The 126022-nt window shown below is 49.0% G+C and overlaps 4 protein-coding genes and 1 long non-coding RNA gene across 6 annotated transcripts; 1 reads left to right on the top strand and 4 right to left on the bottom strand.

Annotated features, from left to right (window-relative positions):
* Positions 1-19179: 19179 nt before the first annotated feature.
* On the bottom strand, positions 19180-31726 carry LOC308525600. Its single transcript, XR_013996461.1, has 3 exons — positions 31592-31726; positions 22447-22615; positions 19180-19582 (listed from the first exon to the last, which is right to left on the bottom strand). It is a non-coding gene; the product is annotated as an uncharacterized lncRNA (long non-coding RNA).
* Positions 31550-35930, top strand: TMEM86A (transmembrane protein 86A). The gene is made up of 3 exons (XM_081100366.1): positions 31550-31675; positions 33814-34078; positions 34429-35930. Exons 1-3 carry the CDS (start codon positions 31655-31657, stop codon positions 34863-34865), a joined length of 723 nt encoding a protein of 240 aa, XP_080956492.1. The 5' UTR covers positions 31550-31654; the 3' UTR covers positions 34866-35930.
* A 1169-nt stretch (positions 35931-37099) lies between these two features.
* IGSF22 (immunoglobulin superfamily member 22) lies at positions 37100-56566 on the bottom strand. The gene is made up of 22 exons (XM_081099193.1): positions 55028-56566; positions 52722-52856; positions 52343-52479; positions 51129-51228; positions 51008-51047; positions 50625-50799; positions 49660-49773; positions 48980-49142; positions 48057-48329; positions 46891-47175; positions 46079-46203; positions 45851-45992; positions 45433-45729; positions 44069-44371; positions 42885-43058; positions 42564-42692; positions 41606-41902; positions 41062-41150; positions 40674-40866; positions 39704-40003; positions 38605-38934; positions 37100-37335 (listed from the first exon to the last, which is right to left on the bottom strand). Exons 1-22 carry the CDS (start codon positions 55134-55136, stop codon positions 37265-37267), a joined length of 3981 nt encoding a protein of 1326 aa, XP_080955319.1. The 5' UTR covers positions 55137-56566; the 3' UTR covers positions 37100-37264.
* Positions 56567-57872: 1306 nt separating this feature from the next.
* PTPN5 (protein tyrosine phosphatase non-receptor type 5) lies at positions 57873-104010 on the bottom strand. 2 transcript variants are annotated; one of them, XM_081099191.1, is made up of 14 exons: positions 103716-104010; positions 88866-88942; positions 71701-71894; positions 71163-71246; positions 70838-70915; positions 70156-70397; positions 68776-68965; positions 66106-66190; positions 62283-62362; positions 61963-62100; positions 61355-61465; positions 59621-59781; positions 59420-59533; positions 57873-59038 (listed from the first exon to the last, which is right to left on the bottom strand). In XM_081099191.1, the coding sequence occupies exons 2-14, from the start codon at positions 88888-88890 to the stop codon at positions 58945-58947; spliced, it is 1596 nt and encodes a 531-aa protein (XP_080955317.1). In that variant the 5' UTR covers positions 88891-88942; positions 103716-104010; the 3' UTR covers positions 57873-58944. The 2 variants fall into 2 exon arrangements, with proteins under 2 accessions (XP_080955317.1, XP_080955318.1); XM_081099192.1 differs by lacking the exon at positions 70838-70915.
* An 18428-nt stretch (positions 104011-122438) lies between these two features.
* LOC308524476 (mas-related G-protein coupled receptor member X2-like) lies at positions 122439-123449 on the bottom strand (the record flags this gene model as incomplete). The annotated part of the gene is made up of 1 exon (XM_081098939.1): positions 122439-123449. The coding sequence occupies exon 1, from the start codon at positions 123420-123422 to the stop codon at positions 122439-122441; it is 984 nt and encodes a 327-aa protein (XP_080955065.1). The 5' UTR covers positions 123423-123449.
* Positions 123450-126022: the final 2573 nt, after the last annotated feature.

The following is a 126022-nucleotide window of genomic DNA, read 5'->3' as shown; positions in this document are numbered from 1 at the left end:
GTATCCCTGGTGGACGCTCAGGTCTGAGACGGCAGTGCCCCAGCAGCAGAACCGGCAGATGGCGGGCAGGGGATTTTAGTTACTGGTTTCTAGGCGCTCACGAAGCCGCGCAGGCGCACACGACACGGACTGGCCCTGCCTTTGATACACGTTATCACTCAGCACATGGTGCTCATCTCCGACACCGATGCGCATTGCGTGTTTAGAGGCACCCGCTTACCGCTTTTGCACCATTTTAAACACGTAAGGGAAGCTAACTGTGTTTTGGTCAGTGGAAGAATGAATTCCTCACATACAGATCGAACCTGGACATAGTTGGCACGCTGAAAAAACATACATATATACCCTATATTCATAGTCATTGGGAGTCCAATCCTGGGTTCCTTTTAGGGCTTGTCTGAGGTCTGTAAGGTCATCTCAACTCTGTAAAATACACTTAAGCTGATTTGTGTTAATGTAAAAAAAAAAAACATTGAGACCTGTAAAGAATTTTGTGAGTTTATTTGAGCCAAATTGTCGACATATGCCGGGAAGCAGAACTTCCAACGAATTGAGATAGTGCTCCGGAGAATGGCAGGGTTACATCCGTATTTATACATTGCAATCAAAGGAGGAACATAGGTGGATTACATGAAATTCATTGGTGACAGATTTAAGGAGGTGGGATTAAGCCAAGTGGGGAAACCTCTGGGATAGGATAAAAAGTAAAATGATGGACACATACTTACGTGGGTGCAGGAACAATTAACATGATGATGAAGGAATTTGTGGTATCTGTCCTGGGCCCAGCACACCTGGCTGTGCCCTTATCAGTGAAGATACTGGCCTAGGACATAACTGTCCACCATAACTGCTTTTAGTTAAAATTTAATTTCAGACCATCCTTTGTGGTTACTTTAGGTCTCTGAGTCTGCAAGACTGCCATGCAGGCCTCCCCTGAGCTTGTCAGGTCAGCATGTGGCCCCTTTCGTCCACATTTGGAACAGGCCGGCGTTAATTGTAAATGGACAGTAAGAATCTTTTCAGTGTGATGGAAATATTCTACAACTGGATTGCCGTGGTGGTTGTCCTGTAAATTTACTAAAAATTATTGTACACTTAAAACAGGTGAGTTTTGCAGTATGTAAATTGTAGCTACAAAAAGCTGTTTAAAAATATTAGGCAAAGCGCCCTTAGCTAGTTTGGCTGAGTGGATAGAGCATGGGCCTGCAGATTGAAGGGTTCTGGGTTCAGTTAGGCTCAAGGGCATGTACCTTGGTTGCAGGCTCCTCCCTGCCCAGGTCCTGGTTGGGGGAGTGCAGGAGGCAATCAATCCATGTGTTTCTCTCACATAGTTGTTTCTGTCTTTCCTTCTCTATTCCACTCTCCCTAAAAATCACTCGAAAAGTATCCTCAGGTGAGGATTAACAACAACAAATTAGGAAAAGCTACTTGGTCTTATTCTTCCGAGTTTTAATGCTGAGTGGTGGCCCTCACGACATTTCTACATTTAAGGCGGCCAATACATCAGACCAAGATTAAATTAGTTTGGTGGCTAGAACTCTCAATTTTCCCATTTCCATCTGGAGAACCCAGCATAGCTTATAGGCCACCTACACCATACATTGCTTTTAGATACATATCCACCTGTTTTTGTTTGTTTTAATATTTTTATTGATTTTTAGAGAGAGAGGAAGGGAGAGAGAGAAACATCAATGAAAAAGAAACATTGATGGGCTGCCTCCTGCACGCCACCTACCAAGTATTAAGCCCCCACCCGGGCATGTGCCCTGACCGAGAAATGGAACCAGCAATCTTTTTTTTTTTTTTAAATATATTTTATTGATTTTATACAGAGAGGAAGGGAGAGAGATAGAGAGTTAGAAACATCGATGGGAGAGAAACATCGATCAGCCGCCTCCTGCACATCTCCTACTGGGGATGTGCCCGCAACCCAGGTACATGCCCTTGACCGGAATCGAACCTGGGACCTTTCAGTCCGCAGGCCGACGCTCTATCCACTGAGCCAAACCGGTTTCGGCCGAACCAGCAATCTTTTGGTACACGAAAGGATGCCCACCCAAATGAGCCACACTGGCCAGGGCACCCACCTGTGTTAAGTAGTAAGAAGCCAACTTTACAAATATTTCACCCTCGTGATTGAGTTATATGGAAGCTTAGGTGCAATACATTGAAAAATCTAGCAGATCTTGGTTCCTCATCTGTAAAAAATTAAAACTAGGATTTTTGTGTTTCTTTCAAGTGGTTTATTATTCAGTGGGTAAAGTCATCCTTCAATGGTTTCCCATTATTCTTAGGATAAACACCAAAATCTTAATACTAGCCATGGCCTGTAAGGACTGCTGTGATTTTCTCTGGTCCACTTCTTTAACATCATCACCTTGACTCGTTCATCCCCTCATATGTGCCAAGCTCTCTTCCACTCCAGGGCCTTTCAATATACTCCCCTCTACCTGGTATGCTCCCTCTAATCGTTGGTGGGGCCAGCTCCAACTCATCCTTCAGTATTTCATAAACCTTCAGTGGGTGGTTATCTAGATTCAGGCCTGAGCACTATTGGTTCCTAGGTATTGTATAATTTGGAAAATGCTTAACCTCTCTCTACACCTCAGTTTGTAAGATTAAAATAGCAATGATAGAGTTGATGTAAAATAATGCATGTAAGGACTACAGATTAGTGCTTAACTGTTAGGGGCTGAGTTGTGTGCCTCCAAAATTCATATGCTGAAGTCCTAACCCCCAGGACCTCAGAGTGTGACCATATTTGGAGATAGGGTCTTTAAAAAGATAAATAAGGTAAAATGAGGTCATTAGAGCGGGTCTTAATTCAATTAGGGTATCCTTCTAAGAAGAGGACATATGGAGACAGACAGGTACAGAGGGAAGACCATGTGAAGACACAGAAAGAAAATGGTTACCTATAAGCCAAGGATAAAGGCCTCAGAAGAAACCAACCCTGCCAACACTTCAATCTCCAGTTGTGAGAAAACAAATTTCTGTTAAGCCACCCAGTCTGTGGTGCTTTATTATGGTAGCCCTAGCAATCTAATATACTGGCATATGGTGAGAACTCAATAAATATCAGGTATTATTTCTCAAGGAAGCTCTCTCTGATCTAGCTCAGGACTCCTTGTGTAAATTCTTACAGCCCCCAGTATATTTTCCTTCATAGAGCCTTTCACAGATACAACAGCTAACATATATTGAGCCCTTAATGTATATGAAGTGCTTGACATGGGTCACCTGCTTTAATCATAGGTGTCTGTAGTAATGCACTTGTTACTATTGTATAGATTAAGAAAACCAACGCTTGACCTGGCTAGTGTGGCTCAGTTGGTTGAAGCATCGTCCCATATACCAGAAGGTGGCAGTTTGATTCCAGGTCAGGGCACATACGTAGGTTGCGGGCTTAATCCTCAATTGGGGCACGTGCAGGAGGCAACTGGTCTCTCTCTTTCTCTCTCAAATCAATTTTAAAAAATAAAGTGTTACACCCTATAAAAAACCCAAAAACAAAAATCAAGGCTTGAAGAGGTAAAATAACTGGACTAATATTGTACAGCTAGTCAATGGGAGAGCCAAGACAAATCTTTGAAAGATTAGCTTCCATAGATTAACTAATCCATTTGAATTGGTATAAACACATACACATTAAATTATAGATAATTTAAAGTGGGCTTGGATTAAGCAATTACTCAAAATCAACAAGAACTGCTGGAGGTGGGAATGAGGAAAGGAATGATGGGGAAAGAAATTTCCCTGTAACCATATAACAGAAAATTTATATCACTGAATTCAGCAAATATTTCCTGAGAAACTATGGTATGCACAGCTGTATATACAATACAAAGAAAGGAAAGACCCAGCTCTTGCCTGGTTAAGGCTTTTATTCTTGTATGAACACAAGTAACAATGATGTAAGACAGAAAGATTTAACTGCATTAGGGGGCACAGCGTCTTAGAGGGAGGGTTGCTAGATTTAGCAACTAAAATAAAATATCCAGTTAAATTTTAATTTCAGATAAAAACACTAAAAATTTAGATTTCATGGTTGTCCTGTATTTTATCTGTCAATCCTAGAAGAGATGGAATTCCAGTTAGAACATGAGCAAAGACAGAGGCAGGAAAGCATACAAATGGGACCAGAGAACAAGTAGTGTATGTATTTAGAAGAAAATAATGTCAGAAATAAGGATAGGAAATAAGGTTAGAAAAGTGGGTGAAGCCATGCTGAGAAGAGCTTAAGAATCAGGGCAGGAGGAAAGGAGGGAGAGGAACCATTAAAAGACCAGAAAGGAAGAGAACCAAAGGAGTATAGTGTAGTATTCCAGGAGGCAATAGAGAAGACTTGCCAAGGAGGAGGGGACAACTTAAAAGATCTAGACTCCAAATGTCAAAGGCTGCAAGGAGGGTCAGCAGGAATAAGGCCACTGAATTATTCAGTAATGAGTATATTATAGGAAAATTAAAATCACAATGAGATACCCTTCTCACCCATCAGATTGACAAAGTTAAAAAAGTTGGAAAATAAGCAATGTTGTCAAGGTTACTTTTAAATAAAAGTAACTTGACAAAATAATAAATTGATATAATAAAGGCTAATGCTATGTGTTTATTACATGCCAGGTACTCTAAGCAGTTTTTGTGTATTAACGCATTGAATTTTCCCAGCAACCCTGTGAGGGATGGGGAACCTGTGACATAGAGTGATTTGTCCAAGTTCACGCAGCTAATAAGTGGCTGAGTCAGCACTTAGCTCCAGGCTGTGTTACACTAACATGCACTGGCCTCATCCGTCAAAGCCTAAAATCCAACTCCTCTGGCCCTGGCTGGTATTGCTTAGTTGGTTGTAGCATCATCCCCTGCACTGAAAGGTCGTGGGTTCGATTCCCAGTCAGGGCACATATCTACGTTGGGGGTTTGATCCCCAGTGAGGGCACATACGGGAGACAACAGTGTTTCTCTCTCCCTTCCCCATTCTCTAAAGTCAATAACCATGTGCTCAGGTGAGGATTAAAATCCAACTCCTCTGACACAGAAACTCCCTTTCTAGGAATATGTTCAACCAGACTATTCCACAGGTGTGAAAAGACAACGTAACAGAGTTAGTCATTGTAGCATGGTTTGAAAAACCATCTGAATGTCCATTAGTAGGAAATGAATTAAATACATTTTGGTACAGCCTTAGGGTAGAAAACTACGAAAAGAATGTATATTATGGAATAATCTCTAAAATATATTGTGGTAAAAAGCAAGACGCAGAACAATGTATGCTACTACTGGGGTAAAAAGAAAAGGTGAATATAGAAGTATATACACACATATGTGCTTGTATATATAAAGGTGATTTCTGAAAGGGTGGGTGCCAAAAAGATGATCTAGGACAGTGGTTCTCAACCTTCTGGCCCTTTAAATACAGTTCCTCATGTTGTGACCCAACCATAAAATTATTTTCTATTTCATAACTGTAATGTTGCTACTGTTATGAATCATCATGTAAATATCTGATATGCAGGGTGGTCTTAGGCGACCCCTGTGAAAGGGTCGTTCAACCGCCAAAGGGCCCACGGGTTGAGAACTGATGATCTAGGAAATGGTTGCCTCTGTGGAGGAGAGAGCTGTCACCTGTGAAAGGAAGGGTTACTTTTCACTGCATTTTCTTTGGTGCTATTTGTTTTCCCTTGTGCATGTACTGCCTTTTCAAAACAAACCAATTTTTTTTTTTAGGTTTAAAAAAAAGACATTGTGACTGCCAACAGTCACGTAGAGCTTTCCCTTTATAAATGTGCACTCACGGGCATGCATTTCTTTGATCTTCCAACAGTTTCCAGGAAAGCCTATGTACCCCTTTCTGGGGAGTCACTGTACAGACATGAAGTACTCTACTAGTACCAGAGATCTCAGTCTGGAATGGACTCTCTGGAGTGTCAGAGCTGCTGCAGTGGCGTTTTTATTATCATCGGGGAGAGGCAGAGGCCTGGGCAGGGCAGGCTCCAGTGTTTAGCTATCTCAGCACTCAGACTTCCTGCAGTAATTAAACAACCCAAACCTGCTGGCAGGGCTCTGTAAGCAATTTCAGTAATGGGATGCAGGGAGAACAGAGCCACTAGAGCGGTGGTTCTCCACCTTGGCTGCACATTAGAATCACCTGAGAATCTTTTGAAAATCCTGATATCTGGGCCTCATCCTCCGGAAATTCTGTTTCTTTGTTACTAATGTTGGGGCCTCACCCCATAACAAAGAAGTCAGGCCCAGAAATCAGGATTTTAAAAAGATTCCCAGGTGATTCTAATGTGCAGCCAAGGTTGAGGGCCACTGCACTAGAGGCTAACGGGGTGGGAGGAAAGATGGGTGACTATGGTATTTGATGAGATTTCGTGATGAAGAAAAAGTGAGAGACACACAGTGATGAGGGTGGGGGGTGGGGGCTATTGGGAGAAAGTCAAACTCAGAGAGGTTGTGTGGACAGGGAGTAATGAAATGAGCCTGCATCTTTGCTGACCACGGTCTAGGCTTTCATCTTAGCTCTGCCGTGGAAGAGTTATGTGTTCCTAGGCAAGTTACTTTTTGGTTATTTTTAAAATATATATATTTTATTGATTTTTACAGAGAAGAAGGGAGAGGGATAGAGAGTTAGAAACATCAATGAGAGAGAAACATCAATCAGCTGCCTCCTGCATGCCCCCTACTGGGGATCGAGCCCACAACCAAGGTACATGCCCTCGACCAGAATCGAACCCAGGACCCTTCAGTCCACAGGCTGATGCTCTATCCACTGAGCCAAACCAGTTAGGGCTTTGGTTATTTTTTAATGTATGTATTGCACAGCATTTTAATACAATGCTTGATGAAAAAAATTTGCAAGGACTAGAAATAACACAAAAGTTTCACTCAATTTCACTCCTCTTGAAACTGTTGTAATTAGCTAGTTATGAATAACTAGAGGCCTGGTGCATGAGATTTGTGCACTGGGCAGGGGGGTCCCTCAGCCTGGCCTGTGCCCTCCCGCAGTCTGGGATCCCTTGGGGGATGTCTGCCTGCTGGCTTAGGCTCACTCCCCTGAGGGGAGCTAAGCTAGCAGGCAGACATCCCCCGAGAGGTCCTTAGCGCTGCTGTGGAGACGGGAGAGGCTCTTGCCACCTCTGCTGCACTTGCCAGCCGTGAGCCCAGCTCAGGGCTTCTGGCTGAGCAGGCTCTCCCTGTGCTCCTGCACTGAGCGTCTGCCCCCTGGTGGTCAGTGCATGTCATAGTGACTGGTCATTGAGCTGTTCAGTCAATTTGCATATCAGCTTTTTATTATAAAAGATAGGAAAGGAGCAAAGGGAAGGAGAGAGCCATAGAGACATCAGTGATGAGAGAGAATCACTGATCAGCTGCTTCCTATTGGGGATCAAGCCTGCAATCTGGGCATGTGCCCTGACGGGAATTGAACCGTGACCTCCTGGTTCATAGGTTGACGCTCAACCACTAAGGCATGCCAGCTGGGCCTACTTCATTTTATACAGCTGCTGCACAGTATTCCATTGTATGTATTTAGCATAGATTATTTAACCACACCACTGCTAATGAATTGTGAGGCTTCTTACAATTTTTTGCTATTATGGACAATTCAGCAATGAATAGCCTTATAAATGCTTCTTTGTGCAAATAGTCCTCATGTTTGCTTACACTAGGTACTTAGATACCTAGAAATTGGATTGCTGGGATAAAGAGTATTCAAAATTAAAATTTTGATAGCTACTACTTAACTGTCCTCCCAAATGGGTGTACCAATTTAGATTCCCACCACCAATATACCGGTGCATGCTTTTCTCTATACAATGGCTCTGGATATTAATCAAACTTAAATTTTTGTCAATTTGATTGGTGAAAAATACCTTATTGTTGTCTTATTTTTCCTATCCTTAGTTATTAGCCAGCATCAATTATTAGCCACTTTTCATGTGGTATTGTAATTCGTTGTTCTTTTTCTTTTGTAAATTGTTCCCATCTGCAACAGATATTTTTATTATTTTGCTGGTATCCACCCCACTCCCTGTGCCATTGTATATCGGAAATCCCCTCTGGGTGGGATAGACGCTCCTCCCAGCTCTAGTGAGTGCCATAATCCCATCAGCATAACCTCACCCAGGCTTTCCAGTGGGTGTGGTTGTAAGCCAATCAAACAAGAAGGAGCATTCCTCAGGCATAGTAAGCACAGTGTCTAGAGCAGTGGTTCTCAACCTGCTGGCCCTTTAAATATAGTTCCTCATGTTGTGACCCAACCATAAAATTATTATTATTATTTTTAATATATTTTATTGATTTTTCACAGAGAGAAAGAGAGAGATATAGAGAGAGTTAGAAACATCGATGAGAGAGAAACATCGATCAGCTGCCTCCTGCACATCCCCCACCGGGGATGCGCCCGCAACCCAGGCACATGCCCCTGACCGGAATCGAACCCGGGACCTCTCAGTCCGCAGGGCGACGCTCTATCCACTGAGCCAAACCCGTCTCGGCCATAAAATTATTTTTGTTGCTACTTCATAACTGTAATGTTGCTACTGTTATGAATCATAATGTAAATATCTGATAAGCAGGATGGTCTTAGGCAACCCCTGTGAAAGGGTTGTTCGACCGCCAAAGGGGTCGCGACCCACAGGTTGAGAACCGCTGGCCTAGAGCACAAAGTCTTTTTATGGGCACCTGAAAATGCCTTAATTTTTAAATAAAATCAAAAGGAAAAAAGTGAACTTTTAAAGAAGATACTTTCATATATTATGGATTGAACTGTGTCCCCTCCCAAATCCCTATGTTGAATCCTAATTCCCAATGTGACTGTATTTGAGGCTAGGGCTTTAAGGTTAAATGAGGTTTTAAGGCAATTAAGGTGAAATGAGGTTTTAAGAGTGGAGTCTTGCCCTGCAGTGTGGTTCAAACCAAGAGGTTCCTGGTTCCATTCAGTCAGGGTATAAGCCCGGGTTGGGGGCTAGGCCCCTAGTAGCGGGATGGGCATTTGGGAGGCGGCCGATCAATGATTCTCTCTCTCATCGCTGTTTCTATCTTTCTATCGCTCTCATCCTCTCTCTCTAAAAGATAAATAAAAACATTAAAAAAAATAAAGAGTGGAGCCTTAATCCCATATGGTGTTGACAAGGAGAAAGTTCTGAGAAGTCCTAAATTAAATTACAGCTGTTAGCAACTGCAGGCCAGCTGAAAAAAGACTGCTGGAATATCCTTTATGTCTGTTAGAATTTCAGATTAAATTCCAGGTGGCTATTTCTGAGATTATCCAAAAGAGAGAATAGCAGGTGCCGTCAGACCCCTGGAGCCCCTGTTTCTTGTTTATACACAAATTTTCCAATCTGTTGCCTATAGACAATCCACAGGAAGGAACATCTTTTCCTTCTTATTTGGATTCTGCACCTATCCCAGAACTGTCCAGATTCACCTTCTCCCATTCCCTTTATCTATAGCTAATGTAAATTCTTTCAGAGTGGTTTACCGCTTTCTCCCCTGAAGCAGGGTGTCCCGCGGGGGTGAGGCCGACGGAGTCCTAACGAAGCATGCCAGACTCCGGAGACCAGGTTCAGTGACGCAGATTTAAGTTTATTGTGTAAGTGCAGCAACATATATAACTTTTTGGACCAATCAGAAGCTTACACAATCCTCAGGGCAGCCAATAGTAGGAAAGATCAGGGTACTATGTAGGGGCTCTAGGGGGCTTGCTCAGGCGGGCGCTGCCACTTCCCCGTGTGCCGAGGAAGCTTGTATAGGCGGAGTGTGCTCACGCCATTGCATCCACCACTGCACTGAGATAAATCTCCTGAGCTCTTCCCACACTCCCCCCTGCTTGATGTATAAAAAATGCTCCCGGCCAGCTGGCATGGCTCAGTGGTTGAGTATGCACCTATGAACCAGGAGGTGACAGTTCAATTCCCAGTCAGGGCACATGCCCGGGTTGCAGGCTCGATCCCTAATGTGGGGCCTGCAGGAAGCAGCTGATCAGTGATTCTCTTTCTTCATTGATGTTTCTATCTCTCTCCTTCTCTTCCTCTCTGAAATCAATAAAAATATATTTAAAAACATACTCCCAACTCCAGGCTGGCAGACATGCTTGCCTTTTCCACTCAGCACTGCGCCAGGACCTGGTCATCTTTTTCTTGCACCAATGACCTAATACACCCTTTCTTTCCAAAAGGATTTTTCAGCTCTGGAAGTTAAATTTTTGTTTCACAGTGTCCTCACAAGGGGAGGAAGATATACCAAAGAGTTTCTCTCCATGTCCACATATAAGAAAGGCCACATGAGGACACAGCTAGCGATGGCCGACTACAAGCCAGGAAGAGCCCTAACCAGTTTGGCTCAGTGGAGAGAGCGTCAGCCTGCAGACTGAAGGGTCCCAGGTTTGATTCCGGTCAAGGGCATGTATCTGGTTGCCAGCACATCCCCAGTAGAGGGGAGGCAGCTGATCAATGTTTCTAACTCCCTATCCCTCTCCCTTTTTCTCTGTAAAAAATCAATTAAAAACAAAACAAAACAAACAAAAAAACCCCAGGAAGACAGGCCTCACCAGACACCAATCCTTGAGGCACCTTCACTTCTAGCCTCTAGAACTGTGAGAAAATAAATGTCTGTTGTTTAAACAGCTCTGTGGTATTTTGTTATGGCTTCCTGAACACACATACAATAGACAGTATTAATATATTCATCTTTATCACAAGTGCATTCATAAAATATAATTTCATTTAAATTTTTTATTTTTATGGAGGAAGTATCTAGGACCAATGAAAGTCATAATGTGACCCTGTAATCAGGCCCTGGCATTCTCTAGGTCCAGGCCTTTAGAATAATGGGAGGGAAAGAAGGCTGCTCCAGATGATTAGATGTGCTAATATGAAGCCTGGAATGGCTGCAGCTACTTTTTTTTTATTAAAAGGGAAGCTGACAGACACACTGAAGAGAACAGAATTAAGATCACAGACAACTTCAATCAGAACATGCTAACTTCATTTTTTGTTTTTAACTTTTACTTATTGATTAAAGAGAGAGAGAGAAACTTCACTTTTTGTTGTTTATACATTTATTGGTTGATTGTTGTATGGAACCCCAAACCTTGGTGTATGGGGACAATGCTATAAACTACTGAACTACTCTGCCAGGGCTGACTTCGGTTTTAAAGGTTAAGCAGGAAATTTATTTTAAAAGAATAGTCTTTTATTCCACTCCTCTCCATATACCCCAGATGTCTTCCTAATGGTAACCACCCTCAACTCTTCTTGATGCCTCCTCAGTATTTAATTTTTATATGCCTAAAACATATCTTTATATTTGCTGTGCTCTTTTTTAAAAACATTTACTTTATTTTATTTTATTTTTAAAGAAAGGCAGTCTGCCACATGCAGTGCCTCATTTGGATATATACGGAGTCTTGGAAGCTTGACTACCCGATGTTCTCCTAAAAACGGGCCTTGAGAGCTTGTTTGGAGGTTCTAGCAGGGAGCATAGCTACTCATATACCCTGAAGACCAGTCCTTTCCTCTGGGTGGAGTGGGATAGGTCGTCCTCTTCAACTGAGTGCCCAGCTTTGGGGAGGACCACATGGATCAGTGAGGAGGAAGGGGACACCTGCCTAGCCAGCCATACCAACTGAATCAACTCTGCCAATCAATGGGGTGAAAGATCACCCTCATAGTCTATGATCTTTTATTCTAATAGTAAATAACCACAGGAACTGACACATGTTCAATACCTGGTGCTCAGTAAATGGTAGCCTTAATGTTAAAAATCATCAGTACAACCAGAGAGGAAAATATTATTCTTATTCTCCTGATGAGGAAACAGAGACCGACACAAGAGAGGATGTTACTTTCAAGAGATTTCACCCGTGAGAGCTAGGATTCAAATGCAGAGCCAGCCCAGCCAATGTGGCTCAGTGTGGCTCAAAACCCAGGAACCCAGGAACCCAGAAGTCGCCGGTTCAATTCCCAGTCAGGGAACATGCCTGGATTGCGGGCTTGATCACCACTAGAGGGTGTGCAGGAGGCAGCTGATCGATGATGATGATGATGATGATGATGTTCCTCTCTCATCAATGTTTCTATCTCTCTGTCCTTCTCTCTCTAAAAATCAATAAAAATATTTTTAAAAAGAGGCTGAGAACTAAGACAAATTATACTGGGGGGAAAAGTAAAAAAAAATGCAGAGCCAAGGTCTTAACTATAATGATTCATTATCACCTGCAACCACCATTGTGAAAACCACTGGGATGGAATGTGGCACAATAGAACTTGCTGAGAGTAGAGGAGGTAAGGCATAGTCAGGGTAGGGACCTGGTCTTTTTTTTTAAAATTTTTTTTAACATTTTGTCAATACTAGGCACCATAAAATGTAAACACAATTACTGTCATAAACCTGGATATACCTTCAAGGACTGAAAGTGGCTTTGTTTAGTTACCCTGTTTGCATATAGTGCCGAGAAAGGTCGTCATATTAGCACTATGTACATAAGAGGAGATCCAAATTACAAGAGGCAGATAAAATTCAAATTCTTTAAATATTTGTTAAACTAAGTTTTACAGTAACATCCAGGTTTATCTTCTTTTCACTAGCCACGTTCTCGGTTAAGCACATCATAACAAGAGCACAGTGAAGGAAATGATGAAATAAAAATTTTGATACACTAGAAAACAGTGCTCAGTGATACATTTACATTCTATTTATGATTAACCATTTGATCATACAGTACCTTCCTACAAGATTACTGGCTAATTTGGGGGTGGGGCTTATACTGTTAGAGGTATTACTAACATAATAACTATTTTCCTTATATGCAAACATTAGAGCTACAATTTTATGGAGTAAAACTGATTATGCAAGTTGACTTTGCAGCTTCTCAAATAATGTGGTTTATGAAGTTATGAGCACTATGAGCAAAACTGCCCTGGACATGAAATAGCTTCTTAACCTGCTTTTGGGACCTGGTCTTAATGGGAATGGAAGCCTGGAAATAGGATTGCAGAATAAATTACAGACACCCAGTTACTTCTGAATTGCAGATAACCCAGGAATGATTTTTTAGTATTGTATATACTAACTAAAAAGTTACTTATTGGAAATCCATATCTAAATGGAGGTTCTGCACTTTTATTTGCTAAACCAAGTACCTAGGAACCAAGGGCATGATCCCAGCAGGGAGTTTAGCTCTGGTGAGGCCCAGGCAATTAGTGTCAGTGAGGGCCTGTGGTCAATCCCAGCCTTCTCGCTAGGTGGCGGTAGAGGACTGAGCAGCACAAGGGGTGGGGCTGTGGGTCGGGAGGAGCAGGTGTGGGAAAGGGCTTTGTGATGGAGAGAATCTCAAAGCACAAAAGAAAGAACTGGCAGTTCACAGAAAAAACAGTTTACACATGACTAATAAACACAAAGAGAAACACAACCGCTTTCATAATTAAATGAAGAAACTTAAAATTAGATTATTTTCCGCCTCTCAGGTTGGCAAAAATAAAAAAGATTAAAAATACCAACTATTAGGGCGGTGGGGGGAGGTAGGAGAGAACAACGCGGGGATAAATGGTGATGGAAGGAGATCTGACTAGGTTTGCGACAGGCTGGTAAGCCAGGACAAGTGGAAGAGGAAGACTGAGGCAGATAGTTAAACGGCCAGTCAGTTTACAGCCATCTAATACATTGCAAATTCTATCTTCTCTCACCAAGGACCTAAGAGTATTATCTGGCCGCTGTGGTTCAGTGGTTGAGTGTCAACTTACGAACCAGGAGGTCACGGTTCAATTCCTGGTCAGGGCATGTGCCTGAGTTGTGGGTTCAATCCCCAGTGTGGGGCGTTGTGCTGCTTTTCTGGGCCTGGAGCTGAAATACAACCGAGGCCTAGATGTTATCTCTAGGGAGGAAATGTCAGGGGGGTCCAAACCCCATGATCAGTGATGTGCTAGGAGAGGAAAGGTCACCCCCAGGTCCCACACTACAATTGTCATGTGCTCGGCACCAAGGGTTTTCCACCCTGGTGGCCTTCTGTACCTGGCTCCTCCTCCTTGCTCTGCTCATGTGTATCCAACTGTCCACCACACCCTGAGACCTCCCCTAAGATTTCCACCTGCAGCAGAGAAATACCCTCAATGCAAAGGACTCAGAGCTCTCCTCCAGGGGAGCACACCCTCATCATTCCTCTCTGGCCCCTTCTTCCCTCCAAAGGACTTCAGGAGAGTTGCAACCAGGGAATCAATTGGCAGCGGCAGCTCCTCCGGGTCTAACTCCCTGAACCTCTCCATTGCCTCCTTTTCTCTGAATTCCCAGTGAGCCAAAGCAGCCCAGCCTAGGCTGGGCATAGGCTCCCCTATTGCTTCTTCTATGCCCTTCATTGCTTCACTGTCCTGAGTGTTACTGATGCAGCCAATAAATTCTTGCTTTGTTGCACTTTGTCTCTTGACTGAAATCTTTCCTTCAAGAAGACAAGATTTGCCCTAGCTGGTTTGGCTCAGTGGATAGAGCGTGGCCTGAGGACTGAAGGGTCCTGGGTTTGATTCCACTCAAGGGTACATGTCTCAGTTGGGGGACCGATCCCTAGTAGTGGGTGTGCAGGAGGCAGCTGATCAATGATTCTCTCTCCCTCTCCCTTCCTCTCTAAAATCAATAAAAAGTATTTTTTTCAAAAAGACAAGAATTGCCCTAACTGGTTTGGCTCAGTGGATAGAGCATCGGCCTGCGGACTGAAAGGTCCCAGGTTTGATTCCGGTCAAGAGCATGTACCTTGGTTGCAGGCACATCCCCAGTGGGAGGTGTGCAGGAGGCAGCTGAGTGATGTTTCTCTCTCATTGATGTTTCTGACTATCTCTCTCCCTTCCTCTCTGTAAAAAATCAATAAAATATATTTTTAAAAAAAGACAAGAATTGAGGTCTCATCATCTTGCCAGTTACAGTAACATCCTGGGTTAAGGCACTTACAAGAGTCAACCAATGAATGCATAAATAAGTGGAACAACAAATTCATGTTTTCTCTCTCCCTCAAATCAGTTTAAATGGTTTACACTTTTCCTCCCTAGCCACAGAGTAAATAGCTTAAATCATCCTACTCATGGAGACAGACAGCAGAAATCCAATTAGTGCCATTTGCCAACAACCCTCAAGGACAGATGAAGTTAAGAGAATAAATCTCATTTTGGTACATCAGTATAAAGCTCATGAATTTTCTATTGAGATTTTCCCCTAAGATATTCTCTAAACTCCCAGCCTTTAATACCCCCCCCCCCCCCCCCCCCCCAGACAGCCCTGCCAGTGTGGCTATGTGGTTGAGTGTTGACCTAAGAATGAAAAGGTCAAGGTTTGATTCCCAGTCAGGGCACATGCCCAGGTTTCGGGTTGGATCCCCAGTAGGGGGCGTGTGGGAGGCAGCTGAGTAATAATTGTCTCTTATCACTGATGTTTCTATTATTGATGTTTCTATCTCTCTCCCTCTCCCTACCTCTCTGAAATGAATAAAAAAAAACAACAACACTTTAAAAATAAAATCCTCAAGACAGACCCAGTGGGCACTCTCCCTCCCTAGAGCATGCCTGTGCCTTTCTCTTCCTCTTCTTCCCCCACAAGCCGGTTACCTTTGCCCTTCTCTCTCCTAAGCTCCAAGGGCCTTCCTTTGCCTCTGTAGCTTATTTCCTGAGCCTCTGCAGCCCAGCTGACTCGCTTCTACTACTTCTGTGACTTTCTAAATAAACTTTCTCTTCTAGTTTGAGTCTTGGCTCTGAAATCTTTCTTAGCCAGAACTCAAGTACCAAAGTTGCTGAACCTAGGTCTGGTATGACTCCACAAGTCTAACACCTGGTGCCCTTTTGCTGCCAACAGCTCAAAGTTGTTAGTCAGCAATCCTTGAAACCATTAAAACCAACCTGTCATATTACAAGGAAGTCCTTTGTCATTCTTAGTAAACAAACTTAGAAATTCACCTTTATAATGACAGAATATAAGTACTTATAGGTTTAACAAAAATTTGATGGTACTGACATGTAATTATTCTCGATTCTTTTCATTAGCTATCAGAGGTGTGAGGCCAGCTGAACAATTTATCTCCAAGTACCTGTGTCAACAGTTATCTTATTCAAGATTCCTCATCAAATGGGAAACTAAAGCTTGTGTCCCTTGGCTTCAGGTATGATTTTTAGCCAAGGCTTATTAAAGAATTTGGGGGTATTATAATTTTCTGTTTCCTCACATGTGACCTAGGTCAAGTCCCTTAGCCTCTCTGAGCCTCAAGTTGCTCATCTGTATAATGGAGACAATATTAGTGCCCATATCATAAAGGTATTGCAAGAATTAAAAAAAAAAGAGTGTGGGCAAAAGTAGATTTACAGTTGTGAGTATCGAAAACACAGAGTTTATTCTTATATATTTTTTTTATTTAAAAATGGGCGCCAATTGTTGGGGTCCAGCCCCAGCAGGTCCAGGGGTTCCCAAAGGTGTGGACGGAGTCAGCGAAGAAGGAATGACACTGAGGCAGCGTTCAGTTGATCAGCAGCCAAGCCATGTTCTCTCTTTATTGTCCTGTTACATCTGTATTTATACCATTTGATCCTATAAGCATGCCTCTATAATCACATCATGGTATGTTTTGGGTAAGGTTCTACAGTTCCTTGTTTCATATCCATAGTTTCTTATCTGACCTTTGCCAAAAATCCTGTCTCTATCTAGTTCTGTTGATTTTAATCTTGTCTAGATTAATCTCTGTGTTCCATTATAAGGGCTATTCCAAGGTCACTGCTCTACTGATAAGCTACAAGGAAGTGAATGAAGGAGATTATCCTACCCAGTAAAGTTTATGTCCTCCCTGGACATAAGCCTCGCTGCTTGCTTTCCCTGGGACTGCCCTGTGTCGGTGGGTCTCCAGGGGTATAGGCTTTGGTGCTTTCCCTGGTGGGCAGACCCCTGGGGATGTGGGCCCAACAAGTCCCAAATTTTATTGCCAACAGTCTTAGTCCAAGTAATTTATATTACTTTTTTATTTAAAAATAGCTTTATTGATTTCAGAGAGGAAGGGAGGGGGAGAGAGAGATAGAAACATCAATCAGAGAGAATCATTCATCAGCTGCCTCCTGCACGCCCCCTACTGGGGATCCAACCTGCAACCCAGGCATATGCCCTTGACTGGAATCGAACTCGGAACCCTCAGATGCTTTACCCACTGAGCCAAACCATCTAGGGCCATTCTTGTATTATTTTTTAATGTATTTTTAGATTATTATTGATTTTAGGGAGAGAGGAAGGGCGAGGGAAAGAGAGAAACATTGATGTGAGACAGAAGTATTTATCAGTTGCCTTCCACATGCATCCCAACCAGGGATCGAACCCAGGTTGCTACTAAAATGAGTATGTGCCCTGACTGGCGGCAACATTTCAGTATCTGGGACAACATTCCAACCAACTGAGCCAAACCCACAGGGCTACTGTTTAGTAATTATTGTATTATTTTCATACAAACAACTGTAGACCTACTTTTGCCCCACCCTGTTGGTAGAACACCCCGAATGCTACCCAGCATAACAAACACCAGAAAACATTTATTACTAATACAGAGAGTGGAGCCTTTAGAAAAATAGAAGTGTGATCTTTACATCATGCTTAAGTAAAGAGTTTATATGTCTATTTACCAGGTGAACCTCATATTCTTCATAGCTGTCACAAAAGCAGAGACTTTATTTGGAGGGTAATTTGGCAATTTATCTGGAGAGCAGTTTTTTTGTTTTGTTTTGTTTTTGTTAATCCTCACTCAAGGATATTTTTCCATTGATCTTTTAGAGTGGAAGAGAGAGGGGGAAGACAGAGAGAAACATCCATGTGAGAGAAACATATTGATTGGTTGCCTCCTGCACGCACCCTGACCAGGGCCCAGGCCAGGGAGGAGCCTGCAACCAAGGAACATGCCCTTGACCAGAATCAGACCCCAGAACCTTTGGTCTGCAGGCAGAAGCTCTATCCACTGAACCAAACCGGCTAGGGCTGGAGAGCAATTTTTGAATCATAAATATAATAATTCCCTTTGGTTTAATCATCCTACTTTTAAGAATTTTTCCTGAGAAAATAATTAAAGATGTGGGGAAAGATTTAGGTAGAGTATGTTTAGTGTAGCATTATTTAAAATAGAAAAAATTTACATATTCAACAGTATGGGGAAAAAATAAATTATGGTGAATTTTCACTTTTAAAAATTTGAAATATGCAAAAAAAAATTGAAATATGCATGTAAAACAATTGGAAGGAAGTATATTAAAATATTCAAAGGTGAGTATCTCTGGACTGTGGCATTATAGGGGATTCCTATTATATTATTTATGCTTTTCTGTTTTTTCCAAATTTTCCATAATAAATACATTACTTTCACAGTTGAGAAAAGGTTCTTTTTAATAGCCTCATATACACATTTTTTTTTTTTTTTGCTAGGCTTTGTAAAAGACCATGCATATGAAAGAATTCCCCATGCATATGTGAAGGAACTACATAAAAATCCTCTCACCGCTACTCCAGTTGATCTTTCCCAACCTCCTCATGGACTATTGGAACAACTTCCTAATTGCTTTCCTTGCTTCCAGTATTGACTTTACCATCCCATTAAAAAAAAAAATATATTGATTTCAGAGAGGAAGGGAGAGGGAGAGAGATAGAAACATCAATGATGAGAGAGACTCATTGATCAGCTGCTCCAGCACACCCCCTACTGGGGATGAGTCTGCAATGTGGGCATGTGCCCTTGACTGGAATCGAACCTGGGACTCTTCAGTCCGTAGACCAACACTCTATCCACTGAGTCAAACCGGCTAGGGCTTACCGTCCCATTCTTCATGCAGGCTGCTGCTAAAATGAGCTATCTATAGTGAAAAGCTGTTTACCCGCTACCTACAAATCCTCATGATTCCCAAGGACTTTGTCATAAAGTTGAAACTCCTTAGCAGAGCAGATCAATCACCAACTAGTTCCGAAACACACACCTCTTCCTGCTTCACTTCCTATCCCTCTCCCAAGTGCCATATGATCCAAACATATTTAGTCACACTGTCATACCTTTATGTCTTTGCACACATCTGTTGTAGGCAGTAGGAACTGCACCTACAGGTGTTGGACCCATGGGATCAGACTGGACCTGGGTTTAATAACCTTGGTACTTGAGTTCTGGCAAAGAAAGAATTCAGAGGCAAGACTCAAACTATAAGAGAACATTTATTAGGGAAATCACAGGATAGAAGTAATTTGTAGAAGAAATGGGTTTAGGAGTTATAGAGGTAAAGGAAGGGCCCTTGGAACGTGGGAGTAAGGAAGGTAATGGTAGCCCACCTGGGGAGGAGGGGGAAGGGAAAGGAGAGGGCTGCTCTCTGGAGGGAGAGTCCTCTGTCCTAAGGTTTAAGGGTGGAGATTTTAGGGGAAGGTCTCAATAGAATATTTGGCAGCTTTCCAGGTATGTCGTTTCAGGGTCTAGGTCCCCACTGATTGGTTGGTGCCAGGACAGGGGGTCATTATCCGATGCAGCTGGTCCTGAGGTCTGTCAGTGGTGGTGTTGCTTGTCTGGTTTTGTTGCTTTTCTGCGCCTGGAGCCTCGATGTTATCTCTGAGGAGGAAAGATCAGGGGGTCCAAACCTCATGACCAGTGATATGCTAGGGGAGGAAAGGTCACCCTGGGGGCAAGGTCCCACCCTACAATTGTCCTTTGTTAGGTACCCACCTAGGGCTTTCTGCCCTGGTGACTTTCTGTACTTGGCCCATCGTCCTTGCTCTGTTCATGTCTAACTACCTACCACACATCCACTACTCGGGCTTGCAAACCCATCCTATCCTTCAAGCTGGCAGATGACTCCTCCCTAGAAGTTTGTTTTGACATAGCCCTCCGCTGGCATCACTTATTACCCTTTGGCTACCCTTTCTTTGGTGCCCACTTTCGTTCAAGTCCTTGTGGCTATTTAGTGGTTTCTATGCCCATGTACCAAACTGAATGCACCTCCAATACACTCCCTTGAAGGCTATCAATTTTTTTTTTTTTACTTCATCCAAGGATATGTTTTACTGATTTTAGAGGAGAGGGGATGGGAGAAAGAAAGAGTGAGACAGACAGACAGAGAGAGAGACAGAGAGGTGAGAGAGAAACATGGATCTGTTGCCTCCCATATGTGCCCCAACTGGGGATCAAACTTACAACTTAGGTGTGTACCCTGACTGGGACTGGAATTAGCAACTTTTTGGTGAACAGGATGATGCTCCAACCCACTGAGCAACACTGGCCAGGGCGGAAGGCTATCATTTTTAAAAAATTGATTTTTAGAGATAGAGGAAGGGAGAGGGATAGAGAGATAGAAACATCCACGAGAAACATTGATCGGTGGTCTCCTTCTGGTGATAGAGATGCAACCCAGGCATGTGTCCTGACTAGGAATTGAACTAGGGACTTCTTGGTTCATGGATCAATGCTCAACCACTGAGCCACACTGGCCAGGTGAAGGCTAGTTGATAACTAATAAGTGCTTTCTATGTGCCAGGACCGGGGCTAGGCATTGGCCTTTCTAAAAATATGTTTTCTTCTTTGCCTCTGGCCCAGCACATGCCACATGCTTACTGAATGAATGGGTGAATGAGTTATCTAGTACAGAGATCCTCAAACTTCAGTGTGCATATGAATCACTTGAGGAACTTGTAAAAATACAGATGCTGGGGCCCCACCCTAAAACTACTGAAGTTCAGTCACCTGTATGTTTAACAAGCTTCCCAAGTGATTGTGATGCATTCCAAAGTTTGGGATTGTTGAGAAGTCCCACTTATTTTCAGAAAAGACTGTGCTTACGCCGTTCCAGGCAGATAAAAGCCCACTCTGCATTTGTTTCCTCAAAGTAAGGAAGACACTATTTATTAAGCACCTATTAAGTATTGGGTGAGTTATATTTAGGAGCCATGCTGGCTGGGCAAAATGTCTTTTCTTTTACAAAATGATGGTGATGGCAGTTGATTGTTTCTCCATTTTTTTAAATTTTGTTTTTAAATTACAGTTTACATTCAATATTATTCTGTATTAGTTTCAGATGTACAGCAGAGTACTTTACAAAGTGGTCCCCCTCTCTTTTTTTAATGTCTTGGTAAAATAAAAAAATAGGTAACTCTGGTTTGGGGTCCAATTTTTTTAAACTTTAATTATTAAAGAAAACATGCTTATTGTACAGAATTTGAAAAATATATCTAAGCAAAGAGAACAACATAGATATTTTTGTCTATTTATTCTACCAAAACCTACCTCCATCCCACCTACTCTTAACCCCATGCTAATACAAGAGTTGAGAGGAGGAATGACAAATACAGGAATTTTACTTTTTCATTTGCTATTATATCCCGAGTACTTCCCATGTCATGAAGATTTTGTTGAAATATCTTTGTTAATGGCTATTTGATATTTTATTGTAATTTATGAAACTATTTCTCTTCTGTTTCGATACAGTTTTAAGGCATGTCAGTCATGATTTTCCCCATGAATGCCTTTGACTCTAGCTACCCTCCAAATGTTCATGTCACTTAAAAGTCTATCTTTGGCTCTTCTTCTTTCTCTTTCATTGATTTTATGTTTCCATTTTTTTCCAGCCCCTTCTATATGCCAGTGACTCCCTATATACTCAGACCTCCCTCCTGAGTCTAAAGCCCATGAAAGTGAGAGAGTAACGTAAAAATAGTGGGGAGAGTCTTGACTGCCATATTGAAGAGTTGGGGTCCAGTTAAAAAAAAAATTAGACTAGTTCTGTAAATTCCAAATGTGGTTACTGCTGATTCAAACACAAGCCCCTTTTTACAGTATGAGCCTGTTTCCTTGGCTCTCCCTGCAACAAGTGGAAATCACAACACTTCCCAGTACAATGAAGTAGTGTGTGTGTGTGTGTGTGTGTGTGTGTGTGTGTGTGTGTGTGATGTAGAAGAATGGACCAACTTTTCAGGGACAGGGGAGCTGCTCAGCATCCCCATTTGATTGCTGCCTTCCCTTCCTCCCTTTCTGAGCCTGGCCAGGGAGGGAGCCATCAGGGCTGGGGGCAGGGAGAGGAGTATGACCACAATTCCAGCTCTTTTTCTTGGCAGTTCAAACCCTATTGTAATACATAAGTATTACACTCCTCTGAAGCCTGAACTTCTCAGGATAGGAGGCAGGAAGCTGAGTTGGAATATGAAAGGGTTTGAAGAGGGCTGAGGTTACACAAATAGCTCTGCTGACCCATGCACAGGGTGCCTCGGCCTCACGGGCTTTGCTCCACTTCCTGTCGGGTTGGAGAAAATCTCCTGGAAGATCCAGCTCGGCTTGGCCAGGCCCAGCCAGACCTCTCTCTTCCCTGCCCAATTTTCTGGTCTTGGGAAATCTGAGGAGAGGGCGGTTAGGCAGAAGGGTCTGCTCTGATCTATCTCAAGACTATTAGGTCCTCAGGCACTAATGTTGAGGAGAGAATTACTTACTCAATATCCTGGTGCTTGATGATATGATCTTCTAGGTATTTTTTTTCCGCAAAAGCCATCCTCTTGCCCAACCTCCAGATACTTCTCCTTTCTTATTTCCACTTCCTCATACAAACTTCTCAATACTGAAGAAGGAGCAACCCAAAGCACAACCTAGAGTTCTTAGAGTCTGCGGAAAGGGAGAAGTTGGAGGAGGACTGGGATTGGCGCGATGACTGGACTTGGATGACCCCAATGCAAGGACTTTCCAAAAAACACTGGGACTTCACAGAGACTGGAGCTCTAGAAGCTTGGGTGTTGGAGGCCATCTCATCCCACAAACCCACCACAATTAGGGATTCCTCATGGGACACCCCTAGTATTGAACCCCATCAGAAGAACCTTTGTTTGGCAGCTTTACAGTTAGAGAAATCCACTCATGCTTCAAGATCTGACGATGCCCTCGTTAACAAAGGAAAGGAAAGAGGGGTAAAAATCCAGGTGTGTCTGGCCCAGAAGCCAAACAAACATCCCAGAATGTCAGTGTTCAGAATGACACTTACCTAGGTATTATCTCAAGACAGCATTACAATTTAGTCCTAACTGAGGGTCTAGAAAGATGAGTTTTGCTCAAGTCTTCGTTCTTTTCCTAAAGGCCTCCAGGAGCTGACTCTATATCTTGGGTTACATTAGCCACTCCAGGACTCGCCTACTTGACCCAAGTAGGCTCCAGTACAACAAAGGCATTCTGAAATGAATGTCTTCAGAAGTTGGGTGATACTGCAATTCTGTATTTCTAGGTTGACTCCTGTAAGCAGTGTGGGCAGGAGAGACCTGTAGGAATGCCCTGGACTGGAGTTGGAGGAATAGAGCCTCACATAGACCATGAGCTGATGGAGCAAGCAGTCAGGAATGGAGATGGGTCACTGTCCTTCTGGCTGAGTCTGCCGATCTCCCTGTGAGCTATATAGCCTCAGCATATCTGTTTACTTCATATCTGTGTTCATCTCCTTCCTGGACTTCCCTTTCTCCCCGCCCCCTCCCCTGGGGCTGGGTCTGGTCAGTCTTCTCTACTCCCTCAAGACCCCTCCCTGGCTAATCACATGCCATATACCTTTCAGTATTGCCATGGCTTCCAAATATATGGACTGGTCTTTCAGTTCTGAGCTCCAGCTTTGCAATTAGCTCCTCCCAAACACCTACACTTGGCTGACACACATTCAACTCACTTGTATTAATTTATCAGTTCACTCCCCCATACTGCTATTGGAAGATCTGATCTTGTCTCACTTCTTAACATTTCTTCAGTGATGTCTGATTTTCCTCCTCAGATATGTAGATGGGGCAGGGGTAGGGTGAGGCGGGGGTGACTGAGAGTTGGTTTGAAGTGTTCTGGGGATCTGGAACAAACAGAGAAATTATCTGAGATCCAATAGCACCGTGGTCGGCAAACCGGGGCTTGCGAGCCACATGCGGCTCTTTGGCCCCTTGAGTGTGGCTCTTCCACAAAATACCACGGATTGAAACTTTGTGGCCCATGCTCAAAAGTTGGTATTTTGTGGAAGAGCCGGTATTTTGTGGAAGGGCCACCCTCAAGGGGCCAAAGAGCCGCATGTGGCTCTCGAGCCACGGTTTGCTGAGCCACAGTTTGCCAACCACTACAATAGCAGGTCAAGAGTAAGGTAAACCGTTTAGAGGTGGATTACAATGCCAAGTAGAGCAAAGCATGTGAGGAGAAAATATCCTGTGACAAAACCACAGGGATCAGAGCTGGAGGAGGCTACTGGATGAGAAGAAGCCCCACAGGAAGAAGTGAGGCAAAGCTAGAATAATGGTTGGTCACCATTTCTAAGCATCGCTCATGCATCTGGTGTGTGAGAGTCAGGAACAATCAAAGAAGCTAAGGAACAGAAGAAAACTAGGAGACTGTCATCTACTCCGTAGCAGGACATTCAGATCCTTTCCGACCTGGTTCATGCTTGCTTCTCCAGGTTCACCTTTGTCACTCCTCAGCTCACCCCAGTACTACAGGCATTTTCCAGAATTCGGTGTGACTCCTGTGATTCTATGTACATGCACAATCCCCTCTGCCTAGAGTATCACTGCCATTGGTGTCTACTCAGTGAAGACCAACTCACGCTTGTAGATGAGTCCCAGATTTCTCAACTCCTTCAGACACAGTGAGTAATTCTAATGTCACCTGAGGCAAACCTTCTTACCCCAATTATTTCATTGCCACATTGTGTAATAATTGTTTATCTGCGTGCCTGAACTGAACTGTGTACTCCATGAGGACAGAGCCTACATCTTACTCACTATTTAAACCCCAGCACCTGCCTGGTTGGCATGGCTCAGTGGCTGAGCGTTGACCTATAAACCAGGAGCCCGGGTTGCAGGCTCGATTCCCGGTGTGGGGCGTGCAGGAGGCAGTCAATCAATGATTCTCTCTCATCATTGATGTTTCTCTCTCTCTCTCCTTTCCTATTTCTATTTGAAGTCAATAAAATTATATTTAAAAAAATAACCCCCAGAACCAAACATACTGGCTAGCACATAGTTGGTACACCCTAAACATTTCTTGGGTGAATAAATGAACAGATTAATGGGCTCACATTCTCATAGGGGAGACAAGCAAGCAAAGAGAAAATTTCAAAGCTGTGTGAAAAGGGCCATGCTAATAGGTCAACTTGTTGTAATGTACCCCTCGAATCATAGAAGGACGCCTCAAGAAGTTGAATTAAAGGGTCACATTTATTGCAATCTGGGACTATGAGGGGCCATTCCCCAAATCTCATAGTGATAAGATGGCCGCAAAACCAGACTTATATAGGCAAAGATCACAAAGGTATTGATTACATCCCAAGGTTTGGAATGAGGAACCTGGTTTGCAAAAAAACAGTTTACAGAAGCAGAAGCAGCATGTTATCTAAATCACAGTTTTGGGTCTCCAGATCACTGAGTCAACAGGGACACGTTAACTGGAGCCCTCTGACCTTGGGATAAGTGTGCTGTCCTTCCCAGGTAAAGGAAAATGTGCTCTCTAAGACCAGTATGACCACAACCAATGGGATATCCACATTACAATCAATAGGGTATTTAATCGAATGGGGTGATTTATATAATTCAGAAAATTAAAATAACTTTTCTATTATTGAACAAAGCAAATAAGTACAGAAGCCAAACAGCAGGGTTAAAGTTAAACTATAGTTTCTCCCTGAGATGATTGCTACCATACTGCAAACTTGGGTACAGAGAGGAAGGAATGCCTCATTTCAGGCAGTTGTACCCCACTTTCTCCCCTTTGCATTATGCAATTCAATATAAAAACACCAAACAGTAAAATAAAATTTTATTTTTGAGACAAACAAGATATCTTATCCATAGGAATGAAATCAGATAAGCCCTTTCTTTTTGGGAAGGGGGCAGTGCCTTGTTTTGTTTGTGACTATCAGTTAGGGTGCTGGCAAAGTGAAGAATGTAACTGAAGAGAATGTAGTAACTGCTGGCAGAGATTTGGGCAGGGTTGAGGAGACCAGTCAGGGCTGAAGAGGCACTTAAAAACTTGCAACAGCTGGAGGCTGTTGCCACATCTAAGCCTGAGGTCTAGGGTGGGAGCCTGGAGCTCAAGGAGGAGCTCAGCCACTGTCAGTACCTCAGCCTGACCCAACAAGCTGGTGATAGGGGAACCCCAACCACGCTCTTTTCCCACAGTCAAAATCTGCCTCCAGCTCTCCTTAGCTGAGCTCAATCAGAAGCCAGAGAGCAAGCGAGCCCTGGTGATAGTTCATAGAGGTCAGACTCCAGGGTGGAGAGGGGCTGAGAATGGATCTGAGTGTTAGGAGAGCAAACAGAGAACGATCAGCACAGGGGGAAGATGCCTCTACTCTGCAGGCGATCTGAGTGTATGATCATTGCCTTTTGGGTAAACATTAATTCGAGCCTTGCGGATGACAATTTTATGTCTCATGTTTTGTATATTTAGGCATTCTGTGTCCAAGCGTATTGAAATATGCGCTGCTTTATTAGTGGGTCTGGGTGGGTACCTATGTTTTTAAAAAGCTTTCCAAGTAATTTTGATGGTCTTCGCTTTTTAAAAATAATTGTACTTATTGATGAGAGAGAGAGAGAAAAGAAACATTGATTTGTTGTTCCACTTATTTATGTAATCATTGGTTGCTTCGGGTATGTGTCCTGACCAGGGATCATGCCTGCAACCTTGGCGGATGGGGACGACACTCTAAGCAACTGAGCTACCAGCCAGGGCAGATAGTCTTTGCTTTTTGAAAATCACTTTTATAGTCCCATTCTCTCATGTTTTAGAGAATGAAATTAAGGTCCAGAGTAATGGAAAAATGCCATTTTTAGGTGACGTTAAAGTGTTTGGCTAGAAAAGTGACAGGTTTGCACTTATCACAGAGCCCAGTTCGTTCTTCCATTTTACTGATGAGGAAACAGACTGCTAAAATGGAGTGATGGTCCCACTTAGTATTATAAGTCATAGAGTCAGGTAGTGAGTTAGTTATATAGTAAGTCACAGAGAAGGAGGGGCTAGCACTAAGACCAGTATTTTTAACTCTCAATCCAGTGTTCTTCCAGGCAGCACACTTCGCAGGAAGGTGTGTGTGTGTGTGTGTGTGTGTGTGTGTGTGAGAGAGAGAGAGAGAGAATAAACGAACCCTGGGGGCAGCAATTCTAGTGTTCTAATCTCCTGTTCTGGTAAGGCGGGTCTCCCCACAGCCTTCGATTGGAAAGAAAACAGAGCAGGCAGGCAGAGTGCATGGCCACTGGGGCTCTGTGCAGAAAGGGCCTGGAGGGACAGGGGAAGGCTGTGGGTGACCTTCAGTCAGGGATGCAGAGTCAGATATTTTAAAGGACTCTAGGCGGGCTTTTTCTGGGTGGAGAACTCTCTGGGTGGGTTGGGATTCTGGGAAAGTCTGGAGGGAAGAGATAATGGTCTTAGCAAGAGGAATGTGGTTTAAGCGAAAGGGAATGTCTGTTGTGAAGTGGTCTAAAGATCAGTTAAAATATATTTTTATTCATTTCAGAGAGGCAGAGAGAGGGAGAGCTAGAAACATCCTATATAATAAAAGGCTAATATGCAAATTGTCTCCTCAGGAGTTTGGCTGACTGGAAGTTCAACTGTTTGCTATGATGTGTGCTGACCACCAGGGGGTGGCACGGAATGAAGGAAGGCCCCAGCCAGCAGCCGGACGGCCCCAATCGGCCCTGATCGCTGGCCAGGCCTAGGGACCCTACCCATGCATGAATTTTGTGCATTGGGCCTCTAGTCAATGATAAGAGCGAATCACTGATGGGCTGCCTTCTGCACACCCCATACTGAGGATCAAGCCCACAGCTCAGACATGTGCCCTGACCAGGAAGCTTCTTAGGCTTACACTGGGGATTAAGGCTGCAACCAGGTCATGTGCCCTGACTGAAATCAAACTGGCAACCTTTTGGTGTATGCAACTTCTTGGTGTATGTAACTTCTTGGTGTATGTAACCTCAGTGTACGGGATGACGCTCAACCAACTGAGCCACACTGTCTAGGAAGGTCCCTAATTTAAGTTCTTTAAGAGAGAGGTACATGTTTTTGGTGAGCCTACAGGGTGTTGATTGCCTTCAGCTCAAAATAATTCACATGCCAAAGTGGCAAATTCTGGGGTGGCCTGTTCTAAATCCCTCCTCTAAAACTTCTTGAGACGTTTCACTTTCCAGAAGTTTTAGCACACTATTGATGTTAAAGCTTAATTTTAAAAAACTTCTAATAAATTTATTCAGTCTTATCCAACTTGATCACATATAAAATTTCCTCTCTCAAGACTCCTTTTCATAAACTTTCTACAACTTTCTGTGTCTCTTTTAGTTGGTCTCTTGTTCTTTTACCCAATTCAGAAATAATCAGGATAAAAATCACTTTATTTCCCTAATGAAACACATCTCCATATCTCATACCTTTTTTTTTCCAAGCCAAAACATATCTTATTTTTTTGGTATATATAGTTGTTTTTCCTATTATCATTGATTTTTGTAGCTTTAATTACATATATTAAAATTCTTAAAATTTTCTTTAACTACCAGAACATTAAACAAGTTTATTTCAGATGTAATAGCAATGTTAAAATCAACAAATTTAATTCTTAATGGCACCAAGTAAACTTAGTCATTTAAGTATTTTTAAAGTTATTCCCTCCAAAAAATGGAGGGAGCTTTTCTTTTTCACCCCACATACCATGGTTTCCAAATAGCTCTGTTTTTTGGAGGACTTTCAATAAATTAGTAAACTGCTTTGGGGATATTTTAGAACTTCTTTCCCCAAATAAAAATGAATCTGGACAAATTATATACTGCATTGATTTCTCTGCAGATTCTTTTCCTTAGAACCTAAATGCAACTGCCATATGGTGTAATTTCACCCCACAGTAAAAACTATCTGTACTGAAAAATATGATGGAATCATATTCTGCAATCATATAGTTAATAAAATTGTTTTAGCTTAATTATAATTTTTTTAAATTGTATTTCAAAATAACCAACTCAACATGGGACATTATTTCAGTCTTTACTGACTCATAGGTATATGAACTAGTACCCAGATCTTCTATATCTTCCTCTTCCATAAGTGGATGGAATTATTTAATACAAGTTTGATGTAAACAATGAACACGTTAAAAAAATTTACAATTTAGGTTAAAATCATTGGCTAGTGTGGAAAAAGAAACACTATAATGAGAGGGAGCCTACACTCTCAATTCAAAATCTAGTATTTTTTTCCTCCTTCAATATCATGTACTTACTGTCATAAGGCAGCTATATATGTGTTCAATAAACACATTTAGGAACACATTCATAGTACTGATTAGAAAGTCCAGATGAAATGGTTATAGAAGTAGAGGCAGTGTCATTTCAGAAAATTCATTTATATATCAAAATCTATTTGATATCTGGAAGTTTACAAAAATGCTGAATTCTTCTAAGTAATAATGCCTTCTATAACTCAAGCACTCTTCTCTTGGCTAGAGCAAGTTGAAGCTTATCCATGAAGGTAAAGGTGCTTAATGATGAACTTTTCTTCTAAGCTTAGAGTTAGACTGAATATACCCAAGAAATCAGCATCGTCTTTCTACATTAGAACCCTATAAAGTTCATCAAATATCATCCTTTTGTGCATTATTCTTGGCACTCAATTAAGACTGCTGAAGTCTATTGTACTTTGTACTTTCACATACAATTCTTAACCTTTAAAATCCTTAATTTCTAGTGAAAACTAAGAAGCAACTGTGAACTGTCTGTTACATAAGTATTATTTTAGATTGACAAATTTATGAAAACATTTCATAATTTCTAAAATTACTACCATAATATGACAATGTACGATAATGTAAAAGACTGTAAAAATTGCATCCAAACTGCTTCTGGCATATGGAATAAATTAAATTTATCTACTTTGATGGCAAAAGCTTTTTCTTATTAGTTTTTGTGGAGAAAACTATTAAAATTTATTTGTATTTGTCCTTGGGGTCAGAGGAGCCATTTGTGCAAACAGCAACAACAACAAAAAACACCCCACAACCCTTTTGGCTTTCTTTTCCCCCCTTCAGCCTTAGGAACAGGGGATGATAAATGTAGGTGGGCTATGAAGAGCTTCTACAGCTGTATATCTGGTTTTGCAAAGATTTGTAAGATAAGAACAACTACCCTCAAAACCATAACTTAAGTAACATCATTGATTGATCTATCTGTCTAACTACTAGTACATCTCCCTAATTTGCATCTTTCCCTCTAGGTACCGAGTTTTATTTTAGCTTGAGGAGGAGGCTCAAAGACTCCACATGCATAAGAGGTTCAGGGACAGAAAGTTAATTGAGGTACATATGACATTCTGAGTTAAGGATGAGGCAAGGTGTCTTGAGGGCTTCAAGTGGTCATTACAGGATGATAAGAAGAGCAGATGTTTAGAAATTAAGTTTGCCCTGCCCTATAGGTAGATCATAAGAAGGTATTTCTGGCAATAAGTCTTATATGGGCAAGGCCCCTAATTTACATTCATTAAGGGCGAGGTTAAAGTTTCTCATGAGCCTGCAGGGTCTTTATTGCCCTCAGCTCAAACTAATCCACATGCCAAAGAGGCCTCTTCTGAACCCTTATACTTTCCTACACATGCTGGGCGTGGAAGGAGCCTCAGAGATCATCCACTCACATATGAGGAAATCAAGGAATGAGAGAGGAAATGATTCACCCAATCACGCAGATGAAGTGACAACACTGGGACTAGATCCCAGTCTACGTGACTGCCTATCAAGTCACCCATGTAATTCCCATGATTCTGAACACAGTTTCAAATGTGCCTGTGTACCTGTGGTCTGTGTAATATCAACAGTAAATCTGCTTAAGTTGTATTTTTAGCAAAGTTAGTTCCCATTCCTTTGGGTCCATAAGTATGCTCAGCTTTGCCCGTCCATCCGTCATTTCTTATGTGATCTTATGTGTATTACAGCTGTGTGCAGCCTATATGTGTCTCTGTTTTAAGATGAAGGATGTGTGTCAACCTGTGGTTGTTGGCTTTGTGTCTATGTGATTGCTTGGTGCCTAAGGGCAATTGTGATTCTGTAGTTGCTTGTGTATATGTTAGGATTAGGGGTCCATGGGCTGCTGTGTACCTAGTTATGTGCCTCTTTTCATGTTGAAAGTTGCATGTCTGCTGACCACTGCGTGTCCATCTAGATGTGTGTTTGCACACAGTAAAGGATGTGGGTGTAACTGTGTCCACGTGGACTGCATGTTGCAAGGCTGAAGGGAACCTGTCTTTTTCTTTTATCCCCGGATTATGAGAAAATGTGTGTAGCCGTGTGTCCAGGACAGGAATGTTTGTGTCTCACACAAGCTCGGTCCTCCCCCAAGAACTGGGGTTACATCTAGTTCAGGGATGCTTTGGCATTGCTTTCCCTGGAGGCCTGGCCTCCCCCCGCCGCGTCCCGGGAGCAAAAACCCTTGGGAACTGGGGCGGGGGTGGGGTGAGAGGGGGGATTTATTTGCAGCCTAGCCCCGCCCCCCCCACTCCGGCCACCCCATTGGCTCAGTCCGCGGTGACGTCGCGGGGATCGCAGACAGAACCCCCGGCGCCCGGAGCGCGGGAGGTCTTGTCCGCCCCCCGTCGCTTCCTCACCTGGCCCCGGCGCGTCTTTATCCCCGCAGCCCGGAGCCGGTGCCGGCAGCCGCCGCCTCCGCCATGGTGTCCCCGGTCACCGTGGTGAGTGAACGAGCCAGCGAGCGAGCCAGCGTCCTGCGCGGCCCGAGCCCACCGGCCCGGGGACTGCACTGCGGCGGGCCGAGCCCCTGGGGGCCGAGGACGGGGAGGGGCCCCGCAGCGGCGGTCTCCCCGGCTGCAGGCGGCCGCGGTCGGGGCCTCCCGGCTTCCCAGGCCCCCGGCGCCCTCCCTCCGCGCGCCCCCCGCCCCTCCGCGTCGGGGAGGGGCGCCGTGGGCACGTGACTCGGAAGCGTGACTGTTGATTTCTGCGCGTCTGGCGCGGGTCGGCGGGAGAGCTGCCGGGACGGGAAGGGTGCGGGCGCCTGCTGCCGGGTTCTGCGTGGGCAGCCAACGGGGAGGCGTGGGAGAGGGCGAGGGAGGGCAGGAGGGTGCCTGGGTCCTCCGGGGAACCCTGCCCCAACATTTGTTTCCTCCCCTTCCCCATTTTATCAACAAGTCTGGGTCGGGGAGGGGACGCACCCGAGTCAAAGCTTCGTAGATAAGACGCAGCAGGAAGAGGGGTCGTTATCTATTGACACCTCTTCTTGTTCCGACTTTCTCAACTCTAACCCTTTCCCCATATTTCCTCTAATGCTGGGTTCTTTAGGACTGTCAAAGTCTCCCCCGCTACTACTGGCTATTTCTTCTAGAAAATAGGGCGCTGGGGAGGGGTTTGGAGCAGAGGTTGCTGCTCCCTGGTTGGTGGGTGCTGGGGAGATCTGGGTTCCGTGGGGGCTGTTCATCTGTCTCCTTCAGTCTCCTCCTCTGCCTGTGCCCTGCCCTGCCCTGCCCTGCCCAGCCTGGATGGGGGGATATCCAGAGGAAGGGACTTAGTCATCTTTTCTTCCTGTTCTCACACTGGCAGAGTAAGGGCAGTCTTAGACCCTGGACCACCCATCTTGCTCTTCCCAACCTCCTGCATCAGTCTGATCAGTCCCCAGGTAACTGGTGATCAGGAAACTGAGTGTGTCCCCTGAGCCCTGTGCTGGACAGCTCACCCAGACAGAGGCACCATCACGTTGGGCAGAGCGTGGGTATACAGGGCAGCTCAGCTGCTCTGACCAGCTCTTAGAGACCTTGTACCAGAAGCCCAAGGAAAGGAGTTTCAGGGGATCACATGTTCAGAATATCTCGGAGCTTGTTCCCCATCTCCTCCCAAGGATGTTGGAGCTTTGGAACGAGCTTAGAGAGCGCCTGCAGTGACCTTGGACACAATCTTTCTTTAGCTGCACTCCCTCCCCAGGCCGGCTGAGCCCGAGTCAGCTGCTCTAACTTCCCCCTCATAGTTCCCCATCTCCTCCCAGCCGGTCTGCTGGCTTCAGATCAAAAGCTGGACAGAGAACCCCCACCCCCTCCTGTCTCTCTTTCTGAGGTGCCTTGAATTGTGCTTGTTCTCTGGGAAATGAGACTGACACCCCCTCTCCCTCCAACCTCCAGGTCCCTGAAATGGCAGGTGTTTCAGGGGCAGTTTTGCTCCCAACTCCTGGGTCCATTTCTCTAGCCAGCATCCCTAGCTCCTCGCCTTGCCCATGATGGTTGCCTTTACACTGGAGCAGCTGGAGTGGAGGCTGAGGAGCAGACTTGCTGAGGAGAGAGCCTGTGGGGCCTGGGGTGGTTGGCAGTGTACCACCTCACGCATTCCTGGCACTCACCTGGTGTTGCCAGGGCCCTAAGCCTGTGCCCCGGCCCCACTGCTGAGGATCATGAGTTGGCCAGTTGGCCAGGTGTCTCTGTGGTTTTCTGCTGACTGCACTCCAGACAGCTGAGGGCTGATGCTGGCAGAGAGGAGCTAAAGGGGCTTTGGGGAGGGACCAGGAGGGGGGGCAGGAAGGGTGAAGCGTTTGGGCTGCAGGAGAGAGAGGACATTATCCCAAGATCTGTTTTCTGCCCATTCTGGTCCTGCCCCAGGGTCAGCAATGGATATGGCCAACAGGAATAGTGGAGCCCCTTCCCCTTCCTAATGAATGAAGCCTCAGGGCAGTGATGGGCTTGTTCACATTCTGCTGGCTGGTTGGGGCAGGCCAAACTGGTTTCTGTGTGTCAATCCTCCCAACAGGGAGGTGGGCCTGTCTCTGGGGTGAATGTCTGGGCCGGCTCTGAACTCCGAGCTCTGAGTGCTGCCCTTGTCCTATGTCCTCCAGGTGAAGAGTGAGGGGCCCAAGCTGGTGCCCTTCTTCAAGGCCACCTGCGTGTATTTTGTGCTCTGGCTGCCCTCCTCGAGCCCGTCGTGGGTCAGCGCCCTCATCAAGTGCCTGCCCGTCTTCTGCCTCTGGCTCTTCCTTCTGGCCCATGGCCTAGGATTCCTGCTGGCCCACCCCAGTGCCACACGCATCTTTGTAGGGCTCATCTTCTCCACCCTAGGTGATGCCTTCCTCATCTGGCAGGACCAGGGCTACTTTGTACACGGTCAGTTGCTGCAGTAGCTACCTGGGAGGAATCCTGGGGTTGGGGGCTAGAGAGTCCTAGAGGGCTAAGGATTTGGGAGCTTTGGAACAAGAATATTGGGAATCTGAGGGGTTTTGAGACCCATAACTGTGGGGCCCCTGTTGGAGGATGACCTTGCTGGTGACCTGGTGATCAGTTCTGGAGTTCCTCAGGGGAGTTGGGGGTCTTTACCTTTGTGGATTTCTTCCCACCCCTGTTCCCCCCAAAACAAAGCTCCTGGGTTATCCCAAATGTTCCATTCCCACCCCAGCCCCTGTACTCATCACTCACCTAAGCCTGCCCTCAGCAGCGCCTCATTCTCTCACTCCCAGGTCTACTGATGTTTGCTGTGACCCACATGCTCTACGCCTCAGCCTTTGGTATGCGGCCATTGGCTCTTCGGACAGGTCTGGTGATGGCAGTGCTGTCGGTCCTGTTCTATGCCTTCCTCTACCCGGGCCTCTCAGGTCCCTTCACCTACTTGGTGGGGGCCTATGTGGCTCTTATCAGCTTCATGGGCTGGCGGGCTATAGCAGGGCTACGGCTGGTCGGGGCGGCCTGGCGCTGGACTGAGCTGGCGGCTGGCAGTGGTGCAGTGCTCTTTATCATCTCTGATGTGACCATCGCTGTCAACAAGTTCTGCTTTCCCGTGCCCTACTCGCGGGCAGTCATCATGTCCACCTACTATGCTGCCCAGATGCTCATTGCCCTGTCAGCTGTTGAGAACCGGGAGCCAGTGGAAGACTACAGACTGAGCAAGGCCAACTGATACCCCAAGGGCTAGGGTCTGGTCACCCGCCCTCTCCTGGGACTGGGGTCCAGAACCTGGGAACCTGCAAGAGTTGGTTCAGGATGGCTGCAGTTTCAGACTGAGGCAGCAGGTACCGCCTGGAAAATGTACACGTTTGATGGGGTGAACAGGAAAGGACCTCTAGCAAAGCTGGTGGTCTAGGGCAATGCTGAGAGCTAAAGAGAGTCAGGCTAATATTCCTTGCTGGAGCCAGAAGTAGACATCTCCCCACCTCTACCCCATTGGGATTGTCAAAACCCCTCTGGAGGGTGATGGTGCTCAGCTTCTTGACCTCCCCGCGCTTCTACTAGATGGAAGAGTCTGGCTCACCCACTCTCACTCTCTCTGATCTATGTAGAGTTGAGGGGGAGGGGAGAAATCTGTGCTAAGGCTTGAAGCCCCTTTCAAAGGCCCCTAGTTGGGCAGATTGGATGGAGTGGAGTCTCCCTTTCCCTCACCTATCCTTGTTACTTGAACAATTGCAATCTCTGTGTGGTGGATAGGAAAGTGTCTGACCAAGTAGGTAAGAGAGGGGAGTTCTTTGGCCTGGGAGCTTGGGGTATCAAGGATTCAAGTTGGTCCCATCTCTCTCAAAGGCCAGCCCAGAGCTCAGGCCCCACATCACCACCCTCAGACCCTATCCCCAGGGCGAGGGTGAACCATGCCAAAGGAAGGGGCCAGCCTGTGTTTGTCTGTGTGTGTGCAATCTGTTTCCCAGCCTGTGTCTTTCTCTGCCATCTGTCTCTGTCCTGCTGTCTGTCAGAGTCTTATAGGGAGAGGCCTCAGGGAGCTGCTGAAGGGATACTGGGCCTGGCTTGGAGAGCTGGGATTGCCCAAAACACCCCTCCCCGCCCCCCCAAGTTCTTTCTTTCTACCACTCCTGCACTGGGAGCAAGAGGAGGGGGGGCTCCAATGACACTCTAGGGTCATAAGACCCAAGGCACATTCAATGCAAGGTGAGCAAGGATGGGGCAACTCCATCCTTTACTGTTCATATGAAAAAATAAAAATAAAAACCAAGGGCCGCTGGCTGCCCTGCTTGTCTGTCTGTGTGGTGCTTGCCTATCCTGGAGGAGGGTGTGGGGGCATGGAGCCAGGGGCCCTGGATGTCCTCATAGTCTGGGTCACAGTACTGGCCAGTGCATCTTGGCGCCAGGCTGGTTCCCTGGCTCTGGTAACACTGCTGGTTGGAGTGGGTCTCACTTCCCTGGTCACATGTGTGGGTGAGAATGTAGTTCAGGAGGATGGGGGATGGGTAGAATTTGCCACTGTCCAAATTTGTCCTGAGGCACTTGCCTGTGCATGGGTGCCCAGCACCTTTGGTGGTTCTTAGTTACTCTGTGTCCTCCTGCTGCCCACCTCCTCCCTGCCTCACCCCAGACCTGCTGCCTGCTCCAAACAATCCAGATTCCCTTCAGCCATCTTCTCTCTTCTTAGACCCAGGGCTCAGTTGAACAGCTTGGAGGAATGGGATTAGACTGGGTGATTCATACTTTTGATGTGAAGCCCTGGTAGAATTATGTTTCTCCCCTACTCCAGGGACATTTGCATCTTAATGGGCAGTGCTCTGACCCAGAATTTGAAAGGGAAGCCTTGGGTGGTTTTGAATAGTAGAGGGGTTGTATAGTTATGGGGATATGACAAAAGGCAATGCAGGTCCCTTGTGGGTATTGAATGAATCAGTGATTTTCAAAAAAGGGTTTTTACAGAAATCTCTGATGGGAGATAGCAAAAGAATAAGTAAAGGAGGGAGGCTCGAAGACCCCTATCCCCCTCCCCCCCTTTTTTTAAAGGGAATGATTCCACTGCAAAAACAAGTTTAAAACCTAGAGCTGGATGACTAATCCTTTCTAGCTCTGAGATGCTCTAGTTCTCAAACGTTGGGAACCCTGGGCACTAAAGAGGCAAAGTCCCGAGGCCCTTCAAACCCCAGAACTTTGATGACAGACCTACATGATGGTAAAGAAATGGGAGGGAACAGGATGGGGAGAAGGATGAATCAGGCAAGACTTGCCCACCCATGCCAGGAGAGGAGGGGAGTGTGCAGTGTGGCTGCGGAGGAGGGGAAGGCAAAGGCCCAAACGGGGGCTGGTCACTCTATGTGGGTGGGTTTGGACAAAGCTCTCAGCAGCCTGGGTTGTGTGAATCCCCTTTCCTCTTCCACTCCCATCTCCTTGGTCCCTGCTGTACATCAACTGTATACCACCCTCAGAGACAGGAAAGGGTGAGCTTGCTCAGTTTATTGTCCCATCCCTTCACTGAATGTTTACATTGACAAGCACCAGAGAGCAAACTGGGTTTCCCTCACTGGGTCCATACAGAGGACAGGCCAAGAGGACCCACATCACAACATCCTGATGCCGGGCCTGGGATGGAGCTCACATAAGGTACTTTGATTTCTTCTGCAGGCTCTCGGTGACTGATGCTAGAATTGTCTTGTCATCTTTGTCTGAAACAGCAAGGCAAGTGTTTGTTAGTTTAGTGATGCCAGGGGTAAGGGAAACTCCACATAGCTGGTTACTATGCAGGAACTGCCTGGGACCCTCAATTCTTCCCTGGGGCTGGGACCCAGTTCTAGTCTCCCAAGGGCAGCTGAGTGTGTGTAGCCAAGAGCTGCCAGTTATTCAGCACTTAATATTTGCCAGGCACTTCCATGCACTATCTCACTCATCCCTAAGAAGTAGATGAGAAAATAGGTGCAGAATGGCTTGCCAAGGTCACACGTCTGGTCAGTGGTGGAGCCAGGGCCCTGGCCCGTGTGTTTAACAACCAGAATTGAGTGGTCAGGGATCTTTCTCCAGCTGTGGAATGAAAGCTAGATATCTCCTACAGTGCCTTCCCTGGTCTAGTTCTGTCACGTAGTTCAGCAGCCACTCTGAAGGCATCTCAGTGTGGCAGGCATTTAGCTGACTTGTGAGACAAAGCAACAGGACAAGGTCCTTTCCCCAAGAAAAGGCATCTATAACAGGATGAAACAGGTCTATAACTAGGGAGACCAGGGACACCACTGGAATGTCAAGGGGAGTTCAGGGAGTGGCAGTGGATGAAGCTTGGAGAGGTAGTTGTGGGCGGGGTGGAGCCTTGTTGGTTGGGATTTTATTGAGAGGATCATGGGAAGGCTAGGAAGTTAAGCAGGAGGGAACAAGGAAGGTCAGCTTTGCATTTAGTTCATGTTACTAGCTGTGTAGCTGTGAAGACAGACGGTGTAGGAAGGCATCACATACTTCCCCTACATGTGCACACACGAGCAGAAATGTGGCACACGCATGCAGAGTGTGGGCATCCACTAGGTTCCCTTTAGCCCTCTCCTCATTTGTGCCTCCCATTTCCCCCTTATCCGAGACCAGTTGTTTTTAATCTTGAATCACTTGCAAAAATTTGTAACCTGAAGATTCTTTCCATGATTGGGGAGTCTGGTTCAGTGTCTTTTTCAAGGCAAGTCTAGGCCTACCAATGATTGCAAACTACAGTCTGCTGAGGGTTTGCCAACTCACATCTGCAGGGGCCAGGCACATAACAAATGACATTGAGGGTGGAGAGTGGTACCAAATAGGGCCAATGTTTAACCACCTGATGGCAGATTAAATACAAAACGTTGCCAGCCATATGAAGAGAGTCCACGACTCCCAGGACTGCCATTTTGTGCCTTTGCCCCAGATGGGAAACAACCCGATTCCCATGCCCACCCCACCCCAGGCTCTTCCCGCAGCACTCTTACCATAGACGGTGAGTGTGCAGCTGCTGCGGTCCTTGCCCAGCTCGTTCTCCACCAGCACGCTGTACTCGCCGCTGTCCTTGAGTGTGCAGGTAGGGATGACAATTGTGCATACCCCACTGGTGGAGTTGTACCAGAACTTGGAGTTGGCTGTGATGTTAATGTCACCCTTGTAGAGGGTCACAGTGGGCCGGGGATTCCCAAGGAAGGCACAGGTCATGGTGCAGTCCTGGCCACGCAGCACCGTGTGGGGCTTGAGCGGAGTCAGGAAGCGTGGCGCGTGGCGCCAGTCCTTCTTCTCATACGGCTTCAGCTTGGCGCTCAGGTCTTCGACTGCGAGGATGGAATGCAGAGGCTGTGAGCATCTCCAGGTCCCTACCAGCTCGGAAGGTGCCCTTGAGACCCATCACATGGAATTTTGATGACCTGGGTTAGATTCCCAGATGCCACCAACTCTGGGGACTGACTTTTTATTGCTTCCTAAAGTTCTACCACCACCCTCCCACCCACCTTACCACTTCAGGGTTCCATGACATAAGCCAGGTCTGCAGGGTTTTATACTTTCCAGACCCTGGAGTCCTAGTCTTCTTTCTAGCCACCAGCTTCCCAGAACTGAGGTGTTATCCTGCTTTTAATTCCCCCTCCAAGCTTTCCTCAATGTCCTCCCAGCCTCCATGGTCTCAGCGCTCTCCTATATAGCCCTGCATTTCACATTTCCTGACACCGTCCCCGCCCTTAACCCCTTCCCTCCACAGCTGCTCAACTTCATGCCCACTCCCTTCTCCTTGGAGACCCTTCCCAGTCCTCACCGCCTTCATCCCCTGGGCTCAGGACCACTCTCAGCACTACACCCCGCCCCTCTCTCTGGCCCAATACTGTCCCCCCTCCCCAAGGGTACCTCCCCACCTCCACCTTAGTCTCACCCCTCAGTGTACCCCAAAGGTGGCTTCTCCCCTAGGCTTCCTGACCTTTATTGCTCTGCCCAGCTTCCCAATGTTCCCACTCCCAGCTCAGTGGTTCTCTGATTTTACCTTAAATCCTTGATACCCTCTTGCATGAGGGATCTCAGACATAACCTGACCCCCTAAACACCCTGACTCACTCTTGTCCTTGTTGACGAGCCAAGTGTCCTTGGAGTCCAGTGGATCACTGTCACCGATTTCGTTCCGAGCCAACACTCGGAAGTAGTACTTCCTGCCAGGGAGCAACCCGGTCACGGTGTACTTGTTGCTGAAGACACGCTCTGCGGCTGTGAACCAGGTGGCGGTGCTTGCATCCCGTTTCAAGATGACATAGTGAGCCTCACCGTCCTCCTGCACATCAGGGCTGTGGTTCCAGTTCAGAGTCACGGTGTTGGGAACCTCCTCAAACAGCTGTAGGTTTGTGGGTGGCCGTGGAAAATCTGGAATAGTCAGAGGGTCCATCAGCCCGTAGGGGTTTAAGGCTTTATTTAAGCTCCCAGCACTCTCTAAAATTTTATTTTTAAAATAACTGACTTGTCTTACAAATTGAGTTTTTTTTAAAAAAAATGTTTTTATTGATTTTAGAGAGAGAAAGGGAGAGAGAGAGAAACATCAATGATGAGAGAGAACCATTGATTGACTGCCTCCTGCACTCTCCCTACTGGGGACCCAGCCCGCATCCTGGGCATGTGCCCTGACCCGAAATGACCTGGTGACCTCTCAGTGCATGGGATGACACTAAAGACTAAACCAACTGGGCCGCACTGGCCAGGGCCACCCCAGTTTTTAATGGATTATCTTCCTCTGTCACCCATTCTCTACTCTGTTTTTCTGAACCTACTCTACGTATGTCCTGAAGCTCACCAGATAGGGCAGCAGAAGCTGAAACAAGGGCTTGGTCCTAGTTCAGTGCCCTTGGAGCTTCAGGACAGAGAAAAAGTGGCAACAACCCTCCCCATTAAGGCAAAGGCAGATAAAGTCTTTGTGGCACCAAAGAAGCCTTCACTTCCTGAAGGAATGATTTTACAGTGGTAGGAAAGCAAGCCCAGAGGGAGCTATATTTTGGAGACTGTGCAGGGATGCTCCCCGAGGCCTCTGCTACTGCCATACCTGCCACGCGTACATGGATGTCGTAGTGTGCCTCTCCAAACTCATTCTGGAGCAAGATGCGGTACACCCCCGAGTCGGAGCGCTTGGTGCTGTTGATGAGGAACTGGGAGTGGTTTTTGCCCTTGGTGATAGTTTCCCTGCCTTTGGTGGGGATGCCATCTTTCTGCCAGATCACGTTGGGAGGTGGTGAGCCCTGGTGGTGACAAGAGATGGCACCAGGGGTCACCCAGGTGGTATTTGGGGGGCAGGTTCTTCCCCAATGTTGAGGAGTCTCCTGCCAGGCTCTCGTGTCAGCGCCTGGCGAGGAGCAGAGGCAGAGACTACGAGAGCTACAGCAGCTATCTTGGTTAGGTGGTGGACACTGGGGCCAGGGTCAGGAATGACTCACAGAGAAGGCAGCATGGATGCAGAGGGCTGTCCCAGCACGAACCACCATGTGACTCTTCAGCCGGGCGCTGAGGTCAAATTTGGGGGCAGCTGAGATGGAGGAGACAGAGATTGGGGCATCCTTCTCTTTCCAGAAGACTCAGTTTAAGCCTCCCCTTCAAAACCTTTCCCAACCTCTCCTTCATGCCCTCATCATAGGCCATACAGACATCTAACAGCCCTGCATCACTGTGAAGCATTTATTTGTTTTCTCATCTGTCTTCCTCTAATATGAAAAACCCTTGAGGACAGGCCGAGTGCCTTATTTGTTTCATTATCCCTCTCATCTCCTTTGGCACACAGTAGATACTATTTGGCACATAATGAGGTGTTTTTTGGTTTTTTGGTGGGGAAGCCCCTAGGATCATCCCTGGCTCTGTCCAGGCACAACAAGTATGGATGACTTTTTCTTGATCACAGTATGACCCAATTTTCCTCTGTGGAACGAGGTCCGAGAGAGGAAGGTTTGGAGGCTACGATAAACCCCTGGCCTTCTGTGCTCTCACCTGGAGGTGGCATGGCACGGACCCCCTCGTCCAGCTCCACGGGCTCCCCAACCCCAGCCTCATTCACAGCCCGGATTCGGAAGAAGTATTTCTGCCTCTCAGTGAGGCCTCCCACCGTGTAGCAGGTGCCAGAGATGGGGATCTTTGTGCACTTGGACCACTCTTTGGAGTCTTCAGCTCGCATCTCCAGGATGTAGCCAGAGGGTGGGTCTCCCTCTGCAGGCTCCCGCCAGGCCAGGGAGATACTGGAGTTGGAGGAATCAGATACGTGCAGGTCCTGCACCAGGCCTGGGGGTTCTGGGGCACAACACGCATCAAGTCAGCCCCCAAACTCATTTTCACTCAATCCTGTGCCAGTTCCCACATTCAATAGCCCTGAAAGCTAACTTCACAACGTCTATCTCCACTCTCACAGTTAATACCTTCAATACCTGACCTTGCACACTCAACGATCTCCAAGTTCAATTCTCTTACTGACTCAACACTTTCACCCTTGAAGTCAGTATCCTCCAAATTCAACATATTATACACATTCAACCCCTCTATATGCAACCCCCCAACCTTTAATCCACCTATCTCCACCGCATCCATTCACATACAGTACTGCCACCTCAACTCCTAAACTCAACACTCTCCTACCATCTACCTAACACCACTACTCCATTCTCAACCATGCTTCTACTACTTCACTTAATACTAGAAATACTCAGAGTTTAATAAAAACATTTTTTTCCCCAACTTGCCTCCTCACTGTCTCTGGTCTCAATCTTTATTTGTTGGCTTTCTTATGTGTCTGAATTCTGTCTGAATTTCTGGTAGGCTGGAAGCTCCCAGAAAGTGAAGACTCTTTGATACTGTCCCCTCCCAGCCCATTACACTTTCCCATAGAAGCAGTCCTCTTTCTACGGTGAGTGGGCTAATTCCACTATGTGTTGGGGCCTGGCAGCCCCTAACTCACTGACAGGGTCTCTGGCCACCACTGAGTTGGATGGTATACTGGGATGTCCAGGGCCTGCCTTATTCACAGCTATAACTCGGAATTCATATTCTGTATCCTCCAGGAGACCATCCACTGTGCACTCGGTGCCTGAAATGGGAATTTGAGTGGTCATGAGGCCAGGAGGTCCATGTAGTAAGAGGGCAAGGAAGAGAGGGTCGTGGATGCTATTAAAATCCCCAAAGGAATTGGGGAAGGGAGTATGTTCAGATCAGCAGGGGTCATGGTCCACCCGGCAAAGCCTCTCTTAGTCCCTCTGGGCTTCTGTCTCCAGGCACTCACCCTGGATGGGGTCCTTGTTGAATGGCACCCACAGGTTACTGCCTTTCTTCCTTCGTTCTACAATGTAGCCGAGCACTGGGGCTCCCCCATCCTGGGTGGGGGCATTCCACGTGATGGTCACGGTCTCTTTGGTCACATCAGTCACTTGAGGCTGAGAGGCAAGACCAGGGGGCTCTACAGGGGATGGAGAGAGGGCAGAGGTTAGGAGAGGGAGCACATAGACAGTTGCCCACCCCGTGCTGACCTCTGGCTGCCTCCTTAAAAACATACACACAACTTAAACCCATGATTCTTAACTCTGGTTGCACATTAATATGAAGTGGGAAGAAAAAAGGAACAAAAAACACACCACCAATAATTAGTGTTTAGGTCCTACCTCCAGATGGTTTAATTTAATTGGCTTGGGGTGGAGGCCAGGCACCAGCATTTTTAAAAAGACTTCTGGTGATTCTACTGTGTAGCCAAGATTGAGAATCACCCACTTAAACCTTCCAACATGTGTCACCCCCAATGCCCCTGTTTTTTAAAAATTTATTTAGTGTGTGTGTGTGTGTGTGTGTGTGTGTGTGTGAGAGAGAGAGAGAGAGAGAGAGAGAGAGAGAGAGAGAGAGAGAGAGGCTGTTACACTTATTTATGCATTTATTGGTTGACTTCTGTATGTGCCCTAACTGGGGATTTAACCCACACCTTGACATATTGGAATGGCACTCTAACCAACTGAGCTACCCAGCCAGGTTGCTCCAGTTCTTAAGGTACTGTCTTGACACATTGGGACATGGGATCAGTTGGAAGGAGTATAGCAAGTAATTAAGTAGTATTCTTAATTAAAATATTGATGTTATCAAGGGTTTTCTTTGGAAAAAATCTTAGCATGGATTAAGGTTATCCCTAAAGTAACATCTCTCACTTGGGTTTGGGATGATTTCTGAAGTGGAGTCAGGTCCCTGGAATTGTGCACAGTTTTGGAAATATACGCAGGAGTATGTTATGCATGTGCTCTGACTGGGGAAAGTTTAGAATTCCTGCCCCACAGGATGTTTGGCTCTTACTCTGGAATCATCTGTCTCATGGGTGGCTAGAGAAATGACCCTGTGAAATTCCCCACAGTCCAGCATTCCTCACTGGCTCAAGGCCCCCATCCTGAACCCTGAGTTTGCCACTGAGCTGTGGGCTATCTCACTGACCGATAGGATTTCCTGCAAACACTTCATCTGTCTCCAGAGGGTCGCTCACTCCTTCCGAATTGACAGCCAGGATGCGAAACTGGTAGGCTTTTCCCTCTTCCACTTTGTTGGTGGAGAACTGGGTGACTTTGCTGTCCACTTCGCCTATTTTAATCCAGGACTTCTTGCCGACTGCCCTCCGTTCCACTATGAACTGTGTCACAGGCCGCCCACCATTGTCCTTTGGGGCCTTCCACTTCATGTGCACACAGTTACCCGAGAGCTCCAGGAACTCCACTCGGCCCTGGGGAGGCTTGGGACGGTCTGAGGACAGAAGATGCCGTCAGAATGGGGCTTTGGAGCAAAGGGTCACAGGGATTCATCCCACTTGCCAGTGGCCCAGCCAGACTAAAACATAGTTAGATTCTGAACTTTCTGGACCCCCCCTAACCCTTCCCTGTGTCCACTGCCCCTCCTTCTAAGACCTGTCTAAAGATTTGATCCTTGCCCCCGCGTCTCCTGTCTGTCTCAGAGTAGGTAGGCTAAAGACCTGAGGGGCCTTGTCAGACCCTCATCTTGTCCCCTGCCAGACAAGATCTCCCCCTCTTCTGAGCTTCCAGAAGTCCAGTGTTCTCTGGTATTAGACATGTTAGAATTACATGTCTACCAGTCTCTGTCCCTTTTGGGTTGAGGGACTGCTGGGGATACTTCACCTCTTGTGTCCTCAGGACTAGGAACACAAAGGAGGTACTAAGTTTTGCTATTGGATTGAACCCAAACCCAAACCTTCCCACCCCACCGCTTGACGGAGATGCAGGAGGAGGAGGTGGAGATGGTATGTGTGTGTTGCAAGTGGAATATGAGTTCACTAAGGTCAGCTTCTCATCTCTTTACTCAACCTTATGCTCCGACCCATCTCAAATCCCATTCCCACTCTTATTCCAAGTTTTTCTCCAATCTCCTTTTATCCTCAACCCCACTCTCAACTCCAATGCTCTCCCCAACCAACCTCACTTCCATCCCTAAAATCCCACCTCTTTTACCTCACTGACACCATACTCCCAACCATGTCCTCATCTCCAAGTCAATAACAATACTTAAGTAACATTTGAAGGTCTATTATATGCTACGCACTATGCTGCGTGCTTTATTCACTTGAAGTAGATACTTTAAAGAATCACCCTCTTCCACAGGGAAACTGAGGCTTAGGAAGGTTAAATGACTTGCCCAAGGCCATCTAATTAGGAAGTGGGGCTTCTGGCTACAAAGCCAGAACTCTATTACCATTCTCAACCCAAACTCCAACTCTGTCTCCAGTCTGCCTCCTACCCTGAGCACTGGACGCAGGTGCCCTCAGCCCAGCCCACCCAGGGTCCTGCCCTCACCCAGCACGTTGAGGTGCAGAGTGGCTGTGGCTGAGCCATGGTCATTCTTGAGCTTGAGCAGGACAAGGCCACTGTCCTCACGCACGCAGTTGGAAATGGTGAGCAGTGCCTGGTCTTCCCTGCGCTCCATGGACACGCGTTCCTCCTCTGTCACCTCCACGCCATCCTTGTACCATATCACTTTGGGAAGTGGCTTTGCCCGGAAGGGCACCTTGATGTTCGCAGTGTGGCCCACCTTCACAGTCACTGGATGCGCTGCCAGTGCCTCCAGTAGGCTGGGGTCGATAGTAGGAGGATCTGCAGGGCCGGATGGTAGGGAAGACTCACCCAGTGAGGGTAGGGGAGGAGTTGAGGGGGTGGAGGAAGAGCATGTGGGTGTGGCAGGCGTGGTTGAGGTTTGTCTACAGTGGGACCTTACCTGCGATAAATACTGAGGCTTCACTCTCGGCGCCCTTGGCCCGGAATGTGTACTTGCCCTCATACTCTGGGCCCATATTGGGGAAGATGAGCTTGTGCACCGCACCCTGCTTCACGATCTGCACGCCCGGCAAATCCGTGATCTGGGGGGCGAGAAGTGGGTGTGAGTGTGAGTGTGTGCCCACTGACCCCCTTCCTCCATGGTCCCTTCCCTGGCCCCTGCTCCAACCTCCTTGCCATCCTTCAGCCACACGCCCTCCACCTTCTCATCGTTCAGCACTACGCACAGCTCAGCCGGGCTGCCTGTGGCCGCATGCACATCGGACATCCCACTCTTCACGCTGGCCAGACGCTCTAGGGAGAAAGGGAGCGGAGGCTTTGGGAAGGGGCAGGTGAACTGTATCTTTTAAAATCATTTATGATGAGCAGGAGGTTTGGAAGCGGTCAATGGGCGATTGGGAAAAGGTCAGTGTGGGAACTGGAACAAGTTAGGTGAGGGGTTGGGGAAAGGTTAGTGGCACTGGGAACTGGCCACCAGGAAGACAAGGAGATGACTAATGGGGTTGGGGTGGGAGTAGCCAATCGTTCGAGAATGGTCAGTGGGACTTATGATGCTCAGTCAAAGAAGGAGATTAGATGGTGGGGAGGCAGGTGGTTGGTGGAGTTGGGATGATTAGTTGTGGTGTTGCCGGTCTGTGGGATGCCCAGGGTCATTGGGAATTGAGGGTGGTAAGGATCAGTGGGCAATGGTCTGGGCTAGTGAGTGGGGTCTGGTCAGGATCAAGGGGTGTGGGATGATCATGGTTGCTGGGGCTAGTCGGAGGCTAGAAGTAAAGGATGGATGAAGTAAAGGGATTTTGGATAGAGTTCAAGAGATGGGGGATGATCAGGGTCTAGGGAGGTAGAGATGTTCAGAGCCTGGGAGGTCAGAATGTGGGAGATGGGGGTGGTCAGAGTTGGGGAGGTAGAAACTGATCATGGTCTGGGGGAGGGTTGGAGTCATAGGGGGCTGATCCATATCCAGACTGACAGGGTGTGTACCCTCCACGGTGACTGTGGCAGTACTGTAGTATTCAGTGGGGTCCCCATCCTGCATTGCGACCACGGTGTACTCGCCACCGTCACTGAGCTGTGCATCCTCAATGATCAGCTCTGCTCGCTTGCCCTCATGGTTCATGCTGTACTTGGTGCTGCGCTCCAGCAGCTGCCCATCCTTCTTCCAGCGCAGTGTCACGTCCTTGGATGTCAGCTCACACTCAAGACATGCACGGCTCCTCTCTTTCACACGTACATTCTTGAGGGTGCTCACAAACTTGATGGGGATGCCTGCGGACAGAGAAATGCTTGGCCCCCAACCACCTACGTCCTCTTCTGCAGCTACTTGCTGCCCTGTTCATCTTTTTGGCCCCAGAAAGCACAGGGACTTGTGACGTAGAGCGTGTTTGCTTGCTAGCTGACTGCAATGCACTCATTCTCTGAGTCTCAGTTTCCTCATATGTAAAATGGGATCAATGCCCCCCTGTAGCCCCAAACATAACGTCATTGTCTCTCTGGTGTCTGGGTCTTTACACATGTATTCCCTCTTCTGAGAATGTCCCCTCCTCTCCCTCCTTCTCCGAAAGCTGAACTACTTTTTTGTTCTTCTTGGTAAAGCTTGGCCATCACCTCATCACATTCTTTCTGACATTGCCAGGCGGTGCCTCTTCTTTGTGCTCCTACAGCTTCTGTGTCTCCCTCCATCACAGTAATGATAATTCCATGTTGCATGTGTCAAGTGTGGTTTCCATGTGCGACATGTTTCTTGGTGCACCCTCATCATCAGGTACAATCCTCCAAACTAGTTACAAGAATGTGACTAGTCAAGAGTGATGTGCTGTAATATATGTAATAGGTGATATAATAATTTCTTGGCCCATGATTTTCCAGCTGACAATAAGACCCTCATGTATCTTGACTTCTTGCTTGAAAACTTCTGTTCTAATTCCATTTCCACACGTGCCTCTCCCACTACACTAGGAGTTAGTGGAGAGGCAAACCCTCTCTGTTTCTAGTACCCATCAAAGGGCCTTGCAAAGAGGAGATGGGTAGGTGGGTGGGTGGATAGATGAATGAATGGATGGATGGTTGAATGGGTGGATGGATGACTGCCCATATGGAAGTTGCTATGGCATAAAGCCCACCCCTCAAGTTCTGGCCCAATCACTCACGGTCAATAGTGAGCTGGGCCTTCTGTACCAGGTCCCCCACTTGGGCAGAGAACTCGCCGCTGTCACTGAGTCTGGCATCCTTAATCTTAAGCGTATGGGTCAGACCATCCTCAGACACTGAGATTTCATACTTTTCATCCCTCTTCAGCTCCTTCCCATTGAACTTCCACACAAAGTCGGGCACTTTCTTGGAGAGACGGATCTCAAATACAGCTGTCTGGCGCTCTGTCACCTTCACTGGCTTCATCTCTCCCAAGAACGTCAGCGGCTCATCTGCAGCAAAAAGTAGGAGGGCAGTCACTGGACTGCATCCCTGGTCTCCCCTGAGCAGTGGGATGGTGAAGGGAGCATAGAGACTCAGGTGTCATTGGCCTCCTGTAGCCCATAGCTGGGGAAAGTATCCTTCCTTTCATTCTGCTCGCAAATCCTCTAATGGTGTTTATATGATCTCCTCCCCAGGGATCTTAATGGCAATTTTAAAAAGCACTTGTGTAGTTTCAGATATGTGCCAGGAACTCTTCTAGCTAATGTGCATATAGTAATGCATCCAATTCCCACACAAGTAGATTCTACTATTATTCCCCTTCTTACAGATGGGGAAATGGAGGCAAAGAGAAGTTAAATAACTTGCCCCAAATCACACAGCTCATAAATGACAGAATCTGGGACTTAAACCCCAATAGTCTAATTCCAGAGATTGTACTCTTAACCACTATACTACACTGGCCCATGGCACTTACTATCGCATAGTCCTCTCCCTTACACCACTTGTCTCCCTGCTCCATGAACTCCCATTCCCATGCAGTCCTTTCCTGCACAGCCCCACAGTCCTCTCTTCCATATCCCCATGGACCCCATCCATGGCTATTTCTCTCCCTGACCCCGACCATGTCCTCCTTGTGCCCCAATGCCCACACTCATACCCAGCACTCTGAGCTCTGCAGTCATCCGCTTGTCACACACAGACAGGCTGTAGATGCCTGCGTCGTTCATATTCACGTTGGTAATAACCAGCATGTACTTGGTGCCCACCTGCTTCACATCATACTTGCCCAGGGAGTACTGGATCCTCAGTGGTTCAGTACCCTGCCACATGAAACAGGTAGGAAAGCTGATGAAGCGGTTTAGGAGACTTTCGGAGGTCCCCATTTCCCAAGGCCAGTCTGAACTGGAAGACTGCCATGTCTACCTCCTTAAGAACCTAAAACACACCCAGAGGCCGATAAGATCTCTCTAGCCTCATCCCCTGGCTCATTGGGATCCAGGGTCCCTGCCTTCCCTAAGGCCTGAACTCTTACTATGCATGAGTTCATTTGATGCTTTCTCTTAGAGGCACAGAGACCTTCAGGACCATCTCATCCCGTCTTTTCAGATGGGTAGACTGAGGCATAGAGGAAAGTAAATGTCTCAAATTAAACAGCAAAGTGGTAGAACAGCTAAGAATAGAGCCCAGCTCCCAGCCAGTTTTTACCACATCAGGCGGCATCCTCTTGATGGGATGGAAGAAAGGACATGGCTGATGGAAAATGAGAGGGTCTGTGAAGGGAGGGGGTGCAGAGAGGAAATGATATTGCAGGGTGGGCCCTGACTAGGTGCTCCCCACCTTGACCCATGTCATCTTGGTATTGGGGTCCTTCAGCTCCATGATGCACTCAAACACCACCGTGGTGTCAATCTTGGTCTCTATGTCTTCCAGGGGCTTCAGGATCCGGATGGCCTGAGAGATTGGGATAACAAAATGGCCGTGTTGGGGTGCCTGAAGCCTGCCCAGTTGGTGTCCCCAATCCTGGAGGAGCTCCCCAAGGTCTGGGGAGAAATGACTAGACTGATTAGATAGCTTGCTTCCCCCTAACTCCTGCCACTGATCAACTGGAGGATTTAGGGGGAGACAGATAAGCTAGAGGATGAGAAAAGCAAGTACAATGTAAAGCAGGCGAGCACCATTTGCAGGACAGTTACTATGGACCTGGACCCATTACATAGATTTTCTAATTCCATTGTAGGTGAGTAATAATGACAAATTGGTTGAGTAAATGAAGGAAAATAACACAAAAACAAATGGAAGCAAAAATATAGTTTTCATTTGGTAGATGAGGAAACTGAGGTTCAGAGAGATGCCCATGTTCAGCTAAAAAGGCAGTAGAACTGGGATTTGAACCTAGGTCTGTCTGACGCCAAGTCCATGCAAGTATATTAGGGAGTGAAGAGAGGAGAGGTAGAAGGGAGGTGACTTGAGTTCCTTTCCTGCTTTTGCTGTAGAGCAGGGGTCCTCAAACTACGGCCCGCGGGACACATGCGGCCCGCCGAAAACATTTATCCGGCCCGCTGGGTGTTTTTGCCGCCGCTGTGTGCATAGGAATTTGTTTAGAGTTTTTTTTTAAACTATAGTCCGGCCCTCCAACGGTCTGAGGGACAGTGAACTGGCCCCCTGTTTAAAAAGTTTGAGGACCCCTGCTGTAGAGTATGCTTTTGAGTAGGTGTGTGCAGGCCAGGAGACACAAAGGTGCTAGCCCTTTTGGTGAGACCCAGGCCCAGCCTGCAGACCCATGCCCCCCAATAGGCACTGACCTCCACCTCTACTTTTTTCATCCCTTTGAGCTTCTTGAGCAGCCCCCGGAAGTCAGTGAATCCGTGCTCTATGCAGACCTTCTCAAAGTCCTTCTTGGGTACGTTGGCCAAAATCTCCAGCATCTCTTTCTCATCTGTCACTTTCTTCGGCGGCTTCTTGGGAGCAGGGGGAGCCCTGGGAGGAGGTGGGGGACCAAGTTTGGACTCAGCAACTCCCTCGGAAGACAGAGGGAGCTTCTCCTAACCTTGAGATACCCCTCCCCACTCCATGGATTCTTGCAGCAAGGGTCATTAAATCAAAACCCTGTTGAAAGGCCTTCAAGAAGCTCTAGCCTGGAGAATGGGGGGACAGTATCCTGGGCAGAGGAGCCTTCCAGTCTCACCTCTTCTTCAACATCTTTTTGAAGTCCATTTTTTCTTGACCTGAGGACAGACAGAGGGACAGGGTCAGACAGGGGAATTTGGTTCTTCAGGAGAAAGGCCAGGAGAAGGGGGCTGGCTTACCTTCTGTTACCAGCAAGGACACGGTATAGATGGCATCTGCATGGTCATTGCTTGCAATGCACTTGTAGTTGTCAGAGTCATCCGAGGTCAGTGGCTCTAGCTGGATCAGAATCAGGCCATTAGTAAGGGACAGGGGAGGGGACCATAGGGAGACTCTCTGTAAGAAAGAAAGGCATATTTGGGGGGCTGGGGGAGGAGCTGAGTGTTGGGGGTGTATGTGCGGAGGATTGAACAGCCTCTATGATTTGGAGGTAGCAGTCAGTGTTTATAGCCTGATTCCGCATGGACTCTCCCTCTTGGTGGTGAGCTCCTGGAACACAGGACTTCCTCTGGGTTGTAATTCTATCTGCAGCTTCTGGCAATGGGCTAAGTACTCCTTCCTTTAACACATAATTACTCCTCTGTACCATGGGGCTGAGCCCCTGGGGAAATAGTGGTGAATAAGACTGTCTTGGGCCTATAGCGTGGTGTTTACAGCCTAGTGGGCTCTCAGAAAGGGTTTGCTGAGTGAATGAGTTTGTGCAAGGGTTGGCGAAGAGGGGACTCTGGGTCTTTGTGAGGAGAAGGAACCAACTTTGGTTTCTGGGGGAGCAGGGGGGCACTTTGCTTTTTACAATGGAAGTTGGGGGCAGGACCAGTTGGGACAGGAGTAATTATAGGCCTAGGTCTCCTAGGAATCCATCTCTCCAGACTAGAGGTTGCAGAAGCTGGTTAAACCTAAGAATTATCAGCCTCTGGCAAGACTCTTCTGGAAGACTCTCCTGAAAAGCCCAGGAACCCTACCCGCACTCCCACTCTATGACCAGGCCCTCCCTCCATCCCTCAACTCAGCTTTCCGCTACTCACTATGGTCCTGCCCCTTTCTGGCGACACCGGTAAAGGTTGGTCTCCTGTTCCTTTAGGCTCATGCACCTTTTGGATACTCCTTCTTTTCCATTTGTGCTGGCCCCCTCCTGGTTCTGCCTTTGTTCTGGCTCTGCCTTGCCCTGCCCCTACAGTTTGGTCCCCTGCTCACTCTGGGAAGGCTCCAGCTCCTGACTAGCCTCTCTTATCCTGCTCCTCCTCTAGGGTAATGACAGCCTCTTTTCCCATCTCCCAATTCTGGGGTCTCCCTGTGACTGACTGTCTTGTGGGTGAGAGGAACCGCGGCTCTCCAGGGTAGGGTCCCTCCCTCTGGCCTCCTGGGTAACTGGATCTCAGGCTGGGCCCCGCACCTTCAGCACGTGCTCCTTGTTAACGCTGTCGTAGAACATCTTGGCAGACTCCTTGATGGGGATGCCACTTTCCCTCTTCCAGGAGATGTTCGGTTTGGGGTTCCCCTGCACCTGGGCTCGGAACACAGCTTTCTCCCCTGCAGTGGGCACAGGACGCATGTTCACTTGGTAGCCTTCAGGCTGCACCTGCTGCCTGCTCCCTGCCTCTTCCCAGGGATCTCGCCCCAGCCCAGGCAGGATAAGGAACCTTGGCCTGGCTCTGACAGTGTTTGCTTATTGGAGGCTGTGGTGGTGATGGTGGCGGTGGGATGGCTGGGGTTATGGGAAGGAAAGGGAAGCGCCCAGGAGCCTGGGGAGACATGCGATGGGGTCAGTGTACCCTCAGGCGCGGTGACCGGCTGAGGCTTCTCCACGAACTCAGGGACACTCTCGCCCTCAGGGATGTTGGAACTGCGAGTCACCAAACTGAAGAACTGGACAGTGCTCGACGACGACGACTTAGTCATGACTTCCTCTGTGGTAGCAGAAGAGAGGTCAGAGTGAGCTCCAGGCAGAGCTCAGGCTGGTACTAGAGCACTGGCCTTTTCTTGAGGGGATGGTGTGGAATACTTTAGGCCACTGGACCAGCTTTGACCAAGAAAGGAGGCCCTTAGAGCCTGGAGTCATTGTGTTATGGCACATTTTAACCACCAGGGGGAGCCGATTTCTCTCCCAACCCTTCAATGGTCAATCACCTTTTTTGGGCCACCGCCCTGAGTACTAACATATATATATATATTTTTAAAGGAGACTTCTCTTTTGGGAATTTCTTAATCTCTTGTGCTTGTCTCTTGGAGGTCCTGATCCCCCAGTAGCATGAGGAGGGGCTGGGCTTGCTCCTGCTTGGGAGGCCTGGTAGCTTAGCTGAGCTCTGCTGCGGGCCTTCCCCCTGCCCTCCTGTGGTTCAGCATTCATTGCCATGGAGTAGTGATTCCTGACTGAGGGACAGGAGACATTCCCAGTCCAGTGGGACTACATATGGGAATCTCATCATCTGAAAGAGCATATCCAATGTGGTAATATCTATAATAATAAAAGAGTAATATGCTAATTAGAGCAGACGTCCTTCCGGACAACCTTCTGGACTAAGCTGGGGCTGCAAGGGAAGCCCAGGTCCCGAGTGCCAGAGGGAAGCCAGTGCCAGCAGCCGGGGGAAGGAAGGCCTAATCTTGCATGAATTTCACGCATTGGGCCTCTATAGTTTTATATTTGGGAAACAAAAAGTTATTTTTTCAATATAAACTACACAAAATCTTGTTGGCTGAGTGAGTTAATCACAATTGCTCTGAATCACGGTGCCCTTTCCTTGTCAGGAACCGTGCTAAGCAGCGATTATTTTATTTAATCCTCATAGTGACCCGGTGAAGGAGGTGCCTGTATTATTTCCACCAACCTGAACGACTGAGGAGAGAAAAATGTGCTAAGAAGCCCGGTGCCTGCTGTTAACTAGTGTCAGAGGTCTCGAACCAGCTGTGTGCAGGCCGCACCCAACACGTACATGTCTTATTTGACCTGTTCAACATTTAAACAAAAAGTAGCCCTACATCTAAAGATTGTGAGATTTCACATAAAAGTTCAGATTTTTGGATTCTTGTATTTCCATATGGTAACAACTAGTGGGAGGTGAATATGGCTGCCCCTTTAGATGGGGTATGTCCTCTCGAGTTCACCTCAGTCTCTTTCATGCATGTATGTTCCCTGCCTGGGCCCTGAGGGTCAGTGGCTTTAAACTCTGGCCACGTATTAGAACCTCTGAGAGTTTTAAAAACAAACACCTGGTTTAACAGGTGGGTGAGGCTCAGGTATGGCTATGTTTTTTACTCCTCTCCCTCTCGCGCCCACACTAGGATGACTCTAACTCCAGCCGGTGCTGATAATCCCTGCTATCATCCCCTGAACTTGCAACTTCTGCCCTCAGGTCCCCGGTCTCGGTCTCCTCTTTGCTCTGCGTCACTGACCAGGAGGGGGCGGTATGGCATGTTTATCTGGCTTTGACCTCTGTGCACAGGGGACTGTGAAGGACAGCCTGTCCAGGACTGTGAGGGAGGGGCAATGGCTGAGAGGATGGGGATTCAATATCCTGGCCCCTGGCCATTTGTTAATCACTTTTCTCTAGAGACATGACTGAAACAATCTGTTTTGGTCTGAGGCCATTTCTCAGCTTTTCCTTGGATCTGTCCTCCCCAGGTCTGGTCCCCAAGGGCTGAGAGCCTGGAAGCTGAGGTCACTTGTTTAGCTGTTCATCCTCTCTTGGCTGGCAGCTCAAAGTCTCCTCTCTCTTAAATGGAGCAGGGTCAGCATTACTCATATGTAGATAAGGTGGCTGCCCCCCTAACTTGCTCCGTGCTGAAATTCTACCATCAGGGATGCATGTGTTTGCCTATGGCTCTGATCTCAAGTAATTAAGAGTTCATCAGTCACTCACACACAGCTGTGTGATGGATTTTTTGTAAGCTGTTTTCCTGGGGAGCTGATCTGTGGGTGAACATAAGACTGGCTGAAGCTTTATCAAGGCACAGATTAGAAGCACAGGTTGGGAGAGGGTTGCTCTTGGTACCGCAAATACTGAGGCCACCCAGCCAGCGGGTGGATGTGGAGGAAGAAAGGCTGCCCCTTCCCAATCCCCCCTGCCCCCATTCTACTTGCCTCCCACGATCTTGGTTGTCTTGGAGAAGGTCTGCACGTGGGTGGAGGAGCTGGAGAACTCCATGGACACGTGCTCCTGCATCATCTGGTTGTGGTGAATGGTTGTCATGGTGACAGCAGGCCTGGGCACTCACCTGGGAGGACAGGCAGAGGATGAGGCCATGAAGGACAAGGGAGTAGGAGGGAGATTCAGAGATGGTGTGTGTGTGTGTGTGTGTGTGTGTAGAGGGGCAGGTGGACACGGGGGGGGGGGGTGAGAGGTCAGGTGAGAGGCAATACACCTTTTCTGTCTGGCCTCTATCTTCTCCCCTTTGTATCTCACTTTCCCAGCCTGGCTACAAGGACCAATGGGCTTGTCCCCCCACTGAGTAATCCCAAACCATTCCAAGTTCTGGGAGGAGAGGATGTAGGGCTTAGGTTTATCCTGCAAACCAGGTAAGGCCCAGAGGCACTTGAGGATACCTATGGACAGCTACATGGAACGAGGGAGGCAGGGCTGGAGGTTTCATCGGGAGGAATGAAGTCAGATCTAAGAAGGAACTGCCTGACTAAGCCACACTGGAGCGGCCTTGGAAGGAAGCTGTGCATGTTCTCCTGGGCCTTGGGGCCCCAGGCCCTGGTGGAATGCCAAGACAGATGACAGTTCATTTTTTCCAGCTCTTTCGTTTGTGATGGAGTGAAGACAGAGTTGATTTCATACACTTTAAAAAAATATTGGTACTTCAATCACATCGTTGAAAAATGAAACAATATAAACATCTTTACGAAGAGGCTCCCTTCCATCTCGAGCCCCCATCTCCCAACCCTCCCCCCACAGGTAAGCACTGGTGGTCTCTAGGCTCCTTCATGAAAATATGAACGTCTTTGTCCTTGCCCCCTGCCCCCCCCCTTTTTACATGTACGGGAGCCTATTATACACACGATTCAGCCCCTTCCTTTTTCACTTCATACATCTTGGAGGTCTCTCCATATCAGTTCATAGTTTCCTCATTCTTGTTAATAGCCACACGGAATTTCATCGAACCAGCAGGGCAGTTTCTAAACCCCTGCTTTGTAGAGGAGGAAACTGATGTCTGAGAGTCAGAACCGGTCCAAGGTCACTCAGACTGGAATCCTGGCCTCCCGACTCCCAGTCCAGTGCCCTTCCAGGGGATCCCAAAGCCCTGTTCTGAGCCAGACAGTTCGAGACTAAACTTTATCCCCTCGCCCACCCCCATCATGATCTCTCTCAGCCTGTCCTTTCTCTTTCTAGCTTCTGAGACCACCTCTGTCCCAGCTCCTGCGGTCCCTCTCTGGGCTCAGAAGGTAGTAGGCTCTGCCCCTTCTTGAGGGATGAGGGAAGTCTTACCTTCGTATGACCAGTCCCTCCTAACCCTCAAACGCTGTGTCCACGGCTTTGGAGGAGCAGCTAGTGCCTGGGTCGTAGAATGGCCAGTCTCCTTCTTCCTTTGCCTTAATAGTGAGGCCGCCAGGAGTCACCGGTTCCTTAAATGTCTGGCCCCCTGGGGGCAATCTCTTACTCAGGCTCCGCAGCTGCCCCAGCTATCTGACACACTGCTTTGGGGGAGGGGAGGGGGCAGAGGGTGGGCAGACGTGGGGCTGGAGCCAAGCCTGGAGGAAATGCTGGGCATGGGCGGGCAGGGGGCTGAGGATGGTGGCCCAGGGGTACTTTACCTGTTTCTTTGTGGCAGAGGTTTTGCTTCTCACTGCTGCCGGTTGGGAACGCTTTGAGCTGAGGGGCTCAGGGTTGTGTGTGTGTGTGTGTGTAGCACGCACACATGCACAGTCCAATGGGAAGGTCAAGGCGGTCTGCTATTTTGCACAAGTCCAGGGGCTACCATTCATCTATGTATGGTGCCTGCACAACCTGTTAGTCTTCCTCCCCCTTCCCACTCCTGCAGCCCAATCCCCCAGCCTGGGTAGAAGGGCAGAAGGTCCACCCCCTGTGGGAGGGTGGCTGGACACCATGCCCCTACCCTTGACCTCCATCCCAGCTGTTCAAGCCTCTCCTTATTCTTTCCTGACTGTCTGTAGTCTACCTGCATGGTTAGACCGGCGACCAGCCCACACAAGGTTCTGGCACCTGGAAGGACCTGTTGGCTGATCAACAGCCCTGCCCTGGGCCACCTCCTGTCTGGAAATGACCCCCGCTTGCCAGCCGTGGCATCACAGCTACTTTTGCTGCATCCCTGGGGGCAGGGGCAAGAATAGAGCAGGAGTGTCCAGAACTTGAGCCCCTGGGCAGATTCCCCAGGCCCACTGGGAGGGGTTACTCTCAGTCCAGGCCTTAAAAGGGAAATTACCGGGTTGCAGCTGCTGTTGGGACCTGTAGGGTTAGCATGGGATAAGTGTGCTGGCCAACAGGGAGCGGCTGGGGTGGTGACCTGAATGTCCCCCTGCCTAGCCTTGGCTTCTCCGGCCCATCTGCCGGAACTGGTGCCCGGCCAGCCGCTTTGCCTTCGGTAGAAGCCTGCCACACCTGTTCCTGAGGCTTGCCCTGTCCCAGGGCTTCTGGCTGGATTGGGGTGAGTGTGTGTGAGGGTCTGTCCGATGGACTTCTTTGGCTTTGCAGATCTGGATTCTCTCCATACTCCCAATCTCCACAAGGGGGTGTTAGGGAGATGGACACACACACACACACACACACACACACACACACACTCGAGGAGGAGGAGGAGGAGGAGGAGGAGGAGGAGGAGGAGGAGGAGGAGGAGGAGGAGGAGGAGGAGGAGGGGGAGGAGGAGGAAGAGGAGGAGGGGGAGGGGGTGGAGGAAAAGGAGGAGGAGGAGGAGACCAGTACTAGGAGGCAGGGAGTGGACGGGAGAGGCAATCACAGACCCAGGAGGCCAGTTTTGCTCAAAATGCTCTGTTTATTGCTCTATTCAATGACCACGAGCAAATTATAAAAAGACACCAAATGTCTCTGTCTGCCGTGGAATAAATATTTAAAGTCAGCAATAAAAACACGTGGCTCCAAGATAACACATGTTGCCAAAGAGTCATGCATACCCCGCTGATGGGCTCTCAACACACGCGTGGACACAGGAACACACGCAGAGCTGCACGCAGCAAGACTCCTGGGAAGGCTTCCCACGGTGACACAGAAAAATGTTTCCCACAGATCTGGGGCGATTTCCCAACCCACCCTTGGAGCTCCCCCTCTCCCTCCCATCCCCACCAGGGCCAGGTCCTCTGGGTGCAACAGCCCCCATCTGTCCCCTTCCCCCCCAATGCCTCGCAGGCTGGCCACTGCCTCCTGAGGACCTGTGACACCCAGAGGCCATCCAGGCTGTGATACTCTCCCCCCCGCACCCCACGCCAGAGACCTCTCCCTAGATGAGATCTCTCTTCCCACCAAGGAGCTGCCCACGCCTGGCCTCCAGGTCCACCGGCCCTTCTCCCCCACCCTGACCCCAGTAACTGAGGGCAAAATGGGATCTGCCTGTTGGGAGAAGTGGGGTGGGGGCCAAGCCAGGACCTCTGCTTGGGCTGCTTAGGGCCTGGAGCTCATGACCCCTATCCTAGGCTGAGGAGACACAGTGTCCGGTACAGACAGCAGAGATGGATGGACGGACAGAACACGCTGTGGCAGGACACTTGGAATGCAGCACAAACATTTTGGATCAAGTAGCGATGGAACCATCGTTAAAACTGAGGCCCCAGGTCTGCGTGGTGTGGGTCGGGTCCTGGAGCCCCAGGCCTGGCCTGGCACGTCCCTCCCCCACCCTGCCCCGCTCCCCAATATATACAGTAGGAATTGCTATGTTGGGGGTAAGGGCCAGCTGGAGAGAAGGAAGCAGGAGGGGCAGGGAAGGGAGCAGGCCAGGACCTGAGGCTGGGCCCTGGGGGTGTGGCTGGGGTAAGGGCCCAGACTCAGGCTGGGTGGTGCCAGGAGGACCTCGGGGGGAGCAGAGAGGTCACTCTGGGGACTGGCGGGACAGCTGCTTCTCATACAGGCTCATGACATGATGCACAAACTGGTACTGCTCGCACGTCTGGATCATGCCGCCCCTGCCCGGCAGAGATGCATGGTAGGGAGGGGTCACTCATGAGAGGCCTTGTTTACGTGGAGGCTGGAGAGGCCAGCCCTAGCCAGGCAATCCCCTCAGCTCCTCCCTGCCCCTCCCAGCGCCGGTGCAGACAGCAGGGACAGAGATGGCATTCCCGCCACCCTCAGCCTGTCCTGGCCGCCCGCTGTTTCTCTTCCCTCTTCATCCAGCACCGCCTGTCCAGATCCAGCCCCTCCACTCATCTGACGTCCCTCCCCCGTCAGCCAGCGGCCAGTCCATACCCAGTGTGCCCTCCGGCCCCTCACCCCAAGCACAGTCAGTCTCTCCCTTCTGCCCCTAGGGCTCACGCTCTCCATGTGCCCCACCCTGCCCATGGGCTGACCTGTCCTGCCGGAGCTGGCACGTGGTCTTCAGGATGTCCACCACACCCTCCTGCCGCAGCTGCTGGCAGCAGATGCTGGTGGCAATGAAGCAGCCAGTCCTCCCAATCCCTGCGCTGAGGGCCGAGGGGATGGGTGGGTGAGGGGCGGGGCAGCGGGGGTGGGTGGCTGCCCTGCCCTGGCGGGTGGCTGGGAGGACCCACCTGCAGTGGACGATGATGGGGGCGCAGTGCGGCCCCTCCTGCTGGGCAGCCTCCTCCACCTCCTGCACCAGGTGCAGGAGAGGGGGGGCCCGGTCTGGGGTCTTCTGGTCGGGCCAGGACGTAAACCAGTAATGCTTCAGGCCTCGCTCTTCAGTCCCGCTCTGTCCAGGAGACAAAGACCCACCCCAGATACACGTGAGCTCTGTGAGCCCACACAGCACAGAGATGGGGGTGGGATGGGGTGGGGGGAGGAAGAACACAGGGGGGAGGACACAGGGAGTGGGGCCTCTGGCCTCTGCCATGGACACCACCTTGCCCAGTGGCACCAGACAGAGACCCAAAGCCAGCTTGGACGTGGCGGCTGGCCCGTGGAATCGGCATTGGTCTTCACACATCATCCAAGAGAGGCAAAGAGTCCCCTCTCCAGTTCATTCCTGCCTCCCGGTTTCTTATTTTAACAAACAGCCCAGTCCCCCCATAGCCACATGACCAGAGCTCAGGGACCTTCCTCTCGCCTTGCTGTGCTCGGTCTGACTCCCCCTCAACCTCTCTTTCTGGGGAAACAGGAAGCTGGTTCCTGGGGCCCTGGGTCATCTGGCTGTGAAAGCTCCTACAGCCTCTGCCCTCCACCCCCTTCCTGGCCCTTTCTGCCCTCCAGCCAGGCTTGTATTTCGGAGTTGGTCAGGTGGGCACTGCCCGCTGGGAGCTGAGTGCTCCCTGGCATCCTCTCCAGTGGAGAGGGGCAGCTCAGAGGAACAGACCTCAGGCTTTGCACTGGACCTTGTGACTGTCAGCTTCACTGGACTTCCCACTCTATCAGCTTCCTGGTGCCTGGCTCACCCCTGCCAGTCTTTGGGGTTATTAGAAGGGCTCTATCATTCCTTAAAGAGAGGACCCACTGATCCTCCCAACTCCAAATGAACAGTCTGCTCTCTTAGGCTGCTCCTGAAAGAAGCACAACTTCAGGGTGGGAGGATACCTTCCCCCACTCTTCTGGGCTGTTTCCTATTGCTCATATTTTGTGTCCGGCACCCCCCCAAATCCCCCCCGCTTTTTTTTTTGTAATCACAACTTCCTCCTGCAACCCAAATGCAGCAAGGAGTGTCTACCCTCTGGTGGACAGATTGAGTACTACAGGCCAGAAGGCCTGCAGCCCAGGGGATGCTTTTAGCAGGGATCTTGAAGTCACCGTGGCCTTTCAGTTATAAGGACAGTGCTGGAGGCAGCGGGAGACCCCTTATCCAGACGGTCCTGGGTTTAGGTGCATTTGAGGCAGAGCTGGAAGGCATTATGAATGACTGTGTAGACACACAGAGAGCCCAACAGCATAAAATACAACAGGTTTGGTCCTGCTTCTGTCCCCGGTCCATTCAGCCCTCCCTTATCCCTTGCTCACTAGTAATTCCTGGAAGACATAGGGCAGCGGTTCTCAACCTGTGGGTCGCGACCCCTTTGGTGGTCGAACGACCCTTTCACAGGGGTCGCCTAAGACCATCCTGCATATCAGATATTTACATTAAGATTCACAACAGTAGCAACATTACAGTTACGAAGTAGCAACAAAAATAATTTTATGGTTGGGTCACAACATGAGGCACTGTATTTAAAGGGCCAGAAGGTTGAGAACCACTGACATAGGACTTGATTTCAGCTAGAGTGGACTCTGGAACCCTGTTCTTCTGTGACATCCTCAATAAAGCCCTTGCCCCCTAACAGCCCCGCCCCAGGCCTCACCTTCAGGGAGATGAGTCGCAGCCGGTAATCCTCAGTGTGAATGACTTTGCGCACGGTGATCTCGACACCATCATATACCACCTGCTCCTCCGGCCAATACTCGGTGCACTTCTGTAGGGCCAAGATCAGGCTGCGATACACTCCCAGTTCCCCAACCATACTCTCTCCAGTGCCCCTTCAGGGCCAGCCAGGAGAGCTATAAAGTGGCAATAGGTTTGCAGTTAGAGAGTACTGGGTTCAAAACTCAGCTTCGTAACCTTTAGGTTACCTCCCTTTTCTGAGCCTCAGTTACCTTATCTGGAAAATGGGAATAATACCCATCTTGAGTATGGAAATAGCCAGTGTCAGCCCTGGCAGCCTAGGAGGCAGCAGAGCATTCCGCTTAAGATCCTGGGCACTGGAGGTAGAGAGGCCAGCTCCAGGCTCTGCCTCTGAGTACTGATGTGGCCCTGAGCAAATGGCTTAGCCTTGCTGAGCCGCCTCCTTCCTCACCTTGACTGTGGAGTGAGCACTACCGACCTCACAGGATTGTTGTAAGGACACGGAAACAAGAGGCTCAGGGTGGGCGCGAAGCTGCAGACACCTGGCAATGGTGCAGGGGTGCCTACCTCGTTCATCTCCTCGATGTTGGTGATCATGACAATGATGGGTGTGTGCTCCTGCCACACCATGTGCCAGAAGTCGCCGACCGTGCTGACGATGGGCCCTTGAGTGGCAATGTACACCTTCTCCTCCCCACCGTAGCCCTGTGGCCAGCCAAGTCCAGGCTGTCAGGGTCAGACGCAATGTTCCTGGGGCCCAGTCCCCACACTCAGGCTCTTCCCGGGGCTGGCAGCCGCCGCACTGGCTTACGGACAGGCCTGGAGGATGGATCCCACCAGCTTGGGCCTCCTTTTCAGGGAGAGGGTGTTGGAATGGGGCTACGTACCCGGATGTAGTTGGCGTTGATGTAGGAACTCAGAGGGTCGTCAGGGTCTGGTGAAGTCAGACACACTCTGCTGTGAGGGTCTGGGGTGGGGGAGACAGGTGAGGCTGGGATCCGACGTGTGCCATCTTCCTGGGGCAGGGCCCACCTTGCCTGGCCCATTCAGGGCACCCACATTTCTTCTGAGACCCCAAGTTCCTCCTTCCCCTGCCTGGTAGCAAAACATTCACCCTTCCCCATGGCCCGTTGAGGCAGGCGAGGTCCAGGCTGAAGAGGCGGGTTGCGTGTGAGGCCCTGGGTCTCTCCCTCTGTGGCAGCAATGCCTGCCCCTTAAGCTGCCCTGGATTCACTGTGCCTAATGTTCTAGGGAGAAGAAAGCTAAGTAGAGAAAGGAGTTATCCAGGGGACACATCCTGGACAGCAGAGGTAGCAAGAGTTTGAATATACACTCTCACCAACGTGCTGAGTGCACCTGGAAAGCACATGGCCTTTCTAAGCCTGTTTTCCTGTCTGTAATATGGGGGCAAAGACACCGACTTCCTGGGATTGTTGGGAAGACAGATGAGAAAACAGCTGTGAAAGTGCTAAGTAAAGTGCTTTATAGCTATAAAGGGCTGTTAAGATTTGGGGGATGAAAGCTGAGGAAGACTATTGGGATAAGAGGAGTAAAACCTTCCACGCCTGAGCTGAGACTAGGGTTGCCGCAGCAGACACGTGTGCACAAAGCGTTTTTATTCTTCAATCCATTCACATGTCAAATCCCATGGAAAAAGACTCTCATAACATCCTGCTCTTCTTACTGGGGTAGAATCTGTTTTATTCCCGCTAGAGCCCCCCTGCACTGACAGCTCTGTCAGCCTGCAGAGGCCGGGACTGAGGTGGAGACGGTGTGTGGGGGGCAGGGAGCTGGCTGGGGCCCCGGGTCCTGGCTGTGGTCTAGCTCTGTCACCAGCTCACGGTCTTTTCTCTGGGCCTCCGTTTCTCTCCCGTATAGGGGGCCGGGACGAAGGTAATTCAGGTGTGCATAGCATGGGGAGCGGTTAAGAGTCTGCACCACTGAGCCCGACGACCTGGGTTCAAATCCTGGCTCTGACTTACTAGCTGTGCCAACGTGGGCCACTTACTTCATCTCCCCGTGCCTTCTCTGTAAACTGGGGACATCCCTTTCAGCGAGGCCTTACTAATCTTGTAAAGGTTAAAGGGGTCCTCAGACCAGTGACTGAGCCCAGCACACAGACAACACTGTACAGTAGAAGTTGCTGCTGTTATTATCGCCATCCTTACACGCACTACCATCAGTAAAAGGTAAAAAGAAGGATGCCAAGCGGCAGGAGAGAGGGCATGAGCCTCTGCTCTCCAGCCTGTTACGCCTCAGCCCCAGTGCCCAAGGCTTTGGCAGGTGATTTGGGGGTAGGAGCAGGTGGGGGAGGGGCAGCTCTGTGGACAGAGGCGTAGAAGGATGTCGGGGTGGAGAAGAGCAAGGGTAAGCCCAGGGGGGCTCTGGCTGGCCAGCAGGAGAGAGAGAGGAGCAGGGTGTGCTGCATGCGCCATCTCCCTTCCCCTTATCAGCGCTGCCCAGGTTAGGTGCCCAGACACCAGGGTCCTTGGTATTGAAGAACCACTGTGGAAGGGGAATGGTCCTTTCAACCCTACGGTGCCTGGCACTGTGCTTGAGAGTAGAAACTCCAAGATAAACAAGATACAGTTCCTGCTCCTAAGTGCTGGGCAGGCAGACAAGCAGTGTGTGGCCCTAGTTTCCCGGAACAGGGGCACCTGGACGAGGTGTGAGGGACCAGGAGGAGGAGGAGGGCACACCATTCAGTCTGATTCAAGTGCCCGGGGCAGGGAGGGGCTGCTGAGAGATGAGTGTGTGTGTGGGAATCTGTTGACTGAGGGTCTTATAAGCCGTGATGATCAGCCTGGACCTAACCCTGAGGATTCAGGGTGACGTGACAGTGTTGAAGGAGGAGAAAGACGACTGGATTTTGGTTTTGCGTCATTTTGGCGACAATGATAGAAGATGGACAGGAGGGTAGGATGTGGGAGTCACACCAGTTAGAAGATTACTGCAATGCTCCAAGTGAGGCATGTCTGGGGTCAGAGGGCTGCCCTGCCCTGCACAACTCCAGGGAGCATTACTTGTCAATGCTGTCGATGTACATGGCACCCTCTGAAACTGGGCAACTACCCCTCACCCCTAAAAAGTTACTTGGCAGTGAGGATGGAGAAGGGACACTAGATTTGAGACATCCACTCATCCATTCACTCACCCACCCACCCACCCACCCATTCATTCACTCAGATAGGTGCAGAGGCTACCATGCGCCAGGCGCCCTTGGTGCTTGGGAGACAGTGGCGAAACGGACAGAAATTGCTCCCCTGCATCTTGTTCTCAGTGCTGCTGCTGGGTTCCTGGCCACTCTGTACTGTCACTGTCCACAGCCCTGTCTCTCCCATCAGCTTGCGAGCCTCCAGCGCACAGTGTGTCTCACTCACGTCTGATTTCTCAGCCCTGGGGGCAGGGGCTCCGGCAATACGAGCAAAATGAGTGTGAGAACAAACCTCGGGGCGTCCTGGACCTGAGAGGGGACCTCTGCCACTGCCCTGCCCTCTGTCACTGCCCCCACCCCCTCAGCCTCAGCCCAGCCTCAGAGGGCACGGGGTCAGTTCTTGCTGGCCCCAGAGAACATTCTTTCTTGGGCTTGGAGGCCTGGAGGCTCAGCGTGGCTCAAAGCCTCTCAGGAATCCAGGGCCAGGTGGCGAGATGGTCCGAGCCCCGCCCTCCCCCAGTGGCCACTCTGCATGGCCAGCAAAGGCCTAGGTTCTGGGGTCCACGAGCCCCTCCCTCCAGGTGGGGCTAGGTGGGTGCGGGAGAGCAAGACAGGGGAAGAGGTGAGCAGCCCTGAGCAGTGCCTCCTGGCCTTACATGGTGCTTTGTTTAACCGGAACCACCTAGAGGCTGTGTAACCATAGCAACCACAAGTCGCTATTTTAAAAGTTAAAAATAAGTCATGACATCTTCCATGTTGTTGGAGACGCTGATGGCAAAGCTGCCTTTTTAAAGCCTTGTCACTCCATAAACGGAGTGGAGTAGGTTTGTGGGGATTCACTTTCAACAAGTCACCCCTCCGAGCTGGCCCGGGGGCCTGGGGCCAGAACTCGGCAGGGTGACTTGCAGACAGGGGCTCCATTAAAGAGACCTGAAAATGACACCCCAGGGCTGAAAGAGAAACCTTGGGCCACCTGGTCTACCCACCCCCAGGGAGGGAAAACCCCTATCAGACCCTCCAGGGACTGCTCGGGGACTGTTTGAACATCCTCCCTGGCGGGCACTTACTCCCCGACAGGCGGCTCACTCCCTGGTAGAGGATGCACAATCTGGACAAAACACACTCGGGGTCGACACAAGGGCCCGATTCAGGGTCACAGAGACCTGGTTTGAAACTCAGTTCTGTGTGACTGTGGATGAGCCACTTAACCTCTCGAGCCTTAATTGCCTCTCCTTAAAGCCTGCCCACTCCGAAGAGACCAAGGATGCGAGAACACCCTGCTGACACCACGCACTGTGTCGGAGCTGCTGCTATCGTCACTCTTTCTGGGTTTCCTCGGAGCCCAGCACAACACCCGGCCACGGGAAGGGTCCGGAGAGTGCGTGTGAAGGAATGAATTAACCTCTGCCCTCAGTAGGGGGTGTTTCTCTTCACTGGGCATCGCCTGGAGGCCCAGCTCTGGGGTTCAGGTCTCCCTCAGGGTGAGGAGACACCCAGGGGAGGGTGAACCCTCCCCCCCCCCCGACCCCCCTACCCCCAGGGCACTGAGTACTCACTGGGAAGGATGGTTTTGTACCGGTTCTTCCGTACCAGCCCAGGGATGTCATACTCTTTCGGATCCACAAAGTTCATGGGGATTTCCTGCAGGAGGAAGGACATGGGGATATGGCAGCCGTGGGCTGATTCTCACAGATGTTTGAACCCAGGGGCTGCTGTGCCCCAACTTCTAGTCCAGGGGCTGGCTTGAGTGCATGCGTTCATTCAACATTTACTATTAAATGAGTTCGTGAATATACAAAACGCAATTAGAACACTGTCTGGCACGCCACAAGCACATAAAAAATGTTATCATTACTACTGTCTACTGAGGGCCAGTCTGGCACAGAGGAGACGCTAAATAAATGGTCAATAAACAAGAACAAGAGTTTGAAAAGCAATCTGGCCAGTCCCCAGCATCTCCCACACTCCCTGCGCTGCAGCCAAACTGAGTGGCTTTGTTGATCTGTGTTCCCACCCTGGACATCCCCACCTCAGGACCTGGGGTTCTGCTGCTCGCTCTGTGCCCCACCCGATTCTCATCTTCTCATGTCCTTCCTGTCCATCATAAATGCCACTTCCTCCAAGAAGCCTCCTCTGATTCTCTAGCAGGAGAGGAGCCTCCTGAGCTCCCAGGGCCATATTTGCACCTCCCAATCATTCTGTGTCAAGAGCTCCAAGTCTGGACTTCTCTGCCTGGAATATGAGGTCTTCTGGGGTCTGGCCTTCCTTTACCACCAGCTGCTTTCAAGATTCCCGTCCTTCAGTTATGCCCGTTCCTTCCTGTTGCTAATATGCCATTCTCCATCTTGCCTCCAGGTCTGAGTTCGTGGCATTCCACTTGCAAGGAGCACCCCTCTTCCGTTCTCCACACCATTCCCACCCTTCAGGCTCCCCTCTAGCCTCACCTCCCCCCATGTCCTCTGGGATGACTCCCCAGGGCTTCTCACTTCTTCACTCCCCTTCTATCCGTCCACACACGGTCCTATAGCGTTCACTGTGTCTGGGCCCACTAAGTACGGTCTTTGTAAAATGAGGATCATAACACTTTCTAGGGTTGTTGTGAGACTCAAAAGAATAAAAACATGTGCGAAAGCGCCGTGGGGTGGGTGTGCAGGCTGTGTTCCTTTCTCTGGGCAAGATCAACAACGATCTACCGAACAAGAAGTGCTGAGAGGATGCAAGTCCTCTTCAAGGGGAGGTGATGGTGGTGGGAACTTGGGGTGGGATCGTCCAGGAAGGCTTTCTAGAGGCAACAGGGGTGGGAGATGATGTGCAAAAAGGCCCTGGAGGAGAAAAACATGGGGGTGGGGGGTGCTGGCCTAGTTTGAGGTGGACAGTCCCTGCAGGGGCTGGGGGACATAAGGCTAAGAAAGGGGTCTCAGGCTAGCCCAATTCGGATAATGCAGGCCATGCCAAGCTCTGCAGAATTTGGAGCAGTGGGTCACAAGGTGATGGAGGTCTTCTCACAGAGCCATTGTGTCCATACAGGGAGCAGGGGCTGGGGGTGGGGGAGGGGAGTTGTGAGGGAGGCACATCGGTTCCCCATCCCCCTGGCTTCTCCCAGGAGAGACTCTCCTCAAACACTCATGGCCTCTCGCCCATCCTGCCCACAGAGGTGGGCAAGTAGCCTGACGGGTGCATTTGATTGAGGAATGGGCTTTTGGGTGCCAGCCTCCTCCTTCCTCCTCCTCTTGGGCCCTCCTGCCAGGAAAGAATTATAGGGATGCCCCATGGGGCCCATGATATGCCAGTACCACATGGCGTGGGTAGAAAATTTAAATCTGGGGGCATTAGGAAGCTCACTATTGCTACATACTTAAGCCTCCTTTTAAACCTCGTCTTCACCAACAAAACTAAAGACGATACTGTGATCTCCTAGGACTTAGCTCTTAACTGGTTGAGCATCCAGGCAGGTAAAACAGGGGTGGCATTTACTGGGCCCCTTGAAGTCCAACAGGAGGCAGCTTCAGGCTGTAGCACAAGTTTAGAGAGGAGGTGATTAGACCTCCCTAAGCTACAGCTGGAAAGATGTCAAAAGGGGCACGGACAATGCTTGGTGATGTCGGGCAGGAGGAGGGTGGGAAAGTAGCAGCCAGAGGGAGGGCTTTCTATAGCTTTCAAAGCGCAGGGCTAGCCCTAGCTGGTTTGGCTCAGTGGATAGAGCATCGGCTTCCAGACCAAAGGGTTCTGGATTGGATTCTGGTCAAGGGCACCTACATTGGTTGCAGGCTCCTCCCTGGCTCATGCCCTGGTCAGGGCGCAAGCAGGAGGCAACCAATCAATATGTTTCTCTCACATGGATATTTCTCTCTGTCTTTCCTTCTCTCTTCCACTCTCCCTAAAAATCAATGGAAAAATATCCTGAGGTGAGGATTTAAAGAAAATCCACAGGGCTGGGACCTGAAGACTCAGGAATGCCACTGAATACCAATCACCCGGCTGGCTGCTTGGCACACCTTAGTGATCCCTTTAATCCTTGCAACATCCCCATTTTCTAGATGAGAAACCGAGGCCCAGAGGGGAAGCAGCTTGCCCAAGACATGAGGAGAACGGATAACACAAACACAATGGTGTTCATCTATCAGATGCTGAGTGCTGGGCACCCCACTCGGGTGCCCCGCTAGTTAGGCGACTGACTTGAGTAGAGGGGTCTGCCCACCACGGGGTAGCGGGCTCAGAGGACTCACAAAGAATTCCGCCTGCAGCAGGAAGGGGTCCAGGGCCTTCTCGTGGAGCTCCTCGGCCCGCAGGACGCGGGAGGCACTGAGCAGGTACTCTCGGGATGACTCCTCGCGGGGGGACATGAGGTAGCCGAAGCCCTCCTCGTTGCAGCCGGGTGTGCACATGTCCAGGGTCAGGGAGACGTTGGAGCCCCTCCTGGAAGGACCGGGAAAGGGGGAGTGAGTCTCAGGGGCAGGGAGGGGCATCAGCCTGGGGCTTGGAGTGGGAAGATGAGGGACAGAGAGAGCGGGGTTGGGAACTGGGTGGGCTCCAAGAAGAGGAGTGGGGGTGCGACAAGGAGCACAAGTCTCAGCCCCAGGCGTGGGCCTGCCTCGCCGCCTCCTGCAGTAGAGTAGCTGCCTGAGTGAGGAGTTGGAGGCCCCAGATCCAAAGGTTCCAGCTGAGGCCCCTTGACACAGGCCGCCCCTGGGCTCTCCTCTGTCAGTCCTGGAGGCAGCACCCAGCCCTGTGCCCCCCAGGAAACCCCCAGAGAGAGGGCACCTGCCTAGATCAGAGAAGCAGGGCGCGGCCCTTGGTAGCACAGTCCTGGGCCCGGCAGTCTGGGATGAGGTGGCCAATGAGTCAAGGTCATCTCATCGAGGAGGGGCCGGGACCCTCGCTGTCAGGGAAAGAGGGAGTTCCGAGGGCAGCATGGCAGCGGCAAGGGGGTCTGCCCTGGACAGACTCCTCTGTTCACTGTCCAAGGGCCCAGCACAGGGAGGGCCCTCATTACATGGAAAGGGAAACCGAGTCCCAGAGAGGGGACACGCATTGTCCAAGCTCGTGCAGTAAGGGGGCAGCAGAGCTGAAACAAAAAGCTGGGTGTACTGACTCCTCATTCCGCGCTCTGTCCATGACATCGTGTGTGCAACTCAACCTGGTGGGATCTGAAGAGAAGGTGTCGACACCTCCCAAAGTGTGATCTGGGGAACACAGGGACACACTCTATAAACCGTTCTGTGGTCAAGCGATTTTGAGGAATGTCACATACACCCCCTTGCTGATTTACAGTGAACAGGAGCACGTTAAAGGACCTGACAAGACCTGCAGTAAAGAAACATACCCAACTTACTTGCACACAGGAATGTATGGGTGCGTGTGCTCGTGTATACCCTTGTGCGTGTGCTCATGTATACCCTGTGCATGCCTATGTGCTTGTGTGCAGTTACAGTATTTCTCAGCACTCACCTTGGGGCATTCTGATCAGACCTAAAGAGCATGTGTTTACACTGGCTAAGCTACGAGGTCAGCCCGGTCTTGGGCACTGGGAGTTAAGAGTCAGGCATCTGACCGGGAGCTGAGAGGTCCAGGGCCCAGAGAGCCCACCCCTCCTCCACGCCTCCCACCTCTCCTGCAGACCCATGGACTTGACGGTCAGCGAGGCGGGGTCGGCCTCAGGCTTGATGTCCATGGTGCAGTCAAACACGGGAGTCTCGGGGACGGGGTCCAGGTCCAGGAAGTCATCTTCGACCTTCTCTTCCATCCACTCCGAGTAGGTGAAGGAGGGCTGGCGGCTTACCGACTGGCGCCTGTCCTCGGGGGGCAGTGGTGTGGGTGGCTCTGGGGGAGCCCTCAGGAGGTGCCACACCTGGTTGGAGGGATACAGCATCACGGACTTGGGACCATGCTGCTGCCCCCTCGCTGGTGGGCTGCGCATGGAAGTAAGCCCCTTGCCCCTCAATATGTCTAGAGCAGCCCTGCTCTCCTGGGAGCTATCTGCACAGCACTGCCCCTCACAGGGATGGCAGGCTCCACCCTCACCTTGTCCTCCCTGACCCCTCCCTCCCTCGACCTCTCAGCTTCTTGTGGATTGAGGGCTTCTTGGTGGGCTGTGGGGGCTCCTACTTGTCTTCTCCCTGCCTCGGCCCTGCTCCCCTGCCTAGAACACTGTAGAACAATTCTGAAGGTGCTCTCACCCCATGCGGGCCACACTGATGGAGAGAGACAAACAGCCCATCCCTCAGACAGACCCAGAATGTCTAACGGGGGCTGGTGGGGATCAGGCCTCAGGGTTAGGAGGCACCTTACCAGGCTGGTAACGAGGAGCACAGACAGAGAGACCAGCAGCAGACTGGGGACTTGCCAGGTCCCAATGCCCAGCCAGGCCTGGGGAACACCAGACAGACAGGTCAAGGTGGTTGGGGGGATGGGGAGGGGGCAGAGTTCTCATCTGTTTCAACAGGGACAGAACCAAGGCTCTGAAAACTTCAGATCAGATCTGGGTGGGGAGCAGGGAGAAGAGCTCCAGGGGGTGGGGCTGCCTTCGGAACTCAGAGACGGCCCGTGCAGGGCTTGGTGCGAAGGGAGGCCCCCCACCGCTGCCCCTGCCCTGGAGGTCCTGGAGCTTACTCACCCTGGGTCCCAGCTGTTCCAGGAGTGTGGCATTCTGCAACCAGCTGGGGCCATAGCCGCTGAGCCAGAGCATGCCGCAGGCAAGCTGGACAAGTGCACCGAGTTAGGAGCCTGGGCTCTGTGCGCCCCTTCCCACTCCAGCCTGGCCCCAAGGTCCAGCCTGCACAGCTGAGGGAAGGGCCCAGGTCCTGCGTGCCAAAGAAGGCCCGGGACTCTCTCTGGGGAAGAGCTGACTACAGGAGTCAACGGATAGCCCTTCCCGGGACCCCCGAGACAGGAAGTCCTCAGAGACCCCTATAGGGCCAGAGGCTTGGGGGGAGGCTGTTCCTGCTCCTGGGGTGAGGGAGGGCAGGGTGTGAGGGGCTTGGCTATGGAGGCGGTAGCTCAGAACTCCAGCCGAGGGCTGGGAGTCCCCGAGGGGCACTAAGAAGGGCCCTCACCTCTCGGCATCCCCAGGTGGCCAGCTTGGGGAGGAGGTGGAGGGCTGTCCCTCAACCCGCACTCTCTCCAATCCCTCCTGGGGCCTGTGATGTCCTTACCAGGAACTGGGAGGCAGCCAACAGGCACAGGCTGCTCTTGACCGTGAGGGAGTGGCTCCAGGTGCCCGGAGGTGGCGGCTTCTGAGCTGGCTCAGAGGGCGATGAAGGAGGGGGTGGCGGTGGCATTTCTCTCCGCGAGTCCGTGAGCTCTTCGGCCTGGTCCAGGGCCTCCATCACTACCGGCTGGGGGAGACCTGTGGAAGGAGGACAGCCGGCCGCTGACTCGGGGCCCGTGGGCCCACGGTGGCCGCTCCTCCTGGGGCTGCCGTGCCTTCCTCTCAATCCGGGATCAGTCAGCGTGGCTCCACTTCCAGCAGTCACCCTCGATTAGCAAAGCAATATTCACCTACCTTCGTCAGAAACAGCTAAGTGTGGGTGGACAAATTATTTCTCTTTTATTTCTCCAGTAACAGAGTTAAAATGGCAGGAGGTTTTTCAGGGAGTTAACATCCTTGTGTTTATGCAGCTTCATTCTTTTCCATTTCTTAAGGAAACAAAAAACAACCACCTCAAACTCAATTAAAGAGAGAGAGAGAGAGAAAAGACACAGCACAGCCAGGTTGTGCACGTGAATAACCCGCCCACGCCTGCCTTCCGGATTTTTGACTCCCCGTGCCCTGGGCTCCGACTGGGGCTTGGGGCTGGAGGCTGGACACGTGACAAGATCCTAGCTACAGCCCTTCCCCAACCTCGAGGACCCCCCCCCCCCACGCCACCCCCCCCACCCCCCGCCCCCGAACTGAGGAGGTGTGTGGGTGGGCAGGGTGGTGGGTAGGAAAATCTGGGTGTAATAAAATTGATTATCCAATGTCTGGAATTCAGTTCTGGGTCTGTCCCTCGTTGTGTGACCTTGGGAGGGTCACCCCCTCTCTGGGCCTCAGTTTCCACACCCGGACAGTGCGAGCTGGGCTCAGCCCTTGGATTTCTAACTGTGCTTTGTGGAGCCCTAGTATTCACTCAGGTGCACCAGGTATTACCAAGCGCCGAGTCCCTCTGCCTGCCTGCGGAGCTCTGCTTGTCCCCGTGCCACCTCCTGGGTTTCCTTGAAGATCATTTCAACACAGGCTTCCACTCCTGAGAGAGTCTGACCACCACTGGCTTAGATCTGGGGCCCTGACTGCAGTGCAGGGATTCCAGCAGCAGCAGCAGCCACCTTGCTGAGTCCCGGATGTGGAAGATCCCCATCCAAACCCACACGTTCCAGTCTACTGCCAAGAAGGGAGGGACCAGCAACAGGGCTGTGTAATGCTCGACTGTGGGGATGGAACTGTCCACACACCGCTGTGTATATGGGACAGTGGACTCCTCTTCTGGTTGGGGGACAATGGAACACCCACAGCAAGACCACGTGAGGCCAACGTAGCTGTCTGGCCTTGTGCTCGCTCGCTCGCTCATGGGACGTTGACTGAGCCTCTCCCGTGGCCTGGACCAACGGTGCCGTGCAGAGCGCAGGACCCGGAAACAGCTGCATTTCCACCACAGGCGCCTCCTTTGCAGATGCTGACCTGTAAGGCTCCCTACCTGCTGTGTTCCAGCCACACCCCGTGCATTTCCTCAGGTGAGTCCACCCTCGGTACTTGGCACAGGCGATTCCCTCTGCCTGGAACATACCTCCAACACCCTGCACCCCCCTCCCCCCTGTCATCCCCCCACTTTGCCAAGTTAACTCCCATTCCTCTTGTAGAACTCAATCAGTGTCACCAGACGTAGGCCCTGCCCTATCATGTGCACCGGGTACCCTAAGCCTCTCCTTCGTCCCAGCAGCAGCAATACCCCTGGAATGTGCAAGGCCCTGCTCTGAGGGCTTTACCTTTGCTGATTTACTTGCTTGATAGTACTCCTATGAAGTGGATACTACTATTATCCTCTTTACAGAAGACCAAGATGAGGCTAGCTGATAAGTGGCTGAGGTGGGTTTAAACTGAGGCAGCTGGACAGGCTCTGGGCCACATTACACTCACTACAGTTTGTACAATTATTTGTTGAGCCGGCCATTGTGCTCAGTGGTTGAGCATCGACCCATGACCCGGAAGGTCCTGGCTCCATTCCCGGTCAGGGCACATGACCAGGTTGCATGCTTGATCGCCAGTGGGGGTTGTGCGGGAGGCAGCTGCTGGCTGATTCTCTCTCATCACTGATGTTTCTATCCCTCTCTTCTCCTTTCCTCTCTCTGAAATCAATTAAAAAAACATATTTAAGAACACGTATTTGTTGAATACCATCTCCCCCACTGTAAGTTCCATAAAGGCAGGAGTGGTATCAGTTTTGTTCATCATGATTGCCCACAGCGTTTAACACAAGTCCTGGCATATAATCCTGCCGTAAATACTTATCAGTGAATGATGATGTGCAAGTAATCATCTTTGGCTCAGTTTTCTTACTGATAAGTGGGGACAATCATACCTGCTTTGAAAAGGTGTTATGAAGACTTTAGATAAAACATGCAGCATGGTGTTTTATCTGGAAGCATCTAGAAGGTGCTTGATACATGTCAGATGATGATAATGATTACACAGGCCTCCCAGTCTCCTGGGTAAAACAGAGCAGTGGATTCATACAGTGCATTAAGTGACAAATCTGAGTGCTGCTGGAGTCCATGGGGGCTGGGGGAGGGCCTCCACCTTTGCCCACAGAGACTACAGTTACGAACCACAGGAGTGCACAGCTCAGATCCTGGCCGGCAAGGCGAAAAGAAAAACAAAACTGCTAAGAGATGGATCATGCAGGAAGCCAAGAGTTTCCACTATAGATACGCAGAGGTTTTATTACTCAAGTGGCAAGGTATCCACCCACACCCTCTGAAAAAGCAGTGGAGGGATGCTGCCAAATATGGAAGGCTGGGAGGGGCACACAAGCTCCCTCCTTCTCCCTGAGCCTCGGGTGCCTTATCGGGTAAAACGAGGGGCTTGAACTAGAACTCCGTGCTTCTCAGATGTTCCTGCCACCCGGAGGACAGGGGGCTGGGTCTTGGGAAAACACAAGCTCAAACAATTTTGAATGTGGCTGCTCTGTTTTAAAATTCATGGTTGCTCTTTTACACTATGGTATATACACACTTGTTTTAATATTAAAATAATGTGTGTTTTTAAATATATTTTATTGATTTTTCACAGAGAGGAAGGGAGAGGGATAGAGAGTTAGAAACATTGATGAGAGAGAAACATCGATCAGCTGCCTCCTGCACACCTCCCACCAGGGATGTGCCCGCAACCAACGTACATGCCCATGGCCGGAATCGAACCTGGGACCTTTCAGTCTGTAGACCAACGCTCTATCCACTAAGCCAAACCAGTTAGGGCAATAATGTGGTTTTTTCCCCCTCCCAAAGCTTCGAATCCAATTTATGCTTCAGTAGAATGTGCTACATTTATCCTGTGGCTTTGCCCTCAGGGGTACATGCACCCCAGTCTGAGAAGCATGGAACTCGCCTGCAATAAAACATTATGCCGATGTTATAAATGATCCTGTAGATGAATATTTAATAACATAGAAAGAAATTTCAATGCTATTGCAGTGAGGAAGGCAAGGTTACAAAACAGTATGATCCCCTTGGCCTTAAAATGAAGAAAGTGTAAATGTGTATATAGAAAGGTGGAGTATACCAGATGTAAGACAAGGGCTGACATGAGATGGTGCCTGCAGAGCCTGCAGCACAGTCGATGCCTGGCACACAGTAAGTGCTCCATAACGCACATGGTTAGTGGGAAGAACAGAAGCCAGGTGCTAACGACAGTTCTTTGGAAGAGGGTGAAATTATAGGTGATTTTTTCATTGTTTATATATTTCAGATTTTCTTCAATAAATAAATGTGTGTATGAGTATATACACATGTATGTGTATATATACACATATATTTATTTTTAGTGAGAAAAAATATTTTAAAAAAGCGATCACAGCCCTGACCGGTTTGGCTCAGTGGATAGAGCATCGGCCTGCGGACTGAAAGGTCCCAGGTTCAATTCCGGCCAAGGGCACGTACCTTGGTTGCGGTCACATCCCCAGTAGGAGGTGTGCAAGAGGCAGCTTATCGATGTTTCTCTCTCATCAATGTTTCTAACTCTCTATCCCTCTCCCTTCCTCTCTGTGAAAAATCAATAAAATAAAAAAAATAATAAAAAAGAGAGATCACAGTTCTGAGATTAGATACCATGAGGCCTAGTTAATATGCCCTGTTTCAGGGCCCTGACTCCCACTGGTCACATCTAAATGGATAGAAACACAGCACTAGCTGGTTTGCCTCAGTGGATAGAGCGTCGGCCTACAGACTGAAGGGTCCCAGGTTCGATTCTGGTCAAGGGCACATTCCCAGGTTTCGGGCTCGATCCCCACAGTAGGGGGAGTGCAGGAGGCAGCCGATCAATGATTCTCTCTCACCATTGATGTTTCTATCTCTCTATCCTTTTCCCTTCCTCTCTGAAATCAATAAAAATATATTTAAAAAAAAAATAAACAAATGGATAGAAACACAGACCAAACAGATGGTTACCAGAAGTGAGGGGGTTGGGGAGACAGGTGAAAAGAGGAAGGGGAATATAATCAATAATCCTATATAATAAAAGCCTAATATGCTAAGTGTCTGGTCGTTCCGTTGGCTGTTCAACAAATTAAAGAATACTATGCTAATGATATGCTAAGGCTGCTCAACAGCTCACTATGATGTGCACTGACCACCAGAGGGTAGACGGTCCGACCGGTAGGTTAGCTTGCTGCTGAGGTCCGGCCGATGGGGACTGAGTGAGACAGGCCAGACACACCCTGGAGCCCTCCCGCAGTCCCTCCCCAGCTAGCCAACCCCCTGCATCTCTCCCTGGCCTGACCGTGCACCAGTGGGGTCCCTTGGCCTGGCCTGCACCTTCTCGCAACCCAGGACCCCTTGGGGGATGTTGGAGAACCAGTTTCGGCCTGATCCCACAGGCCAGGCCAAGAGACCCCACTGGTGCACGAATTCGTGCACTGGGCCTCTAGTAATGTGATAAGTATGTACGGTGACAGATAATTACTAGATTAAGTTGAGTGATCACATTGTAAGGTATAAAAATGTTGAATCACTATATTATATGCACCTGAAACTAATAGAACCAATAAAGGTTGTACACCAACTATATTTAAATTTTTTAAAAATCTCAAAAAAAGAAAAACACACACAAACAAATGCCTTTGGTAGGACATGGGAGATTGTGCATGGCTGTCTGAGACCCAGCCAGCTGTAGAACAGCCACTCAGAAGACAGGCCCCTGATGATGTATGATCAGTGCTTTTGCATATGAAAGATGGCAGGTTAACTAACTTGCAGGAAAGAAAACTGCAGGCTGGTGGGGCCCTGCATGCACCTCTCAGAGACAAAGGTGGAGGCTGTTTCTTTCTTTTTAATCCACAGGGTACCTGGCAGTCCTGGGAGCCAAATGAATCCGACGGGCGGGTGCTCACTGAGCACCTGGCAGATGCCCATCTTTCAGAGCAGGGTTTCCCTAAAAGCTTTTCTGGGCAGCACTCTGACACTTTTTTACTCAGGAAGATTCACTGTCAAACACACTATATTCTGTGTACAGTTCTGGAGGGGATTCACGGACCTCGGGTTAAGCACCCCTGATCTCAGCCAGGGGGAGCAGAGGTCTGTGACGGAAAATCATGGAAGTGGGGAGGGGGCGCACCGGGCTGATTTCAGTCTCTGCTCAGTCATGTGTGAGCCCAATACACATTTACTGAGCACCAATGAGATACTTTGCCAAGAACTCGGAGAGGCTCAGACAGTCCCTGCCTGCACAGATCACTGTGGTCCTGGGCCCATGCCCAGAGACACGTCAGTGATCTCCTTGCCCTGCTCACTATCCAGTTTTGGGAACGACAACGCCATCGCTGGGCAGGCTCTATGCAGTTCCCAAAGCGCATCTATCTGCACACGCAGCTGCATTTGCTTCTCTCGGCAGCCCTGTGAGGTAGATATTCGCATCATCAGCCCTGTTTTGTTGGTGAGAGGCGGCTGCTTCTGTCAAGGGCTGGCTTTTCAATAGTTCACAGCGAGGTAGCTGCTTTGCCACGCACGAAACTCTGACTCAGAGGCAGCTTGCTGACAGTGATTTAAGATCGCGCGCGCACTAGCTCCTCACGCGCCTGCACGGGGTGCAGGGGATTTTCCAGGCGTGGGAATCGAGGCTCAGCCAGGTAAAGTGGCTGCTCAAGTCCGTGCAGACCTGAAGTCGAACCCAGGGCTTCCTGACACCAAGTGATCTTTCCATTTTGCCACACTGCTTCTTAGGAAAGGGTCATTGCAGCAAAGCCTGGGAGCTGGTGAGAGGCTGGGAGGGAGAGAGGGATGGAGTCCTTGTATCTGGGGGAACCCCGAAACCAGGTACAGCTTGTGCGCCTGATCCCCAGCTCTTGGCTCTTCAAAGGCCACACAGTATGGAGGGAAGAGATCCTGGAAGACAGGAGCTCCAGGTCCCAGGCCAAAGCTCTAGGGAGCCTGGGTAAAGTCTGCAGGCAAACGGCCTTCAGATTGACCTGGGTCATGTGGGAGTGCTATGATCCCCTCCCGTCACCCAGCACCTGAGTCCCACCATCAAACTCTGCAGCTACCGAGTGCCCGGGGCTGGCACCGCCTGAGATGGAACGCCCGTGGCTGCTGCTGTCAGTGACTCATCCTTGGCGCTGCCAGCTGCTAGCCCACCGGAACACCGGAACGGAAGGCTGGCTCAGCCTGTCCCTGTTTACATGAGCAGGGTGGCCGGTTTTGTCCCATTCAGCTTTTCTTCCCTTCCCGAACATGGCAGGGTGACCTCCCAGCCATGACCACATGGTCTCAGGGGGCCTGGACCAACAGAACATCACGCTCAGTCCTGCCTGGGCTTCTAGAAACAATGACGTCAGAGCCTGACAGGCCCTGAGGCGCATCTGGGCTAGTCTGCTCATTTCTTAGATGGGAAAACTGAGCCCAGAGGTGGGAATTGGCTGCTCAAGGTCAACAGCCAACCAATGGCAGAGCCAGGACGTTGGCCGCTACCGTGACCACTATTAGCGAACACAGAATGAGTGCTTCCCATGTGCTGGGCGCTGCTCTAAGTGCTTTACATATACTAACACATTTAGTCTTCGCAACAATCTTAGAGGGTCAGTGCCACCCTTAATCCCATTTTACAGATGATGAAACTGAGGCACAGGGCAGTCGAGTCACTTGGCCATTGTCAGCTACTAAATGGGTAAACTAAGACCAGAACTCAGACAGTCTGTCTCCAGAGCCCATGCTGAGAACCAACACACTAGATGACTAACTCAGGTTTTCTGCTCTCTACTCCACATCATCTTTTTATTTTTTCTTTATTGATTTCAGAGAAAGTGAGAGAGAGATAGAGAGGGAGAGGGAGACAGGGAGGGAGGGAGAGAGAGAGAAGCCTCTATTTCTTGTTCCACTTATTTATACATTCATTGGTTGATTCTTGTATGTGCCCTGACTGGGTATTGAACCCGAAACCTTGGTGTCGTGGGCTGATGCTCTAACCAACTGAGCTACTGGGCCAGGGCTAGGATCTGTCCTCTTAGTCAGACTCCATGCTGTCTGCTCCAGGCTGGGCCTCCGCTGCTTCTTCCTCCTCCTTGTTGGAGGAAGTCAGCCTGAGAAGGAGCTCCAGCCCATTCCAGGACAGAGGGGACAGTCTATCTATCACACCCTGGCAGGCGGGGGCAGAGAAAAGCTAGATTGGGACCAAGATGATGGGGAGGCCTGGGAACCAAGTGTGTTGGATGCATAGTCTGGAAGGTCAGGAGGGCTGAACGCTCTTTGCAGATACATGAGAGGCTGTAATAGGGACGGGGCAGGTCAGGAGGCAAGAATGGGCCTTGTGTGTGGATGCTCTCGGTAGGTAGACTTTCAAGTCATAGGAAATATCTCTAGTACCTGAGCCTCCAGGCTGTATTGCAGCTCTTCCTGTCCCCACACTTACTCTAGCTTTGCTTCTAGGGAGGTAGATTTTTATTTTATTTATTTACTTTTAAAATATATTTTTATTGATTTTAGTGAGATGGAGAGGGAGAGATAGAAACATCAATGATGAGAGAGAATCATTGATCACTGCCTCCTGCACACCCCCTACTGGGGATTGAGTCCACAACCCAGGAATGTGCCCTGACCTTGAATTGAACCATGACCTCCCGGTTCACGGGTTAATGCTCAATCACTGAGACACACCAGCTGGGCAGATTTTTTGTTTGTTTAATCCTCACCCTAGGATATGTTTACTGATTTTTTTAGAGAGAGAAGGAGGAGGAGAAGGAGGAGGAGGGGGAGGAGAGATATAAATGTGAGAGAGAAGCATCGATCAGTTGCCTCCAGTACATGCCCTGACCTGGGATCAAACCTGCAACCTTTTGGGGTTGGGGTACGGGACAACAATCCAACCAGCTGAGTCACTGGCCAGGGCAGGGAGGTAACTTTTGCTAGTGGCTCACAGTGAAAGCTTTGGAGTCACACAGATGTAGGTTTGAGGCCTGCCTTTGCCATTTACTATGTGACCTTGGGTAAGTGACATAATCTCTCCGCGGACCACCAGTTGGTGACCGCTGCTCCGGACAAGAGATATACAATTTGCCTCTTGGATTCTGAGGATACCATAAAGTAAAACTTGCAAAGACCTTAACCTGGTGCCTGGCCCACGTGAAAGCTCAATCATTGAGAAAGGAGGGGGGAAGAGGTGAAGGAAAAAGAGAGATGAGGCAGAGGCAGCAGTAAGGACTTCCCTTTCATCTGCCAGGTGGGCCCTGCAGGAGGACAATGGATCCCTGTCCCCACGTGGGTAGGGGCTTTGAGGCTGCTGGCTGGCAACGGAGCCGTGGATGGAGTGGGTACGGACTGGGGGTGGCAGAAGTGGGGCAGCTTTGTTTCTGCCAGTTATTTAAAACCAGAATGCTAACGAGCTTTCAAAACAAAACAAAATACAACTCAAGTACTCTTTGGATGGGATATAATAAAATGGTTCTATCTGAAAAAGAACCAAACAGCTTTGTTGTTGCACACAAAGGCCCAATTCTTTGTGCCTCTCTGGAGTGGAGGCCCAGAAGTACAAGGGTGAAAGGGTCAATGAAACTCTGAGGGTGCAGCATCCTGCCCCCCCAACACTGAGAACTAAAATAACCCATAGAAAAGTCCTGGGGCGATGGGGTACCAGAAGTCTCAAGTGCTCCAGACTTGAGCACAAATGCATGGGAGGGCATCTTCCATCCTTCCATTTCACAGATGAGAAAATTGAGGTCCACAGAGTAAGAACCAGGATTGGGACATAGGTCTTTAACCCTCTGGTTCAGTTCTCACCCATGAAGGCAACATGGGAATTTTCACTGTGGGGATCTGAAGGACGGAGGCCCGATGGCAGCAGAAGGCTGGGCCCGGTAAGTGCCCTCGGAGGTCTAGGAGTGTCTAGGTCAGGGGTGGGCAAACTTTTTGACTGGAGGGCCACAATGGGTTCTTAAACTGGACCGGAGGGCCGGAACAAAAGCATGGATGGAGTGTTTGTGTGAACTAATATAAATTCAAAGTAAACATCATTACATAAAAGGGTACGGTCTTTTTTTTTTTTTTAGTTTTATTCATTTCAAACCGGCCCGCGGGCCGTAGTTTGCCCACGGCTGGTCTAGGTGATAGGAGGTGAGCAAGAGCAACCCGAGACTCCCAGGAGAGTAGTGCCAACAAACCCCAATCCTCCAGAGGCTGCCACCCTCAGATGGCCCTCTGCCACCCACAGCCTCACACTGTTGGCAAACTGGCAGCTCAATGGCTTCCTAGACCTCACAGGCCTTCGGAACTGGGGACAACAATGGGACCTTAAGGGACCTTCCAGTACTAAAGACCCAGGGCTGCCGTAAAAAAATATCTTGAGCGTTAGTTTAATCAATGGCTTCCCCTTGTTCTTAGATAAAGACCAAAATCCTGCCATGGCCAAGAAGGAAGGCCCAGCATGCTGTGGTCTCTGCTTATCTCTCCAGACTCCGCCCACCTGGTTTTCTCTGTTTCAGCTTTTTTCAGATCCTCTCCTGGAATCAACCTAGTAGGAAAGTTAGGAAACTGGTGGTTCTGCTTAAAAGAATTCTCACACAGTCCCTAAGAGGGCATGTAAGCTGAGGTTCCCTTCCTTGCTATCTGTGGTGGGGGTGGGGGTGGAAGTGGAGGCATCTGCAGGCCCACTGCTTGGGGAAGCGGCTAGGCCAAGTGTCTAGGACAGTGATGGCGAACCTTTTGAACTCGGGCGTGTCAGCATTTTGAAAAACCCTAACTTAACTCTGGTGCCATGTCACATACAGAAATTCTTTGATATTTGCAACCATAGTAAAACAAAGACTTATATATTTTTTTTTTACAGAGAGGAAGGGAGAGGGATAGAGAGTTAGAAACATCCATGAGAGAGAAACATCAATCAGCTGCCTCCAGCACACCCCCTACTGGGGATGTGCCCGCAACCGAGGTACATGCCCTTGACGGGAATCGAACTCGGGGCCCTTCAGTCCACGGGCTGATGTTCTATCCACTGACCCAAACCAGTTAGGGCAAGACTTATATTTTTGATACTTATTTTATATATTTAAATGCCATTTAATCATTAAGAAAAATCAACCAAAAAAATGAGTTCGTGTGTCAGAGGTTCGCCATCACTGGTCTAGGAACACACCGGGGAATGCTATGCAGCCCTTAGGAGCAAAGGATCAGTACATATGGCACCATGAAGGACCTCAGAAACACTGCTGAGTGAAAAGAATGAAGTCTAACAGAACACAGTATTTACAAAGGAAAATACTTGCACATATAACTTCTTAAGTTACAGAAATGTCTAATTACCATGTTGTACATCTGGGACTAATAGAATATTGTATGTTAACTGCAACCAAAAAAACAAAAAAAATTATTAAAAAAAGAATAGGAAAAGTATATGAACACAAAATATTGTAGCAAAATATAACTGATACAAATAGTTTTATTCTTTCCTCGGTTCATGAGGGCTTCCACAATGGACCAGGATTCACACTGAGGAGAGGCAGGTGTGAGAGGCTGGGTGTGGCTGAGGGTCAACCCTGGTGTGAGGCGCCAAGATTACCTGGGTGGGTAGCTCAGGTTAGCAGAGGGTGACCCTGGGCTGGGTGGAGGGCAGAAGCACAGTTTAAACCAGTGCTAGGCACCAGACTGGGGGCTTTTTGAGAATGGGGACTGGTCATTATGAGGTTAACTTGTTCCTTGAAATGCTTTGACAGATGGTTAACAAGAACATGAACCAGGACCCTACTCATCCTTCTAGTCACAGGAAGCTTCCATGACCCCTCAACATAGGGTTATGTTGCTGTTGCACCCTTCCATGGAGTCCTACCCTCTCTGAGAGCAGGGACCCGGTCTGCCTTGCTCTTCATTGTATCACCAGTGCTTGGCAGAGCATAGGGCACAGAGTAGCTGCTCAATAAAAAGTTGTCAAATCAATAAAAGGGTCAGGCTGCCTTTTCAATTGGTCCTTGTTGGTTTCTGGCCTAAGAGCTGATCCGTGCTGTGGTGGTACGGCCATGAAAGCTATGACCTACCCTCCCTGATGGCCAGCGGGAGTTGCTGCCAGATTAGGACAGCAGAGGTTTCCTGAATACAGGCCTCCTCCTTACTTTATAAAAGGCTATCCATGATGGGCAGTGGCATCTTGCTGAAACCACCTTCTTCCCCTCAGAGGAGGGTCCACTTAATACCTAAGATGATACAGAGCCTAAGGCTGGTGGAGGGTAGATTTCAAGGCCCTGGGACTTAGGTAGGGAGTGGGTATTGGAGCCACTGGCCCAAAAGGCCAGCTGCTCCTATCAAATGGACAATGAATGGCCTATTCAAACCTCAGTGTCTACTCACAACCTTGTGTACAGCCAGCTAATCATGACATCCTAAAATCTCAGGGTGGCAGTGACATACATCATGGCAGTGACATACATACAGGAGGGCTGTGGAAACACCCTGCTCCCAAGAGCATGTGTCCTCAGACCGGGCCCTAGCTCCCTCTTCTCTGGCTGTGCCACTCCCCATGGATGAGCAGTCCACGGGGCACAGGGGATGTGCCCATGCTCCCCTCTCCAGGCCATGCTCTGGCTACTGGGACTCCAGAGCTCCTTGCCCAAGGGGCCCGAAACCAGCTTGGGTGCAGGACCATCCTTCTGAGGGTGGACATGGCCTCCTGCTTCGGGATCTTTAGGTTTGAGGGGTGACCAAGGAACAGCTATTGGGGCGGGGTGTAGATGACGCTTAGACACACAGACTGACATGCCCACATGCATGCACACAGGGGCCCTTGCAGTGTAGAACTGAGCAGCGGGTGATGTACCACTTGGGGCCCCATTTGCAGCTTGGCTTAGGTCCCTGCAAATGTTAGGAGCAGGCCTGCCCATGTGCCCACTGGAGACACAGAGCAATACTTGGTGACATCATGCCATCACTAGTTCCTACTGTCGCCTATCTACCTCCCTCCTCTGTGCCGTATCCCTGAAGAAGCTGCTGGTCCCAAGCTAGGCCCACAACGGTGCCGGTTGGGGAAGGCGCGGAGGCCCCAGCACCAGCAGGGTTGCCTGGTTTCTTGCGAATGTGAACACCTACGCGCGGAAGAGGGGGAGTGTGAGTTGGAATGTATAAATGTGTTTGGGTGACTGTGAGCAAATAAGTGAGCAAGCAAGGAGGAATGAAAAAGAAGAAGGGTGAACATGTGAAAAAGACTGTGTGCATGAGGGGAGAAGAAAAATGAACGTGTGCGTGTACACGGAGTGGAGGAGGCAGCCAGGTACACACCCAGTGCCCGCTACAGTACCTAGGAACAGTGGGCAACTGAGGGCCTGGGAACAGGGCACAGAACGGGAGGGAAGGAGCATGCCTGCTTGTCTGTATGGGTGCATGAGAAGGGGCACGGATGCGCGAGAGAAAGAGACCTAAAGAGGGAAGGCGAGAGCAAGCAAGTCTGTCCATCTCTAAAAGCATGTCGGGTGGAAGGGGGTGCATGATGGAGCCATGGAGCTAAGACAGCCCGAGTGTGCAAGAGGAAGACGGGCAGGGGTGTGAGCTTGAAGGTGGGGGTGTGCTTCCACAGGGCTCTGTGAGACAGAGAGACCGGGTGTGTGCCTGGGTGACTGTGTGTGGGTGTGTGCACGTGAGCATGTGAGCACGAGGCTGTGACAAGGGAGAACCCATATGAGTGTGCGAGCACATGCGTGGAGTGCCCTGTGAGCAAGCATGCCTGTCCCTGGGGCAGCTATGGGTTGCCTGAGGTGTTGGCGATGCCTGAGGATCTTTTCTCCCGAAAATTTCAAGCAGGGAGGACTGCATGACCTGCTCGGCTCAGATCTAGGTGGCTGTGGCTGGGAGTGTTGGCGATGTTGCCCCAGCCTGGCAGTGCAGTGCGTGTAGGAATAAGTGAGTCATCAGGCATGGCTGGCCCCCACTCTGCCTCACTTCTGGTTTCGCCCAGCAGGGAAGACAGCTGGGAGAGGGAGAGATTACTCGAGGACTGTGTTTTTACACTATCATTATCCAATTGCTTGCAGTGCCCATGGGCTCATTCTGAAGGGCCAGCACCCCAATTCTCTTGGTCCTTAGCCTGCCATCTCCCTTTATGTCCAAGTTGCAATTCAGGTGAGTGGTTTCAGCTGATGAACATTTGTGGAAATCTACTCCTTACCAAGTTCCAGAACCAACCTCCAGTCCTTTTCCCATCCCTGGCTTCTTGGCCTTAATTTTTCCCATAGCACATACCTACCATGCTATGTATTTTTCTTATTTTATTTATCTTTCCCTTAATAAAAAATGCCTGTGTAGCACTTGCTATGTACCAAACACTGTTCTAATTTCTCTATTATTTCATTTAATCCTCAAAACAACCCTACCTGGCAGTGAATATTATTCTTGCCATTTTGTAAATGGGATGCACAGAGAGGTTAAGTAGCTTGCCTATGATCACCCCATGGTAAGTGGTGGGGCCACACCTGTCAAGGGTCCCTGCTGTTTACCAGTAAACAATACTGTTCTATGGGGTTGGACATTTTCTCAGTTTGGTGCACTGTTGAATCTTCGGTGTTTACATGCAGATGCTCAATGACTAGCTAGTGAAGGAATGAAGAAATGAGTGGATGAATGTTAGACATGGAGGATGAAATAGAGAGGTACTTGCCTTCAAGGAGTTCATGGTCCCATTGAGTAAACAGGCAAAAGTTACTTCAATATCATATAAAGATGGCATTGTGGGGTCTAGGGGAGCACACAACATGCCTGGCTTCTGGATGGCAGGGTTTTCCAGAGGAAGGACAGAGAAGGGGCTATGCACAGTGACATCTATCATCTCCTCCAAAATTCTCCTTGGGGACAGACACCCCTTATCTCTTCCTACCTCAACCTGTAGGATTCCAGAAGATGATGGTGGCTCTATGGTGACAACGGAAGCGCCATGGGGTCGTGGCCAGGAGCATGAGCTCTGAACAGATGGCCCGGAGTGAATTCTCACTCTACCAAACACTTGCGAGGTGACCTGGACAGATTCCCTAACCTGCCTGGGCCATGGTCCTCTCATCTACAGGATGGGGATAGCAAATGATGCAGACTCCCTAGATTAGTGGAGGGGATTACATGACATATACCTGTAAAGGCATTTAGAACAGTGCACATAGCACAAGAAAGGCAATGTGCCAGCTCCAATGGAGATAACCAATGCTCCTCTTCCATTCTACCTTGGTTGCTGGCTTTCAGGGGGGAATGGGAGAGAAGAGTGGGCTTAAACATGCTCATTACTGTGGCCCTTCTGCTGTGGCTTCGTCCTGTTTTCCAGAAGCAACTCAAAGCAGAGCAGAGACTATGTCTGCTTTTTTCACCACTATTATCCCTAGCACCTAGTATAATACCTGACACACAGTAGTTGCTCAATAAATGTTTGTTGAATAAGTGAAGTGCATGTGTGATTTTATTTATTTAATCTTTGTGAAGATAAATAACCATTTATTAATACGTTGTTTCCACTTACAAATTAGGAACTAGAAGCCCAGCAAGGTTAAGTGACTTGTCCATTAACACACAGCCCGTAAACAAAACAGCCAGACTCAAAGGCCAAAACCCATGCTCTTTCCTCCCCACCATTGCTACTCTCTGGACAAATATATATCATGTCCTATTTTCCAAAATGGATTTTTTTTTTTTCCTAGCCAGTAGGGCCGTCCCTGGTTGTAGAATCATCTCCGAATTCTATGACTCATATCTGAATCACAGAACTGTTTAGTAGTTGAAAGGGACTTTTGATGTCATCTTGACCTCCCACCCATTGTGGAAATTTCCTCTCCAATGTCTATCCAGATCATACTTGAATGCCTCCAATGATGGAACACTCATTTTCTTCCTCTTCAATTAACAAGTTCTATAACTGGGCACTTTTAGAGTCAGAAAGAAGGTTCTGCATCTTCTGGGCCCACGGGCCTCGTTTTAGTTTCTATGTATTAGCTTATGCCGTCTTCCTAAGAGGCACACAGAGTGAAGCAGCTGCCCCTTCACAAGACAGTCTCTCAGAGTCACAGACAGCTCTCACATCCCTCTGGAGAACTGTTTCCTTCAAGTTAGTTGTTTCTAGTCCCCACAACAACTGTGGAGCGGCTCCTGTCCTAGACCTAGACCATCCCAGCAGGCAGTCCAAAGTGTTTTGAGCAAGGGTACCGCCTACTGGATAAAGTGTGAATTGCACCATGGGCTCTGCTCACCTGAGGACCTTCAGCAGTAGCTGGGACCCTGGCTCATGGTGTGAATAAAATAACTGCTTATGTTATTTTTTTTAAAACGGTCACCCAAGGATATATTTTTATTGATTTTTAGAGAGAGAAACATTGATATGAGAGACACATCAATTGGTTGTTTTTTGTATGCACCCTGATGGGGGATCGAATCAGCAACCTATGGATGTGCCCTGACCAGGAATCGAACCTGCCACCTTTTGGTGTACAGGACAACATTCCAACCAACAGAGCCACTGGTCAGAGAAACAACTGCTTATCTTAAAGAGTCATTGCTTTAGAGGCACACCTAGTTGTTTTAAATGTCTATCTTAAAGAGTGTCACTGAAGATTCCACGCTAAGGTGCCTTGTCAATCATGAGATTTCTGAAAAACTACAGATTTGGGATTTCAATATTAGAATTCAAATGGCTGTTTTTTTTAAAAAAAATATATTTTATTGATTTCAGAGAGAAGAAGGTAGAGGGAGAAAGAGACAGAAACATCAATGATGAGAGAGAATCATTGATTGGCTGCCTCCTGCATGCCCCCTACTGGGGATCGAGCCTGCAACCCAGGCATGTGCCCTTGCTGGAATCGAACCCAGAACCCTTCAGTCCGCAGGCTGACGCTCTATCCACCGAGCCAAACCAGCTAGGGCTGTTTTTTTTGTTTTTTGTTTTTGTTGTTGTTTTTAAACAAAAAGGTGTGGAAGGAAAGAAATGAAAATGGTAATTTTTCTTTTATTTCTCCCCCTTGTCTTTATTTTCTAATATTTCTACAATGGATATTTGTTATAAGAAGAAAAATAACCACTAAAAAGTTTCTAAAAAGAAAAACAACACTAAAATCTTCCCCCACATTCCTTCCCTTTATCCCTTTCACTTTTCATGACTTGGGCATTTGGTCTACAACTGGGACATCTGCCCATGGGCAGGAGTGCCTCGGTGATATTTCTGTGGTGACATGGCCCGTGGTTCAGACAGCCAGGCTCCCCCCAGGTGTGGTCAACCAGACTCAAGCAGCATAATCTGACATTCACCACCAGGCTCTCAACAGGGCTGCCAGGTAGTTTCTCCACATTATCCACCCCACCTTGGGTTCATGCCACAGTCAGGCTGCGCTTCCTAATCTTACCTCTTGAAATCTGCACAGCACACTACTGGTCAGTGGTCATGTACTGGCCAGCCCTAGACTCCCCAGCTCTCCGCCCTCCCAGCACACCCTCAGCCACCCCCTCTTCCCTCTATGGGAGCCAGAGCAGCTCCAAATGATGAAAAACAAATTCCCATTTAAATGAAGATCTATGGACCAGCTGAGTCACTCCTCTCAAGCAGGCTCCCAGCTAACCAGGCTTTGCTCCAGCCCCAGTGTCATCTGAGGCTCTCTCCCTCCATCTGGAACTCTGGGGGCATCCGGGTGCTCGGAAGACTCACCCGGCAGCCTCTCACTGCAGCACATGTCCAGGGCCCCTCCCTCGGAGTCATCAGCAGTGTGGTTCTCTCTCTCCTTCCTGCAGCAGGATGAAAAAACGGGAGATGAGGCTGGCATCAAGACAACCCTGAGCAAAGATCAAAAGCCTTCCTTTCTTGTACTGTGTCCCTTTGAATAACTCCACCCCATTCCATCAGGGGGACCTTAGGAAAAGACCAACAGAAGGGTCAGGCTGCAGAGCCAGAAGAATTCTGCAGGTATCTTCCATGTGACATCGGCAACAGTAGCATCGCTATGACGACCATCCTTCTCCTCCTCCTCCTCCTCCTCCTCCTCCTCCTCCTCCTCCTTATCATCATCTCTAGATTTCAAGGGGGGGCTTACCATGGGCAAAGCACTTTACAAATTTTATCACAGAGTCTTCATTGTGACCTCATGAATTAGGAATCATTAAACAGGCTCAGAGAAGTTCAAGAACTTGCCCAAGGTTACACACATCATTTGGGCGGGAGCTGGTATGAAATGACAGTCTCGGACTCCAGGCTCATGCTCACTGCTGTGCTGTTCTGCTGCTTAGTTGCTGAGGGTTTTAAAAGTTGAAAGCACTGGTGAGCAAATAGAGGGGTCTGAGTAACACCGTCTGTGCCCAGCTCCCCAAGGACTGCAAGTGCCCTGTGCCTCAGGCAGTGGACAGTGGTATGCAAAACGCTTCTCCAGAAATAGCTAGAAGTAGCCATGTGTGTGTGTGTGTGTGTGTGTGTGTGTGTGTATATATATATATATATATATATAAATATTGCATATTCTAAACATTCTATTTCTTTCTGAAATCAGAACACCCTCTTTCTAGACCATGAGGGCACCTTCCAGGACTGCACTGGCGTCTAGCTTTTCCCCTTTACCCAATAAGCTGGAAAAAGGTTGCTGTGGATCAGACAGACCCCTGGAAGTGCCTATAGACAGGCATCATCTAAGGGCAATGGCACAGCTCACAGGGGCTCCCAACTGTGGGAATGGCTGGAAATGCAGGTGTGGGCTCCAGTGGGCCCCGCCTGCCCTTCATGCCTCTGACTCCTGGCAGTGGGTGGCTGATCCGGGGCTGGGCACACCAACCAGGCTGGGCCAATCAGATGCTCTAGCCTGCACTTTTCTAACACACTCGGAGGGCCTGCAGCCTGGGGTTCTGGGGTTGAATCACGGCAGCTGCAGTGCCCTGGAGAAAAGGTCCGAAACATCTGTTGCCGAGGGCCTCGGAGCTGCTGCATTCCGGCCCATCCTGAGTCTTGATTGGACAACATGTCCACCGAAGCCATGAGATGCCTCAGAATCCTTTCAATAACGTCCAACATTTTAGCTTCAGCTCGTGGGGTTGGAGTTCTGAGATTGGCAACCCAAAGGCCCTTTAATACAGCCCCACTAGCATACTACTTTCAAGAAGCCCAAGAGGTCAGCTGCCTCTCTGCCCACCAGTCCTGCAATCCTGCCTCTCGGACCAGCCCTGAGGCTGGGCTGAAATAATAAAGGGCAGATAGGCTGGGTGAAGGTGCTTGCAGCGGGCATTGCATTATATTCCATTCTTTCCTCATTGCAATTGGCACTGTCTCTGAGAATCCCAAATCTCAGAGCCGAGCTCTGCTGCAGAGAGAGTCCTTTAAACGTCTCCTGAGTCTTTCCACCTTTCTCCCTCTCCACCACCTCCATCTCGGTCCAAGCCAAGCATCTCATGCCTAGATTGCCGAGGCAATCTTTTTTTTTTTCTTTTTTTAATTGATTTCAGAGAGGAAGGGAGTGAGAGAGAGAAACATCAGTGATGAGAGAGCATCACTGATTGGCTACCTCCCACACGCCCCACACTAGGGATCGAGCCCACAACCCAGGCATGTACCCTGACTGGGAATCGAACCACGACCTCCTGGTTCATAGATTGATGCTCAACCTCTGAGCCATGCAGGCTGGGCATCGAGGCAATCTTTTAACTGGTCTCTGGCATCCACTCAGGCTGGCCTCCAAAACATTCTCCATATGCTCCAATGCACACATATGGCTGCATAGGTTGTGCATTCTACAACCTGTACAACTGAATGGGGCAGGCTTGAGCTAGAATCGACTCTTTCCAAACTCAACATTTATCACATAACCTTCCTTGAAAAATGACTCGGATGGCATCATACTGCACTTGGAACAAAGACAAAGATCCTTTAACAAAGTTTACCTGACCTTGCATGGTCTGACCCGTGTTTATCCCTCCAGCCTTATTTCAGGACCCTTTCCCTCCTGACCTCTGCACTCTGGTCAGGCTCTTCTATGCAGGATGAGTTTGTACACGCTTTCCTCTCTACCCAGAAAGCTCCCCCATCTCTACTTCTCAGTACTTTATACTCATAGCACTTGACACAATTTGAAATTTCACTTTGATTTATGCCATTATTTGATTAGCATCTACCTCAACCTTTAGACCAGAAGTTACAGCAGGGTAGGGACCACCATTTCTGTTTTATTTTCAAAGTCTCACACAGTGGCTGGCTCATAGTAAGTGTTCACTAAATACCTGCTGAATAGATGAATGTTGCCCTGACCATCTTGAAAAACCACCAGGAACCTCCAACATGGTTACCATCTGAGCTGCCTGGCTGGCAGGTCTTTGTTAAGCCACTTGGAACCCTCCTCCAGAGCTGTTGTCAAGAGCGGTCACAGAGTCACACATCTGGAGCAGTGACTGTGCAGAGGAGGAAACTGAGGCACAAAATGGGGTCTGACTTGCCCCAGGCCGTACAGCGCAACCACAGAAATTGGGATCAAGAATGCCTATCCTGCCCTAACCGGTTTGGCTCAGTGGATAGAGCATCGGCCTGCGGACTCAAGGGTCCCGGGTTTGATTCCGGTCAAGGGCATGTACCTTCGTTGCGGGCACATCCCCAGTGGGGGGTGTGCAGGAGGCAGCTGATCGATGTTTCTCTCTCATCGATGTTTCTGGCTCTCTATCCCTCTCCCTTCCTCTCTGTAAAAAATCAATAAAATATATTAAAAAAAAAAAAAAAAAGAATGCCTATCCCTGCCCTAGCCAGTTTGGCTCAGTGGATAGAGCATCAGCCCTCGGACTGAAGGGTCCCAGGTTTGATTCTGGTGAAGGGCACGTACCTTGCTTGCAGGTTTGATTCCCAGCCCTGGTCAAGGTGTGTGTGAGAGGCAACCAATCTCACATGGTTGTTTCTCTCTCTGTGTCTCTCCTCCTCCCTTCCACTCTCCCTAAAAATCAATGGAAAAATATCCTCTGGTGAGGATATAACAAACAAAAAAACCCCACAAAAAACCCACCCGCCTATCCCTAATCTCCCTGTTCTGAGAAAGAGCTTTTTCTTTATCCTAAAGAACACCCCCGCCTAAGGACAGTCCCTGAGGGCTGCCCCCTAGCTGGGTGCAGAAAAGTAACCAAGGGATCCAGATACCTCTGGAAGGGGCCCCAGGGGTGACTCACAGACGCTTTTACACCTTAAGCCTCCCAGGCCCCAAGCTGTGTTCAGAATAGCTTGGTGCTGCATGCGTGCAGAGGACTCTATAAATAAGCTTCCTAGAAAATGACTAATTTCATAATCAGAAAAGCAGAAAGAGTAGCACCTCGAGTCTGTAGAGGAAAATGGAATAAGAACCTGCAGTCGAAGGACTCCAGGTACCCTCAGCCCAAACCCACATGTCTAGGCTGTTCAGGGGAGGGTTTTAATTAGATTCCCAGAGAAGATGGTCCATTTAGGCTACATGGAGAAGCCCAGTCTCTGGGCACTGCCCTCCCTTCTCCTCGCCAAGAGCAGAAATAGCTGCTTGCAGTAGATTGCTGCAGGCTCCTTCTAGCTCCTTCTCCACTTCTATCAGTGGGCAAAGGAGCAGAAAACCGTGACAACAGGCAGCGACTTGCTGGAGTGGCCACCCACTGTTGCTCTTCGAACCAGAAAACCCTGGAGACAAAGGGACATCACCTCGCCTGTCCCTCCCTCAATGATGGAGAATGTCTGGGAGGGAAGGGAACCTTCCCAAGGCCATTTGCCTTATTTAACAAGCAGTTGCTGAGCATCTCCTATGAGCAGGCACCAGAGCTGTCCCAGGAATACAGTGACGGACACGCCCGGCCCCTCCCTCCACAGCTCCCAGTTCTCCTGGGGAGACACATGTGCAAACATGATGTACCCACGCCTGCTTTCACTGATATATGCATGTGACACCTTGGGAAGAGCTCAGCTCAGCTTGTGGTGAGGGGGCGGTGGGAGGAGGAGGTCTTCTCCAAGGGGAAGATAGCAACTGGTTCCTAAAGGATGTTTCCAGGTGGAGGAGGGATCACAAGGGAAAGACCTCCATTGCATAGTGCACATAGCAAGAGCCAGGCCCGGGGGCCCGAGATGTATGGAACATTTGGTGCTAACTGGAAGCAGGCTGGTCAGTGGGATGAGGAAGCGATGGGGCTAGGCCTCAGCAGAAGAACACGAGCAAGAAGCAGGCCTGGCTGCCGGGAATCCTGCCTCCTGGGGTGGGCAGCCCTCTCCCGCCCGACCATGGGGCTCCCCACACGGAGTGGTGCCACAGGCTCCTCCACCCATGGGCTGGGCCGGGGAGGTCCGTAACAGGAAGTGGAGCCAGCAGCTCTAAGAAATGGACATTAGCCCCAGCTTAGGGCATCTGTTCTGGCCCCAACTAACTCCTTTTTTTTTTTTTATTGTAGCAAAATTCACATAACATAAAATTCATCATTTTAACCATTTCCAGGTATACAATTCAATGGCATATAGTACATCCACAATGCTGTTCAACCAACCATTATCCAGTTCCAGACGTTTTCATCACCCCGAAAGGAAACCCCATACACATGAAAGAGTTATTACCTATTCTCCCCTCTCCCAGGCCCTGGCAACCACTAAGCTTCATATTTCCATATGTTTGCCTATTCTGATTATTTCAATTAAATGGAATCATATAAAGTATGTAGGTCTTTTGTGTCTGGCTTCTTTTGCTCAGCATAATGTTTTCAAGGTTCATGCAATTGTAACAGTACTTCATTCCTTTTCTGGCTGAATATGTGACTGAAAGAATGTACTATATTTTATTTTTCCGTTCATCAGGCCATGGGCATCAGGATTGTTTCCTCCTCTGGGCTCTTGTGAACGGTGCCTCTGTGCATCAAAAGCCTCACTGAAATTCTGTCCTCAACATGCTTATGACTTGGGGCACTTCCCTCTCACCCTGGGTCCCTGAGGTCTCATCTATAAAGCAAGTGGTCAGACTCTAAGTCCCTTGCAGCTTCAATATCATCACATCATCAGTGCATTCACATGTGTGAAGGTAATGTGCACCACGCAGCGACTCCCCCGTGCTGGGTGCTGCAGACCCCTGGCCCAGCCTGCCCCATCTTCTCAGAGATCGGGGCTGGTTGGGGAGACAGAACAGGTAACTGCTGTGGCTGGATGGTGTGTTCTATCAGAGGTCCATCCAAGATGGGTGGGGAGCACTTCACTTTTTTTTTTAAAATATATTTTATTGATTTTTTACAGAGAGGAAGGGAGAGGGAGAGAGAGACACATCGACGAGAGAGAAACATCGATTCAGCTGCCTCCTGCACACTCCCTACTGGGGAGGTGCCCGCAACCAAGGTACATGCCCTTGACCGGAATCGAACCTGGGACCCTTCAGTCTGCAGGCCGACTCTCTATCCACTGAGCCAATCTGGTTAGGTGGGAGCACTTCACTCCTACCTGGGGGTGGGATGGGGGGTGAGTGGGTGCAGTTAAGAGGCATCCTGGAGTGGATGGCAGGGGTGCTCATGACTTAGGCAGAGTAATAACTGCTTAGGCAGAGAGACAGCTGACAGGTTTGGGGAGGGAGGCAGAGGAGGAGCTGGGGTGCTGAAACCAGGATTCCTGGATGGGAGGCTGAGCCCCCAGGAATCTCCTGTCCCAACCCCAGACTAACAAGCCCTCTACCTTGGGCTACACACTCTGAAGCTGCTGGGGCCCCCTAGACACCCCTTCCTGCCAACACAGAGCTCCTACTACCCTCCTGAAGCTCTGACCCCAGCAGACTCCCTCATTCCCTGAATCAGACCTGTCTACTCCCACCTCTAGGCTTTTGTTTATGCTGTTCCCTCAGCCTAGAATTTCCTTTCCCCCTCCTGCCCAGTCTTACTCATTCCCAACATTACCTCTTCCACGAAGCACTCCCTGATCTCTGGGAAGAATCAAGCTCTCTCATCTAGGCCCCCCCGCCCCATCTTACACTTCTCTCTGCCTCTTACTTTGTCTGCTGCTATAGGCAGCTGTTTATGCACCTGCCTCCTCACTGGGCTTCCAGTGACTAGGAGCATCCCAACACCCTCAGCCATCTCTGCACCCCAGGTGTTCAGCACAGGGCTTGAGTCTGTAGATGTACAAATGGTCAAATGGAGGGCATGGCAGGGTCTTGGGGTTGGTGGCTTCGGGGACTCTGGAATGGCAGACTCTAGCTAGGAGCTTCCCAACGACAGCCAGGAAAAGCCCACATGCCATCCAGATCTCATCAGCATGGTCAGTGCGCAGGGGCAGAGGACACGCTGGTTCCAGAACAAGGGGTCAGGCTGACGACCTCATGCAAATGAGCCCCAGGTCCCAGAGCACGCACGCGCAAGGAGAGGGCTTGCCCTCCTTATCGGGAAGAGCTGCAAGGTAGCTCTTCTCTCATCATTCCTCTCCTCACTCTCTCATCATTCATTCCCAAGGTGGGGAAGGTGCCACCTGGAACCAGGGAAGGGAGCTTTCTCAGTGAAAAGCACACTGGAAACAGGAATGCAGGAGAGAGGCCAGTTTTAGAACATCCAGGTAGGGAAACGGAGGCAAGAGTGACTTGTCTCAGGTCACATGGTATGGTGGTTAACAAAATCCTGATTTTTGTTTTAGGAGTTTTCTCTCTCTTCTTCTGGCGTCCTGTCTGTTCCTTGTCATAGGAAGGGCCCAAGACCAGGCCTGTCAGCCACCTGTCATTCTGTGTCATACCCCAACGCTTTCTGATAAGTAGCTCTTCTGCCTAAGTTCCTAAGATCAGTTTTTGTTGCTGGCAACCAATGGACCCAGACTGATACGTGCAGCAAAACTTGTGGAAAGATAGGCGCTGAGCCCAGGACTCCCAATGCTTAGTTCACTGCTATTTCTATCCTGCCAAGCTGCCTACCCTCTCTGCCCAGCTGTCCACTGTCCAGCCATCTGTCCCCACGTCTGAGCAGACTGCAAACTTGGAGTGTTCTGCATCCCAAACACAGGGTCTGAGTGTTCTCTGCTTGGGATGTGCCCAGATAAATGATGACTTCTCCTCCATCCTGCTCTGTTGTTAGGAGACGGGGGTGTGAGTGTGGCAGAGACCCAAGGAAAGGGAAGATGGAAGTGTGCCGGAGAGGCCCAGCCTACAGAGGTGCTATAGGCTGACCTTTCTTTAAGGTCAAGCTTCAGTTCTGGGGTTGTCATGGTTTAATGAGGCAGATGGTGGTGGAGCGGCAGGAAACCAGCAGGGGGCGCTCCGGGTACCAGGGAAACCAGGCCTTGGGCCATGGGGCCTAGGCAAAAGCTGCCCCACCAAGTGTGGAGGGCAGACCCCACCCACGCCAGTCATTGATGGAGGCCTGTTCAGCTGTAATGATGAGAACAGGCCTTACCTGTGCTGTGGATAGTCTTACCCTTGTGGTGGACAGGAGTCCAAAGTAAGAGCAGGATTTCAGAGTTCAACGTTCATCTGGTTTAACTCTGCTCTCCTAGACTGAAAACACTCCATTCTGCCCCGTCTGTCTACATCCCCTCTATTCCCCAGGCATACAGTTTAATTTACAAGGAGAAAACAGGCGATCACAAACGTGAAGGCGAGATCACACCTCTTGTGGGGGCGTTCTGGTATTTCCATTTAGCTTGACACTCGCTCTTACCAATAATGCCTTGGAATGCACTGTCTTCCCTGGAAAGGCCCCCTCTTCCCTCCTCTGCTTGGAAAACTCTTAAAGACCCTTCCAACACCCCGCTCAAATGTCGCCTCCTCAGCGGAACCCTCCCCGACTCCCTCAGGAAGATCTGGGTACTCTCTTTTCTGTTTTCACCTCTGCGTTTGGTAATCATCTATCGATTCCTGTACCCCCACCTCACACTGTGGGTTCCAATCCCTGCAGCCTCTTATTACTGAGTACTTACTGTGTGCTGGGTACCGTGCCAAGCACTGTGCATGACATCATTCATTTCTCACTATAACCCTATGAGCTACACCCAGTTATCAGCCCCTCCTACACGTATGGAGATCGGGACATGAAGAGTCTGAGTCACTTGCTCAAGGTCATACAGTTGGTAAGTGGAAGAAGCAGGCTTCAAACGGAGTTTACCTCCACGCTAGGCCCAGCCTTTATGTAAACCATTAGGTTTACAGACTGTTATATGAACTTTCCTGTTTCCCATGCTTAATACTCTATGTGGCACTGGGTACATATTCAAGACATACTTCTTGGAAAAATAAATGAAAAGCAGGCTAGTGTTGGAGCATGTATAAAGAGCTCATTAAAATCACCACAAAGCACAGGCTTTGGGATTGGGCTGCTCGGGCATGAGTCAAGGCTCTCTCACTGGCTGCCAGATCTTGAGCAAGATACTTTACTTCTCTGTGCCTCAGTCTTCTCATCTGTAAAATGGACCAGCAATAGCACCTAACTCATAATATTGTTGAGAGGAGTGAACAGGACAGTCTTAGAAGAATGCCTTGTACAGAGTATACTATATGTTAACTGATATTATCGCTGCTAAGAATTTTAACAACACTCAGTTTCACGGTTGCTTGTCTGGCTCTGACGCTGGCCCGGTCCTAGCACCTGGCCTTCTGCCTTCTGCCCTGGCAGGCACAGTCTCTGTCTTGCTCATCTGTCTTCCAGGATGGAGGCCCCCCTCCACCGGAACTAGAATGCCAGCCTAGCCTGTACTGGCTACACACCCACCCTGATCACAAATGATTCTGTGCTCTGGTCTCCACCGGCCTTTGGTTTCAGCTCTAGATGTCCCTGATGCCAGGCCTGGACTGCCAGGGCCACCTGTGCCTTGCGCCAGATCACCCAGGATGATTCTTTTTGACATCTGCTGGGAGCTTCACTGCTTACAAAGCCACATCTCATGGAGCTTGTAGCACTCACAGAGGGGAAGCTGTAGTTCAGAGCTAGGTTTGCCCCCACCTGCAGCTAGGTAGGCCCCTAGCTCCTGCCACACCCCACTGCAGGGTCTAGTCCTTTGTCAGGGCCCCTCCCTCAGCCTCTGATTTAACCCTTCTGTGCTCGGGCTCAGCTAAGCTGGGAAGATCCTGGCACTTTAGGGTTTGGTGGAAGAATCAGGTAAACTGATACAGATGCAGGGCCTAGCAGAGGCTGCATTAGCTGGTTTGCGGCTCCTCTGTCAGGAGAGAGAAGAGTGTGAGCCAGGAAGTCAAATGGAATGGGAAAGGAAACAAAGCCAGATGGGACCAGGAGTCAAGGTTGAAAAGGGTCTGAATTCAGATTGAGTAAATCTCAGCTGTACACCTACTATGTGCCATGTACTTCCCAATCTATTTCACTAGACCCTTGTGTGAAGAAGACATCATTACTCCAGTTTGTACAGGAGCTAACAGGCACTCAGAAGGGCTAGGGACTGGCATGAGAGCAGGTGAGTGATCACTCTGGTCCTGCTCAGGTGCCTGATGGAGAAGACAGGATAAAGCCTGGGCCGAGGATGGTTGATTCTCCCACTGCTTGTGCCAGTGGACTGTTGGGAACCAGGCCCTAGGGTGGGCTGTCAACAGAGGTTTTTAATCAAGGGCAGAAGCCCTCAAAACACGACAGGCTGACAATTCTGAGGTCATGCACCCTAAGGCACCATGATCCTCAGGAAAAAGATGGATGTGGAGGCAGAGAACTGGCTGAAATCTTATTAAGCTCTGCTACCTCCTCCTCCCACAGCCCCAGGCCAGGGCCTGACCTCTCTGAGCCTCCGTTTCGTTTCTTCCTCCGGGACATGGGAGTACCAGGAGCTGCCTGCCGCAGGGGAAAGGTAAAGCCCACTTTTGTGGTCTCCTCTTCCTAGAATACTTTTCTCCTCCCAGGTCTCCTCACTTCATTCAGGTCTTTGTCCAAATATCACCTTCTTCTTCTTTTTTTTTTTTTAGACATATCTTTATTGATTCCAGAGACGAAGGTTGAGGGAAAGAGAGATAGAAACATCAATGTGAGAGAATCATTGATTGGCTGCCTCCTGCACGTCCCCTACTGAGGATCAAGCCCACAACCCAGGCATGTGTCCTTGACTGGAATAGAACCTAGGACCCTTCAGTCCGCAGGCTCACGCTCTATTCACTGAGCCAAACCAGCGAGGGCCAAATATCACCTTCTTAAAGACAATTCTATTTAAAGGCAAATCTCTTCCTCCACTCTTGTCCCCCAGTCACTCCTCACCCTGCATAATTTTCTTCAGAGCACTGCTCACCCCCTTGAAATGTTATATATTTGCTGATATTTCATTTTCCGTCTACCTTGGTAGAGGTTGGGCAGGAAGTTAACCTTTTTCAGTGATGTGTCCCTAGAGCCTAGGACAGTGATGGCAAACCTATGACACACGTGTCAGAGGTGACACGCCAACTCATTTTTTTGGTTGATTTTTCTTTGTTAAATGGCATTTAAATATATAAAATAAATATCAAAAATATACATCTTTGTTTTACTATGGTTGCAAATATAAAAAAATTTCTATATGTGACACGGCACCAGAGTTAAGTTAGGGTTTTTCAAAATGCTGACACGCCAAGCCCAAAAGGTTCGCCATCACTGGCCTAGGACAACCTGGCATGTGACAGATGTTTAAATGTATTTGGAGAATGGAAGAGTGAATGAACAAGCCAGCGCTTAACAGTTTGGGATGCTCGGTCAGCCAGCCTTGTAGGAGGATTCTTTATGGTTCCCTATCAGATCCATGGCCTCCACTCCTAAGCCTCCCCACTCTTCCCTGTTGGACTCTTTCTGTGAATGGCATCCTTAGCCACTCCAGATCAAAGCCTGGTCATCACTTCTCATTCCTCCCTCCCTCTAGCACACATATCCAACCAGCTGCCACTGCAGTCTCCTGCATCAACTCCTTTTCCTCTTCATTCTTACAACCACCCCCAGTCCCTGACCCTCCTTATCTCTCATCTGGACACCCCACTGTTTCCTACCTGGCTCCCTGCCAGCAGGTTTTCTCCCTCCAATCTGTTCTCCACAGGGAAGTCAGGGTGGGTTTCCTAATGGCCAGGTCTGATCATGTCTCTCCCAAACTAAAAAACTAAAGACCAACCCCTTAGCTCAGCACTCATTGCCCCCAGACACTGTCTCCACCCTCATACCTAGACTTCCTTCTCACTGCTCCTCTTTTAACCTTTTCGCACCGGTTGGAATGAACTGCTTTCCAGTTCCTATACATGCCCTAGAGCCCCCCACGGCCTATTCTCTGCTCATGCTGTTTCCACTAGTGATATTTCCCCTCCTTTCTTCTACTGTACAAAGTATTTAGACCCAGCTCAAACACTACCTGGCATCTCCAAGAAGTCATTCCTCATCTCCCGGAAGAATAAAACCCCTCCATCTTCTCAACTTTTTCCAATCTCTTTTTTTTAGGGAAGGTCTTGGAAAAGGACAGGCAACATGACAGAGAAGAAAAAGTTCAGAATCTGGAGTCAGATACCTGAGCAGGAGGCACAGCTCTCTGGCTCAGAGGCTTTCACAGGACACCCCTGTAGATAAGTTAAACTGAGTCTTAACTTCCCCATCTACAAAATGGCAGCAGTAACACTATTGATCTCATGTGTGTGCTATGAGGATTAAGTTATATGTGATAGAGTGTAAGAAGAGTGTTGACACTATATACATTAATAAGTGCAATCACACTTAGGTGTGAAATACCTGGTAAACAAAAGTGCAATTTCTCCTAGGGAGGTTGCATGAGCCCTAACTCTAGGAATAGGTCAGTGGGGAGATGGTTTTGAGGAAGAGGGACTTTAAGGCCCTAAAGTCTCACGTCCTTAGGCAATCTGAAAAAGGAAGAAGTGGAGGGTATAACCATAATGCCGAGGCCCTAAAGCAGTGGTTCTCAACCTGTGGGTCGAGACCCCTTTGGGGGTCGAAGGACCCTTTCACAGGGGTCGCCTAAGACCGTCGGAAAACACATATATAATTACATATTATTTTTGTGATTAATCACTATGCTTTAATTTGTAACAATTAAATTGGGGGTCACCACAACACGAGGAACTGTATGTATTAAAGGGTTGCAGCATTAGGAAGGTTGACAACCACTGCCCTAAAGCTACCAATTCCTGAGCTTATTTTATACCCCATGCTAAGTACCCTACTTACATGATCTCATCTCATCTTATTCCTTCACAGAGTAATAGAAGAGGACAACCAAAATCACTCAAGATCAAAGCCATCACTTCTAATTCCTTCCTCCCTCTAGCACACATATCCAATCAGCCCATAGCTGTTAAATCAATAAGTGCCTCCCTCCCTAACCGGTTTGGCTCAATGGATAGAGCGTTGGCCTGCGGACTGAAAAGTCCCAGGTTTGATTCCGGTCAAGGGCATGTACCTGGGTTGCAGGCACATCCCCAGTGGGGGGTGTGCAGGAGGCAGCTGATCGATGTTTCTCTCTCATCCATGTTTCTAACTCTCTCTCCTTCTCCCTTCCTCTCTGTAAAAAATCAATAAAATATATTAAATAAAAAAAAAAATAAGTGCCTTCCACCCCCCAAGAGTTCAGACCTGAAAGATCTCCTGAAACTCTTCAATCCAATTATCTTATTTTTTTGGATGGAGGAACTGAGACCCAGAGAGGCTGTGAGCATTTACTGAAACTGTCCGGCCAGTAAGGAAGACTGGGCCTGGAACCCCGATCTTTTCGCCTTCAAGGTGGGAGTTACTGCCCTGCGAAAACCCAAGGGCCACTACTCCTTACGAAGTCTGCGCAAATGGTTCTTCCGGAGCACACTGCCATTAGGTGGCCTGCAATGTGAATGGTGGATCCTGGCATCACATCACCTGGTCACCGTGGCTCTGCCCCATGCCAGGCTGTTTATCCCACGCAAGAAGGAAGCTCTTGAGACTAGAGCATCGGTTCTCAAACTGTGGGTTGCGACCCCTTTGGGGGTCGAACGACCCTTTCACAGGGGTTGCCTAAGACCATCAGAAAACACATATATAATTACATATTGTTTTTGTGATTAATCACTATGCTTTAATTATGTTCAATTTGTAACAATGAAATTGGGGGTCACCACAACATGAGGAACTGTATTAAAGGGTCACGGCATTAGGAAGGTTGAAAACCACTGGACTAGAGCCTCAGGCCCCTAGACACTGATTACTGCTCTCCTTGTCAACTATCCCATCCAACGGAGTCTCCTCAAAGGTGAATGATTATCCAGTCACCATCCAGCTTGCACTCCTTCACCTTACCTCCTGGGGCACCTTCTCTGTGCCAGCTCTGGGGACACTCGGCTGTCCTTGAGGAAGCCTTGCCCTGAGCTTTGACCAGAGCCTGTAACTCAAGCTTCCCTAGCTGCTTTGTCAGCAACACCCAACAAACATCAAGAAGGAAGAGGTGGCCCGACATGAAGGACTGGGGGATCTCCACAAAGCGATGCTGGAAGAGGCTGGTGGGATTAAAGACCTAGCCTTTACAGAGGAGGGAAGAGTGACTGGGAAGGCATGCAGGCAGGTCAAAGTGGGGGGAGGGATGGCTCCTTGGATGCTACATCACCTGGTCCAATCGAGGACACAGGCTCAGGGACCCCTGGGAGAGCCAGGATGAACACCGTGGTATCTGATTTCCCGTTCAGGACTGATTCATTATCCCAAGCTAAATCCCAAACCTGGGGTGCTTGCATAAGAAAGCTCTCCTCTGGGCGGAATGAGACAAATTAAAGGCTAACCTCTTTTTTCTTCTTCTTTTTTTTCAGTAAGGATGGTAGCAAATGAATGGCACATGACGCTCCAAGTGGGGGCGAGGTAGGAATTACAAAGACTTTCCTGATACACCAAGATGAATTTTGGTGTTCTGGGTCTTCAATGGGAATAGGAGCGAATTGTATAGTGGGGAAAGGAGTATGAAAGCCAGGGACCCTAGATTCTAATGCAGGCTTTGCCGCTAAGTCTCCGGTGACCTTGGTCAAGCCATCTCACCGGGCCTCAGTTTCCCCACCTGTAAAAGGAGGGGGTTAAATGAGTTCCAAAGGTTTAACTGGTCCTGACATGATCCTTGGTGAGATAGCCCCTCCTGGCTCAGACGCAGGCCATCTGCAGGCTTTGCAGGAAAAGGGGGCATGCTGGGGGTGGGGAACGCACTGGGCTTTTATTTGGGCGGTGGGTGGGGAGTGGGTGGGTGAAGCTGTGGGGTTCGGGGTCGCGAAGCGAAGCGAGGAAGCCGCAGTTTCCAAGCAAACAGGCTGGCGGCGACGTCCAGTCTCCCCCTGGAGCTGCAGACCTGGAGAGGCGACGCAGCCCAGAGCCGCGCACTGGCCTCGGCCGCAGAGGCTCGGACCCGGACCCCTATCCCGATCCCTCCATGGAATTGGGTCCGAGCTCCGCGGAGAATGGTTGCTGCTTCTTCGCGACGCCCCAGCGCCCGGCCTCCTCCCCTGGGTGGGGACCCCACCCCCGTCCGGGGGCGCTGGGAGCCCCGTGGGGGCGTGGCGGGGGCGGGCTCCAGCTATGGTTCCCGGGGGGCTAGAGGAGGTGTCAGCGGCGAGGCCGCTCCGGGAGGGACCGCGCGCCCTGCGCCTTCCGGCTCCCCACACAAAGGCGCCGACAGAAACGCCACACTTACCGGCCAGAGCGGGCTCCAGGCGCCGGCGAGCGGGCGGGTGGAGGTTCGCGCGCGAGGGTGCGTGTGTCTGCGTGTGTCCCTGTAAGTGTCTGCGCGAGTGTGTATGTGTGTGCGTGTGTGTGACGGGAGCCGCGCCGAGCTGTGTACGTCTGCGTGTGCGGGGGCGTCCGGCCGTCCTTCTGTGCGCCCGGCGCTCCGTCCCGCTCTCCGTGCGCGCTCCTCGGCCGGACCGCCCCACCAATGCGCCTCAGCTGCGGAGTCGCGGGCGCAGCCGCCGGGTGGGTTCGGCACCCTCCAGCCCAGCCCGGCTCCGCCCCGCCCCGCCAGCGGGAGGGCTCGCGCCGCGCCCGGAATGGCGCAGGGCCGGAGGGGCTGGCGGTTGGGGGCGGGGAGCCCGGCTGCGCCCTGGGCCCGCGCGGGGCCCGGTCGCGGACCCTCAATCCCTGATCCGCGTCTCCGCGGTTCCTCTCTCCCCGACTGGGCTCGGAGTCCCCGCAGGCACCGCCCCCGCGCTGAGGTTGCCTGGACCGGGAGGGCGGGGAGACCGGAGCACCGCATCCATTTCATTCATGATTTTCTCCTCTCCGGAGCCCCAGGCCTGGGCTGCGCCGCTAAGGCGCCCGCCAGAGGGACCCCGGCGGGGTCCTGTGCGCCGAAACCTGTGGGGAACGGACAGGCAGACAGATGAGAATAGGGGAAAGTGAGACAAAGGGATCAGAGCTGGGGGAGGGGTGCTGTGGGCTCCCCACCAGATGCTCACAGGATGCCCACACCTGCACAGGCGGAGAGGTTGCAGACCCGAGCGCACACAGTGCCGGTGCCCAGGACGCGCTCCAGGGCTGGGAGGTGGCACCCTCCTCCCCACCCTTCCCTGTGCAGTTTCTGGGGAGCAGGACATCCCTCTCCCAGTTCTAGCCCTCCTGACGGGTTGCGGGACGCACACCTGCATTGACTTTCTCCTGGACACCAGGGGCAGGCAAGGAGCTGTCCATAATCCCACATCCCCCAGGCTGGCACCCCATTGGCCGGAGGTTCCAATGTTTTTTATTTTTATTTATTTATTTGTTAATCCTCACCGGAGGATATTTTTCCATTGGTTTTTAGAGAGAGTGGAAGGGAGAGGGGGAGACAGAGAGAAACATCAATGTGAGAGGGACACATTGGTTGGTTGCCTTGTGCATGCACTCCGACCAGGGCTGGGGAACCTGCAACCAAAGTAGGTGCCTTTGACCAGAATAGAACCCCGGCCCTTCAGTCTGCAGGCTGATGCTCTACTCACTGAGCCAAACCAGCTAGGGCCAATGTTTTTTATTTTTTACTAGAGGCCCAGTGCATGGATTCATGCACTGGTGGGGTCCCTTGCCCTTGCCCGTGGGGATTGGGCTGAAACCGACTTTCTGGCATCCCCCAAGGGGTCCCAGATTTCGAGAGGGCACAGGCCATGCCGAGGGACCCACTGGTGCATGATTGAAGGACCCACTGGTGCATGATTGAGGGACCCACTGGTGCATGATCAGGGCGAGGGAGGAATTGGGGGAGGGCTCCAGAGCATGTCTGGCCTGTCTGACCCAGTCCTGATCACCGGACCCCAGCAGCAAGCTAACCTAATGGTTGGAGCATCTGCCCCCTTGTGGTCAGTGTGTGTCATAGCGGCTGGTCAAAAGGTCAAATGAACGGTTAGACACTTAGCATATTAAGCTTTTATTATATAGGACTAGAGGCCCAGTGCACAAAAATTTGTGCACTCGGGAGGGGGGTCCCTCAGCCCGGCCTGTGCCCTCTCGCAGTCTGGGACCCCTCGGGGGATGACCACCTGCTGGCTTATGCCCACTCCCTGGGGGATTGGGCCTAAGATGGCAATCAGACATCCCTCTGGCAGCCCGGCAGCCCTCAGGGGATGTCCACTTGCCAGCGGGGAGCAGGCCTAAACTGCAGTTGGACATCCTTAGCGCTGTTGAGGAGGCAGGAGAGGCTCCCATCACCACCGCTGTACTGGCAGCCGGCAGCCTGGCTTGTGGCTGAGCAGAGCTCCCCATGTGAGAGCGCCCTGACCACCAGAGGGCAGCTCCTGCATTGAGCGTCTGCCCCCTGTTGGTCAGTGTGTGTCATAGTGACCAGTCATTCCCAGTCTTTCTGCTGTTAGGGTCAGTTTGCATATTACCCTTTTATTATATAAGATAGAGGCCTGGTGCACGGGTGGGGGCTGGCTGGTTTGCCCTGAAGGGTGTCCCGGATCAGGGTGGGGGTCCCGCTTGGGTGCCTGGCCAGCCTGGATGAGGGGATGATGGCTGTTTGCAGCTGGTTGCACCCCCTTCAGGGTGGGGGTCCCCACTGGGGTGCCTGGCCAGTCTGGGTGAGGGGCGGAGGGCCGTTTTCAGGCTGGCCAGCGACTGAAGCTCCCAACCTCTCCTTTTTTTCTTTTTTTTAATTTTTATTCTGAGATTTATTTACTTTCTATGGCTGTCACTGGAGCTGACAGCCGGCTTTAGCTCTGAGGCCGGCTCCAGCTTGAGGCCTCAGCTGGCTGAAAGCAGGTATCTGGGGTTTGTTTGGCTTCTGTAATTGAAATACTGTTGCAGCTCCAGCTCTGAAGCCTCCACTGCTGAAAGCAGGTATCTGGTGTTTGTTTAGCTTCTATAATTGCAACATTGTTTCTTAGAGTGCAGCTCAGAGCCCAGCCGCGGCAGGTGGGGAATCTTGGCTTCCTCCATCGCCAAGCCTCCTGTTCGCTTCAGCTGTGTGGTTGCCGGCCGCCATCTTGGTTGGCAGTTAATTTGCATATCATCCTCATTAGCCAATGGGAAGTGTGTCGGAGGTACAGTTAATTACCCTATTTGTCTTTTATTAGATTAGATTTTAAGTGTTGGGCAGCACAGTTCGGGGATTCTAAGCTCCATTTTTACACGAGGAAATCTCCATCCACCATCCTCTTTTGCCTGGTTGTCCACAACAGCCTCCTTACTGGTTTCCCTGCTTCCACCCTTGGCCCCTTGCCATTGATTCTCTAGACAGCAGTCAGAGCCATCCTTTTAAAACATAAGTCAGATCACATTGCTCCTTTACTAGAAATCATACAAGTGAAAGCTCGAGCTCCTATTAACGGCCTGCAAGGCCTCTCATGAGCTGGCTTCCTTTTAACTTTCTAATCTTAACAGCTCAGTCATACTGGTCTTTTTTTAAAAAAGTTTTTATTTATTTCAGAGAGAGAAAGGGAGAGGGAGAGAGAGAAATATCAGTGATGAGAGATAATCATTGATCCCCAAGTTCCACACTGGGGATCTAGCCCACAACCCAGGCATGTGCCTTGACCAGGAATCGAACCGTGACCTCTTGGTTCTTAGGTCTGAGCCACGTTGGTCGGGCACACTGGCCTTTTTAATGCATTACCAACATGGCAACCACTTTGTGGCCTCAGGACCTTTGTACTGCTATTTTCTCTGCCTGAAAACTCACTCCAGGTAGTCACATGGCTTGCTCTGTAATCTCTTAAATATGTCACTTCAAAGAGGCTTTCTGAGATCATCCTATTTTAAATTGCGGGCCCCCTCCCCACTGCATTTTCTCCATTGCAATCACGATTTTTATTTTGTGTTCCCTACCCCTCAGGCTCACTGGCCCTTCACTACCAGCTCTCCACTCTGTGCTCTGTCCTCTCAGTCCTCCTGCCTCAGCAGGCCACTCTGTTCTCTAAACAAGCCCCCCAGGTCTAACCTTTGTTCATGCTGTGCTTTCAGCCTGGAATGCCTCCCCGCCATGTCTCACCTAACATTTAAGGTCCAGTTCAAATACCTCCTTCTCTGTGGAGCCTTCCTCATCTTCCCAGGGACACTCGGCCTCATGCCTTTTTGTTTGTTGTAACAGCGGTTTCTTGCCCTTTCCCCCAAGTGCACTGTGAACTCCTGGGATAGGGTTGCGTCTTCTCTCTCCCAGAGGAGGGACCAGCAGTACGTGTTTGTGGATCAAGGGCAGTGAATGGGAGGCCCTGGCCTGGGCCTTGATTAGTTTTTTTTTTCTTAGGAGGGGCACAGAGTCCAGCTAAATCTTGTTATTCCCAGATAGTTTCCTGCGTGGTGAGGAGAAGGATCAAATGTCAGATAACCAGGCCATGATGCTCATTCAGTCGGATTGGAGGTGTGGGTAGGCATGTCAGCAAGTGCTCAATGACACATTCTCCCCTTGAGAGCATCATCTCTGTGGCTCAGCCAGCATAAGGCTGACGGCGTCAGTGTAACAATAGCAGCTACCACAAACGAGGGCTTACTATGCGCCAAGCACTGTTTTGTGTGTTTTCAAGGTAGTGCTTTATTTAATCTTCATGGCAACCTTGGGAGGTAGGCATTGAATGTTTTCATTTTCAGAAGCAGAACAAGAAGGAATAGGTGACTTACCAAGGTCCTCCTGTTGATAAGTGAGGGGCTTGTGTTTCAAATTCAGACCTAGAGAATGAATACCAAAGCTTATAGAGCAGGGAAGCCTTAACTGGGGAGGCCCTGGGGGCTGATGGAGGGGAGGGGAGGGGCTTAGGAAGCCTCTGAATTCAGCTCTAGAGTCACAGAGATGGTACCCCCAGAGGGCCTGGGCCTCACAGGCTTCTATCAGTGGTGGCTGTGATGTCCTGTAGTGGAGGCTGGTGCTTGCCCTGCATAAAGGCAGTTTCAGAAGGCCAGAGCTGCCTCTTAGCATTCCTAGCCATGTGCTCTGGGGTCAAGCCCAGTTCCAGCTGTCAGATGTGGATAACAATGCTCATCTCCAAGGGTTACGGGGAGGAAGAAGCGTGATGATATACCTAGAAGGTAGGAGGAGCTCAAAAAAGATCTTTCCCCTTCTTATAGGGAGTTCCCAGCATATAGGGCTATTCTTAAACTAGTCTTCTCAGGGCCTGCCCTGTCCACCCTCTCATTGAAGAGTATCCTATTCCCATAGTCTGTTGCGTGTTGCCCTGGGGTGCAGGTAAGGAAGGAAAGTCTAGCATGTATTGAGGGCTTTACCAATATGCTATCCATGTTGTTTTCCTTCATCTTCACAGGCACCTTAGGAGGAGGTACTATTATTACTGACAAGGAAACTGGGGCCCAGTGAGGCCCAGGGACTTCCCCTTGGCCACTGCACTCACTAGTTAATGGCAGTAATGAGATTCTGCACCAGCACTATTTTCTCTAATCCCATCACCATGGAAAGCAACCCCCATCCAGCTCCTTTCTCTCCTCTGATGGGGAAGGAGTGTTCTCTGAAACCCACAGCAATGAAATCGTTGTGAGGTTGGGAGGCGTTAGGCTTATGGGGTCATTTCACGTGACTCATCTCCTCTCTCGATAGAGGGAGGAAGAGGGGTTTGGGAAAGAGAAAGATGATCTGGTCTCCGGAGAGTGTCTTGCTGGTGGTTTCTGATGGATGGTTGGAAAAGAGGGTCTAGTTCTTTTGCTTTTGGCCTCACAATTCACTCTATTGTAATGAAATGTTTTATTTTAGTGAAAATGTTCCTCTATCTAGATTTTTCTTTATTTACTTGCTTATTTATAACCCTCCCCGAGCCACAAAGGATTTGAGGTAGTTTACCACAAGAGCAGAAACCATAAAACAGTGTTAAAATGTCAGTAAGGACAGAGAATCAGGACCAAGGAAAATGTAAGTAAACTTTGAGAGGTAGGACCAAAGCTTAATAATTACAGCCGATTTTTACTGAGTTCTTGTGTGCACAGGAATGTATGGATATTATTTCATTTAGAAGAGCCCTGTAAGGGAGGTGCTATTATTATTTTTATTTTGAGGTACAGGGAACTGAGGCTCAGAGAGGTTAAATATGATGCCCAAAGTCATGTAAGTAGCAAATGGTAGAGCCAGTATTTAAGTCCAGTTTGGTGTTGGAACCCGTGTCCTTAACCACTGTCTTGTCCTGCCTCTCCAAGGGACAATAGACCACACATTTGCCTCTAGAGGACTGAGCCTCAGATTTGGTTCTGATCCTATTGGATGTGAAAAAAAAGGGGGTGGTGGTGGTCAGTTTCATAGAAATAATGCCCTCACCTCCTTCAAGGCTTGGCTCAAGTATCACTTTCTTAATGGCACCCACCCTGACCACTCTCCTTATAACAGGTGCTCAATAAGCTTTTGTTGAACACTTCAGTGATTATTTCAGAGAGGAAGAAACAGGAAATCTATCTAAAGTGACAAGGTAGGCTGTGTTCTATCTACTAGCTCATATTTTCTTTCCCTTCACTCTTCTTTTCTCTTTTTCTTTCTCTTCCACCTTCTTGTTTCCATAAAGAATCTGAGGCAGCTCTAGCACTTAGCTTTCAGAGCAAGTCTTCCAAGAGGGGTTCCTGAGGGTGGGCCCTTAGGATCCCTGAGGCCACTGACCTTATTTTCATTGTTTCAGCAGATGTATCAGTGGGATTCATGAAGCTGATTTTGGTGGGGTCTCAAGGAAATCTGGACATCCTCCCCACACCTAAATTGGCAAAGGTAATCCTTTGCGGGGGGGGGGGGGGACGGGCGGGGGGGGGTGGTAGCAGGCAGGTCCTAGGAAAAGTGTCCAAGTATTTGGGATCTGGAGCAGATGCTATGAGGATGGAGGTGGGAAAATAAAAAGCAGAGTTTTCCTGTGAGACTATTGATTTAAAGGAAGAGGACATCATTGCATTCCTGAGAGTTCATCTCTGGAGTCGTATTTCCTGGCTGCGAGGCTGAGAGTGGAGAGCCAAGGATGGTAGCAAGGTGTGTCAGGGGAGAACGTGAGCTGAGACCAATAGCTGGACTGTATGCGGGTGGGGGGTGTGATGTGATCTTGCTGTAGCGGCTCGCCACAGATTGGGACCACGCCTCTGGGGGCCACAGACACCAGCCTGCCAGCTCAAGGTGAAGGCCAAGGGCACCGGGCTGCTGGTCCCAGGAAGAAACATCAAAATACTTGTCTCAGGAGGAGTGGGAGTCAGAAGTAGGCTCGCCCGTGGTCACTGCTCTGGGCTCCTGCAAAGGGGAGTCATTCACCAGATACTCTATCAAGGGCCTACTCTGAGGTAGCCATTGTTCCAGGAGCTGGACACACGTTAGAGAGCAAGACAGCGTCTCTGCTCTCACGGAACTTATATTCTAGTGGGTGCCGGGAGCCCGTCCATCCTTGCTGTTTCAAGGGACCTGGCATATTTCGCTGGAGAGAACATGGCAAAAGATCCTGGACAGAAACTGGAGTCAGAACCTAGAGACAGAACCTAGCGAGAGAACATGGCAAAAGATCCTGGACTGAACCTGACCTCAGAAATTGGCAAGAGAACCTGACTAGAACCTGGTGACTGAACCTGGCTGGAGAACCTGGATAGAACCTGGCTGGAGAACCTAGCGAGGGAACATGGCTACAGAACCTGGCTGGAGAACCTGGAGAACCTGGCTGGAGAACATGGACACAGAACCTGGCTGGAGATCCTAAGCAGAACTTCGCTGGAGATCCTGAACAGAACTTGGCTGGAGATCCTGGCTAGGCTGCTGATCAACTGAATGCTGTCTCCGTGTCATTCCTTCTTCACCGACTCCGTCCACACCTTTGGGGACCCCTGGACCTGCTGGGGTCGGACCCCAGCAAGTGGGGATGCACTACCAATGAACCAGGTTAAAACAGTGGGTGAAAGGGAAATTTCAGGCAGTGGTAAGTGTAGTGAAGAAAGAGGAAAGAGGGTGGGGTGATGAGCGAAGGTGGAAGGGTCACTTTTGAGTAGGTGTTCCGAGACGGCCTCCCGAGGAGAGACTATTTGAACAGGGCCTTGCATTACTAGAAGGAACCAGCTATGCAGAGCAGGGAGAGAGCTCCCAGGCAGAGCTTTCCCTTCTAGGCACAGCACGAAGGCCACCGTGAGAGAGGAGGTGGGAGAGGGGGGCAGGAGCCAGACCGCACGGGGCCTTGAAGGTTGTGGAGGAGTTGGGTTTTATTCTAATGTACTTAGAAGCTACGAGGGGTTTCTGGGTGGGAAGAGTGATCAGATCTGGACTTGACGTGGGGATCCTAGAGAGTGGCAGCAGCAGAGAAGCACCGGGAATCTCAGCCCTTCTGCTCTCAAAGGACCCTGAGAGGCTGTGTAGCCTAGTGCATCCCGCAATACCCACACCAGATACTTGTGGCGGAAATCAGACTCCAGAAGGGCTCTGGTTGGCCTACAACCAATTCAAATTAGTTGCCACTGTTAAAAAGCAACTAGGACATTTCAAGTACAAATCCATATTAAAATGACAGGAGATCTGGCAACTCCAGGCTCATATGCCTACATGATAGTAGGCATATGGAGCTGGGTAGCTAGGTGGTAGGCCAGTGGAGCTGGTAGCAGTTACTCCCTTGAGGCAGGGCATATCCAGTTTGCCACAGTCCCTACTCTTACCCCATTACCAAGGGCAAGTGTTAGCTGACATTTGTCAAGATGCTTGCCCTGTTGTATTTCTGAAAGGGGCAAGTCACATTTCCTGTAACATCTAAAGTACCTCTCATCTGACCCAGCTGGCTTCATTTCCCTGGCCTGTGAAAGCATTTGAGTTTTGACACTGTCCTTCCCCTCTGTGAATCACACATCCATGTGTGAAGTGTGGTATTTGAATACGGTGATTCCAAGGCCCTTTCTAGTTCTGGCTCCCAAGGCTCTCGGAGTCTGCACTGCAGAAATGAGCTGTGCTATTGACAAGACTTAATTGTTCTGCAGATGGTTTCTGAGGGATTGCTCACCCTTGACGCTTTTGTCCTCAAATTATGATTTATCTGAGCCCTTGGAAGAAAAATGCCTTTTGTTTTGGGAGTTTATCCTTCATCTTTTGATTTTGAAAAAAAAAAAAAAGAGAGAGATTATTTCAAACAATGCAGCATAGCTGCAGTTGCTAGGAAGACAGAGAAGCAACAGAGGCTGCTTGGAGACAAGGCGGTAAGAAAACTCTTCTTCCTTCCTCTCTCTCTCTCTCTCTCTCTCTCTCTCTCTCTCTCTCTCTCAAGCAGAGGTATTATAGTCAATAACGCCTTTTAAAATGACCAATCTTAATCTCCAATAGAGTTTAGGTTGTCCTGAATCCAAAGGGTTATTTCTGAAGCCCGCCCCCCATCAGCCAATCTATTCTCAGGGAAACAGCCTCCTGGGGGGTAATCCTGGCTCTGCCACTAGACAGGCATTTGACCTTGGGCAAATAACTTATTTTCCTCTGGGCCTCGGTTTCCCCATCTGTAAAATAAAAGTGTAGAGGGAATGCTTGGGTGCTCTCAAATGTAGTTCCTTTTAGCCCGAATATTTCGAAAGGGGACTGCCAGAGATTTAGAGAATAAGGTAGCACTGACAGGTAAAGTCTCTACGATGCTCCTTCCATGTGGGGAAGGCCCTGGAGCCCTTTTACCTCGAAGGCATAATGTTTCCCCTTTGGCATTTAATCAGGGGTAAAGGATTTCTTTCTATTCACTCTTCTCAGTAGATATAATGTGCCCTGGGTATCTGCTTTGCCAGGCAATATTACTTTTAGCATTGTTCCTTTGTGGTAGGAAGGGCCAGTGACAGGACCTAAAAGTCTATGGTGATTTATTAAGTCCAGAAAGGCTCTCAGACTGTTGGCCGCAGGCCTGATTGAAGGGACGAGTTAAGCAACAAGTGCGCCCCCTGGTGACATATGTAAAAATTGCAGAAGAATCCAGCCATTCAACAAATACTACTCATTGAATTTAAATCCTGCCTCTGCCTAACCCTCAAGATGGGATAAAAGAGATATGCATAAATGTCCTGTACAGACTACAGAGGGGAAGGTTATTGCCTCTAAGCTTGTATTTTCACGCTCAGAGCCAATTTCTGCCCGTTTGGCATATTCACCTCTTGCCTCTCATTCTTGACTTAGCAATTGGGGTAGAACAGTGATTTTCAACCCTTTTCATCTCAGGGTCCACTATTCTGCAGCACACCAGTTGAAAACCACTGGGGTAGAGGTTATATTGAGTTTGACACTGCCATCCTCCAATTACACCTGTCCCTCAGTGCAACAATGGAATTGGTTATTTCAAGTAAGGTCTCAGTGGTTGGAGATGTAGAAGCAGATGTTTCAAGGGTCCTTGGGAATACTAGGAAAGGGTATAGATAAGGTTAGAGTCACTTATTCAAATGATTAAATATTTATACTACCTTAGGGACTTCCTAAGTGATAAGGTGCAGAAGTTATGAACAAAACAGTCATGTTTTATGAATTTACATTTTACCCGGGTGAAACAATATATATATATATATATATATATATATATATATATATATATATATATATATTTTTTTTTTTTAAATCAGAGGTTCACATCAGACCAGCGTTCCAAATAATGCTGGTCTCATTTGACAAAAGATTATAACGATGATTTGTCAGGGCCTCGGGGCACTAAGGAGATTTATATATCAGAACAAAAGCAATCACCCTGACAGACAGGAGCCCTATCCCTGGCAGCTGTTCTAGATCATGAAAGTGGAATCTGAGGGAGGCTGGTTCAAGGTCTTCATTCCCCAAGCAAGGTACAATGGTCCTGGGGTTGCCTGTGGATGAGAGGAGGGAAGAGAGAGGAATAGATAGCCAAAACCGGTTTGGCTCAGTGGATAGAGCGTCAGCCTGCGGACTGAAAGGTCCCAGGTTCGATTCCGGTCAAGGGCATGTACCTGGGTTGCGGGCACATCCCCAGTGGGAGATGTGCAGGAGGCAGCTGATCGATGTTTCTCTCTCATCGATGTTTCTAACTCTCTATCTCTCTCCCTTTCTCCCTGTAAAAAATCAATAAAATATATTAAAAAAAAAGAAGAGAGAGGAATAGATGTAGGCATCAGAAGTTGCATATATTTATAAGTTGTCAGAGATAGAAGGCATCTTAGAGATAATCTTTTCTAACATCTTCATTTTAGATATGAAGTATCTGAGACCCAGAGAGAAGTCACAATTAATGATTATTAGCAAATTGGAACTAAAAATTGAATTTGTATATACTGATAATGAAAACAAGCATATTACAAATAAGTGTGAAATAGTGTGATTCCAATGTAGAGACCAAACAATAACTCCCAAATGAAAGAACAAGAGAAGTCTCCAGAAAAAGAGAGAATTGAAATGGAGATAAGAAATTTATCTGATTCAGAGTTCAGAATAGTGATGTTAAAGATGCCTAACAGCATGAAAAAAAGATATAGTAACTATGAAAAAAGAACAGTTGGAAATAAAGAATGACATAGCACTAATAAAACACTGGAAGGAACACACTAGAGATTAGGGGAAGCTGAGGATAGGATCAGTGAAAAAGAAGACAGGGTAGGAGAAAATCACACAATAAGAGAACTAAAAAGGAAAGACAACAACAATTAAAAACAGGAGGAGAGCTTAAAGAGGCTGTGGGACAAGGCTTTATTTTCAGACTCGCAGAATTCTTTAGTAGAGTGCTGTTCTCAAAATTCCCACAAGAGGGAGCTATTGCACCCGCTCCCTTTTAGGGTGCTGCTCTGAGAATGCCCACATACCTGGGTAACAAACGGATCCCAGGACGTTGCTGCACCGAGTGCGGCTGGAGCTGGAGAATTCCTCTGAAGACAGCACCCCACAGACTTTACCAACCAATTGGTGTTTACTAGAGAGGAAACCTCCGCATTGTTCAATGCTTTCTAAGTAGTTTTTGTGCCTTTCTTGAAGTTATACGGTGTCTGCTTTCCCTGTTGCCTTCTCTTCGGGTCGAAAAATTTGTCTTAAACCTCGGCACCTTCTAGGATTGTTATGAGTATCAAAAGATAAGAAACATAGCTGTTAGGACCTAGCTTTGTAAATGAAGGGCTGTATAAAGGTAAGAGCTTCTGCTTTCAAATGCCACACCTTTCTGAAGCTGCCCACGTTTGCATCCCCAACCCATAGAGCCCTAATCAACCTCACCCTCTGTGCAGAGATGGTAGCTATTGGTAGCCAACCTCTCTCAGAGAGCTTAACCAATACTGACACCCTCGGGTAAGCAGCGGCTGATTGGACAGAAATGGCTGTCCATCCAGCGGAACGGGCCATGTAACGTCAGTGCAAATGTCAGGCAGGCTCGGAATAACCAGTGACAGGGCAGCACAGGTCTGAATAAAAACATCGTTTGACACTAGGATGTGTGGCTGGCTGGCTCACAAGTCCTTCATTGTCCATGTTTAGAACTACAAGCCTTTCCCTTTTGCTGGTGACAGAGTCCACTTTCCTGAAAAGGAATAACGGTTTGTGAGTAAATGATTTTTTTTTCCTTTTTTTTTATATTTTTTTATTGATTAAGATATTACATATGTGTACCCTCTACCCCCCCTCTCCCCACTCACCCCCTCACGCCCCCATTGTCCGTGTCCATTGGTTAGGCCTATATGCTTGCATATAAGTCCTTTGGTTGATCCTTCCCCCTTGCCCCCACCCTCCCCTACCTTCCCTCCAAGGCCCGACAGTCCAATCAAAGCCTCTCCGTCTCTGGATCAGTCCTTGTTCATCAGTTTATGTTGTTCATTATATTCCACAAATAAGTGCGATCTTGTGGTATTTATCCGCTCTCCAGTTCCATCGATGCTGTGGCAAATGGTAAGAGTTCCTTTTTCTTCTTCCTCTTCTTAAAGAATACCTTTCAGCATTTCATATAATGCTGGTTTGGTGGTGAGGAACTCCTTTAGCTTTTTCTTATCCGTGAAGCTCTTTATCTGACCTTCCATTCTGAATGATAGCTTTGCTGGATAAAGTAATCTTGGTTGCAGGTTCTTGCTATTCATCTCTTTGAATATTTCTTGCCACTCTCTTCTGGCCTGCATGGTTTCTGTTGAGAAATCAGCTGACAGTTGGATGGGTACTCCCTTGTAGGTAACTGACTGTTTTTCTCTTGCTGCTTTTAAGATCCTCTCTTTATGTTTTGCTCTTGGCATTTTAATTATGATGTGTCTTGGTGTGGTCCTCTTTGGATTCCTTTTGCTTGGGGTTCTCTGCGCTTCCTGGACTTGTAAGTCCATTTCTTTTACCAGGTGGGGGAAGTTTTCTGTCATTATTTCTTCAAAAAGGTTTTCAATATCTTGCTCTCTCTCTCCTTCTGGTACCCCTATAATTCTGATGTTGGTACGCTTGAAGTTGTCCCAGAGGTTCCTTACACTATCTTCATATTTTTTGAATCTCTTTTCTTTTTTCTTTTTCGGTTGGGTATTTTTTGTTTCTTTGTATTTCAAATCTTTGACTTGATTCTTGGGATCCTCTTGTCTGCTGTTGGATCTCTGTAAATTATTCTTTATTTCAGTCAGTGTATGCTTAATTTCTAGTTGGTCCTTTTTCATGTCCTCCATGGTCTCACTATACTCCTTGAGGGATTCATTAAATTTATCGGCGGTTTCCATAAAATTCTTGACAAACCTTATAAACGTGGCCTTGAACTCTATATCCAGTCGTCTGCCCTCCTCCGTTTCTGCCAATTGTGACCTGTTTCTTTGTCTCCGCATTTTGGCTGCTTCCCTGTGTTGATAGAGTGGCCCTGCGTGCCAGGTGTCCTGTAGGGCCCAGTGGCTCAGCCTCCCCAGTTACCTGAGGTGGACACTCTTGGTGCACTCTTGGTGCCTTGGTTGTTGTAGGATCACTGGGAGGAATTGACCTCCAGGCCAATTGGCTGTGGGAAGCAGCTGTGTCTGAAGTGGGAGAATGGTCCCCCTCTGACCACTGGGCACAGTGGCTCCTGGATCTAAGGAGGTGCTAATTCATCCCCTGCCTGAGGCCACACAGCCGGAGCCACGAAGAGGCTCAGCTGTGAAGCAATGCAAGCCGCTGCGGGGCCTTGGGCCTTCTCTTGGAAGTTCCGGGTCTGCTTGGCTGGGCTGCAGTTAGGTACATTCACATGCAAAAGCCTCTGCTGCAGCCTGGGTGGGGCGGGGTCTCAGGGAGTCAAAAGGGCGGAGAAAGAAGCTATGGCTGATTCTCCGCGCCCGGAGTCGCGCGTCTCAGTGTCCCGGTAACGGCTGCAAGCACCTCTGAGGGAAATCCGCCCTCAAGTTCGCCCGCTGCCGCCTGACAGAGCAGCCTCTCCCCGTATGAGTCCTGGGTCCCCAGAGACTTCCCGGAACCGGAGTTCAGAGCAGTCGGGAGCTTGTGATTCAAAAAGACAGCCGCGTCCTCAGGTGCCACCCCCTTTCCGCGCGCGCGAGCCGCCGCTGTACCTCTGCACTCAGCCTCCGCAGCTCCTCTGGCTCTCAGCGTGCTTTTCTTTTCTTCTAGTTGTAGAAATTACACTCAGCCAGCCTTCCTGTTGTTCTGGACGATGTTTGCTCCGTCCTTTGGGATATTTATCAATTGTTGTGGGAGGCGACTATTTCCCGGTGTTTATCTATGCCGCCATCTTAGTTTCTCCGAGTAAATGATTTTGACAATGCCTCAGACCCTGTCTCTAGCCATTGGCCCAGGGTGTCACGTGACCGGAGTAGGACCAATGCGCATCTTCCACAGTTTTTTTTTTTTTTTTTTTTTTTTTTTTTTAAGCTGGAGGTAGCAGAGAAGTTTCTTTTTCACAGGGAGCCTAGGGAAGATCAGGGGAGAATGGTTTATCTCTAGAGATCAGGACTATGAGAGCTATTCCTATCTGCTCGAGGGGGCTCTTTAAAAAAATGCTATGCCCTTCAATATAATATTGAATGTCAACTGTCATTGAAAAAAAACTTTAAAAAATCTTTTAGTCATTTTAAAAATCAGTTTTTTAAAAAATCTTTTTTTTGTTGTTGAAAGTATTACATATGTCCCCTTCCTCCCCCCTATTGGCCCCTTCTAGCCTGTCCCTACCTGCCACCCCCAGGCCTTCACCACCCTATTTTCGGAGCCCACGTGTTGCGCATATATGCATGTATTTTTGTTATTAAATAGTTGTGAGTTCTTTTATGTTCCGGATACAAGTCATTTAGTAAATCTATGTTTACAAAACATACAAAACAAAAAATGCTGTGGCCAATGAAATTTATGTTTCTGAAAAAGCCTGTCTTTAGGTGGGCTGTATGTATACCCAGGGGATAACATGTGAAGTAGCCCCCCAGGGGGCAGAAATCTTGGTCTTAATTTTAAGCCTTGTGCCTGGCTTACGTTGCCTGGTCTATAGGAGTCACTCAACTTGTTTCAGGATTCCTCACTGAGGAATTAATCCTCTGTGGGAGGAGGGGAAGTCAGGAGCCTCCTCTCTAGCCATCTTTCTTTCTTTCTTTTTTAAAAAAATATATTTTATTGATTTTTTACAGAGAGGAAGGGAGAGGGATAGAGAGTTAGAAACATCAATGAGAGAGAAACATCGATCAGATGCTTCCTGCACCCCCCCCCGCCCCCCCACTGGGGATGTGCCCGCAACCAAGGTACATGCCCTTGACCGGAATCGAACCTGGGACCCTTGAGTCTGCAGGCCGATGCTCTATCCACTGAGCCAAACCAGCTAGGGCTAGCCATCTTGCTTTCAATTGTATGTCTCTATTCTAGCAATGAGCAATCCAAAAGCAAAGTAAAAAAAAAATATTGTGTACAATAGCATCAGAAAACATAAAATACTAATTTGGCAAAAGGTGTGCAAGATTTAGGAAATGGAAACTACAAAAAGTTGCTGAGAACAATTTAGGAAGACTGAAATACATAGCTAGATATACCATGCTTATGAATTCAAAGACTCTTTATTCTAAGATGTCTATTATCTCCAATTAATTAATAGAGTCAACACAATCACAGTAAAAATTTTGTTACTATTTAAAAATATATATATATTTTTAAAAATTTTTTTAAAAATATATTTTATTGATTTTTTACAGAGAAGAAGGGAGAGGGATAGAGAGTTAGAAACATATCCCCCACTGGGGATGTGCCCGCAGCCAAGGTACATGCCCTTGACCGGAATTGAACCTGGGACCGTTCAGTCCGCAGGACGACGCTCTATCCACTGAGCCAAACCAGTTAGGGCTATATATATTTATTGATTTCAGAGAGGAAGGGAGAGGGAGAAAGAGATAGAAACATCAATGATGCAAGAGAATCATTGATTGGCTGCCTCCTCCACGCCCCACACTGGGGATTGAGCCCAAAACCCAAGCATGTGCCCTGACCAGGAATTGAACCTTCTGGTTCATAGGTTGATGCTCAACTACTGAGTCATGAGGGCTGAGCTCATCAGGATTTTTAAAAATTTATTTTTAAAGAGAGAGGAGGGGAGAGGGAGAGAGAGAAAAATATCAATTTCAGAGTGAAACATTGATTAGCTGCTTCCTGCATACCCGCCATCCCTGGAGACCGAGCTTGAAACCCAGGCATGTGCCCAGACCGGGAATTGAACTGTGACCTCCTGGTGCACAGGCAACACTCAACCAACTGAGCCACACCTGCCAGGGCTCATCAGGAATTTTATAGCAGTTTGAGAAGTTTATTCTAAAATTTATATACAAATGCAAAAGACTGAGGTAGCTTAAAAAATCCCGAAGAAGAAAAACAAAGTTAGAGCATATACACTGCCTGATTTTAAAACTTAACACGAAACTACAGCTCGTCAACCCTGCTGTTGTAGATGAAAGCAGTCATAGACAATATGTAAACAAACAGGCATGGCTATGTTCCAATGAAACTTTATTTACCAAAGCAGGCAGTTAGTGGGATTTGGCCCACAGGCTGACTTCTGGAATAGACTTACAGAAGAGATCAGAATGTCCAGAAATATTCCCATGCTTATAAGCATAGTTTCTGACACAAGGGCTAAATGATTTAATGGGGGTGGGGAGTAGGAGGGAATGTCTCATCAACAATGTGCCGAACAACTGGATAACTGTATGGGGGAAAAAATAAATCTTGACCCCTACCTCGCACTCTGCACAAAAATGAATTTGAAATGTCTCATACATCTAAAAGTAATTTTACTTTTATATAAAGAGCAAAAATTATAATACTGTTAGAAGCAAACATTGGAGAATACCTTTTTTTTCCTTCGCAGTAGGCAAAGATTTCTTAAAATGCATAAAAACACTAATCATAAAAGAAAAGAAAACTAATAAATTAGATTTCATAAAAACCCAAAACTTCTGCCCATCAAAAAATACTTTAAAAATGAATAAGCAAATCCCAGACTTGGAAAAAAAATATGTGCAACACATAAATCTGACAAAGGAATTTTATATAAAATACATAAAGGACTCCAACAAATCAATGTAAAAATATAGACAACCCAGTAAAAGTGGGTAGCAGACTTGAACAGGCACTTCAAAAAAAAAAAAAAAAAAGAAAAAGATATACAAATGTTCCAAAGTACAAGAAAAGATGTACCTTTTTTCAGGGGAAAGGTTGGTATACTTCACATATAGCTGAAATAGGTATATCATGTTAAAAAGAAGGTTGACTTTGCTTTATTAGCTTTATTTTGAGTTTATTATGTTTTGATAGGGTGTTTATGGGTGCCAAGCGGTAGACTGTGATGGATTTGAAAGTGACAACTTGGCTAGGTTTAACTATGTTTTCCAGAATTCTTTTTCCTTCCATGTATGTTTCCGGTTAGGGTAGGCATGAAGAGACAATTTGCAGAAGGTTTGGTGGTTGGAAATAAAGCAGCAGCCATACTGTTTCTATGCATGGAAGATCAGGGCAAGGGCGCCAGGGTGCTCATGCACGCTCATCGCATTGGTGTGAGGCAGCAGCAGCTGAGTCTGCAGCCATTTCACCTTCCCTTGGAACTGCCTTCAGTGTCTCTGACCCCGGGCCAGGTGTGTGTTCAGTTCCATGGTGAAGGGAGCCAATTTCTCCTGCAGAACGCTCACATCATCAAAATGCAGGCACTGGGAGAGACTGACGTGAATGCTGATCGGCTATCATGGGTTTTTGCTCAGGCTCCTGGGTTCTAGTTTGCCCTGCATACTTCAAGTTCTAGAATCAGACAGACAATAGCCTTATAGAGACAGTTTAACCATATACATGTGTATGTATATATTATCTATATACTATATATCACTATATACACAATGTATATACCTGCTTTGAATAATTATAAAGGCAGCATTTATTAAAATACATTTCATTTTCAAATTTGAGTTTTCAGTTGTTAAAGTGTGTATACATTTTTGGGGACACCCTGTTTATATTTTACTCTATCAATAATAATAAAAGTGTAATATGCTAATTAGACCAGACAGCCTAACGACCTTCTGGATGTCATTCCAGATGTCCTTCCGGACAAAGGTGGGGTGGCAGGGGCCAAGGCAGAGGTAGTTAGGGGCGATCTGGCAGGCAGGTGAGTGGTAAGGGGCAATCAGGCAGGCAGGCAGACTGGTTAGGGGTGATCAGGCAGGCAGGCAGGCAGAGTGGTTAGGGTTGATCAGGCAGGTAGGCAGACGAGCAGTTAGGACAGCCATGGGCAAACTACGGCCCACGGGCCGGATCCGGCCCGTTTGAAATGAATAAAACTATTGAAAAAAAAGACCGTACCCTTTTATGTAATGATGTTTACTTTGAATTTATATTAGTTCACACAAACACTCCATCCATGCTTTTGTTCCGGCCCTCCTGTCCAGTTTAAGAACCCATTGTGGCCCTCGAGTCAAAAAGTTTGCCCACCCCTGAGTTAGGAGCAAGTGGTCCCGGATTGCGAGAGGGTGCAGGCTGGGCCGAGGGACTGAGGCTCCCCCCCCCAACCCCCCATGCACGAATTTCGTGCACTGGGCCTCTAGTTAATATATAAAGCTCTGTAATAAGTACTCCTTCTCTGACGGAACCCTGCTTGGTAGAGAATCACTGTGTGAAACTGCTCCCTGAAATGTCCCTGGTTTCCTGAGGAAGGCTTCTGCTACTTTTCTTCACCTCCGTGATGTCCTCCAAAGCCCTCTGCAGGACCAACTTGAGGGTCTGCCGCAGCTGCCTCTGCTGCCTGAAGGAGCCGACAAAAAAGTAAATGATGGGGTTGGCGCTGCTGTTAAGACTAGACAGGATGAGCCAAGTCCTTCTAAGAAAATAGGAAAACGTTTTACTGCAACGTGTCTGAGTCCAGTAACACAGAAACCACTTGAAGCCGTAGGGTAGGCCGAAGACGAGGAAGACCAGCACTGTGAGCAGGATGGCCACGTAGAGCCTGGTCAGGGGCACCCGCTGGGAGCCACACAGTCTGGTCAGCAGGGCCAGGCTGGACCCAGAGAGAAGCGCAAACAACAAAATCAGCCACGCCGCAGCGATGAAATCAAACGCCTGGCACCAAGTTTGGTCACGTTTCCTCAGCAGGAAGCCACAGTAGTTCCCTTCCAGGATGCTCAGCAGCAGGGACAGGGACCACAGCAGGGCACACGTGACGGCGGACAGGTGTCTGGGGCGGCGGGAGCGGTACCAGATGGGCCACAGGACAGACAGGCAGCGCTCCGTGCTGATGGCGCTGAGAAAGCTCAGGCCTGAGATGTAGGCAAAGTTTGACACAGTCATGAAAATGTAGGGGATGGAAATGCACCTGGAATGGAAGTTACTGATGAATGTCCACAGGGAATATATAATCCGGCAGCAGAGGAAGAGGAAGTCAGCCCCCGCCAGGTTGAGGATGTAGACGGAAAAGGCGTTCCTGCGCATGCGGAAGCCCAGCAGCCAGAGCACCACCAAGTTCCCTGCCAGCCCCACCAGGGCCACGGTGAAGACCAGCACAGCTGGGGTCAGGGTGGCTTTGTTACATTTAGAAAGAGCCTGGTCACTTCCATTGGTTGGTGTGAGCTCGGTCCCCCAGGCTGTGACAGTCATATTTGTGCTCTCAAGCCCTGCAGTGGTGACCCTGGAAGAAAACAAGAGTTGGGCACTGGTACGATCAATGATTCTCAGAGCCATCATGCTGTGGGCTATTGCTATCCCGTGTTACAGAGCTGGGAAAGGAGGGTCCAGAGGTTAAGATACTTATGGAAGGCCCAGCCTTGGAGTCCTGCACCTGGATTCAAACCCAGTTCTCTCTCTGACTCTAGAGTCTGGGCTTGCTCTACTGCATTACACAAACCTGCTACTGACATGGGGATATTCTGTAGTCCCACCATGCCCCCCCATCACAGCTCCCACTCACTGTCCGGAGGCAATGTCATGTTCCCAGAATGTTCTGAAGAAGGAGATCAATGTCTGGAATAGAATCTGAGAGACCAGGAGAGGGCTCTGGACCCAAGTATTAGTTCTGTCCTGAGCTGGAGTTTCCCCCTCAGCTGCACAAAGTCAGGAAGAGCAGAGATGACCACAGTCCACCCTCATGACTAACGAGCCCATCCACCAAGGAGAAAGACCATGCTTTAGGGACATGAAGGGAATGTGATCTCTTGCTAGGGCAGGTGTGAGGGTGGCTGCGTGAACTGGGCTCAAAGTGGCTCAGTATGTCAGCTCATCAACATCATCTCATCTCCTGATGACTAAAGGACAATAGCTGATGTCTGCAGACCTCCAGGGCTGCAAGTAACTGCATTCTGTACCCAGCCTCACCCTGGTCCTTTCCCCTTTATAATCCTGTCCCCTGCACCTTGCTGTAAGACAGGATTTGAATACTTGTAAGCACCCTGCCTTCTTGGTTGGCTAGCCTTCTCAATATACACCTTATATAATTCAACCCTGCTTTTGTTATTGGACAGTGACAGGCAGCCTGAGCCCACCCAGGGGTTTTCCTGGTAACGGTATCTCATCAGTGAGATCCTGTCCTGATTTCTGGTTAAATGGAGCTACCAGGAGACTGGAGGGCAGGGAAAAAGAGATTTGGCCTTTTCATCTCCTGGCTCTCTCCCTCTGGGCAGTGTGTTGGCCCAGGTCTGTTCCTCCTCCTGGCTCGTGGTCCTTCCTATTGCTGCTGCTATGATTACGGCTCTGCTCTATCTGTGCACTTGCTCTTTCCTGGATCCCTTTAAGCTTCAGGGTGGAAACAGTGCCCCTCTATTGCTTACCTAAGGGTGCTTCACCATGCATTGTCACCTTCCTTTAAACCCGCTCAATAGTCCCTCATGAAGCACTCGCCATTTACCCCAGTTTGGGCTGTTTACTCCTGGTACTCTGCCATATCCACAAGAGAAGAGGGAAAAAAAGGAAAAAGTGAAATCTGGGTTAACAACAGTTCCAACTTGGGAAGCAATGCTCACATTTTACTTTGCTCCCTAAATTAATATTTGAGGCAGAGTTCTCTCCATGACACCAGATTTGAATGGTTGGAATGAAGGGGAGCCTATGGGGAGATGGATCAGAAGAGAGAAAGGTTCTGGTTGACCCATTTGCATCTCCAACAGTCAGAGTTGTTGCACCCAAAGACACTAGAGGAGAGCTTCATGTCTCCTGCTTTTCCCTGAAGGAGGCACCAGGGCCCCTGCATGTGGTGCCTGGGAACCATGGGGATGGGAACTTAGAGCAAAAACCATAACTGGCTTTGGACATAAGTCAGTTCTGGGTGTATATTCTTACCTTTCTTCCATTCTTCTGGCGTGAGGTGGAGAGCTGACCTGTGCTGAAGGAGAGAGTCTTTCTGGGATTGAGTGATGCCAGAGACACGTCTCTGTCCTCTAAATCAGGAGATGTATGAGGGAGCTGGATTAAAAGCTGGTGACTAAGCAAGGTTTATCAAGATATTGGACAGACCTTGCAATTTCCTTTGCAAGGACTGTGGGCAAGTCAGAGACCAGAGCTGTTTGAGCATGATTAGTTACTGAGATGTTTCTTATCATTTGCCCCATGTCTACTCACATGTCAGCCACTTCCATCCTACCCCATCCGGTCATCCTCCTGGTAGTCACTGTTGTGGAACCTATAGTTGAAGACTGAGCCTGGGGAGCACTGTCAAACAATGTGAGTTTGCATTGTGAGGCTTTAAAACTAAAGAATAAAGTATATCGTAGAGTGATTGGAAGTCCTCCATGGCCAAAACCCACTTTTTGTGTGTTTTTTTTTAAATTATCACAGCAATATGCATTCTTGTGTATAATTTCCCTCCAAACGATAGAGAGGTATATACAAGGTAACAGGCTCCCTGAATCCTATTCTTCGAAGTTCAACCTATTCTTACTTCCTTTATTATTAGCTCTGAACCATAAACTTAAAGTTATTTTTTAAAATTTATGAACATGAAGAAGTAGATCAATTGGCATCCCTTTGAAACGTAAGGAGTTCAGCACACATAACATTCTTCTTCCCTCTTCCACTTTATCTAATTTTAAAATATATTTTCATTTGGTGTAAATATTAAAAATTTAACTCTTATCTCTTATGTTTTCCTTTCATGTGCCTATGCTACAGTCAAATTAAGTTACTTGTGAACTCTTTTAAAATCCTCATCTGAAGATATGCTTATTGATTTTTTTAGAGAGATGAAGGGAGACAGAGAAACATCGATG

This window comes from Myotis nattereri (assembly GCF_964212035.1).
Source record: "Myotis nattereri genome assembly, chromosome: 9".
NCBI lineage: Eukaryota > Metazoa > Chordata > Mammalia > Chiroptera > Vespertilionidae > Myotis > Myotis nattereri.
The sequence above is the reverse complement of the archived record's forward strand: the minus strand, read 5'-3'. Positions and strand labels throughout refer to the sequence as shown.

Bases quoted from the DNA above. Each gene is read 5' to 3' on its own strand.
- IGSF22 (XM_081099193.1), bottom strand. From the start codon at position 55,136: ATGACAACCATTCACCACAACCAGATGATGCAGGAGCACGTGTCCATG. The intron at 42,693-42,884 runs GTGAGTGCCTGG...TTCCCATTTCAG, and splicing joins CAACAAGGACCCCATCCAGG to GCACCGAGTGCACAGTGGAT. The intron at 41,903-42,563 runs GTGAGTTAGGGG...GTTGTGCCCCAG, and splicing joins GGTGGCCAGAGACCCTGTCA to AACCCCCAGGCCTGGTGCAG.
- TMEM86A (XM_081100366.1), top strand. From the start codon at position 31,655: ATGGTGTCCCCGGTCACCGTG. The intron at 31,676-33,813 runs GTGAGTGAACGA...TATGTCCTCCAG, and splicing joins TGGTGTCCCCGGTCACCGTG to GTGAAGAGTGAGGGGCCCAA. The intron at 34,079-34,428 runs GTCAGTTGCTGC...TCTCACTCCCAG, and splicing joins CCAGGGCTACTTTGTACACG to GTCTACTGATGTTTGCTGTG.
- PTPN5 (XM_081099191.1), bottom strand. From the start codon at position 88,890: ATGTGCTGCAGTGAGAGGCTGCCGG. The intron at 66,191-68,775 runs GTGAGTCCTCTG...TTCCTCCTGCAG, and splicing joins TGCTGCAGGCGGAATTCTTT to GAAATCCCCATGAACTTTGT. The intron at 62,101-62,282 runs GTACGTAGCCCC...GGCTGGCCACAG, and splicing joins TCAACGCCAACTACATCCGG to GGCTACGGTGGGGAGGAGAA.